General features: G+C 43.9%; 2 protein-coding genes across 4 annotated transcripts; one reads left to right on the forward strand and one right to left on the reverse strand.

The window, feature by feature from the left end:
* Window positions 1-5,629: 5,629 nt before the first annotated feature.
* Window positions 5,630-90,830, forward strand: LOC123997454 (E3 ubiquitin-protein ligase RNF13-like). Of its 2 annotated transcripts, none has more exons than XM_046301710.1 (10): window positions 5,630-5,856; window positions 23,992-24,194; window positions 24,436-24,516; window positions 38,191-38,316; window positions 62,167-62,254; window positions 63,476-63,566; window positions 64,322-64,427; window positions 66,897-66,990; window positions 87,176-87,256; window positions 89,323-90,830. In XM_046301710.1, exons 2-10 carry the CDS (start codon window positions 24,081-24,083, stop codon window positions 89,658-89,660), a joined length of 1,119 nt encoding a protein of 372 aa, XP_046157666.1. In that variant the 5' UTR covers window positions 5,630-5,856; window positions 23,992-24,080; the 3' UTR covers window positions 89,661-90,830. The 2 variants fall into 2 exon arrangements, with proteins under 2 accessions (XP_046157666.1, XP_046157667.1); XM_046301711.1 differs by lacking the exon at window positions 5,630-5,856 and adding an exon at window positions 5,916-6,187.
* A 4,911-nt stretch (window positions 90,831-95,741) lies between these two features.
* On the reverse strand, window positions 95,742-104,576 carry LOC123997456 (profilin-2-like). Of its 2 annotated transcripts, none has more exons than XM_046301716.1 (3): window positions 104,261-104,570; window positions 99,585-99,777; window positions 95,742-97,488 (listed from the first exon to the last, which is right to left on the reverse strand). In XM_046301716.1, exons 1-3 carry the CDS (start codon window positions 104,387-104,389, stop codon window positions 97,391-97,393), a joined length of 420 nt encoding a protein of 139 aa, XP_046157672.1. In that variant the 5' UTR covers window positions 104,390-104,570; the 3' UTR covers window positions 95,742-97,390. The 2 variants fall into 2 exon arrangements, with proteins under 2 accessions (XP_046157672.1, XP_046157673.1); XM_046301717.1 differs by lacking the exon at window positions 95,742-97,488 and adding an exon at window positions 97,501-97,867 and having other exon boundaries at window positions 104,261-104,576.
* Between the last annotated feature and the right edge of the window lie 39,603 nt (window positions 104,577-144,179).

Here is a 144,179-nt window from a genome sequence, read left to right on the forward strand (position 1 = left end):
ACATGTATCACTAGCCACTTTAACTATGCCACTTTGTTTACTTTGTCACATACTCATCTCATATGTATATACTGTACTCGATACCATCTACTGTATGCTGCTCTGTACCATCACTCATTCATATATCCTTATGTACATATTCTTTATCCCCTTACACTGTGTATAAGACAGTAGTTTTGGAATTGTTAGTTAGATTACTTGTTGGTTATCACTGCATTGTCGGAACTAGAAGCACAAGGATTTCGCTACACTCGCATTAACATCTGCTAACCATGTGTATGTGACAAATAAAATTTGATTTGATTTGATTTTGTCCTATTCGGTGTCCTGTGTGAGTTTAAGTGTGCTCTCTCTAATTCTCTCTTTCTCTCTTTCTTTCTCTCTCTCGGAGGACCTGAGCCCTAGGACCATGCCTCAGGACTACCTGACATGATGACTCCTTGCTGTCCCCAGTTCACCTGGCTGTGCTGCTGCTCCAGTTTCAACTGTTCTGCCTTATTATTATTTGACCATGCTGGTCATTTATGAACATTTGAACATCTTGGCCATGTTCTGTTATAATCTCCACCCGGCACAGCCAGAAGAGGACTGGCCACCCCACATAGCCTGGTTCCTCTCTAGGTTTCTTCCTAGGTTTTGGCCTTTCTTGGGAGTTTTTCCTAGCCACCGTGCTTCTACACCTGCATTGCTTGCTGTTTGGGGTTTTAGGCTGGGTTTCTGTACAGCACTTTGAGATATCAGCTGATGTACGAAGGGCTATATAAATACATTTGATTTGATTTTGATTTGATTTTTTGTTTGGTCAAGGTGTGAGTTGGGGTGGGCATTCTATGTTTTGTGTTCTATGTTTTCTATTTCTATGTGTTTGACCTGGTATGGTTCCCAATCAGAGGCAGCTGGCAATCGTTGTCTCTGATTGAGAACCATATTTAGGCAGCATGTTTTCCCACTATGGGTGTGGTTAGTTATTTTCTGTTTAGTGTTTTTGTTGCACCTTGCAGAACTGTTTGTTTGTCGGTTTGTTGTTTTGTTCAGTATTCATTCTTTATTAAATTATTATGAATATGTACCACACTGCAATTTGCTCCTCTTCTCCTTCTCCCGACGACAATCGTTACAGAACCAAAGGACCAAGCAGCGTGGTAAGGAGGAGCAGCGTTATAAGGAGGAATGGACATGGGAGGACATTCTGGACAGCAAGGGATCCTACATATGGGAGGAGACCCTGGCTGGAAGGGATCGCCTCCCATGGGAACAGGGGAGTGGAGGCAGTGGAGGCAGCAGGAAAAGGGAGCCAGCGATTTGAGGGAACACGGCTGGCAAGGAAGCCCGAGAGGCAGCCCCAAAAATGTATTGGGGAGGCACATGGGGAGATTGGCGGAGTCAGGTAGGAGACCTGAGCCAACTCCCCGTGCTTACCGGGTGGGGCGTCGTACTGGTCAGGCACCGTGTTATGCGGCGGAGCGCATGGTGTCTCCAGTGTACGTTCACAGCCCGGTACGTTACATCGCAGCTCCTCGAATCGGGCGGGCTAGAGGGCATCGAGAAGGGATGAAGCCGGCTCAGCGCATCTGGTCTCCAGTGTGTCTCCTCGGCCCGGGTTATCCTGCGCCAGCTCTGCGCACTGTGTCTCCAGTGCGTCTGCACAGCCCAGTGCGTCCTGTGCCTGCGCCTCGCATGTGCAGGGCCAAAGTCACCATCCAGCCAGGACAGGTTGTGCAGGACCTTAGTTGGAGACCTCCAGTGTGCCTCCACGGCCCGGTCTGTCCTGTGCCTCCTCCGAGGACCAGGCTGTCTCTCCGTCTCCTCCCTCCAGGCTCTCCCTCCAGTCAGGAGCTGCCAGAGTCTCCCTCCAGTCAGTCGCCCTTCACCCTTTACTCCCGCCTGTCCGGCGCCGCCGGAGTCTCCCGCCTGTCCGGCGCTGCCGGAGTCTCCCGTCTATTCGGGGCCCGCTGCGAGGGTCCCCAGTCCAAGGTCGGCAGTGAGGGTCGCCGCTTCAAAGGCGCCACTTAAGTGGGCCAAGACTATGGTGGAGTGGTGTCCACGTCCTGCGCCAGAGCCGCCACCGCGGACAGATGCCCACCCAGACCCTCCCCTATTATGGGTTTAGGTTTTGCGGCCTGAGTCCGCACCTTGGTGGGGGGGGGGGGGATTACTATCACGTCCTGACCTTAGTTCCTTTTTTATGTCTCTATTTTAGTTTGGTCAGGGTGTGAGTTTGTGTGGGCATTCTATGTTTTGTGTTCTATGTTTTCTATTTCTTAGTGTTTTTGTTGCACCTTGCAAAACTGTTTGTTTGTCGGTTTGTTGTTTTGTTCAGTATTCATTCTTTATTCAATTATTATGAATACGTACCACACTGCACTTTGGTCCTCTTCTCCCGACGACAATTGTTACAGTTACAATACATTCACTCCATTAAAATAAGCTGCCATGTCTTTAACATGAAACAATTACGCATTACATCATCATTTGATAATTTCCTCATTATTCAGTTGAGGTATTAATCTTTAATTGATGTCGGAGATGCACGGTGCCAAACGCTGCATAAATGTTTTACATATGACTATCAACGTGTAACTGTTTTAATCATTGCGGACTGTCGCCTACATTTGACATAGCAAAGATTGTTCAGAAGTCAGTGATATAGGGAAACTGGTTGACAATTACATTGGTAGATGTTTTTATGATTTTTTAATGCTTTTCACAGATGGATTCAAGGACCCAGGTAGTGAACGCACAGGAGCGGGTGTTTACAATTCTGAATTTGGTGTACAAATATGTAGAAGACTAACAGATGAACTGTCAACACACTCAGTTGAACTGTTGGCGATAGTAGTTGCCCTTCAGTGGGTGGGGGATGTACAACCTATTAGAATTATAGTGTGCTCAGATTCTCTGTCTGTATTGAAAAGTTTATCATCAGGAAAATCTAATATGAATGATCTACTATTGGAGGTATTAATGTTATTATGGAGAATTGAGACAGAGAAGTAGTGAGATTCTGCTGGGTCCCAGCACATTTGGGTGTTGATGGGAATGAAATTGTAGACCAGTTAGCCAAAAGAGCTTTGAAACGAGATATAATTGATATTAATGTTCCACTGGGTAAAGGTGAGGCCAAATGTAAAGTTAGAGCCATTTTGATATGTGCAACCAGAGGAAAACAAACTGTGCAACTGAAAAAAACCTCTACACCTCCTTTACACCACACACACAGACTCTACCCCACCCTCCATTTGGTAAATCTGACCATAATTATATACTTCTGATTCCTTCTTACAAGAAAACACTAAAGCAGGAAGTACCAGTGACTTGCTCAATACGGAAGTGGTCAGATGACACAGATGCTATGCTACAGGACAGTTTTGCTAGCACAGACTGTAATATGTTCCGGGATTCATCCAATGGTATTGTGGAGTCACCGGCTTCATCATCAAATGTCGTACATATCCCAACCAGAAGCCATGGATTAAGTCAACATCTGCAATGAGCTAAAAGCTGCTGCTTTCAATGAGCGGGACACTAATCCGGACACTTATAAGAAATCCCGCTATGCCCTCAGACGAACCATCAAACAGGCAAAGCGTCAATACAGGACTAAGATTGAATCCTACTATACCGGCTCTGACAGATGTCAGATGTGGCAGGGCTTGCAAACTTTTATGGACTACAAAGGGAAACCCAGCCACGAGCTTCCCAGTGATGTGAGCCTACCAGACGAGCTATTATGCTCGTGTCGAGGCAAGCAACACTGAAGCATGCATGAGAGCATCAGCTATTCCGGACAACTGTGTGGTCACACTCTCTGAAGCCGATGTGAGCAAGACCTTTAAACAAGTCAAAATTCACAAAGCTGCGGGGCCAGACGGATTACCAGGACGTGTACTCAAATCATGCACGGATCAACTGGCAAGTGTCTTAACTGACATTTCAACCTCTCCCTGACTGAGTCAGTAATATCTACAGGTTTCAAACAGACCACAGTCCCTGGCCCCAAAAAGTGAAGGTAATCTGCTTAAATGATTATACCTGAAGTGCTTTGAAAGGCTGGTCATGGCTCACATCAACACCATCATGCCAGAAACTCTAGAACCACTCCAAATTTGCATACCGCCCCAACAGATCCACAGATGACGCAATCTTAATCGCATTCCACACTGCCCTTTTCCCACCTGGACAAAAGGAATACCTACGTGAGAAAACTGTTCATTGACTACAGCTCAGCGTTCAACACCATATTGCCCACAAAACTCATCACTAAGCTAAGGACCCTGGGACTACACCTCCCTCTGCAACTTGACCCTATACTTCCTGACGGGCGGCCCCCAGGTGGTAAGCTGATCCTCAACACTGGGTGCCCTCAGGGGTGTGTGCTTAGTCCCATCCTGTACTCCCTGTTCACCCATGACCGCGTGGCCAAGCATGACTGATCACCGACAACGATGAGACAGACTATGGGGAGGAGGTCAGAGACCTGGCAGTGTGGTTCCAGGACAACAATCTCTCCTTCAATGTGAGCAAGAGAAAAGGGCGGATCGTGGACAATAGGAAAAGGAGGGATGTCCTTGTCCCATCACACTCTAGCGACTCCTGTGGCGGGCTGGGCGCATTCACAGTGACTTTGGTCGCCAGTTGTACGGTGTTTCCTCTGACACATTGGTGCGTCTGCCTTCCGGGTTAAGGGAGCAGTGTGTAAAGAAGCAGTGCGGCTTGGCAGGGCCGTGTTTCGACCTTTGTCTCTCCAGAGTCCATACCGGAGTTGCAGCGATGGGACAAGATTGTAACTACCAATTGGATATCACAAAATTGGGAAGAAACAGGGGTAAAAAGTACAACAACAACAACAAAAATTATACAGCTGCACCACCATTACTGCCTGGTATGGCAACTGCTCAGCATCTGACCATAAGGCGCTACAGAGGGTAGTGCGTACGGCCCAGTACATCATTGCGGCCAAGCTTCCTGCCATCCAGGACCTACAGTTGAAGTCGGAGGTTTACATACACCTTAGCCAACTACATTTAAACTCAGTTTTCACAATTCCTGACATTTAAACCTAGCAAAAATGAGCTGTCTTAGGTCAGTTTCCACTGTATTTTAAGAATGTAAAATGTTAGAATAATAGTAGAGAGAATGATTTATTTCAGGTTTTATTTCTTTCATCACATTTACAGTGGGTCAGAAGTTTACAAACACTCAATTAGTATTTGGTAGCATTGCCCTTAAATTGTTTAACTTGGGTCAAACGTTTCAGGCAGCCTTCCACAAGCTTCCCACAATAAATTGGGTGAATTTTGGTCTGTTCCTCCTGACAGAGCTGGTGTAACTGAGTCAGGTTGGTAGGCCTCCTTGCTTGCACACGCTTTTTCAGTTCTGCCCACAAATGTTCTATAGGATTGAGGTCAGGGCTTTGTGATGGTCACTCCAATACCTTGACTTTGTTGTCCTTAAACCATTTTGCCACAACTTTGGAAGTACGCTTGGCGTCATTGTCCATTTGCGACCAAGCTTGAACATCATATTACTGCCTCATGATGCCATCTATTTCGTGAAGTGCACCAGCCCCTCCTGCAGCAAAGTTAAACTGTGATTTACCACACACTCCAGCACAGTTGGTGACGATATGCACCTTTAACTTTTGTTTGCGGACCACCATTATATCATAGAAGAAGAACAAGAAGAGGAAGCTAGCTAGGGATTATTGTTGACATTCTGTCGTACTTTCATGTCTAACTAACGGAATTAAATTATTGGAAATTATTGCGATTCTATTGATAGATGGTAAATAATTCTAATATCCATATTAGTAGTATCTTTTTTTTTAAACAGATGAAACTTCGGTCTGATTTAAAGGTAAGGATCCACGATCTAGCTAACTGTTATAGCATGTGTAGCTAGCGTTGATTGCTAGCTAACGTTAGCAACGCAAACTATGCTTGTGGCTAGACTCGAGGCAAGTCATAATGTAACGTTAACCAGTAAAGATTCCGACCCATACGCTTGTTTATAGCTGCATTGGGGTCGGGTAGATTTCCTGTTTAGATTAAGACACCACGGAGTCGGCGCGAGATATGACTCGGAAAACGTAATTTGAGAAATAGCCTTCTCATCCCTGGATTACAATTTGCAATTGGGATAGTGGGACAATTTTGTGTACAACGCGATTTCTCATCCCTGGATTGAGGTACGTTTTGTGAGCTACATCTCACGCCATCTCTGCAGTGTTTTAAACTAAGGAAGTATGTCCAAACCCAGTGCAATTTTAAGCAAGTGTAGAGTCAAAATATATTCTGGCTTCAAATGTAACAGTTGCCTAATTGTATTTTAGCGTGCTAATAATGGGAGTTTGCTTCATTGGGTATGTTTAGAAAGCTTGCAATAGTTTGCGAAACAGGGTTGGACCAGATTTTCCACTTTGCCACTGTGTTTATGTTAGCAAGATAGAGGATTTGTGACTAGCATAACATTAGCTCGTAAATTCTCACTTGCCAAATGAAGATCACCAAAGGCAAATTATAGTTTGGCTAACTAAATAGGTTGTCATCCAAGAAGGCCATGTGCAGTGTTGGGGTTAAAGCGTTACAGTAATAATATAACTTAGTTATTGTTCCAGTTTGAGTAATAACATTGATAAATAAATGCTACTCTTATCATTCCCTTCCTATTACAGTTATTGTGATATTTGTGATTAATATTCCCTCTCAGTAGGAGCAATATTTAAAAATCCCCTTGCCCCAGATTCTAATTGTTTTCGTCCTCACCAAGTTCCTGATTACGCAGGCACGCACTACTAGTGAGGGAGATGAAAAATGGCAGAAGCATCGAAAACATTGACTTTATCAGCATGGAAGTACTCCCATTACTTCGATTTGGTAGGACAAGGTGACAAGAGTATTACTGTAAACTGTGCCCAGGTGAGAAACTACTTGAAACACAATTTCCAATCTCTTGAAGCACCTGTAAAGGCAACACGCCAACACATAATTTATAGCGAAAGACCCCTGAGACCTGACCACTGTTGCTGAAGATGAGTGTAGGCCTACCTCATCCAAACAGTTAAGGCTTGATTTTAATCTTTCAGTAGGACAGGCTGTAACCCTTGGAGAGCTGAACAAGCTTGTAACTGGGTATGTAGTAAGGGAAATGCTGCCCTTATCCATGTTAATTTAAGCTACTTGTGCTGGTGTATAGGCCTACATAATTTTGACATTGTTTTACACCCAGGGAGTAATATGTAAAGGTATTATAAACTGGGTGGTTTGAGGACAGAATGCTGATTGGCTGACAGCTGTGGTATATCAGACCGTATACCACAGGTATGACAAATAATTTATTTTTACTGTTCTGTTTACATTGGTAACCAGTTGATAATAGCAATAAGGCACCTCGGGGGTTTTGTGATATGTTGCCAATATACCACAGCTCATGGCTGTGTCCAGACACTCCTCGTTGCATCGTTCATAAGAACAGCCCTTAGCCGTGGTAAATTGGCCCTCCCTCGGGCCTTATTGCTTAAATATATAACGCTTTTTGAGTGCACATGATAGCATATTTCATGGGCATTAATGACTATTTATTGCACGACTGCCATTTTCATGCTAGCAGTCGTGCATGTCACAGTCACACAGTACAGTAGCAACATCATTTGATAAACTACAACAAGACAATAGATTTCAGGCATTCAGAGCGTACATTTTCTTCTGAATTTTACCTTATTTTACTGTTAAAGTATCCTGTCATTGTTACACATAGATGCCAGTTTTGTAAATTTGACATTTATCTCAGGTGGGCTTAAAGGGTACAGTAGCACCAAAAACACTACCTCTATACAGAATGTAAATGTCAATAGAAGCATTGTTCAATAGGATCAATACTAACTTTGCATTATATTTTAGTCTATAGTGTGTATTTAAACCTCAAACCATTGGTTTCCAAATATTTTATGAGTAGACTTTGTTATTCTGACTTTTTTCCACCATAAATCACTGTTGTTCTAATTAAGCCCAGTATGCACCTATTAAGCCTGGTTTGCATTGAAACACATGGGGATAGTGTGTTGATATCTCTAATATTCAATGAACCTGAGCGTAAATATGTTTGTTTTTTTGTTCAGATTTAAGTTGATTAAAACACAAGAAGTACAGTTATATTATGCATCTAGCCAAAAAAATAAACCTGACGAATAGTAATGATCAGTTTTTAAAAATAACTTTAGGGGAGATTAATATAAATCTAATTTTACATAAGAAATGACAGATTTATACATTTTAACATTTTGGAAATGAATTGAAATAGATTATTTAAGAGGTCAGCTTATTTGTAACACCCATGGGATAAAAGGAAAGACAAAGTACGAAAAGCAGGGCCTGAAGTTATTTATAAGACTTCATACTAAGTATTTTCTCAATACTCTTTTGATGAAGATTTTAAACATGTATCTTGGTCTGATGTGTATAAGGAGCAGAATCCAGATGCATGCAGTATTTGTAAAATTATTCTTGCCAATTGTTGACAAAGAGTCTCTTAACAGGTGCATAACTGTGAGAACTGCTAGAGAGTCCCCTGGATCGATGATGAATTGAAAAATTGTATGGTTCAAAGAAATTATGCTAAAAATCAGGCAAACAAGTCAGGCTGCTCAGCTGATTGGTTGAAATACTGCCAATTGAGAAATGTTGTGAAAAGACTTTGGAGCATCTTAAATGATATCATGGGCAGAAAACCCAATTAATCTCCATCGTTCATTAAAGTTAATGGGTCATTTATAACAAAACCTTTTGATATAGCTAAAATCTCAATGATTATTTCACAGGTAAAGTAGACAAACTGAGAAGTGAAATGACATTGAACTGTGAACCATCATATTTGCGTATTGAAGATCTTTGTGTTGAATTTGTCCAAGTTTGTGTGGAGCAGGTGGAAAAACTATTGTTATCCATCAGTAATATACAGTAAGCTACCAGGTATAGACAACCTAGATGGGAAACTATTGAGAATGGTAGCAGGCTAATAGCAGGCTATTACCCCCAAAGCCAATTCCTCCTTTGGCCGGCTTTCCTTCCAGTTCTCTGCTGCCAATGACTGGAACGAACTGCAAAAATCACTGAAGCTGGAGACTCATATCTCCCTCACTAAATTTAAGCACCAGCTGCCAGAGCAGCTCACAGATTACTGCACCTGTACATAGCCCATCTGTAAATAGCTGATCCAACTACCTCATTCCCCATACTATTATTTATTTGATTTATTTTCCTTTGCACCCCAGTATCTCTACTTGCACACTCATCTTCTGCACATCTATCACTCCAGTGTTTAATTGCTATATTGTAATTATTTCACCACTATGGCCTATTTATTTTACATTCGGTACCCATTAAATCCAATCCAGACTTTTCAAATATTTTATAATAAAAAGTGTAGCTCCCTCCAGTAACCAGAAGCACAACTGTTCCATGATTTTAACTGGCAGTTTTTTATTCTGTAGTTTTAGTCAGAAATGTCACCTTCCGTGAGAACTATAAAGTAAATGACAACACAGTTAAGCACACTCTTACAACTTTCTTGTCTTATGAGTAACTTATTAGCTTGATGTAACTCTGAAGTGTTTACATACATAAAAACAGTTTAGCCAGAGGTATAACAGTAACAGATTAAACGCATGAATAAATAAAATACCTCATTGGCTGCTTATTACAGAAGGGAGAAAATCAAAAACAACACACTTCTTATTCCTGGCATGAATTCACGCTTCATCCTTAATTATTATAATGTTACCATCCTAACATACACGCTTCAACCTTTACGAACTACACTCGAAGACACAAAAAACCTAGCTGTGTGGGAATGCCGTCATTCCATGTAGTTCCGCTTGTCTTACCATTCCCCCCGCATAGTGAACACGTAAACAATTCAAACAAAAAACAACAACATAGACTGACCGGTTAATTGTCAGTTACAAAAAGTAAAGTCGTACAACTTCACATGAGAGATACATTTTCCATTTTAGCTGAACTTTTCCTATAAAAATAGGGCAGTATATGTTAGAAATGTCTAATCCTTCCAATTGTTACATGACTGTTCAGAATCTGCAGAATATAACAATCCAACAGGCTGAATTAAGAAAGGTGTTGTTAAATGATTTGCTCCATCACACAAACGCATAAAAGTACACACACCAACAGAATTAAGAATGTTTATTCAAATAGTCATTAATTGATAGAAAAGCTAAAACCAACTACATTAATCTGAGACATACTCTGGCAGTGTGCAGTATTAATGACCAGTAAGCTCAGACAATATCCATAATGTCTATAGAAAGTATGAACACTTCAAGACCCTATGGTCAGATGTCTTTTCCTAAAGGCGGCATGGTAAGTAATGGAATTGAAGTTGGGAATAATGGGAATTTAAAATAGTGTTGCTGTGGACACTGGATAATCTGGCTAACACACGCACATATTTAACATAGCTGTGATACCGCACTTATGTTACTCAGTTCAGGTAGCATTCAATGTCCTGCGTTTGTGTTAACCATGGCAGCCAGCATTGCAAATAAAGACATTCGTAGAACGATAATCAACCTCTTTCTGTGGATCCTTTCCCCTTAATGTAATTTTCATGTCAGCCAGGCCAATCTTTCAATATAAACACAATTTATTTTGCGCTTTAGTTGAGCAAAATAAGTAGTGTTGCTCGGGTTGACAAGGCAATTGAAAGAGTGCCTGAGTCGTGCAGAAAAATATCAATGCTTTATCCTCGAGAGAACAAGTTGTTTCCCTGACTGCTACCTACAGTATGGCTGCTACTCAAACATGCTATAGCCTAACAGTAAATGAATAGATGACATTCACTGCAATTACAAACTTGTCTCCAGTATAACGCTACATACACAGACAGACCCACTGTGGATCTTTGTAAAATAAATCTGTATGAAAAGGCATCCCAGGTCTGTTTTGTCAATGGGCACAACTTTGACCCTTTTCAGGAAACTAGGCGTATGTTACGGGTCACTACTTCACAGGAGAACCATTTGAACGTAAACTTATTTTTATTTATCAAAATTGTTTTTTGGGCAGAAATGCCTTCTGTAAATACGAATAAAACAGTAAAATTATGAGCCTAGTTAGTTTAGCCACAGAAAAAGGGAGCAACCTTCCCACTAGCCATGATTGGCTGAGATAATCAGTGGGATGGACATGCCAAGAGATGAGTTTGGATTTGTCTGCCATATAGCACGCTTCTGTCTATTTGAGCTGGTCAGTATGTGTAGGTAATCCTGTCTAATGCGACTTTAAAATGTTTTTTATTTATTATTGTGTAGTAAAACTTAACAAAATACTTCTATGTAAGTGTCCATTTCAAAAGAATGTCACTGCAAAAACTGTTTCAGAGCACTCTTGTCTGAGTGGGATAGAGCGCAGAATACCTGATTCATTTACCAATGCTCAACACCCGTTGAATACGGCTGGTGTCAATAAACGTCGGCAAAAAAGTATAATTAAATTGTTGCCAGGAGCACAGTTAGTCACCAACACTCTCGATAACATAAAAACAGCCTAACCATCTCTGCTAGGGTGAGTAAAATGGTCAGAGTTTGGGTGGGGGCTAAAGCTTAAGATGATTCTCATGGCATTGCACACGGTCAGTGTGAACCAGAGTGACTTGACACATCAACGGGCCAAGCAAGCTGTACCAACAAAACGGAAACAACACAGGACGTCCTATTTAACGAAAGGGGTTGCAGTCTGCCGTGAAGTGTTCATCCATGTATACAGGTAAGAGTCTAGCTACAGTTTCAGATATTATACGTTTCTAATTTTGTCAAAGTTGTTTTCATTGCAAGTTAAAGCTTACTGTTAGCTAGCTAGCTGACGTTATAGATGGCTGGCTCACAAGCTAACATTCCGTTTATGATCTGTATGTAGTAATGTTATCTCAGAATGCCATTTCGCATTACTAGTCATAGCCTAACTTGCTAACATTGAACCTATTTGGTTAACCTTTAGCTAGCTATGACAATCAGTTTGTATTGCTAGTACTCTATGGATTAGGATTATGGTTAATTGTTTAGCTTGCATGTCTAAGCAAAAGACTCCACTTCGCCAGATGATTACATGACCCATCAAGTTAGCCAGGTGTGACGGTGATTACGGCTATCTATTGTATAATAATGCCAAAATATTTGTATCTGGAATTTGTCTTTCAGCATCAGTAGAACACACCTGACTCTCCTCCACCAGTCATACAAGGAGAATGGTCTAATGCCTCCCATCAAAAAGAGAGCTAGTCCAAGCAAGCACCGGTTATAGCTGAAGCATGAGGACTTGCAGCAAGTTGTGAACTTCATCAACAACTACACAGAGGACGATGCAATAGTATTACCAGGATGCCACCCAGGACGCAAACGGTGGAAAGCTGCTGACATCCCATCCCATGTGACAAAAGCAGTGACGTGGCGTCTCTACACGGAATCGATGGCAACACTTGGTATGTAAAGCATAAACAACACGTTTTGATTATTTAATTTATCTCCAACATGATTGGCACTACTTTTATTGATCTCACATAATTTGTTTTGTTATTTCCTGTTTTACAGCTTCGGTGCTCTGGAGCCTGGTGTTGTCACCAAGGAGCGTTCGTACTCCGTCGGGAACATGTTTCAGCTGCTGCACAACGCTGACATCCCTCCTCCCATAGATGGTCTGCCTGTACAAGCACCACCTGGACTGGACACAGCTAGACAAACTTATATTTTTGAGAAGATCAGGGAGTTTTGTGACTAAGAGGCTATTGACATCACACGCCCTGCACCAAAGTCAAGGGCAGGACAGAATCGGGCTCTCCAAATATAGATTCCCTTGTTCATGCGTGGTTCGGACGGATTCCCAGTCATCAGCACTATCTGCAGTGCCTCTATTCAAATGACTGTGATAAGAAGAATGGCGCCGGAGAGGATGGTTGATGTTTTACGTGCTCCTAACCAACTGTGTTATTTTATTCGTCTTTTTGCATTGTTTGTAACTTATTTTTTAAACTTATTTTGTACATAATGTTTCTGCTACCATTTTCTTATGACCGAAAATAACTTCTGGACATCAAAACAGCGATTACTCACCACCAACTGGTAGAAGCTTTATCCTTTAATGAGTCCGACGAGAATGAAATACTTCTTTCCCGGGAATGGGCCCAAATCCCTGTCATTTGCATGAAGAGAAGAAAAAAAAGGGGGCGGAGGTCGGGCTGCCTTCTGAGAATTCGTAGGCAAGTAACGCTGAAACTGGAGTGGGTCTAGGGTGTAACGCTGAAATGCATGAGAGCATGTGTGATCATGCTCTTCACAGCTGATGTGAGTAAGAACAGGTCAACATTCACAAGGCCGTAGGGCCTGACGGATTACCAGGACGTGTACTCCGAGCAGGCGCAGACCAACTGGCAAGTGTCTTCACTGACATTTTCAACCTCTCCCTGTCTAAGTCTGTAATACCAACATGTTTCAAGCAGACCACCATAGTCCCTGTGCCCACGAACACTAAGGTAACCTGCCTAAATGACTACCAACCCGTAGCACTCACGTCTGTAGCCATGAAGTGCACACTATTATCCCAGAAACCCTAGACCCTCTCCAATTTGCATACCACCCTAACAGGTCCACAGATGATGCGATCTCTTGCACTCCACATTGCCCTTTCCCACCTGACATAAGGAACACCTATGTGGGAATGCTATTCATTGACTACTACACCTGAGACTTAACACCTCCCTCTGCAACTGGACTTCCTGACGGGCCACCCCAGGTGGTAAGGGTTAGTAACAACATGTCTGCCACGCTGATCCTCAACACGTGGGCCCCTCGGGTGTATGCTTTGTCCCCTCCTTTACTCCCTGTTCACTCATGACTGCACGGCCAGGGACGACTCAAGCACCATCATTAAGTTTGCCAATGACCTCCCGGCCTATAGGGGGAGGTCAGGGACCTGGCCGTGTGGTGCCAGACAACAACCTCTCCCTCAACGTGATGAAGAAAAAGGAGATGATTGTGGACTACAGGAAAAGGAGGACCGAGCACGCCCCATTTGGCATTGATGGGGCTGTAGTGGAGCAGGTAAAAAGCTTCAAGTTCCTTGGTGTCCACATGACCAACAAACTAACATGGTCCAAGCACACCTAGACAGTCATGAAGAGGGCACAACAAAACCTATTCACCCTCAGGATACTGAAAAGATTTGGCATGGTTCCTCAGATTCTCAAAAGGTTCTATAGCTGCACCATCAAGAGCATTGCATTGGTTGCATCACTGGCTGGTTTGGCAACTGCTCGGCCTCCGACCGCAAGGCACTACAGAGAGTAGTGTATACTGCCCAGTACATCACCGGGGCCAAGCTTCCTGCCATCCAGGACGTCTATACCAGGCAGTGTCAGAGGAAGGCCCTAAAAATTGTCAGACTCCAGCCACCCTAGTCATAGACTGTTCTCTCTGCTACCGGAGCGCCAAGTCGAGGTCCAAAAAGCTTCTTAACAGCTTCTACCCCCAAGCCATAAGACTCCTGAACAGCTAATCAAAGGGCTACCCAGACTCCTCTTTTACGCTGCTGCTATTCTCTGTTTAATTTATGCATAGTTACTTTAACTCTACCTACATGTACATATTACCTCAACTAACCGGCACATTGACCCCCTTAATATAGCCTCATTATTGTTATTTTACTGCTGCTCCTTTAGTTGTTACTTTTATTTATTATTTTTACTTTGGTGTTTTTTTTATTTATTAGTTTTAAAAAAACTACATTGTTGGTTAGGCCTTTTAAGTAAGCTTTTCACTAAGTTATATCTGTTGTAATTCAGCACATGTGACAAATAACATTAGATTTGTTTGATGTTAATAGTTAGCAATTAATACTTAACAAATGGTAGGACATTTCTGTTCTGTTTAATTCTGTGTTTCTGTAAAGAGATGGTTTCCTGCAGTTAGTCTGGGCGTATGGTCAAGTAAATGCGTTTTGCTATAGATAGCTTGGGCTGACAATGACTTGGTGATAATTACCTGAAGTTGGCATTCTATAGACAATATGTGGTATGTGTGTGACCCGAGATAGCCTGGAAGAGTTCAGAACAATGCCTCATTGTCTGATCATCCTGGCATCTGGGAAACTAAGCCGGGTTGGAAGAATAACAATATCCTCTGTAGATAACCAGGTGATGAACAAGGTGGCTTATGGAAGTTGGAACCAGCCTGACTGAGCATTTTTAGGTCCTATATAACATCAGTTTTTTTCATTATCAGTTAAGCACTCTGCAACGCGTGTGGGGTCGACGGTTTCATTATTGCAATAATTAATTGATATTAAATAAAAATGATTGTTTTTCAAGAAATGACTCTCTCTCAATACTGAATTTCCACGAGATGATTCTCCTAACACACATTGCTGCTACTATTATATATATTTTTATCCTGCTGCTCAGGGACTTTACCCCTGATTGTATGCTTATAACTACCTCATCTATCACTGATATTGTTCTTGTACATACTGTATATTATTTTCTTTATATTGACACTGTTTCTGATATTGCTACTATGCAAGTAAGCATTTGGCGTTAGCATTTACCCCTTCTGTAGAGACCCATCCACTTAGCAAGATGTGGCTGGGGGTTATAGCATTTCTTTTCACATTACCCATTAATTTAGACAAATCAAATCAAATTTTATTTGTCACATACACATGGTTAGCAGATGTTAATGCGAGTGTAGTGAAATGCTTGTGCTTTTAGTTCCGACAATGCAGTAATAACCAATAAGTAATCTAACTAACAATTCCAAAACTACTGTCTTACACTTGTGTGTATAAGGGGATAAAGAATATGTACATAAAGATATATGAATGAGTGATGGTACAGAGTGGCATAGGCAAGATACAGTAGATGGTATCGAGTACAGTATATACATATGAGATGAGTATGTAAACAAAGTGGCATAGTTAGTGGCTAGTGATACATGTATTACATAAAGATGCAGTAGATGATATAGAGTACAGTATATACGTGTACATATGAGATTAATAATGTAGGGTATGTAAACATTATATTAGGTAGCATTGTTTAAAGTGGCTAGTGATATATTTTACATCATTTCCCATCAATTCCTATTATTAAAGTGGCTGGAGTTGAGTCAGTGTGTTGGCAGCAGCCACTCAGTCTGATGGCCTTGAGATAGAAGCTGTTTTTCAGTCTCTCGGTCCCAGCTTTGATGCACCTGTACTGACCTCGCCTTCTGGATGATAGCAGGGTGAACAGGCAGTGGCTCGGGTGGTTGTTGTCCTTGATGATCTTTATGGCCTTCCTGTAACATCGGGTGGTGTAGGTGTCCTGGAGGGCAGGTAGTTTGCCCCCGGTGATGCGTTGTGCAGACCTCACTACCCTCTGGAGAGCCTTACGGTTGTGGGCGGAGCAGTTGTACCAGGCAGTGATACAGCCCGCCAGAATGCTCTCGATTGTGCATCTGTAGAAGTTTGTGAGTGCTTTTGGTGACAAGCCGAATTTCTTCAGCCTCCTGAGGTTAAAACTTGCTACCCTCTCCACTACTGTTCCATCGATGTGGATAGGGGGGGTGTTCCCTCTGCTGTTTCCTGAAAGTCCACAATCATCTCCTTAGTTTTGTTGACGTTGAGTGTGAGGTTATTTTCCTGACACCACACTCCGAGGTCCCTCACCTCCTCCCTGTAGGCCGTCTCGTCGTTGTTGGTAATCAAGCCTACCACTGTTGTGTCGTCCGCAAACTTGATGATTGAGTTGGAGGCGTGCGTGGCCACGCAGTCGTGGGTGAACAGGGAGTACAGGAGAGGGCTCAGAACGCACCCTTGTGGGGCCCCAGTGTTGAGGATCAGTGGGGTGGAGATGTTGTTGCCTACCCTCAACACCTGGGGGCGGCCCGTCAGGAAGTCCAGTACCCAGTTGCACAGGGCGGGGTCGAGACCCAGGGTCTCGAGCTTGATGACGAGCTTGGAGGGTACTAGGGTGTTAAATGCCGAGCTGTAGTCGATGAACAGCATTCTCACATAGGTATTCCTCTTGTCCAGATGGATTAGGGCAGTGTGCAGTGTGGTTGAGATTGCATCGTCTGTGGACCTATTTGGGCGGTAAGCAAATTGGAGTGGGTCTAGGGTGTCAGGTAGGGTGGAGGTGATATGGTCCTTGACTAGTCTCTCAAAGCACTTCATGATGACGGAAGTGAGTGCTACGGGGCGGTAGTCGTTTAGCTCAGTTACCTTCGCTTTCTTGGGAACAGGAACAATGGTGGCCCTCTTGAAGCATGTGGGAACAGCAAACTGGGATAGGGATTGATTGAATATGTCCGTAAACACACCAGCCAGCTGGTCTGCGCATGCTCTGAGTGCGCGGCTGGGGATGCCGTCTGGGCCTGCAGCCTTGCGAGGGTTAACACGTTTAAATGTTTTACTCACCTCGGCTGCAGTGAAGGAGAGGCCGCATGTTTTGGTTGCAGGCTGTGTCAGTGGCACTGTATTGTCCTCAAAGCGGGCAAAAAAGTTATTTAGTCTGCCTGGGAGCAAGACATCCTGGTCCGTGACTGGGCTGGTTTTCTTTTTGTAATCCGTGATTGACTGTAGACCCTGCCACATACCTCTTGTGTCTGAGCCGTTGAATTGAGATTCTACTTTGTCTCTATACTGACGCTTAGCTTGTTTGATTGCCTTGCGGAGGGAATAGCTACACTGTTTGTATTTGGTCATGTTACCGGTCACCTTGCCCTGATTAAGAGCAGTGGTTCGCGCTTTCAGTTTCACGCACACCGAATCAGCGTATTCGTCAATGTTGTTGTCTGACGCAATACGAAACATATCCCAGTCCACTTGATGGAAGCAGTCTTGGAGTGTGCTCCGGTTGTGCTATTTAGAAACAAACAGGTGACTGACTCAACTGGTCTGGGGAACTACGATAAGCTTCATAATGTAAAATTATGTGACTGGTGAAATTAAGAATGCAATCTGCTTTATCTCCTAATGTATTGCACAAGTTGATTGCATGTATTTACTTATTAAAATGTATGGGGAAAAACTTCATAGTTTCAATGGTATTGAAAAATCATCCAGTGGCTATTTCCAAATACCTCGGTATACGGTATACCGCCAAAGCCAAATTTGATGTCAATGCTAATATGCCAAAACATTTGTACAGTTGAAGTCGGAAGTTTACATAGACTTAGGTTGGAGTCATTAACTCGTTTTTCAACCACTCCACAAATTTCTTGTTACAAACTATATTTTTGGCAAATCGGTTAGGACATCTACTTTGTGCAAGTAATTTTTCCAATAATTGTTTACAGACAGATTATTTCACTTATAATTCACTGTATCCCAATTCCAGTGGGTCAGAAGTTTACATACACTAAGTGCCTTTAAACAGCTTTGGAAATTCCAGAAAATGATGTCATGGCTTTAGAAGCTTCTGATAGGCTAATTGACATCATTTGGGTCAATTTGAGATGTACCCGTGGGTGTATTTCAAGGCCTACCTTCAAACTCAGTGCCTCTTTTCTTGACATCATGGGAAAATCTAAAGAAATCAGCCAAGACCTCAGAAAACAAATTGTAGACCTCCACAAGTCTGGTTCATCCTTGGGAGCAATTTCCAAATGCCTGAAGGTACCATGTTCATCTGCACAAACAATAGTACGCAAGTATAAACACCATGGGACCATGCAGCCGTCATACCGCTCAGGAAGAAGACACGTTCTGTCTCCTGGAGATGAACATACTTTGGTGCGAAAAGCAAAGGACCTTTTGTACCTGTTTCCTCCAGCATCTTCACAAGTATCTACAGTGCTGTGAAAAAGTATTTGCCCCCTTCCTGATTTCTTATTTTTTTGCACATTTTTTCATACTTAAATATTTCAGATCATCAAACAAATTTTAATATTACACAAAGATAACCCAAGTAAACACAAATGCAGTTAAGTGATTATTTGATTAAGGGGAAAAAGCTATCCGAACCTTCATGGCCCTATGTGAAAAAGTAATTGCCCCCTAGACCTAATAACCGGTTGTGCCACACTCAGCAGCAACAACTGCAATCAAGCGTTTGCGATAACTGGCAATGAGTCTTTCACATCGCTGTGGAGGAATTTTGGCCCACTTTTCTTTGCAGAATTGTGTTAATCCAGCCACATTGCAGGGTTTTCGAGCATGAACCGCCTTTTTAAGGTCACGCCACAGCATCTCAATTGGATTCAAGTCTGGACTTTGACTAGGCCACTCCAAAACCTTCATTTTGTTTTTTTAAGCCATTCAGAGGTGGACTTGCTGGTGTGTTTTGGATCAATGTCCTGCTGCCAGAATCCAAGTGCGCTTCAGCTTGAGGTCACGAACTGATGGCCGGACATTCTCCTTCAGGATTTTTTGGTAGAGAGCAGAATTCATAGTTCCATCAATCACAGCAAGTCGTCCAGGTCCCGAAGCAGCAAAGCAGCCCCAGACCATCACACTACCACCACCATATTTGACTGTTGGTAGGATGTTCTTTTTCTGAAATGCTGTGTTACTTTTACGCCAGATGTAACGGGACGCACACCTTCCAAAAAGTTAAACTTTTGTCTTGTCAGTCCACAGAATATTTTCCCAAAAGTCTTGGGGATCATCAAGATGTTTTTTTGCCAAAAGTGAGATGAGCCTTTATGTTATTTTTGGTCAGCAGTGGTTTTTGCCTTGGAACTTTTCCATGGATGCCATTTTTGCACAGTCTTTCTTATGGTTCACTCATGAACACTGACCTTAACTGAGGCAAGTGAGGCCTGCAGTTCTTTAGATGTTGTGGGGTAATTTTGGTCGGCCGGCAACTCCTGGGAAGTTTCACCACTGTTCCAAATTTTCTCCATTTGTGGATAATGGCTCTCACCATGGTTCGCTGGAGTCCCAAAGCTTTAGAAATGGCTTTGTCACCCTTTCCAGACTGATAGATGTCAATTACTTTGTTTCTCATCTGTTCCTGAATTTCTTTGGATCACGGCATGATGTCTTGCTTTTTGAGATCTTTTGGCCTACTTCACTTTGTCAGACAGGTTCTATTTAAGTGATTTCTTGATTCAACAGGTCTGGCAGTAATCACGCCTGGGTGTGGCTAGTGAAATTGAACTCAGCTTTCCAAAAAATGTGATTAACCACAGTAAATTCATGATTTAACAAGGGGAGGCAATTACTTTTTCACATAGGGCCATGAAGGTTCGGATAGCTTTTTTCCCTTAATAAATAAAATTATCACTTAACTGCATTTTGTGTTTACTTGGGTTAACTTTGTGTAATATTTACATTTGTTTGATCATCTGAAATATTTAAGTGTGACAAATGTGCAAAAAATATAAGAAATCAAGAAGAAGGCAAATACTTTTTCACTGCACTGTATATCCACAGTAAAACGAGTCCTATATTGACATAACCTGGAAGGCCGCTCAGCAAGGAAGATGCCACTGCTCCAAAACCGCCATAAAAAAAGCTAGACTACGGTTTGCAACTGCACATGGGGACAAAGATTGTACTTTTTGGAGAAATGTCCTCTGGTCTAATGAAACAAAAATAGAACTGTTCCACGCTACAAACGTATTTCCTCCAACGTTATAATGAAAAGGCTCCCCTCTGTCCCAAAACATGTTCTCTGGAGACTTGTGAGTGGAGTGCTGATGACATCGCCCATTGTATGCGCTTTCGGTAACCTGATTGTGTCCAGACTGAGGAGAAATCCGCACACAATGCATCCCTGACCAACTCCTGAAGTGGTCAGCCAGATCGGAACACAATCAGACCACAAAGCGACTTTTGTGCATCTAGACCAGGCCTGGGAAATGGCCAGCCCGGGGGCCATATGCGGCCCGCAGAATCATGCTCAGATCACATAAAGAATTTGCGATAGTAAAGTTTTGAAAACGTATTTGTTAATCAAATTAAAAGCCCAATGAATACTCTCCTTTGTGTAATGATTTAACTCCCACCGCTTGTGGGACATTTATTTTGAATGCACGTATAAATAACAACTGCACAAGGACAGACAGTGACTGACAGGCTGACACACACGTCACAGTTAGTAGCTAGCTAGAAATTGCGCAAAAGTGAGTTTTTCAGAAATTTCAAAGGAAAGTAGACAATGAATATAGGATGTTCCATTAAGAGTGGACATTTTATTATTGATATTTATTGAGGTATCAGGGAAAGCTGTGTGCTTAATGTGCAAAGAGAGCATCGCTGTCTTGAAAGACTACAACTTGTCCTGACACTTCCAGACGAAGCATGCAGAAAAATATAGGAATATGTCTTCTGAGCAGAGGGCAAGTGCATCCAAAGAGTTGCTTTCTCAGTTGCAAAAGAATCAATGACTTTTCACAAAACTGCATTCAGCAAACAACGGAATTGCAATAGCTAGCTATGTACTGTCCCACAAAATTGCTAAACATAGCAAGCCATTCGCTGAGGGCGAATTGATTAAATAATGTTTAATTGACTCTGCAGCAAGACTTTGCTCCGACAAGAAAGATCTGTTTGAAAATGTTTCCCTGTCAAGACGAACAGTGACAGATGTTGAGGACATCTTAGAGAACATGGAACAACAGTTGAAAGACAGGGTAAAGGATTTCATATATTTCTCCTTGGCCCTGGATGAGAGCAGGTGACAAGACGCAGATGTTGATATTCTTACGAGGCATAACCCCAGACTTTGAAATTACAGAGGAGCTTGCTTCAGTGCAGTCAATGAAGAGCACAACCGCAGGGAAACATTTATTGGGGGAGGTTAATAAGGGTGTGGCAAAGCTGGGACTGAGTTTTGAAAACGTATCCAGTGTTACCACTGATGGGTGTCCAAACTGGACAGGAAAAAATGCGGCCTTTTGAAAAGGATACAAGATCAAGTAGCTGAGCTGATCCCAGATCAGAAAATAATTTTCCTGCATTGCATTATTCATCAGGAGATGCTCGGTAAATGTGTTCTGAAAATGAGCCATGTTGTAGATACAGTCACTAAAGTGGTAAACTTCATAAGAGCAAAATCTTTAAACCGCAGGCAGTTTGTCTTTCTGTTGGAAGAGACAGTCGGGTCATGCAGATCTCCCCTACCACACAAAGGTGAGATTGGCTGAGTTTGAGGAAGGTGCATAAAAGGGTGTGGGACCTGAAGTCAGAGATTGCTGAGTTATTGCAAATGAAAGGAAAATATGTGGATTTCCCTCAACTGCAAGATAAAGAATGGTTGGCTGATTTTTGCCTTCACTGTGGACATCATGGCCCTCATGAATGAACTGAATTCCCAACTACAAGGGAAGGGCCTTTTTGCACATTCGATGTACAGCCTTGTCAAAGCCTTCAAGGGAAAATTGCTCCTCCTGACCCACCAAGGAGGGGCCAATGAACGCACTCACCTTCTGACACTACTAGTCTGTTCCCTATCAGATGACCAATGGGAGAAGTATACATCGCTGATACGTGCTTTGAATGGTGAGTTTTCTCATCGTTTTGAGTATTTCAAAGTGTTGGAAAATGACATGCTGTTGGTTTCCTCTCCTTTCACCTTCAATGTGGATAACGCTCCCGCTGACCTGCAACTTGAGCTTACCGATCTTCAGTCTGATGCAATGATTGGAGAAGTATTCAAAACAATGTCACTGACGAGGTTCTATGCATTTCCAAAGATTAGGAGTAATGCTCAGAAGATGTTTGTACTGTTTGGGTCAACCTATGTATGTGAACGGACATTTTCAGTGATGAAATATAACAAGTCAAGGCACAGATCATCCCTTACCTCTCAGCAATCCTGCACATAGCGACATCAGAAACTATACCGGACTTCACTGCTCTAGTCAATGCCCATCAGAGACTTCACTCCTCACACAGATTGAGTAGTTTAAATGTAATGTTGAGCTCTCTTTCTTGTGTTTTTGTGCATACCCGTTAACAAGAGTTCTGTCCGTGGTGCTGAAAGCACAGTGTACTTTTCCCTCCGTGTAGATCATTGCATGTTTACTAATGAATGTAAGTGCCAAGTGTAGACAAAATCTAGGAGAGGAGAGGTAGTCTATAGGATACTGAATCTGAAGCAGCAAGAATGATGAGAGAGCGGTTACATTTTGCCTACCTTTTAGGAGTGGGACAATTTGCAGGCAGAGACAATAAATGGGTTATCAATATTTATTTCCAGAAAATGTAGTAGGCCTAAAGTATAGCCTAATCATATTAAGTTAAACTATTTGGAAAGATTACTGCACTGTGCTTCTCCGCCCATGCGGAGGGTTGTTAAGGGAAGGTATATTACTGAAAACGTTCAAAGTTTGCCAGTAAACTACCAGATTTTTGGTTTCTTTCAAGTTATGGGGGGAATGTATCTATTGGCCTTTTGATTTAATATTATCACAGGTGTCTAATTATCCCTGGCCCTTAGTGTGTAAAATATTCAAATAAGATCAACAAATATATATGGCATTCCAGAGCTTTAAAACATCCTAAATATAAACTATCAACTAGGTGAATACCATTGGTGTTTCATATGAGGGTTTCAACATGAGATATCCTTTTTTTTTTACACACTTTTATTTATGTAAATTTGTCTTTTTTGTAAATGTTTTGGCGCCAAACTGGTGTTAGTTGTGAAAAAAGTAAATAGTTGGAAAGTTGAAAGTAAATAGTTGGAGTTCATGGAAAATTATTCCATTGTTTATTCGAAAAAAATCATTAATTAGGCAATTTTTTTTCTTAAATCACATGGTGTATCCACTAGAAACTAATAGACAATATGGACACAGATATAAAAATGAATACTATATATCTGAAAAAAATGTTATTAAAGTATAAATTACCAAAGTTAACATAGATTGCCAGAAATGACCTAGGTATTTGAACCCAGGTGTGGTGTGCTTGTTTTCTGTTCTGTGGGAGGCTGGGATAGCAGATGTAGGCCTACAGACAGTGACAAACCTGTGTTTCTGCATGTGTGTACACTCTGCAGGTGTGAGAGCCGCCAGCACTGGGACAGTCCATCTGTGTGTCAGTCTGTGCAGGTGTGTGTCAGTCGACTGGCACAGCTCGGAATGCAAGATGCTGTTCTCCCTAGGGATGCTGATGCTGTCCGCCACACAGATCTACACCATCTTTACCGTGCAGCTCTTTGCCTTCCTCAACCTGCTGCCCGTCGAGGCCGACATCTCTGCCGTGAGTCCCGCAGACTGAGAGACGGACGGGCGCATGGGTGGGCAGGCCGGCATGCATGCAGGAAGGCAGATAGACGGACAGATACACAAACAGACAGACGTGGTCTACAGACATTCAGACAGACTGACTGACTGACTCACTGGTTTACAGAAAACATATTTTGTCTCTGTGCTTGGAGCTTCTAGTTATTAACACCACCAAGTAGTTCATGATACGATTTGTATTCTTATTTCTCTTTCAGTACACATTTGACAACAAAACGGGAAACTTTGATGACCTGCCTGCACGGTTTGGGTACCGGTTGCCCAGCGATGGACTCAAGGTGGGTACAACAATGGTCCATATGTTGACTGTTTACATACCCAGCCATTTCACTGCCATTGACACAAGTTAAAGTATAACCATCATCAGAATATGAACGATAAGCATGGAATCCAATTTTCGGGGGCATATTTCTTGAGATAGTTTTTCTGAGATGGGCATTCTAATGTAAAACAAAAAAATGTGTAACAGAGTGAATTGATTATCAAAAATGATCACTAATGCATATACACTGAGTGTACAAAACATTAGGAACTCCTTCCTAATATTGAGTTTAGGGCTGACCTCAATTAGTCGACTGGTCGATTGTTTGGTCATTAGGCTGTTGGTCGACTGAGATTGTCTTAGTCGAACAATAACAAATATATATGTTTTAGTAGAGCAATAACAAATAAATATATATATAAAACAATTTCGGTCGACCAAACAATCGACCAGTCGACTAATATACAGTACCAGTCAAAAGTTTGGACACACCTACTCATTCAAGGGTTTTTCTTTATTTTACTATTTTCTACATTGTAGAATAATAGTGAAGACATCAAACTATGAAATAACACACATGGAATCATGTAGTAACCAAACAAGTGTTAAACACCCCTTTATATTTTTGGGGTAAACAGAATGGCAACCGTATGTTTTTCATGTTATGTTCCTCATTCTAATCGAGTGGCATCCTCTGACTTCCACTCTTCTTAAATATAGACTGAACATCGAAACCAGCGTTTCCTGTGGAAAGTTTATGATGCGACACATGCCCATACAAACCAAGCAAAACTGGTCAAGCCAACCAAAACCAAGACAAATTGAGGAAGCAAAACTGGTGTTAGACTAGGCCCTGTTTACTTTGGGGTAGTCTAATCACTGATCTAAAAGAATAGATTGCTGTAGGTGATGCGTTGGAACCCCTGATTTCTCCTATCCAGTCATGTCAGATCTGTGACTAGTCCATGCTCTGGATGCAGGAAGGGGAGTGGCCTGGGAAAGTGGAGGGTGGTAGCTGGATTCAGCCTGCGTCTTTGGAGTGGGGCTGTGGCTATGTACACGTCTTTCCTGTGCGAAACATGGAGGGAGCTGAGGGTGAGGTCTTGATAAAGACTGGGAGCTAAGCTGTACCTAAACGGACTGACTGACTATCTCTGTGTTCTCATAGTCATCCAGTACATAATGACAGATCTCTTTAATGGTGAACTAATGCCCATTGCTCCTGACTATTTTAGGTGGTCTCTGCTTTTATGAAAACTCGTCAAATAACTTATAAACAAAGTCGTTTTGAATAATTCTGTGCTGGTTTGAGCAAGATCATGCTGACCGATTTCCTGTCCACAGATCTACTGCCAAAATCTATACAACCAATCCATGGTGAAAAGTTACACATTCCTGTAACATTACCTGTGCTTTAGTCAGTGTGTGGGTATTTTCATCCCTTGTTGTTTTTGTCTGAGCCAGTGCTTGCATTTACAAAAGGACATTTTTTGGTAGCCTACTTAGAGACTGAACCCCATGCACTCATATTCTAGCCTGGAGCATTACTTACATTTCAGCACAGCCCAGTAGCTGCTATCTATGCCACTGTGTTAGAGCATTGGTGCTGGCAATCCCAGGATACGTCCCAAATGACACCCTATTCCCTATATAGTGCACTACTTTTGACCAGTGCCCATAAGGCTCTGGTCTAAAGTAGTGCACTACATAGGAGAAAGAGCCATTTCCTCACAGCAGAGCAGAGCGAGGCCTGAATCCAGATACACTATATATCCAGAAGTATATGGACACACCTTCAAATTAGAGGATTTGGCCATTTCTGCCACTGACAGTTGTCTAAAATCGAGCACACAGCTATGCAATTTCATGGACAAAGATTGGCAGTAGAATGGCCTTACTGAAGAGCTCAGTGACTTTCAACATTGCACCGTCATAGGATGCCACCTTTCCATCAAATCAAATTGTATTTGTCACATGCGCCAAATACAACAGGTGTAGTAGACCTTACCGTGAAATGCTTACTTACAAGCCCCTAACCAACAATGCAGTTCAAGAAATAGAGTTAAGAAAATATTTACTAAATAAACTAAAGTAAAAAATAAAATAAAAAGTTACATAACAATAATGAGGCTATATGTCACGTTCGTTGTATGGATGAGACCAAGGGATGAGACCATACATCTTCTATTTTAATGAAACGAAGAACACTTCAACAAATTTACAAAACAACAAAACAAACGTGACAGCTATATAGAATAAGTGCAGACACAGGCAACTAATACATAGACAATCACCCACGAATTACCCAAGGAATATGGCTGCCTAAATATGGTTCCCAATCAGAGATAACGATAAACAGCTGCCTCTAATTGAGAACCAATCCAGGCAACCATAGACATACAAAACACCTAGACTAGTAAACAACCCCATAAACATACAAAAATCCTAGACAGGGAAAAACACAACAAACCACCCCATGTCACACCCTGACCTAACCAAAATAATAAAGAAAACAAAGATAACTAAGGTCAGGGCGCGACACTATATTCAGGGGGGTGCCGGTACCGAGTCAATGTGCAGGCGTACAGGTTAGTCGAGGTAATTTGTAGATGTAGGTAGAGGTAAAGTGACTATGCATAGATAATAAAAAGCGAGTGGCAGCAGTGTAAAAACAAAGGTGGGGGGTGTTCAATTTTAACAGTCCGGGTGGCCATTTGATTAATTGTTCTTATAGTTTGGGGGTAGAAGCTGTTAAGGAGCCTTTTGGACCTAGACTTGGCGCTCCAGTACCGCTTGCCGTGCGGTCACAGACTGTTCTCTCTATGACTTGTGTGACTGGAGTCTTTTAGAAGTTTTTGGGGCCTTCCTCTGACACCGCCTAGTATATAGGTCCTGGATGGCAGGAACCTTGGCCCCAGTGATGTATTGGGCCGTACGCACTACCTTCTGCAGCACATTACGGTCGGATGCCGAGCAGTTGCCATACCAGGCGGTGATGCAATGGTGCAGGATCTGGGGATCTGGGGATCCATGCCAAATCTTTTCAGTCTCCTTGGGGGACAAAGGTGTTATCGTGCCCTCTTCACAACTGTCTTGGTGTGTTTGGACTAGAGGTCGACCGATTATGATTTTTCAACGGCAATACCGATACCGATTATTGGAGGACCAAAAAAAAGCCGATACCGATTAATCGGACGATTTTCTACATGTTTTATTTATTTGTAATAATGACAATTACAACAACATTGAATGAACACTAATTTTAACTTAGTATATTAAGTATACATCAGTATATAATACATCAATAACATCAATTTAGCCTCAAATAAATCATGCAAAAACAAAGTATTGGGAGAAGAAAGTAAAAGTGCAATATGTGCCATGTAAGAAAGTTCCTTGCTCAGAACATGGTTCCTTTTAACATGAGTCTTCAATATTCCCAGGTAAGAAGTTTTAGGTTGTAGTTATTATAGGAATTATAGTACTATTTCTCTCTATACCATTTGTATTTCATATACCTTTGACTATTGGATGTTCTTATAGGCACTTTAGTATTGCCAGTGTAACAGTATAGCTTCCATCCCTCTCCTCGCCCCTACCTGGGCTCGAACCAGGAACACATCGACAACAGCCATCCTCGAAGCATTGTTACCCATGCAGAGCAAGGGGAATAACTACTCCAAGTCTCAGAGCGAGTGACGTTTGAAACGCTATTAGCGCGCATCCCGCTAACTAGCTAGCCATTTCACATCGGTTACACCAGCCTAATCTCGGGAGTTGATAGGCATGAAGTCATAACCAGCGCAATGCTTGAAGCACAACAAAGAGCTGCTGGCAAAACGCACGAAAGTGCTGTTTGAATGAATGCTTACGAGCCTGCTGGTGCCTACCTTCACTCAGTCAGACTGCTCTATCAAATCATAGACTTAATTATAATATAGTAACACACAAAAATGCGAGCCTTAGGTCATTAATATGGTCAAATATGGAAAACTATCATTTCGAAAACAAGAGGTTTATTATTTTGTGAAATACGGAACCGTTCCGTATTTTATCTAACGGGTGGCATCCATAAGTCTAAATATTCCTGTTACATTGCACAACATTCAATGTTATGTCATAATTACGTAAAATTGTAGCAAATTAGGTGGCCCAAACTGTTGCATATACAGTGCCTTGCGAAAGTATTCGGCCCCCTTGAACTTTGCGACTTTTTGCCACATTTCAGGCTTCAAACATAGAAATATGGGCGGCAGCGTAGCCAAGTGGTTAGAGCGTTGGACTAGTGACCGGAAGGTTGCGAGTTCAAACCCCCGAGCTGACAAGGTACAAATCTGTCGTTCTGCCCCTGAACAGGCAGTTAACCCACTGTTCCCAGGCCGTCATTGAAAATAAGAATATGTTCTTAACTGACTTGCCTGGTTAAATAAAGGTTAAATAAAAAAATATAAAACTGTATTTTTTTGTGAAGTATCAACAACAAGTGGGACACAATCATGAAGTGGAACGACATTTATTGGATATTTCAAACTTTTTTAACAAATCAAAAACTGAAAAATTGGGCGTGCAAAATTATTCAGCCCCCTTAAGTTAATACTTTGTAGCGCCACCTTTTGCTGCGATTACAGCTGTAAGTCGCTTGGGGTATGTCTCTGTCAGTTTTGCACATCGAGAGACTGAATTTTTTCCCCATTCCTCCTTGCAAAACAGCTCGAGCTCAGTGAGGTTGGATGGAGAGCATTTGTGAACAGCAGTTTTCAGTTCTTTCCACAGATTCTCGATTGGATTCAGGTCTGGACTTTGAATTCTAACACCTGGATATGTTTATTTTTGAACCATTCCATTGTAGATTTTGCTTTATGTTTTGGATCATTGTCTTGTTGGAAGACAAATCTCCGTCCGAGTCTCAGGTCTTTTGCAGACTCCATCAGGTGTTCTTCCAGAATGGTCCTGTATTTGGCTCCATCCATCTTCCCATCAATTTTAACCATCTTCCCTGTCCCTGCTGAAGAAAAGCAGGCCCAAACCATGATGCTGCCACCACCATGTTTGACAGTGGGGATGGTGTGTTCAGGGTGATGAGCTGTGTTGCTTTTACGCCAAACATAACGTTTTGCATTGTTGCCAAAAAGTTCAATTTTGGTTTTATCTGACCAGAGCACCTTCTTCCACATGTTTGGTGTGTCTCCCAGGTGGCTTGTGGCAAACTTTAAACGACACTTTTTATGGATATCTTTAAGAAATGGCTTTCTTCTTGCCACTCTTCCATAAAGGCCAGATTTGTGCAATATACGACTGATTGCTGTCCTATGGACAGTCTCCCACCTCAGCTGTAGATCTCTGCAGTTCATCCAGAGTGATCATGGGCCTCTTGGCTGCATCTCTGATCAGTCTTCTCCTTGTATGAGCTGAAAGTTTAGAGGGACGGCCAGGTCTTGGTAGATTTGCAGTGGTCTGATACTTCTTCCATTTCAATATTATCGCTTGCACAGTGCTCCTTGGGATGTTTAAAGCTTGGGAAATGTTTTTGTATCCAAATCCGGCTTTAAACTTCTTCACAACAGTATCTCGGACCTGCCTGGTGTGTTCCTTGTTCTTCATGATGCTCTCTGCGCTTTTAACGGACCTCTGAGACTATCAGAGTGCAGGTGCATTTACACGGAGACTTGATTACACACAGGTGGATTGTATTTATCATCATTAGTCATTTAGGTCAACATTGGATCATTCAGAGATCCTCACTGAACTTCTGGAGAGTTTGCTGCACTGAAAGTAAAGGGGCTGAATAATTTTGCACGACCAATTTTTCAGTTTTTGATTTGTTAAAAAAGTTTGAAATATCCAATAAATGTCGTTCCACTTCATGATTGTGTCCCACTTGTTGTTGATTCTTCACAAAAACAAAATGGTTTTATATCTTTATGTTTGAAGCCTGAAATGTGGCAAAAGGTCGCAAAGTTCAAGGGGGCCCGAATACTTTCGCAAGGCACTGTATGCTGACTCTGCGTGCAATGTAGTCTGTAATAGTTTTCAAGCCCTGCCGCATCCAAAGAGCATCAGAGCCGGTGTAGTAGGATTCAATCTTAGTCCTGTATTGACGCTTTGCCTGTTTTTATGGTTTGTTTGAGGGCATAGCAGGATTTCTTATAAGCGTCCAGATTAGTGTCCCGCTCCTTGAAAACGGCAGCTCTAACCTTTAGCGCGGTGTAGATGTTGCTTGTAATCCATGGCTTCTGGTTGGGATATGTCACTGTGGGGACGACGTCGTCAATGCACGTGTTGATGAAGCCGGTGACTGAGGTGGTATACTCCTCAATGCCATTGGATGAATCACGGAACATATTCCAGTAGGTGCTAGCAAATCAGTCCTGTAGCATAGCATCCGCATCAACTGACCACTTCCGTATTGAGCGAGTCGCTGGTGCTTGCTGCTTTAGTTTTTGCTTGTAAGCAGGAATCAAGAGGATATAATTATAGTCAGATTTGCCAAATGGAGGGCGAGGGAGAGCTTTGTATGCGTCTCTGTGTGTGGATTAAAGGTGGTCTAGGTTTTATTTCTCCTCTGGTTGCACATGTGACATGCTGATGGAAATTAGGTAAAACTGATTTAAGTTTACCTGCATTAAAGTCTCTGGCCACTAGGAGTGCCGCTTCTGGATGAGCATTTTCTTGATTGCTTATGACTTTATAGCTTGTTTTATGCGGTCTTAATGCCAGCATCGGTTTGTGGTGGTAAATAGACAGCAACGAATATCGTTTAGAACTCTCTTGGTAAATAGTGTGGTATACAGCTTATCATGATGTACACTACCTCAGGCGAGCAATACCTCGAGACCTCCTTAATATTAGACATCACACACCAGCTGTTATTGACAAATAGACAAGACAGCAGCTCCTCTCATCTTACCAGACATAGCTGTTCTGTCCTGCCGATTCACAGAAAACCCAGCCAACTGTATATTATCCGTGTCGTCATTCAGCCACGACTTAGGATAGTCTCGACCATAGATCATCGAGTTTGTTTTCCAGTGATTGCACTTTGGCCAATAGAACCCATAGTAAAGGCGATTTACTTACTCGCTTACGAATCCTAACAAGGCACCCCGACCTACTCCTTTGGTATCTCTACCCTTTCTTCACGGTAATGACAGGGAGTGGGCCTGTTCTCCGGAAAGCAGTACATCCTTCGTGTCAGACTCGTTAAAGTAAACATTTTGTTCAGTTCAAGGTGAGTAATCGCTGTTATGATGTCCAGAAGCTCTTTTCGGTCATAAGAGCCAGTAGCAGCAACTTTATGTATAAAATAAAAAGTTACAAAAAAAAATTTTAAACGAAGAAAATAGCACAGTAGGCATACCCTCCTGCCCCATTATTATTAACAATCATCAAATTTCTGCCCTGCTAGAGCTGCACGGGTCAACTGTAAGTGCTGTTATTGTGAAGTGGAAACGTCTAGGAGCAACAACGGCTCAGCCGCAAAGTGGAATGCCACACAAGCTCACAGAACGGGACCGCTAAAAATCATCTGTCCCCGGTTGCAACACTTACTTCCGTGTTCCAAACTACCTCTGGAAGCAACGTCAGCACAAGAACTGTTCGTCAGGAGCTTCATGGCCGAGCAAGCCAAAGATCACCATGCTCAATGCCAAGCGTCGGCTGGAGTGGTGTAAAGCTTGCCGCCATTTGACTCTGGAGTAGAGGTCGACCGATTAATCGGAATGGCTGATTAATTAGGGCCGATTTCAAGTTTTCATAACAATCGGAAATCTGTATTTTTGGGCACCGATTTTGCAGATTGTTTTTTTTTATACCTTTTATTTAACTAGGCAAGTCAGTTAAGAACACATTCTTATTTTCAATGGCCTAGGAACGGTGGGTCAACTGCCTTGTTCAGGGGCAGAACGACAGATCTTCACCTTGTCAGCTCGGGAGATTCAATCTTGCAACCTTATAGTTAACTAGTCCAACGCTCTAACCACCTGCCTCTCATTGCACGCCACGAGAAGCCTGCCTGTTACGTGAATGCAGTAGAAGCCAAGGTAAGTTGCTAGCTAGCAGTAAACTTATCTTATAGAAAACAATCAGTCAATCATAATCACTAGTTATAACTACACATGGTTGATGATATTACTATTATTATTGGCTGTATGTTTGTTTTACTCCATGTGTAACTCTGTGTCGTTGTATGTGTCGAACTGCTTTGCTTTATCTTGGCCAGGTCGCAATTGTAAATGAGAACTTGTTCTCAACTTGCCTACCTGGTTAAATAAAGGTGAAATAAAATAAAAATAAAATACAAAAATGACTAGTTTATCTAGCGTGTCCTGCGTTGCATATAATCGATGCAACGCTGGGGGATGATTTAACAAAAGCGCATTTGTGAAAAAAGCACAATCGTTTGACGACTGTACCTAACCATAAACACCAATGCCTTTCTTAAAATCAATACAAAGAAGTATATATTTTTAAACCTGCATATTTAGCTAAAAGAAATTCAGGTTAGCAGGCAATATTAACCAGGAGAAATTGTGTCACTTCTCTCGCGTCAGGGTATATGCAACAGTTTGGGCAGCCTGGCTCATTGCGAACTAATTTGACCAAATTTGCCGTAATTATGACATAACATAGAAGGTTGTGCAATGTAACAAGAATATTTAGACTTAGGGATGCCACCCCTTAGATAAAATACCGAACGGTTCCATATTTCACTGAAATAATAAACGTTTTGTTTTCGAAATTATAGTTTCCGGATTCGACCATATTAATGACCAAAGGCGCGTATTTCTGTGTGTTATGTTATAATTAAGTCTATGATTTGATATAGCCGTCTGACTGAGCAATGGTAGGCAGCAGCAGGCTTGTAAACATTCATTCAAACAGCACTTTTGTGCATTTTGCCAGCAGCTCTTCACAAGCACAGCGCTGTTTATGACTTCAAGCCTATCAGCCTAATGGCTGGTGTAACCGATGGGATAGCGCTTCAAACGTCACTTGCTCTGAGACTTGAAGTAGTTATTCCCCTTGCTCTGCAAGGGTTGCGGCTTTTGTGGAGCGATGGGCAACGCTGTTTCGAGTGTGGCTGTTGTCGATGTGTTCCTTATAGTGCCTATAAGAACATCCAATAGTCAAAGGTATATGAAATACATATGGTATAGCGAGAAATAGTCCTATAAATACTATGTTAAATACAACCTAAAACCTCTTACTTGGAATATTGAATATATTGTCTCATGTTAAAAAGAACCACCAACTTTCATATGTTCTCATGTTCTGAGCAAGGAACTCAAACATTAGCTTTTTTACATGGCACATATTGCACTTTTACTTCTCCAACACTTTGTTTTTGCATTATTTAAACCAAATTGAACTAAATAGATTTTTATTGATGTATTATATTAAGTTTTTTAACTTAAGTGTTCATTCAGTATTGTTGTAATTGTCATTATTACAAATAAATAAATAAAAATTGTCATCTGCTTTTTTTGGACCTCCAATAATCGGTTTCAGCGTTGAAAAATCATAATCGGTCGACCTCTACTCTGGAGCAGTGGAAAAGCGTTCTCTGGAGTGATGAATCACTCTTCACCATCTGGCAGTCCGACAGACGAATCTGGGTTTGGTGGATAACAGGAGAACTATACCCCAATGCATAGTGCCAACTGTAAAGTTTGGTGGAGGAGGAATAATGGTCTGGGGCTGTTTTTCACATTTTGGGCTAGGCCCCTTAGTTCCGTTGAAGGGATATATTAATGGTACAACACAAGGTGAGGTCCATACAGAAATGTTTTGCCGAGATCGGTGTGGAAGAACTTGACTGGCCTACACAGAGCCCTGCCCTCAACCTCATCGAACACCTTTGGGATGAATTGGAACGCCGACTGCGAGCCAGACCTAATCTCCCAACACCAGTGTCCGACCTCACTAATGCTCTTGTGGCTGAAAGGAAGCAATGTTTAAACATTTAGTGGAAAGCCTACCCAGAAGAGAAGAGGCTGTTATAGCAGCAAAGAGGGCACAAACTCCAAATGAATGCCTATGATTTTGGAATGAGATGTTCAACGAGCCGGTGTCCACATACTTTTGGTCATGTAGTGTACATCAGAAGTCACATGAGCTGTTTTTTCCAGCTTTCTCCCTTCTGCAGGGAGGGAGAGTGCAAACTCCACTGAACTAGTTTCAATGTATGCAATCTGATTTGGTTCTGGGTGCCAAGACTACTTGATTTCCTAGATGAGATATGTTTGGCTCTACTAGCCTATTTTTGTGTGCTGTCTAAAATGAGCCTTACTTGTGAGATTATTGTTGCGTGTCATGCTTAGTTGTTATGTTCTTGATAGTTTCATTGTAACATATGACATCATGGGATTGAAGGGGCCTAGACATTGTCCAGTACAGTTGAAACAGTGTAGATGCTCTGCATTTGTGACATTTCCCACTTGGATTAGGTAGAGATATGTGAAGAAAGAAGGATATTTGAAATCATTTGAAATCTTAATCTGTGCTCGATTAAACTTTTTTTTGTTTTGTTTTGTTTTTTTCTCCCCAATTTCCTTTTTCTCCCCAATTTCGTGGTGTCCAATTGTTGTAGTAGCTACTATCTTGTCTCATCGCTACAACTCCCGTATGGGCTCGGGAGAGACGAAGGTTGAAAGTCATGCGTCCTCCGATACACAACCCAACCTAGCCGCACTGCTTCGACCAAGCCCTCCCTAACCCGGACGACGCTAGGCCAATTGTGCGTCGCCCCATGGACCTCCCGGTCGCGGCCGGTTATGACAGAGCCTGGGCGCGAACCCAGAGTCTCTGATGGCACAGCTGGCACTGCAGTACAGCGCCCTTAACCACTGCGCCATCCGGGAGGCCCTGTGCTCGATTAAACTTGCCTGGTTTAATAGAACAATAGAATAGTCCCAATCTTGCATTCCAGGTAGGCTAGAGCAAACACTCAAAGTATTTGAAAGATTTCAAATAGTATTTGAACCGAAGTCTGATTAGGTATCACGACCACCGTGCAATGCCACAGTGCAGGAGGAAGATGACTTTATTGTCCAATGTTCATGAATGGCCAAGAGATATTAGTATTTTGCTGTATCCCAAACCCTTCGAAAGACACACAGTTTGGTGAGGGTGTACAGTAGCAGAGGGCAGCCATACTACAGCACTCCTGGAGGAGGTGTTGGTGGTGGTTTAGGAGAGGGGTAAAGGCTTAATCGGTGGCATGATCTAGTCATGCTCTCCTCTAGAGTGGAAAGTCACTGAACACTGAATCACTATGCTAAAGCGAAAACCCACCTCCGGAATTGAATACGTTTAGGGAATGATTCACCAACATTTGCCCCAGATTCAAAATCTGGAACTAACAGTTGGTTGTTGAACTTGAAGGTGTTTTATTGAATTCCTCCTCAATTATACAATGCTCTGTACGGTTGTGGTTAGGGGTTTCCCTCTGGGTTTCTTTGTGGGTCCATTACCAACAGGGGGAGCTATTGTAGCTTGTTTTGAACCATGTGAAAATGTGAGACAGTGGCATTGTCGCAATGACAAAGGCTTTGCGGAAGGTATCCAGGGAGATTTCTTGCCTGTTTTCCTTTTGAAAACAGGAGTCCAGATGAAGTAGATAACAGCTTCCAGTGCCAGTTCTTCACCATCTCTTTGTATGAAATCAAGAATGTAACAACAAAAGCTTTTGGAGTTTCTATCCATCCTATTGAAAAGTGATGGTATGTTTTATACATTTTACTGTTTCATTTTCCATTCCTGTCATTTGGAGAGAATGGCAGCTTGCAATAGGTGTGTAGGTACCATTTAGACGTACACACACACACACACACACACACACACACACACACACACACACACACACACACACACACACACACACACACACACACACACACACACACACACACACACACACACACACACACACACACACACACACACACACACACACACACACACACACACACACACACACACACAGGTCTTTCTAATGTTCCTCCTCTTGAGGGACACTTACCATTCTCTGCATTGTGTGCGTGTCAACGTGCACTGTGTTCACACAAAAACGAAAAGGGCTGACGATCCGGAAAGGCCGGGTCCTTTTTGAAGCGCTCTGTACTGGCACTGCTCCAGAGAGCGAACTCTAGCCCCTCCACTATAATGAACTCATCACTTTCACAGCTGACTGTAGCTGCCGAGTCATGGGCCCACCCCCACCAAATCCCACAGCGATTTACACCTTGTTTGTGTCCTGAATGGCATCCAATTGCCTACATAGTGCACTACTTTTGACCAGGCCCCATAGGGCTAAAAAAAATAGTTGTGAACTATAAAGGGAATATGGTGCCATTTGGGACATAGGCCTCATCTTTATCTCTGACTAGCCTACCACCCCTGACTACAATCTGACTACCATCTGCACCTGATAGGATATGAAGATGCATTACTCTGGATTTAATAGTACAAGGAAACGGGACAAATATGATAAAATCAACATATCCCCACATAACACGGTTATCGTTTAATCTGGAGCTAATGAATTATATCAGCTCTATTTATTACATTTCTGTCTGCAATGTTATGAACGTTTCACTCACTCGGGACACCTCTCCCTACATGGAAACACTTGAACAGAACCTCAGTCATTGGACAGCAGCAGGCCCTCAAATTCAGGAAGTATGCTTGTGATTGGACAGTATCTCTGTCATTCTCAGCTGGCCTGCGGGTGATTGGCTTCGGCCTTGGGCCTGCCCCTTTGGCTGTGTTTTGACAGGCCGAGTCATGCCCGAGGCGGGTCCCAGACTCCCAGAGCTGTAGGACCTGCTAGGATTAATTGATGCAGTGCTCTGTGTGGACTCCACAGTCCATGTTGGCACCGTTATTCTGTTGAAAATAGCATTCTGACACAAGTACTTCAGGTGCCAATATGGTTAGCTATCTAAAACAGTACCAGCCAAACTCTGAGCGGTCTCTGGCTTTTGACCTGATCCTACACTCTCTGTCTTACCCTTTTGCTCTCTCTCGCTCTCTCTCCTCTTTGTCTCTCCCGTCCTGCAGCACAGGACATTTTAGGCAACCAGAAGAATTCAATGCCAAGATATGATCTCTTGTTTGGGTTTGTTTCATCTGTGGATTTTACCGTGTATTTGATCAGTCTTAGGGAACCATTTGGGACTTAGATATCTCGTGCACTACTTTTGAACCTCTGGGCCCTGGTCAAAAATAATGCACTAAATAAGGAATTGGGTGCCATTTGGAACATTACCTTACTACTCTCGTTGCAAGGGAGGGTTTGAATAAAGCATTATGTTTCTTAATTTAAACATAATTCTGGCTCTGCGCTGTTATCGCTGTAGTTGTAGCCATTTTGAATTGTTTAGCCTATTTCTAAATTCTTATTTCTGTGCTCTTTGTTCAGTGTCTCACTAGCCTGCAGATTCACCATTTCTCTCTAGATTCCATTACAAATCCATTCTAATGGATTTAATTTTTAGATGTTTGACCTTCCAGTGGATTTCTATTTAGGTTCCAGTTTCTGCTGAGGAGAGCCAACTATGAATATGCACACCACCACATTTCCTCTGTTTGTGGTGATGATTCTGAACTTGACCTGTTTTGTGGGTGTTGTTCAATTGAGTGATAGTCACATAACTGATGCTCTAACTGTGCTGTGATGTCACATCCACAGGGCTTTCTGATTGGTGCACGGCCCCAAAATGCCTGCGAACCCATTGACCCGCCCCCTATTCGGGACAACCTCACTGGTGCCTTCATCGTGCTCATCAAGCGCTTCGACTGCAACTTTGACATCAAGGTAGGGTGCATCACAATCACACAAACCTCCCCATGTGGTATATAATTTGTTGCCCCGAAGTTGCTAACTACGTACACAAGATTAAACATTTTGGCATCCGTCTAATGGTTAGGGTAATCTGATCCTAGATCTGTGGTTAAAGGTAGTTCCTACCTAAAGGCTCCCTTATGGTCTATAATGAAGTTGCCTGTAATTTAAAAAATATATATATTTTATTGAACCTTTATTTAAACTAAGAAAGTAAGTTAAGGACAAATTCTTATTTACAATGATGGCCTACCCCGGCCAAACCAGGACGACGCTAGGCCAATTGTGCGCTGCCCTATGGGACTCCCTATCACAGCCGGATGTGATGCATCCTGGAATCGAACCAGGGACTCTCTTGCACTGAGATGCAGTGCTTTAGACTGCTGCGCCACTCGGGAGCCCTGAGTACGGATCCAAAGTCAGTTTCCTTTTTTACCTCCTGATGGAAATGGTTAGGGATGGGATTGGGAAAGCTGATCCTAGATCTATACTTAGGCACAACACAGGAAATAGCTGTTGCCCAGTCAGAATAGCTGTTGCCCAGCACTTCCTGTGCTGGCACTGAACCATATCTCCCTCTTTCCAATCCCCCCTTCCCTCCCTCCGCTCATCCCCGGCTTCTCTGGTTCGTCTACTGATGTGGTGCATTAACTGGGTGCCCTCAGCAGCTCGCTGCAGAAATGCAAAAGCATTGTTGTCGTTTTAACATAGTATGGAAAAGACACCTTTACCTTGCGCCAACATCACAACCAAAGAGAAAGGAGGGCATGGTTCTTTCCCTTTATTAAGAAGGGGGAAAGAATAATTTGTTATTACCAAGTTACAACATTTTATGCATGGCAAATCCACGAAGACTTGAGTGTAGTGGGATATTGGGCCTATTTTCTTCTTCTCAGCAACAAAGGAGCCATTTTGTTTTTGCGGTGTGGCGTGCTCAAAGTCGAGAGGAGGAGTTGTTTTCCTAATAAAGAGAGAGCACCATTCGATCCATCCAACCTTGAAGTGAGGCCGTGTGCAGCGAACAGGAGTAGAGCGAGGTGTAGAGAGCGAGGAAGTTTGGAATGGAGCAAGAGGGGGAAGTGGAAGGATACAAGGAGAGTGACAGTGCATTTGGAAAGTATTCAGACCCCTGGACTTTTCCACATTTTGTTATGTTACAGCCTTTTTCTAAAATGGATTAAATAGTTTTTTCCTCCTCATCAATCTACACACAATACCCCATAATCAGAGTTGGGGAGTAACGGATTACATGTAATCCGTTACATGTAAGGGATTACAAAAAAAACAGTAACTGTAATCCGTTACTTTACCAGCAAAAATATTGTAAACAGATTACAGATACTTTTGAAAAACTAGATGATTACTTTGAGGATTACTTTTAATCCAAGCCTATGGAATTAAAGGGGGGCTTTTATTGTTCAATCTAATTCATTATGATAAAAATAAATAAATCCATAGGTTTAATGGACACATGCTTAAATTTGTATACTTTTGATAGACATGAAGGGGCAATCTGTAGTTGCTACATCCATTTTGGGATTTATATACACTCAGGGTTAGCCCTAACCCTATTTATATATACATAACTCCCATTGATTATTGAAGAATATAACTTATAAATTCCACATGAGCTTAGTTTAACTGTCACACTCCATGAGAACCCAAAATATAAGCTTGTTTTACAGTAATAACAAACAATTATTTTATATAATGGATGGTCTGTCCTTGCATCCATAGCTCTGTCTATTTATCTGAGAGTGGTTACATTTCTCCAGGCCCATCCCTCAGCTTTTTACCAAAACAGAGGCAGGGCGACCATTTTGTTATTGTTTCATAAACGTTAACATTGATTTATCCTGCTATAGATGTCGTTCAGTTGGTAACATACATTTTTGTCTTCTACTAATGCCTCTTAAGGGGAGAGTAATCTAAAAGTAACAGAATGTAATTAGATTACGTTACTAAATTTGGGTAATCCCAAAGTTACATGGTCGATTACAATTTTGGACATGTCACTGTAACAGATTACATTTAGAAAGTAACTGACCCAAACCTGCCCATAATGACAAAGCAAAAACAGTTTTTTAGATTTTTTTCAAATGTAGTATTTTAAGTATTCAGACCCTTTATTCAGTACTTTGTTGAAGCACCTTTGCAGCGATTACAGACTCAAGTCTTCTTAGGTAGGACGCTACAAGCTTGGCACACCTGTATTTGAGGAGTTTCTCCTATTTTTCACTGGAGATCCTCTCAAGCTCTGTCAGGTTGAATGGGGAGCGTCACTTCACAGCTATTTTCAGGTCTCTCCAGAGATGTTAGATCGGGTTCAAGTCTGGGCTCTGGTTGGGCCACTCAAGGACATTGAGACTCCTGCCTTGTCTTGGATGTGTGCTTAGGGTCGTCCTGTTGGAAGCTGAACCTTTGCCCTAGTCTGAGGTCCTTAGCACTCAGTATCCCATCCCCATAGCATCATGCTGACACCACCGTGCTTCACCATAGGGATGGTGCCAGGTTTCCTCCAGACATGATACTTGGCATTCAAGCCAAAGAGTTCAGTCTTGGTTTCATCAGATCAGAGAATCTTGTTTCTCATGGTCTGGGAGTCCTTTAGATTGCCTTTTGGCAAACTCCAAGTGGGCTGTGGTGCCTTTTTACTGAGGAGTGTCTTCTGTCTGGTCCACTATAAAGGTCTGATTGGTGGAGTGCTGCAGAGATAGTTGTCCTTCTGGAAGGTTCTCCCATCTCCACAGAGGAACTCTGGAGCTCTGTCAGAGTGACCACCGAGTTCTTGGTCACCTCCAAGAGGGGTGCAGACATTTTTTGGTACCCTTCCCCAGATCTGTGCCTCGACACAATCCTGTCTCGGAGCTCTACGGACAATTCCTTTGACCTCATGGCTTGGTTTTTGCTCGGACATGCACTGTCAACTGGGGGACCTTTATATAGACAGATGTGTGCCTTGTGGAATAGATGTGTGGAAAAAGTCAAGGGGTATGAATACTTTCCGAATGCACTGTAAATGAGTGAAGAGTCTAGGCTAATGATAGAAGTATATATGGATTGATGGAGGGAAGAGGTGGAAGTGGGGGAGGGGGTATGAGATGTAGGAGTAATGGATTCTATGATAGATGTCAAGAGAGATGGAAGAGAGTGAGTGGGAGAGAATGAAAGCTAGAAGGAGATTAATTGATTTGATCTCTTGAACAGGTAGTATGGCTGTAGTGTGTGGGGCTTTCTCTCCCTTGTCCCTCTCCCGCTCCATGCCTTATAAGGCCTTTCTGCATCACACACACACCACACAGCGAGGTTTTCCCGAGGCAGGACTGAAACCGGATGCCCCCCTGCCCTCTCCAGCTCGCTGTGCGTCAGCCAGAGACAAACACGCTAGCACACACACTAGGCCTGACCTCAGATCAGCCTGTTCCATGATACAAACTGAACCCCTTATCAGTCAGCATTTCAGACAAACTGATCTAAGAACATCCGATACCACACTCGGCCAGACATTGGATCACTTAAAGGGACAGTTCAGTCCCAAATCAAAGTGAGTTACTATCCCACTCTTCCCCTGGACCACAGAACAGCAGATGTCAAAGGTTTACAAAGCATTAGCAGAGAGTCTGGCTCTAAGATCTGATGTAGAATCAGTCCTTGAATTTCAACTTCTACCTATAGTCAAACAGCACAGAGCCACCAATCCTGACTCAGGATCAGCCAGACAGATGTGTTCTCTACAGCAGTTGAGTTACCTAAGAGCTGGGGAGGAACTGGCATGCGCAAGAGATTGTGTTCAGGAAAGGGCAGGGATATAATGTAGGGGGACGGACCTTAGGTTTGAGGAGGGGGGTGTGTGTGTGTGTGTGTGTGTGAGAGAGAGAGAGAGAGAGAGAGAGAGAGAGAGAGAGAGAGAGAGAGAGAGAGAGAGAGAGAGAGAGAGAGAGAGAGAGAGAGAGAGAGAGAGAGAGAGAGAGAGAGAGAGAGAGAGAGAGAGAGAGAGAGAGAGAGAGAGAGAGAGAGAGAGAGAGAGAGAGAGAGAGAGAGAGAGAGAGAGAGAATGGGTTAATGTCTTACGTTGGCCTCCAGGCTTTTGATTGACCATTAATAAATCTCCAATCAAGCAGGTGGGAGGGTACAGAAAAAGGAGATCCTTAAATACAACCCCCGTCCACCCCCAAAGCTGTACAGCTCCCAGACTTTTAACAGAAGCTCAAATGTCAGAGAAACAAAGGAGGAATCCAGGAATCGATTTTGGCTCAAAATAGGGGAGCAGAGGGAGGTAAAAAAAAATGGCTGGAATTGTTTCACAGCAAATGTTTTTTTTTTTAGCATTGCGCTAAACAGTACTGTGTGATCAAGTGAATGAAAATGGATTTTTAAGTACCATCAGACATAATGGGAGATACAGTAATGCACGCTCTGTTGAGTGTCCGGGGCAGTCTGAGAGCTTGTGAGTGTTGGGTTTGATGTGCCGGGGAAGACATGCCACTCTGTGGGAGTGTATGGTGGTGTGAGATGGGGAGCAAGAGAGCAGGTGATCAAGTGAGGGGACTTCTAGCGTTAATGTGTGAACTGGAGAGTGTACAGTGCATTTGGAAAGTATTCAGTCCCCATCCCTTTATCCAAATGCTGTTACCTTACAGCCTTATTGTAACTCATCAATCTACACACAATACCCCATAATGACTAAGCGAAAACAGTTTTTTTTAAATGGTAGCAAATGTATAACATTTTTTCAACACGTACCTTATTTACATACAGTAAGCCACCAATTGTGCAAGTTCTCCCACTTAAAAAGATGAGAGGCCTGTAAATTTTCATCATAGGTACACTTCAACTATGACAGACAAAATGAGAAAAAAAATCCAGAAAATCACATTGTAGGATTTTTAATGAATTTATTTGCAAATTATGGTGGAAAATAAGTATTAATAAAATAAATAACTGTGGGAGCAATTATTAGGAAAGGGAAGACATACAAGACCACTGATAACCTCCCTCGATCTGGGGCTCCACGCAAGATCTCACCCCGTGGGGTCAAAATGATCACAAGAACGCTGAGCAAAAATCCCAGAACCACACGGGGGGACCTAGTGAATGACCTGCAGAGAGCTGGGACCAAAGTAACAAAGCCTACCATCAGTAACACACTACGCTGCCAGGGACTCAAATCCTGCAGTGACAGACGTGTCCCCCTGCTTAAGCCAGTACACATCCAGGCCCGTCTGAAGTTTGCAAGAGAGCATTTGGATGATCCAGAAGAAGATTGGGAGAATGTCATATGGTCAGAAGAAACTAAAATATAAATTTTGGTAAAAACTGAACTCGTCGTGTTTGGAGGACAAAAAATGCTGAGTTGCATCCAAAGAACACCATACCTACTGTGAAGCATGGGGGTGGAAACATCATGCTTTGGGGCTGTTTTTCTGCAAAGGGACCAGGACGACTGATCCGTGTAAAGGAAAGAATGAATGGCCATGTATCGTGAGCTTTTGAGTGAAAACCTCCTTCCATCAGCAAGGGCATTGAAGATGAAACGTGGCAGGGTCTTTCAGCATGACAATGATCCCAAACACACCGCCCGGGCAACGAAGGATTGGCTTCCTAAGAAGCATTTCAAGGTCCTATAGTGGCCTAGCTAGTCTCCAGATCTCAATGCCATAGAAAATCTTTGGCGGGAGTTGAACGTCCGTGTTGCCCAGCAACAGCCCCAAAACATCACTGCTCTGGAGGAGATCTGCATGGAGGAATGGGCCAAAATACCAGCAACAGTGTGTGAAAACCTTGTGAAGACTTACAGAAAACGTTTGACCTCTGTCATTGCCAACAAAGGGTATATAACAAAGTATTGAGATAAACTTTTGTTATTGACCAAATACTTATTTTCCACCATAATTTGCAAATAAATTCATTAAAAATCCTACAATGTGATTTTCTGGATTTTTTTTTCTCATTTTGTCTGTCATAGTTGAAGTGTACCTGTGATGAAAATTACAGGCCTCTCTCATCTTTTTAAGTGGGAGAACTTGCACAATTGGTGGCTGACTAAATACTTTTTTGCCCAACTGTACAGTTGAAGTCAGAAGTTTACATACACTTAGGTTGGAGTCATTAAAACTAGTTTTTCAACCACTCCACAAATTTCTGGTTAACAAACTATAGTTTTGTCAAGTCGGTTAGGACATTACTTTGTGCATGACACAAGTAATTTTTTCAACAATTGTTTACAAACAGATTATTTCACTGTATCACAATTCCAGTGGGTCAGAAGTTTACATACTGTGTTGACTGTGCATTTAAACAGCTTGGAAAATTCCAGAAAATGGTGTCATGGCTTTAGAAGCTTCTGATAGGCTAATTGACATAATTTGAGTCAATTGGAAGTGCACATGTGAATGTATTTCAACGCCTACCTTCAAATTTAGTGCCTCTTTGGTTGACATCATGGGAAAATCAAAAGAAATCAGCCAAGACCTCAGGAAAACAATTGTGGACCTCCACAAGTCTGGTTCATCCTTGGGAGCAATTTCCAAACGCATGAAGGTACCACGTTCATCAGTACAAACAATAATACGCAAGTATAAACACCATGTGACCACGAAGCCGTCATACCACTCAGGAAGGAGGCGCGTTCTGTCTCCTGGAGATGAACGTACTTTGGTGCAAAAAGTGCATATCAATCCCAGAACAACAGCAAATAATCTTGTGAAGATGCTGGAGGAAACAGATACAAAAGTATCTATATCCACAGTAAAAGGAGTCCTATATCGACATAACCTGAAAGGCCGCTCAGCAAGGAAGAAGCCACTGCTCCAAAACCGCCATAAAAAAGCCAGACTACGGTTTGCAAGTGCACATGGGGACACAGAATGTCCTCTGGTTTGATGAAACAAAAATAGAACTGTTTGGCCATAATGACCATCGTTATGTTTGGAGGAAGAAGGGGGGAGCTTGCAAGCTGAAGAACACCATCCCAACCGTGAAGCACGGGGGTGGCAGCATCATGTTGTGGGGGTGCTTTGCTGTAGGAGGGACTGGTGCACATCACAAAATAGATGGCATCATGAGGAGGTAAAATTATGTGGATATATTGAAGCAACATCTCAAGACATCAGTCAGCAAGTTTAAGCTTGGTCGCAAATGGGTCTTCCAAATGGACAATGACCCTAAGCATACTTCCAAAGTTGTGGCAAAAATGGCTTAAGACAACAAAGTCGAGGTATTGGAGTAGCCATCACACAGCCCTGATCTCAATCCTATAGAAATTTTATTGTTAGAACTGAAAAAGCGTGTGCGAGCAAGGAGGCCTACAAGCCTGACTCAGTTACACCAACTCTGTCAGGAGGAATGGGCCAAAATTCACCCAACTTATTGTGGGAAGCTTGTAGAAGGCTACCCAAAACATTTGACCCAAGTTAAACAGTTTAAAGGCAATGCTACCAAATACTAATTGAGTGTATGTAAACTTCTGACCCACTGGGAATGTGATGAAAGAAATACAAGTTGAAATAAATAATTACCTCTACTATCATTCTGACATTTCACATTCTTAAAAAGTGGTGATCCTAACTGACCTAAGACATTTTTACTTGGATTAAATGTAAGGAACTGTGAAAAACTGAGTTTAAATGTATTTGGCGAAGGTGTATGTAAACTTCCGACTTCAACTGTAAGTTTTCAGACCCTTTGCTATGTGACTCGAAATTGAGCTCAGGTGTATCCTGTTTCCATTGATCATCCTTGAGATGTTTCTACAACTTGATTGTTGTCCACTTGTGGTAAATTCAATTGTTTGGACATGATTTGGAAAGGCACACACCTGTCTATATAAAGGTCTCACAGTTGACAGTGCATGTCAGAGCAAAAGCCAAGCCATGAGGTCGAAGGAATTGTCCATAGAGCTCTGAGACAGTATTGTGTCGAGGCACAGATCTGGGGAAGGATACCATAAAAATGTCTGCAGCATTGAAGGTCACCAAGAACACAGTGGACTCCATCATTCTTAAATTGAATAAATTTGTAACCACCAAAACTCTTTCTAGAGCTGGCAGCCCGGCCAAACTGAGCAATCAGGGGAGAAGGGCGTTGGTCAGGGAGGTGACCAAAAACTCGATGGTCACTCTAACAGAGCTCTAGAGTTCCTCTGTGGAGATGGGACAACCTTCCAGAAGGACAACCATCTCTGCAGCATTCCACCAATCAGCCTTTATGTTAGTGGCCAGACGGAAGACACTGCTCAGTAAAAGGCACATAACAGCACACTTGGAGTTTGCCAAATGGCACCTAAAGGACTTACCATGATAAAAAAGATTATCTGGTCTGAATGCCCAAGTGTCACGTCTGGAGGAAACCTGGACCCATCCCTATGGTGAAGCATGGTGTTGGAAGTATCATGCTGTGGGGATGTTTTTCAGAGGCATGGATTGGGAGACTAGTCAGGATCAAGGCAACGATGAATGGAGAAAAATATAGAGAGATCATTGATGAAAACCTGCTCCGGAGCGCTCAGGACCTCAGATCTGGCTAAGGTTCACCTTCCACCACGACAACGACACTAAGCACACAGCCAAGACAACGCAGGAGTGGCTTTGGGACAAGTTTATCAATGTCCTTGAGTGGCTCAGCCAGAGCCCGGACTTGAACCTGATCGAACATCTCTGGAGAGACCTGAAAATAGGTGTGCAGCGACGCTCCCAATCCAACCTGAAAGAGCCTGAGAGGATCTCCTGAGAAGAATGGGAGAAACTCCCCAAATATAGGGTGCCAAGCTTGTAGCGTCGTACACAAGGAGACTCGAGGCTGTAGTCGCTGCCGAAGGTGCTTTCAGAAAGTACTTAGTAAAGGGTTTGAATACTTATGTAAATGTCATATTTCATTTTTTATACATTCGCAAACATTTCCAATAACCTGTTTTTGCTTTGTCATTATGGGGTATTGTGTGTAGATTGATGAGGGAAAAAAATATATGTAATCAATTTTAGAATAAAGCTGTAACTTAACAAAGTGTGGAAAATGTCAAGGAGTCTGAATATTTGATGAATGCACTGTATGTGTGTGTGCGTGTGGGAGGCGAAAGGGATTCCAGCACTGCTGCTCTTTTTAGAACTCCAGCCTCCCGAGGGAGAGGGCTCGCAACTAAAGGGGAAGTGGGGAAGAAGCGAGAGGAGGAGGAGGAGGGGGTAAGGTTAACACTTCCTGCTTGCTGGGCCTCTGAAATAGGAGAGGGAGGGGGGGGGGGCTCGCTGGTGACCCATCTGACCCCAGCTGTGGGGGAAGGAGACTGGGAAGGAAACCTGACACTACACCCCCCACACACACACACACACACACACACACACACCCGCCCCCTTTCTCCGACCCCCTCACCCCTGTCCGCCTGTGTCAAAAGAGTCCCTCCATCCTCCCTCCAGCCGGCGAACCAGCCCTTTTCCTGCCACTCTCTTGACACACACAACACATTACACACTCATACACTCAATATACATTCACGCTGGCACACAATGGTTGTGTTATATAATTACGTGCTCTCGCACGCTCTCTCTGGTTACCGTGACACACACACACACACACACACACACACACACACACACACACACACACACACACACACACACACACACACACACACACACACACACACACACACACACACGTGTTTGCCTAATCCACAATGGCAGAGTAGCCCTGTTGTCCCTTTGTCTCCCTCTCTCATTTCATTAAACCTATAGAGAGAATGACAACGGGATTCCCCTTTAGCCTACTCTACTAGCCTGACATCTATTGTGTTTTATGACAGTTTGGGACAGTTTCCCATTAACATATAAAAGTACACATAGCCTATGTGTATGACTAGTCTGGATCAGGGGAGCAAGAGCCAGGATGTGGCTTATCTCCTGTTGTGTCCCTGTTGTTATGTATCCGTGCTGTTTGGTATCAACACAGTCTGCGCTGCTGCTCTGCTCCCCTGACCTTAATGACATGTGGCCTTGTGATGTCATCTCCACGGAGTGGCGGACACACACACACACACACACACACTTGCACGGTTGTTTCAGTGCTGTAGTATTATCAGTTGCAAAGCCACTACTTGCAGTTTGAATAGCTCTTATCTAGTCAGACGTCTGAACCTTGAAACCAAGCTCCACTTTGTACCAGAATCTTCCTAAAAGCAATTGAGAAAGAGAGCGAGAGGGCGAGAGAGAGATGAAGAAAAGTCTAGAGAGGAATTGGAAGGGAAGGCAAAAGGGGTTAATCCCTCTCTCTCCGAGAGCGAGAACAGAGAGAGAGAGGGAGGGGTGGATAAAAGTAGAGGAATTGGCATGGAGGACAAGACGTTGATGCAGGGAAAGGGGGGAGAACTAAAGAAGGAGAGAGAGAGAGAGAAAAAGTGAGAGATGGCAGACTGAGCAAGAAAGAGAGTGCGAGAGAGATCAAGGAGTGTGAATCCAGCCTAGTGAAGAGAGGAACTGATGTGTAGCTGCTGTATAAACAGTAGGGGGAGGGTGATGGGGACGGAGAAAGCCTCAGTTGGCCAGGAGAGGAGAGGCTGACAACTTGGTTGTTGCCTGCACCACCGTTTGAGGAGCTATGATTCAGCAGTGCTGGCTTACAACGCAGCAACACACAGTAACACACACACACACACACTGATGCGGCAGTAATTACTGATGCTATCGGCTGTCTCTGTCTCACCACCAAGGCTATGGATCCCACTGTTGTGCCCACTGTCTCGCGTAAGGTCGTGTGGGTGTGTGTTTGACTCATTAGAGCAGTACTTAAACATTCCATATTCTTCATTTACCTTACTCTGAGAGTACTCTTTAAAAAAATATATATATATATATAATATTTTTTTAGGGGTAGATCAGCTTTAATATTGCAGATAGAGCGTGGCGTCCATCAATGTAATTGTCTGCATCATTTCCAATCCCCCATAAACATTTTTTAATTTAAAAATATATATATACAGTACCAGTCAAAGGTTTGGACACACCTACTCATCCTAGAGTTGTTCTTTATTTGACTATTTTCTACATTGTAGAATAATAGTGAAGGCTTCACAACTATGAAATAACACATATGGAATCATGGAGTAACCAAAAAAGTAACTATATACAAAATATATTTTAGATTCTTCAAAGTAGCCACCTTTTGTCTTGATGACAGCTTTGCACTCTCTTGGCATTCTCTCAACCAGCTTCATGAGGAATGTTTTTCCAACCGTCTTGAAGGAGTTCCCAGATATGCGGAGCACTTGTTGGCTGCTTTTCCTTCACTCTGCGGTCTTAACTCATCCCAAACCATCTCCATTGGGTTGAGGTCGGGTGATTGTGGAGGCCAGGTCATCTGATGCAGCACTCCATCACTCTACTTCTTGGTCAAATAGCCCTTACACAGTCTGGAGATGTGTTTTGGGTCATTTTCCTGTTGAAAACCAATGATAGTCCCACTAAGCGCAAACCAGATGGGATGGCGTATCGCTGCAGAATGCTGTGGTAGTTCTTATGTGTTTTCTTTGTTTTAGTGTTGGTCAGGACGTGAGCTGAGTGGGCATTCTATGTTTTGTGTTTCTATGTTGGGTTTGTTGTTTGGCCTGATATGGTTCTCAATCAGAGGCAGGTGTTTGTCATTGTCTCTGATTGGGAACCATATTTAGGTAGCCTGTTTTGTGTTGGGTTTTGTGGGTGGTTGTCTTCTGTCTTTGTGTCTATGCACCAGATAGGACTGTTTTGGTTTTTCACATTTGTTGTTTTGGTATTTTGTAGTGTTCACATTTATGGTCTTTATTAAAAATGTTGAACTCTAACCACGCTGTGCTTTGGTCCGATCCTTCGTCCACAGAAGAAAACCGTTACAGGTAGCCATGCTGGTTAAGTGTGCCTTGAATTCTAAATAAATCACTGACAGTGTCACCAGCAAAGCACCTATACTCCTTCACACCACCTCTCCCATGCTTCACGGGGGGAACGACACATGTTGAGATCATCCGTTCACCTACTCTGCATCTCACAAAGACACAGTGGTTGGAGGCAAAAATCTCAAATTTGGACTCATCAGACCAAAGGAACGATTTCTACCGGTCTAATGTCCATTGCTCGTGTTTCTTGACCCAAGCAAGTCTCTTCTTATTATTGGTGTCCATTAGTAGGGGTTTCTTTGCAGCAATTCGACCATGAAGGCCTGATACACACAGTCTCCTCTGAACATTTGATGTTGAGATGTGTCTGTTACTTGAACTCTGAAGAATTTATTTGGGCTGCAATCTGAGGCTGGTTAACTCTAATGAACTTATCCTCTGTTAGCAGAGGTAACTCTGGGTCTTCCTTTCCTGTGGCGGTCCTCATGAGAGCCAGTTTCATCATAGCGCTTGATGGTTTTTGCGACTGCACTTGAATAAACTTTCAAAGTTCTTGGCAATGTCCGGTTTGACTGATCTTCATATCTTAAATTAATGATGGACTGTCATTTCCCTTTGCTTATTTGAGCTGTTCTTTTACAAAATTGGGCTATGTTCTGTACACCATCCCTACCTTGTCACAACACAACTTGATTGGCTCAAACGCATTAAGGAGGAAAGAAATTAAACAAAATAACTTTTAACAAGGCACACCTGTTAATTGAAATGTATTCCAGGTGACTACCTCATGAAGCTGGTTGAGAGAATGCCAAGAGTGTGTACAGCTGTCAAGGCAAGGGGTGGCTACTTTGAAGAATCTAAAATATATTTCGATTTAAAAAAAACACTTTTTTAGTTACTACATGATTCCATATGTGCTATTTCATAGTTTTGATGTCTTCACTGTTATTCTACACTGTAGAAAATAGTACAAATAAAGAATAACCTTTGAATGAGTAGGTGTGTCCGAACCTTTGACTGTTTGTGTATAAAATCTATATTAAAATATTTTATGTTTTATTTTCCCCTAACCCTGCCACACCTCCCCCAATTGGAGTAAACTAATGGATAACAACACTTAAAAGATTCTACTTCCAGCTTATACATACTATATACATTTTACTGACAGAGTATATTTTACATTAGTTGTCGTTTGTTTTTAGTCCCAAACATCAGCTACCCTAAACCCCTCCCATCGGTCTCTGAAGACCATCTAGTTTTGATTTCTATTTGCAATATAAACTCAGCAAAAAAAGAAATGTCCTCTCACTGTCAGCTGCGTTTATTTTCAGAAAACTTAACATGTATAAATATTTGTATGAACATATTAAGATTCAACAACTGAGACATAAACTGAACAAGTTCCACAGACATGTGACTAACAGAAATTGAATAATGTGTCCCTCAACAAAGGTGGGTTAAAATCAATAGTAACAGTCAGTATCTGGTGTGGCCACCAGCTGCATTAAGTACTGCAGTGCATCTCCTCCTCATGGACTGCACCAGATTTGCCATTTCTTGCTGTGAGATGTTACCCCACTCTTCCACCAAGGCACCTGCAAGTTCCTGGACATTTCTGGAGGGCCCTAGCCCTCACCCTCCGATACAACAGGTCCCAGACGTGCTCAATGGGATTGAGATCCGGGCTCTGTCTGGCCATGACAGAACACTGACATTCCTGTCTTGCAGGAAATCACTCAAAGAATGAGCAGTATGGCTGGTGGCATTGTCATGCTGGAGGGTCATGTCAGGATGAGCCTGCAGGAAGGGGGAGGAGGATGTCTTCCCTGTAACGCGCACAGCATTGAAATTGCCTACAATGAAAACAAGCTTAGTCCGATGATGCTGTGACACACCGTCCCAGACCATGACGGACCCTCCACCTCCAAATTGATCCCGCTCCAGAGTACAGGCCTCGGTGTAACGCTCATTCCTTTGACGATAAACCAGAATCCAACCATCTGCGACTCGGCAGTGAAGAGCACTTTTTGCCCGTCTGGTGTTTGGTCCTGTCTGGTCCAACAACAGTGGGTTTGTGCCCATAGGCGACGTTGTTGCCGGTGATGTCTGGTGAGGACCTGCCTTTACAACAGGCCTACAAGCCCTCAGTCCCGCCTCACTCAGCCTATTGCGGACAGTCTGAGCACTTATGGAGGGATTGTGCATTCCTGGTGTAAGTCATGTAGTTGTTGTTGCCATCCTGTACCTGTCCCACTGGTGTGATGTTCAGATGTACCGATCCTGTGCAGGTGTTGTACATGTGTTCTGCCACTGCGAGGACGATCAGCTGTCCGTCCTGTCTCCCTGTAGTGCTGTCTTAGGCGTCCCACAGTACGGACATTGCAATTTATTGCCCTGGCCACATCTTCAGTCCTCATGCCTCCTTGCAACATGCCTAAGGCACGTTCATGCAGATGAGCAAGGACCCTGGGCATCTTTCTTTTGGTGTTTGTCAGAGTCAGTAGAAAGGCCCCTTTAGTGTCCTAAGTTTTCATAACTGTGACCTTAATTGTCTATCGTCTGTAAGCTGTTAGTGTCTTAACAACCATTCCACAGGTGCATGTTAATTAATTGTTTATGGTTCATTGAACAAGCATGGGAAACAGTGTTTAAACTCTTTACAATGAAGATCTGTGAAGTTACTTGGATTTTTACAAATTATCTTTGAAAGACGGTGTCCTGAAAAAGGGACGTTTCTTTTTTTGCTTAGTTTATTTTTCAACTGTGTTGTTTCACAAATGTTCTGAACCTATATATATTTTACGGAAATGTTTAGTCCCTCCCTTCAGCTCCAGTCAAACCCTCTCATCGATCTCTGAACACCATCCAGGTTTGATTACCATTTGCCATATATTTTTGACAAATGTGATGTTTCACAAAAGTTCTGAACCTTTATATTTTCATAGTTTCTGCAGTAGTCTTTGATTTTATTATACAACTTTCTGCACGCTCTGCCCTACCCATACACTGTGGCACTCCAAGGGTTAACTGTACTGCACTAGTGAGTCATGAATCTCCAGGTGGCACAGTTTATACAGCTCCATCAATCCATGACCAATGAGAGAGATGTCTGATAAGCTTCCTCTTAACTCCTCACGCCCTACCTAGCTGCGCCTGCACTGGAAAACTACAACATGTTGTAGACTCTCATGAATACACACACACACACACACACACACACACACACACACACACACACACACACACACACACACACACACACACACACACACACACACACACACACACACACACACACACACACACACACACACACACACACACACACACACACACACACACACACACACACACACACACACGAAATCAGTTTTCCCTCCCCTAAGTTCAACTTTAACATTACATTTGTTACACTTTCTGGTTCGTGTTTTTGGACTATAACATAACCAGATAAATACCTAGGATACTGTTTTGTAGCCACATGGTAATTAAGTAATATGTGTCAGTAAATTACTACATTTGGGAAATGATTTACTAGTGTTACCTTTTTAAATATACCATTCCATACCATTGCCTTGCTTTTTCTGCTCAGTGCTCTAATTTCTCCCTCATATGTTTTCTCATATGAGGGAGCACTGAGGCAGAAAAAGCCAGGCACAATTAATGAAATTAGTGTTAATTGCAAAGTTCTGTTACTTAGGCTATCTAGTAAACTACATCTTTATCAAATTGGCATTGAAGGTTAAAAGGGGGCACATGTACGATGTATCGCTGTCAGCATGGGTTCGAATCCGGTCCGTTGCTCTTTCAGCACTCTCTCTCTCCTACATTTGAACTTTCTCTCTCTCCCTCTATCCAATACACATACAAAATAATTAAAGGGGCAGTGCAGTCAAAAACATGATTTCCTTGTTTTTAAATATATATATATTTCCACACTATGAGTTTTTTTTGCCTGGAATTTCAGCTTGTTCAGGTGGGATAGAGTTTTGACATAATATCACAATCTGATCCAGGGAAAGATGCTTTCAGTGTAAACTTAACTGACTAAAACAAGATTTTAAATATGTAGAGAAGATAATGGACCTATATATTTTTGGAAAATTCCCAAAACAATTAATTTAACCGTATTGATTTTATGTTGAACAAAGCATTAGCCATGGCAAAATGCATAGAATTGCAGGAAATTAGCTTAAAAACGGGAACATTTTCTTTCAGCTCCCTGGCAAAATGTGTAGAAAATGTCTAACCCACCAAGATGGCGCCTCTAAAATGTACTCTAAAATCCGGTACCCATTGCCATGCCCACCAGTTAAGTGTTTGATCCATAAAAAAACCTGTGATCTGATTATTCTGACCAATGACCATTCATATTTTTATTTGCATATGTATCCTCCCACTTTGACAGGGTAAGCGGGTTAGGCTGTAGACTAGTCTAGATGATCCTATCTGCCCACACGATTCGAATGAGCATTTTAATGGACAAATTGAGATTCAGAGAAATATATTATTAAAACAATGATATTTAATCAAATCAAAAAATAGAGTCAAACTTTATTCGTCAAATGCGCCGAATGCAGTGTAGATCTTACTGTGAAATGCTTACTTACAAGCCCTTAACCAACAGTGCAGTTCAAGAAAGAGTTCAGAAAATATTTACCAAATCATCTAAAGTAAAAAAAATCTAAAAAGTAACACAATAAATGAACAATAACGAGGCTATATACAGGGGGTACTGGTACCGAGTCAATGTGTGGGGGTACAGGTTAGTCTCAATGTAAATAGTCAGGTGGCCATTTGATTAATTGTTCAGCAGTCTTATGGCTTGGGGGTAGAAGCTGTTAAGGAGCCTTTTGGTCCTTTACTTGGCGCTCCGGTAGCGCCAAGTACTGGAGTCTTTGGGTGACTGGAGTCTTTGACAATTTTTTTATCTTTCCTCTGACATCGCCTAGTATATAGGTCCTGGATGGCAGGAAGCTTGGCCCCAGTGATGTACTGGGCCGTACGCACTACCCTCTGTAGCGCCATATGGTCAGATGCCGAGCAGTTGCCATACCAGTCGGTGATGCAACCAGTCAGGATGCTCTCGATGGTGCAGCTGGTCAGGATGCTCCCTGAATGTTGCTCTGTTTAAAGAATTTATATCAGCTAACGAGAGCGTTATCACACAGTCATCCAGAACAGCTGGTGCTCTCATGCATGCTTCAGTGTTGCTTGCCTCAAAGCGAGCATAAAAGGCATTTAGCTCATCTGGTAGGCTCGCGTCACTGGGCAGCTCGCGGCTGGGTTTCCCTTTGTAGTCTATAATAGTTTGCAAGCCCTGCCACATCCGACGAGCATCAGAGCCGGACTAGTAGGATTTAATCTTAATCCTGTGTTGACGTTTTGCTTGTTTGATGGTTCGTCTGAGGGCATAGCGGGATTTCTTACAAGCGTCCGGATTAGTGTCCCGTTCCTTGAAAGCGGCAGCTCTAGCCTTTAGCTCGATGCGGATGTTGCCTGTAATCAATGGCTTCTGGTTGGGATATGTACGTACGGTCACTGTGGGGACGATGTCGTCGATGCACTTATTGATGAAGCCGATGACTGAGGTGGTATACTCCTCAATGTCATAGGATGAATCCCAGAACATATTCTAGTCTGTGTTAGCGATGAGCATTTTCTTGTTTGCTTATGGCCGTATACAGCTCATTGAGTGCGGTCTTAGTGACAGCATCGGTTTGTGAAGGTAAATAGACGGCTACGAATAATATAGATGTGAACTCTCTTGGTAGATGGTGTGGTCTACAGGTTATCTTTAGGTACTCTACCTCAGGCGAGCAATACCTCAATACTTCTTTAATATTAGACATCGCCACCAGCTGTTATTGACAAATAGACACACACCCCCACCCCTCGTCTTACCAGACATAGCTTCTCTGTCCTGCCGGTGCATGAAAAATCCCACCAGCTCTGTATTATCCGTGTTGTCATTCAGCCAAGACTCGGTGAAATATAAGATATTACAGTTTGTAGGATAATCTTGATCGTAGGTTATCGATTTTATTTTCCAATGATTGCACCTTGGCTAATAGAACGGATGGCAGTGGGGGTTTACTCACTCCGCCCCCTTTTTCTTCATCTTTTCCTCACGCAAATGACAGGGATTTGGGCCTGTTCCCTTAGTAAGCAGTATATTCTTTGCGTCGGACTCGTTAAACACTCACAGTTGTTTATTAGTCATACAGTGATGATTTAAAAATGTAATTAAAAAGACTGCATGGGAGCTTAAAAAACATATTTAAATTAGTATGTTTGCTAAATTCAAAAGTTTTAGCTGACTTCACTGCACTGAAAGTAAACCTGGAAATGGGATAAAAAGCAGAGAAGAAACTAATAATAATTTTGTGAATTTACATTTACATTTAAGTCATTCAGCAGAATTTGTCATTTATCGTCAAAAGTCCGCAGTGCACTTAAATGTTTGTGCATGGGAGATGGCTAACAAATTTCTTTGGTGACTAACCAGTGACCACCAATAAATATTCCTTGGTTGACCCAGTTACTTGTGATTTATAAATTCACACATCCATTCACAAACACACATGCTGATACTTAACGGAAGCATGTGCAGATGCTTGCCTGAAAGCTCACATTGCACCCCACTGTGTCACCACCACATCAGGACGCTAGAGTCTATATCTGCTACACAGATGGTCCAGACTCTATATTGCATCATACACAGCTTATTAACCCTTCACAAAGACACTATGTCCATTTAGTATTGCAGTTATCCTTTAGACTCAACTATTTTGTTTCTGCCTATGGACCTCGGTTGAGAGGTATAGACTTCAATAAAGACACTGTCAAGCTAACTGCAATGGAAGTGCATCATTAATGGGGTGTGCTTTTGATTGTTACTATTTACATTTTTCAAATCTTTTTTTAAAACTCTGCATCGTTGGGAAGGGAATCATAAGCAAGCATTTTACGGTAAAGTCTATACCCCTTATATTCGTAGCATGTGACAAATATATATTTTTTATTTGATATGATTTTTCTTCCGGGATTACAGTAATTATCAAGCACAACAAGTGCTGTTAAATTGTGATCGAGGATGTTTTTGTTGCTCCGTCGTCAGTTTGCAGACATGCCGTGTCTTCAGTCTGGGATCAAGAAAATAGCAATTTGCTGTGTGTGGTTGTGGTTCCATCCAAGCATGCGTGCGTATGCATGCTATCGATTTCTCAATGTGAAGGTTTGTGTCTTGGTAGGCTCTGATTTGCACCCCTTCTCTTTTCATCTTTCTTTCTTTCTCTCCCTCTCTCTCGTCCTGCAGTCTGAGAGGAATGCACTGAATGTCCTTATCTCTGCCCATGCAAACATTCTGTGTGCCAGTAGAGGTTGAATTCCTCTCAGATTGCAGGCAAACCACATGCTGGCTTCAGAGGTGAAGCAGCCTGAGGGGCTTCTCACGATTACACTGAAAAACAAGGACACTTGAAACCCTTAAAAAACACGTATAAGAATACAAAAAACAACCCCAAAGTCAAGCTCCTTACTTCCCCCACCATAGAGTTGTCTAAACACTAGCAGCATTCTTAGCTCAAGATATCATACCAAAACAGCGTTTTTGTAACTAACCGCCTACAGTCACAATTTTGAGTACACAAGTCATCTGTTTTCGCAGTTTTTATGTTTGTGACGAATCTCCTGTTGTCACAGTAAAGATAGGATTATGTAGATTCCAGTTTCTTAGCAAGGCCTCAATGTTTTGGATTTGTCTCCGCTGTGGGGGATGACTTTCTCTCTCATAGGAGACTTTAATGCTGTGGGAATGAAGGGGATGGGGGAGAGACTGCGACAGGAGTCATCATCTGCTGGCTCGCTAGTTCTCTGTCTCTTCTCAAAGACAGCCTCATACATATGGAGACACAAACCAAGAAGCACACACACACAGATGCGGCGCACAGACGTTCACACACAAACTCACACACAGACGTGTACACATTGTGGCCTGCGGTAGCTCTCAGAACACCCAAAAATGATTTATTCCTGCGTTGACACTCGCGGTTGCAGACACATTGTAGTCATTGATGCACACACAATACACCCTCACAGGCAAATACTTGGTCTTATACAGCTTTGCACTCAACAAACATACACAGAGTGTACACTCACACACACAGAGTGCAGAAAATTCCAGTGACAAACAAAAAGGCAGCCCTGTGCTAATGTCTGCTAGCATCTCGATTCCCTCAAACAACCATCTCTTCTCTCATCCTCTTTGTCTGAATGAACAATACATTCTGTTAGCATAGCTACAGAAAATGATACCAGAATAGAGTGTAACCCTAGCTTAGCCTAGCCTAATCTATAGCCTTAGGTTAACGAGCACTAGGCTAATGCAAGTCCACTGTGGTGCAGTCAATGGATGGGGACACTCTGGGCTCATAGCGAGTCAGAGAGGCAAACTGATTCCTCACCCCTATTCTTTACATAGTATGCTCTTCCCTCTTCTCTCTGCATCATCGTCTCACTTTCACCGCCACGGCGGGGTGTAACTTTACTCCAAGAATAACACGCCTTTACCCAAATTATTTATGAGGGAACTTCCTAAAAGGATTTTACGTGAAGTTGGATTTAGCCATATGATTATAACATCTAAGTGTAACATCCTTTCACTTTACACTACACTAATATCCTTCACTTAGTCTAATTGTAAATTAAATATTTGATTTGGTCTTGATTGAATGTCAAGATTAGGATTGGCGAGAGAGAGAGAGAGAGAGAGAGAGAGAGAGAGAGAGAGAGAGAGAGAGAGAGAGAGAGAGAGAGAGAGAGAGAGAGAGAGAGAGAGATGCGACTAACAGCTTACTAAACAACATACACTTAGTGTTCATTTCTTAGTATACATATCTCCCTGGCATATTACTTATGCAGCAACATACATGACATATGTTTGGACTCATTGTTGTTGTGTCGTGCTCACATGAACAGGAAGGTGGCCCGGTGGTCCTGGTTGTGGGAAATCTTCTCAATGACTTTGTTATCAAAGTCTGGTATTATCTGGATGAAGTCATGCTGGATTGACAGCATGGCCAATTACATTCAACTTTTTCTGGCCCATGGTGTTGCGTGTGAAGTAAAAAATAAAAAATAAACATTTTAAGGGTGTAAAAGTTTCTCTCCGACTCAGCGGTTGTCATCGGATTAGTGGTGATAATGATTTTGTGAAAAGAGACCGTCTCAGACAAAGCCTTTTGCAGGTTGTTCTCTTGGAGTGATTTCAATAAAGAAAGTGACATCTTTCTAGTGTGCAACTCAGGATTTTGGTAGGGATGGACAGCACCGTTTTCATGCCGGTAGAGAGCTCCGTTTCCCACGGGTCATAGCTTGGTAGAACACTGGAACACATAGCTTGGTAGAACACTGGAGCTCTGCGGTCGGAAAGGAATGTTGGGGTAAAAGCTAGTTGTCTACCAACTTTGCCACAATTAAGTGGTCACTTTCAGAAAACCTTTCTTGCACATGAGCAGCGATTGTGTCGCATGCCTCCATCCCAGGTGCAGTGTTAAGGTTTCTCTGCCCTGGTTCAGTGGCATCAACATGTCCTCTTGGCCAGAGCATCAGTTTGCTCGCCAATTTTTTTTTATGTTCACCTTGAAGTTGTCGATTGCTCCGGCATCTCCTGCTGCATCAATGGTTCGTTTGAGTTGTACTAAAACATCCACCTCTGACATGACCAAAGAAAATAACTTGAGCAGTTGCAGAAATGTGTGATCCTTAAGTTTCATGGCCAGGTCATATGCCTCACTGATGGTGATCTCATTCCATCCAGGGGGCCAGTGCCTCACGGTCCTCCCACACAACATTGACGGTTCTGTTTTTGAAGTTCCATTGTGTATCCGGTGGCCTGGGGACCTGTCTGTTCGCTAACTCCGCGAGAGTGGAGAGTCTTTTAGGTGAGAGCGAGAAAAAGATAGGTCTGCAAAAAAAAAAAAAACTTTGTAAGTACACTTACTCGCCCTGCACAGAGTTGGTGAAGTGTTAGATTCTGTTGGTGTGCGTAACAGTGCACAAACTGCGCATTTGGGTAAGTCTCCTTAAGTAGCGTTTGGACACCACGTGCATTACCACTCATCACCGCTGCCCCATCGTAAGTTTGTGCAACCAGCTTCTCCTTCATGTTCAGTGGCGCTAGAACTTGTTTGATGGTGTTGGAGAGGCAAACACCAGTATTCTTTGTCCTTCACCTCTACAAACTCCAAAAAAGCTCACACACACACTGTGGTCTGATAACATGTAGCGCAGCACTATTACCATATGTGATTTACAGGAGACAGCAGTGGTCTCGTCCTTAACTATTAAAAGCATACCCATAACATGATGCAGCCACCACTATGACTGAAAATATGGAGTGTGGTACTCAGTAATGTGTTGTATTGGATTTTCCCAAAACATAACACTTTGTATTGTACAGATGCAAAAGGAGTCTCTATAGCTTCTCTGTAGACTTCATACATACAATCCAAAGGTTTGTTTTGGATCGTGCTTAATGTACCCTTAAGAAGGGGTTGGTTGTCATAATGGCTTTGTAGCCAGTAATCTCCTTCACGCATGCTCTCAAAAATACACCTGAACAATTACCACACAATTTAATGCATGCTATAATTCTGGCAAGCACGTACCTATTCTCCTCCGATTGTTGGTTGTGAAGGACATAGCTGAGCCACAATGTTTGATTTTCCCAGTAATCCCAGGTTAACAGCATTTTCTACATGTGATGCACAATTCTCATGTTTGGAGAGACTTTCAGATGTTTTAAATCCTTAAACCCAGACTTGGACCACACACCCTCTCCACCGAAAAGCAGGCAGGGGAAGCAACACTCACAGTCAGCCACTGCTTCCTTCCAAACCTCTCATTGTTGAATTTGCGATTTCCGACTTGTTGTGTGACGTTTATGTCCAATGGCACAGAGACATTTTATCTCTAATTTCTCGTCATATGACAAAGATTGTAGATCGTCAAGACAGTAGATCATCAAGTGATTCATGATGATGACTGCTTATCTCGCTAGCTAATTTGCTAGCTAAGATTTTGAAAGTATGATGTTGACATGATCAGTTCAATCACAGCTACGTGAGATCTAATGTGATTTGATGTAATTTTATATGTGGCCAATGACCTTAAGCCTTCTTGGAAGGGCACTTTTACTGTAAATCCATGGCAGCACACAAGCGGGGTTGAACTGCCTATCTCTCCAGTAAATTCTGTGGTGACGTAGTGTCCCCATGAGTGACAGAACCCTGAGCCAATCACGGCACAACCAGATAAGATTAACAACGCCTATGCTCTGTGCTTTTGCTGGCTGCTCCTCCACCACAGAAAGCACTGAGCTAGGCTGAAATCAATGCATTCTGGAGCTGCCTTACTCAAGAAATATACCAAGTTTGTATGCTGCTTTATTAACTCAAGGATTTTTTTTTTTACATTGTATGCTGAACTGATATTTGACACGAATTAATGCAAGAATAACATTTTATAATTTAACTAAACAGGTTGGCCTATGCTCTGCCCCACCTGCCCTGAATGATGGGTCACCACTGATTACATACAAGCTACTATGTCAAATAAGTTATTTTAGCCATTGATTTCTTTCAGAATGCTGTGTGTAAAGCTACATTACCTGCTATGCAAATTCTTGCCTTGTTCTCCTTCATGTGGTGGTGTGTCCATGTAGCATGTCATTATCATTATACACACATAGTATACAAATGCATGGACATTGACAAATATTCAACTGAACCACACACACCCTGTCCTGAAGTGATGTCAGTTACAAAATAGTTACGGAAATAGCTGTCACAGAATGGATACAGTATAAAGATACTTAGATATTTGGGTGGGATGGGTTGGCTGAACACACACTGATCCATAGGAACCACACACACACACAATGAACACAAAGGTTTTGTCTCCCGCAGGTCCTTAACGCCCAGAAGGCCGGGTACAAGGCGGCGATTGTTCACAACGTGGACTCTGATGACTTAATCAGCATGGGATCCAATGATCGTAAGTTTCCCCCCTCTTTTCCAATCCTTCTCTTCTGCACTGCACACACAAACACAAACGTGCAGCAGCACTGCACACAGTTGTCTGTTCATGTGTCTCCTCATTCGAGGTCAATACAGCTTTGATTCCCAAAACGTGAGCCTAGAGGACCTTTCGGACTCGCTGAGACTTAGAGATACTGCAGCCATAGCGCCAATTCCGACTCTTAATGTCGTTGTGGAGGAATGTGGTGCTCTGGTTTTCAATACGTCGCCAAACAGTTAAACTCTGTCCAAACGGCTTCGATCGGCCTGGAAATTCACAGTGCCCTATTTACCATCAAATTCATGTTTGGGGGAGGAGGGATATCTGTGCAGTTTCTCTTTTCTCAACAGGTTACTCTTCACATAGTTTGTCGCTTGTCTCCCGCCCTCTTGCTCTGGGGTGTATGACTATGTATCATGAATAATCAAGACAGCACCTCATGCTGGTAATTGCCTAGGACGGATCATCCATTTGGATGGGTTCTTTACAAACGTTGGTCAGCCATTTGTTAACTTATCAGCCATCCAAGAGATTTATGTCACCGGGGTTCTGTGGGCCCTACCAATTAGTAATATACCCACAATATGCCCACAGTCGTGCATGAGCAGAATCATATATAAGATGGTGGCACAAGTGGGCATCAGCCTCAACGCAGGGGCAGACTGGAATCATAAATCAGCGCACCAGGGGCAAATTGTCCGTTCTACTAAACTACTTTGGGCTGGTGTCTGAATAGTAACAGCTGCCCATTAGCCAAAATGGTAATTCTGCCCCAAAAAATTATGATAAAATTTCTTAACATACTCATTATAAAAAAAAACAATACCCATTGGCCTAAAGATGGATCAGCCCACTAGGCATTTGCCCCAAATTCCCTATGCCAGTCCGTTTCATGCTCAGAGGGTCCCATAGACCCTGGAAATTACACCATCTAACAGCTTTAAAGATCTGTGGTTCGCCATAGTTATGGTCTGTCTAAATAAAGGATTTCAGAAATGCCAGATGTTTTACTGTAGTGCCTCGACAAACATACCGTTCTTTCTATTTTTGTATCTTTCACCGTTAAGTGAATCGAATCTTAATTTCTTCCTTCTAAAGTGTTGTTATTTCATGATAGTTTAGATTTGATTTTATGATGGGCATCAATATGTGGCCACCTCATGTATAAATATATTTTCCTTCTCTTTCCCCTTTTAGTGGATATTTTGAAGCAGATTGACATTCCATCAGTGTTTGTGAGCAAAGAGACTGCCGACTCCCTGAAAAAGGACTACGCATATGACAAGGGGTGAGTCGCGGACCAAGATCTAATTTCCATGTCTATCAACATCAAGGCTAATTCAAGCCGGAGACATCCAAACTGGCGTGCTCTATCCATACTGTCTTAAGAATCCTGTCCAAATAAATCTGTCAGCGTTATTTAAAAAAAATATATATATATATATTTATTTATTCTATGAATGCAGTGGAAAGACGACGTAAAATTATATTTTTCTCATTGTGCTACATTACTCTGTCATAATGGCCTCAATTGACGTGCTGGCATCGTAAACCAGATCTGCCTCATGCTGTCATCACATTCCCAGAGCTATGCAGAGAACAGTGGATAATCAGGGAATTACTGTTTTTTCTTCCCACCATGCTGTCAGTAATAGACCTCTTTCTTTGCTCTGATATCAATCATACATTATTCGGGTTAGTACCTCTTTTTGTCCTGGCATGCAGACATACCAAAATAGCACATTTCCAGTCAATTGCCTGGAAATATTGCAATGTTCTTCACAAAATGTTATTATAGAAACGTCTTATCCATTATTTCACTGTGTGAAATTACATTAGTCAGATGGGAGGGCGTTTCTGTGACAGGACGTCATGAGGTGTAAAATGAAAACGAGTCGCCTCATGTGACATGCTATAGATGATGGGCCATGTCGACACGCTCCAATCGTAAGGACTCCTTGTAGGTCACTATTGGAGTGTATCTAATTGTCAGACATGAACACTTAATTAAATCTCCATAATGGCGTTGTTGTTGTTTTTCAGGGGTCATGTGGTCCTCATGCCGGACTTCAGCCTGCCTCTGGAATACTACCTGATCCCCTTCCTCATCATCGTGGGAATCTGCCTCATCCTCATCGTCGTTTTTATGGTAGACAAATGCACTATCTTCTCAACATGTCAATAAAGTTTATTCATTCATTCATGTACACTGAGAATACAAAACATTAAGACCATCGGCTCTTTCCATGAAATAGACTGACCACGTAAATCAATGTGAAAGCTATGATCCCTTATTATTGTACCTTGTTAAGTCCACTTCAACCAGTGTAGAAAAAGGGGAGACAGACAGACTAAAGAATGATTTTCAAGCCCTGAGACAATGGAGACATGAATTGTGCATGAGTGCCATTCAGAGGATGAATGGTCAAGACAAAAGATTTACAATGCATTCGGAAAGTATTCGGACCCCTTGACTTTTTCCACATTTTGTTACGTTACAGCCGTATTCTACAAAAACAAATCTCATCAATACCCCATAATGACAAAGTGAAAAACAGTTTAGAAATTTTTTAAAATGTATAAAAAATTAAGACATACCTTATTTACAGAAGTATTCGACCCTTGCTATGACACTCAACATTGATTTTAGGTGCATCCTATTTCCATTGATCATCCTTGAGATGTTTCTATAACTTGATTGGAGTCCACCTGTGGTAAATTCAATTGATTGGACATGATTTGAAAAGGCACACACCTGTCTACATAAGGTCCTGCAGTTCACAGTGCATGTCAGAGCAAAAACCAAGCCATGAGGTCGAAGGAATTGTCCGTAGCGCTTCAAGACAGGATTGTGTCTAACTACAGATCTGGGGAAGGGTACCAAAAAATGTTTGCAGCATTTTTTCTCCAAGAACACAGTGGACTCCATCATTCTTAAATGGAAGAAGTTTGGAGCCACCTCTCTTCCGAGAGCTGGCCATCCGGCCAAGCTGAGTAACCATCTCTGCAGCATTCCACCAATCAGGCCTTGATGGTAGAGTGGCCAGACGGAAGCCACTCCTCAGTAAAAGGCAAATGACAGCCCGCTTGGACTTTGCCAAAATGCACCTAAAGGACTCTCAGACCATGAGAAACAAGATTCTCTGGTCTGATGAAACCAAGATTGAACTCTTTGGCCTGAATGCCAAGCGTCACGTCTGGAGTAAACATGGCACCATCCTTACGGTGAAGCATGGTGGTGGCAGCATCATACTGTGGGGATGTTTTTCAGCGGCAGGGACTGGGAGACTAGTCAGGATCGAAGGAAGGATAAACGGAGGAGAGTACAGAGAGATCCTTGATGAAAACCCCAGGGGCTCAGACTGGGGCGACGGTTCAAACAGGACAACGACCCTAAGCACACAGTCAAGACGTTTTTTTTATTTTATTCTACCTTTATTTAACTAGGCAAGTCAGTTAAGAACAAATTCTTATTTACAACCCCGGCCAAATCCTAACCCGGACGACACAGGGCCAATTGTGCGCTACTCTATGGGACTCCCAATCATGGCTGGCTGTGATACAGCCTGGAACCGAACCAGGGTCTGTAATTACGCCTCTAGCACTGAGATGCAGTGCCTTAGACTGCTGCACCACTCAGGAGCCCCAAAGCAGGAGTGGCTTTGGGACAAGTCTCTGAATATCCTTGAGTGGCCCAACCAGAGCCTGAACTTGAACCTGATTGAACATCTCTGGAGAGACACTCCCCATCTAACCTGACAGAGCTTGAAAGTATCTGCAGAGAATTGGAGAAACTCCCCAAATACAGGTGTGCCAAGCTTTGTAGCATCATACCCAAGAAGACTTGAGGCTGTAATCGCTGCCAAAGGTGCTTCAACAAAGTACTGAGTAGGGTCTGAATACTTATGTAAATGTGATATTTCCGTTATTTATTTTTAATACATTTGCAAAAATGTCTAAAAACCTGTTTTTGCTTTGTCATTATGGGGTATTTTGTGTGTAGATTGATGAGGAAAATGTTTTATTTAATCAACTTTAGAATAAGGTTGTATCGTAAAATGTCAAGGGGTCTGAATACTTTCCGAATGCACTGTATATGCCTTTGAACGGGGTATGGTAGTAGGTGCCAGGTGCACTTGTTTGTGTCAAGAACTGCAACGCTGCTGGGTTTTTCACGCTCAACATTTTCCCGTGTGTATGAAGATGATATCATCAAGCCTGCTACAACAACAAAACATTTTATTTTTTATTTAACTAGGCAACAAATAACAGAGAACTTGCTCATTAGATTTGTCTGATTAGTTAAAAAGCAGTCTGTTACCAAAATCATCCCACTTCCCAAAGAACTGACACAAGAACGTGATAAATGTAATTAATTTAAATGCCCATACAATTATTTTGAGTACTGGTTGTGGTATTTTTTAACTGCAGAGAATACTTATTTCGGAAATAACTATCATTGAAATGGTGATGTCAGACTTTTGGAAAGAGTGTGCATGGTTGAAGTACAAGAGCGTTGCCAGGTTAAAAAAACTGTTTGGGTATTCATCAGGATTTTCGGGTAAGGTTACGTGACTCACAACTCCCCAACTTACTTGACTTTTCCCTTCTCGCTCAGATCACCAAGTTTGTCCAGGGCAGACACAGGGCTCGGAGAAGCCGTCTGCGCAAGGACCAGCTGAAGAAACTTCCCATTCACAAGTACAATAAAGGTAGGGAGGGATATAGCTATCAACATAGCTATCTTGACATCAGCATTGAGAAATGAGATGGGCCAATAGTTTTGTGTTTGGTTCGTAAGCATTGACAACACTGATCTTTTTTAAATCGGTGTATTGTTGTAGTAATGTCGTTCGGGGATGTAAGGTATCCCCGTATGTTTTCCCCGCTTAGTGTGAATGTATGGATTACTGTCAAAGCTGGTTGCTTCAACACGGGTTCAAGTTGAGGGAGTATCTGTGTATATTGGAATTTGTCATTGGAGAACAAAGAGTCTAAAAATTGTTTTGTGTCAGTTTGTTTGCCCGACTATGTGTCAACAACACAAAGATTGAAACCTGGCTTTGTGATCGGAAGGCACACTTACCCTTGTATGAGATCATTTAGAATGGTATTATGACTCACTCACAGATCTATCGACCTTTGTCCTCAATGAACAGTTGACCCTAAACACTCACCCTAACCCTCGACCTAGATGAGAAGTCCAAACTGACCGTATATCTCCACCAGGTCTAGCCACGCTATGCCTTGTGTCATACGACTGGGCCACAATGCGGGTGACATTTTGAACGAGTTATGACACCTCAATCTGCTCCAGCGCTTCGTGCCATGAGCTAATGAGATGAATACAGCTTGATTTTCCACAGAGCCTGCTCCCCAGATTAAGAATGCCGTTATCTCAGATATGAGAAGGCTCTATATAAATACATATTCTGTTTACCTCGAGGGAGGTCGATTTGAAACTCCTTAATTGGAAGTCATGGACTTGAAGAGGGTTTCTCCATTTTGTGTTTCTCCCCTCGGTCAGCTCAGGAGGTTTTATAGCCCTGCTTTTGCATTGCAAATACTGTTTTTCTGACATCTGCACCTGGTCACATGTCAGTCCTGAGTAGAATGTTGGCTGTATTCACACTTGGAAGGAGTTTAGAAGCTTGGTTTGGGGTAGGAAGCCCCTTGTTCAAAAATCGGCTGTGCAGGGGACACTGAGGAGATCTTGACAGAATCTAGGTGATGCATATTAAGTAGCTCCCTATGTGGTTGTGTGAGACGGTGTGTGTGAGTGGCTGTGCGACAACCCTTGTCTGACTGACAGTTTCCACAGGCATTAGAGGGAGTTCATAAATTCAGGGAATGGTTCCATCAGCCTCGTTAAAATATTTTGTATTATTATTGGCCAAACCACTACAGCCTCCTCTTCTGAGGACAAAAATATACGTTGTTTTTACAGCTTTTTCTTTTTTTTGTTACATGTACATTCTAAACACACATTTTACATACATGGCACTTCTCACTTTTCTTCACAGTAGTTACATGGCATGAGTATAGTTACTTGACATCCAAACACATACTGTTACAGTCAAAAGTTTGGACACACCTACTTATTCAAGGGTTTTTTCTTTATTTTTACTATTTTCTACATTTTTTTTAAATAATCATAATATGATGTATGTTTTAGATTCTTCAAAGAAGCCACCCTTTGCCTTTATGACAGCTTTGCACTCTCTTGGAATTCCCTCAACCAGCTTCACCTGGAATGCTTTTCCAACAGTCTTGAAGGATTTCCCGCATATACTGAGCACTTGTTGGCTGCTTTTACTTCACTCTGCGGTCCAATTCATCCCAAACCATCTCAATTTGTTTGAGGTCGGGTGATTGTGGAGGCCAGGTCATCTGATGCAGCAATCCATCACTCTCCTTCTTGGTCAAATAGCCCTTACACAGCCTGGAGGTGTGTTGGGTCATTGTCCTGTTGAAAAACAAATGATAGCCCCACTAAGCGCAAACCAGATGGGATGGCATATTACTGCAGAATGCTGTGGTAACTATGCTGGTTAGGTGTGCCTTGAATTGAAAATAAATCACAGACAGTGTCACCAACACACACCATCACAAATCCTTCTCCATGCTTCACGGTGGGAACCACACATGCGGATATCATCCGTTCACCTACTCTGTGTCTCACAAAGACACAGCGGTTGGAACCAAATATCTCAAATTTGGACTCATCAGACGAAAGGACAGATGTCCACCGTGTTTCTTTACCCAAGCAAGTCTCTTTTTCTTATTTGTGTCCTTTAGTAGGGATTTCTTTGCAGCAATTCAACCATGAAGGCCTGATTCACGCAGTCTCCTCTGAACAGTTGTTGAGATGTGTCTGTTACTTGAACTCTGTGAAGCATTTATTTGGGCTGCAATTTCTGAAGCTGGTTACTCCTCTGAACTTATCCTCTGCAGCAGAGGTAACTCTGGGTCTTCCTTTCCCGTGGTGGTCCTCATGAGAGCCAGTGTCATCCCAGTGCGGTTTTTGTGACTGCACTTGAATAAACTTTCAAAGTTCTTGAAATTTTCCCGATTGACTGACCTTCATGTCTTCAAGTAATGATGGAATACTGTTTCTCTTTGCTTAGTTGAGCTGTTCTTGCCACAATATGGACTTGGTCCCTACCTTGTCACAACACAACTGATTGGCTCAAACGCATTAAGAAGGAAAGAAATTCCACAAATGAACAAGGCACCCCTGTTTAATGAATGAATTTCATGACATTTTATTTTTGTGTCAAATCGCCAATTGGCAACCCATCCCTTATGGGATTAATTGACACATAAACAAACATTACAATAATTTACAATGGTAATTAAATGATCATTCTTCTTCCGGCGTTCTCTGCATTGCCCATCACATAAAGAGTGAAAAAATACATCAATACATAATAGTAAATAAGGTTATCCAGACAGCCGCTAAATATACACATAGACGCTAAATATTTTTACAATTTAATTATAGGTAGCCCTGTTTCCTTTATTCCAGGCTTTATCTAAATATTCTGCGAACAGAAATACACAATGGACAAAAAAACCAGTTCAATTTCTCCTCATCACTCAGCCACATAATGCCAGGGTATATCTGGTGGGCTTTCTGCAACAAGAGCAAGCGGATATCATGATAGAAAGGGCATTAGAGGATAAAATGAGTTTCATTCTCTATTTCTTCGAGGTCACAATAATTACATAATTCTACTTCACCACAGTACCGCCCTGTTTCAATACGCAGAGGCAATATCCCTGATCTTACCTGTGCACATAGCAATCCATGGTTTTTCGATAGGTAATACATAATATATCTCACACAAAAAGTCACCCTTAATCAAACAAAAGGTTCTCAATTTGGGTTTATGATTAATCTCCTCCACCCATTTTTTGTCATATTGCATCAACAGTTGTTTTTTAATCATATCTATGTCTCCCTTAATTTGGATTTTTGTACAGATGTTCACAGTTAGACTGTTGAAAAAGGTCAGACATTTCAGTTGCCCAGGCTATGGATAGATCCCATTGAAAAACTTTACTAGCTATTCTGGTAGTTGTCCTATCCCACAGTCTATTCCAAAGTCTCACCATACATGCCTTCCATCTCACCTCACAGGGTTCCCAGCCCATGTCCCCAGTTATTGCAAGAACAGGTGCAAACTTGTGTACACCTAAAAAGTAACGTACTGCTCTGCTATGGACATGTTCGTTTTTAAGACACCTAATAGCACCCCACACTCTTGCTGAATAGTACAGAACAGGACACACGCATGTCTGACACAGTTTGGAATACGTAGCATAACCAATATCTTTGAGTGTTTTTTTTCTTCTATTATCCCCCGCCCCCCCATATCGAACATTTGTGGGCAGAACTGAAAAGGCGTGTGCGAGCAAGGAGGCCTACTAGCCTGACTCAGTTACACCAGCTCTGTCAGGAGGAATGGGCCAAAATTCACCCAACTTATTGTGGGAAGCTTGTGGAAGGCTATCCAAAACATTTGACCCAAGTTAAACAATTTAAAGGCAATGCTACCAAATGCTAATTGAGTGTATGTAAACTTCTGGGAATGTGATGAAAGAAATAAAAGCTGAAATAAATAATTCTCTCTACTATTATTCTGACATTTCACATTCTTAAAATAAAGTGGTGATCCTAACTGACCTAAGACAGGGAATTTTTACTCGGATTAAATGTCAGGAATTGTGAAAAACTGAGTTGAAATCTATTTGGCTGAAGTACGAAAAATGATCTAGATCATCTATAAGGCTGATCACGGATCAATATTGCAGATTTAAGAGGAAACTTCAGTCATCAGCGTACTATGACACCTTGGTTTTTAAGCCCTGGATTTCTAGCCCCTCTATATCGTTGGGTCTGATTTTAATAGCTAACATTCCGATGGCCATAATAAATAGATACGCCGACAGTGGACAACCTTGTTTTACTCCGACAGTTTATTACTTTCTGAGAAGTAGACATTATTTATTATTTTACACCTGGGGTTACTATACATAACTTTAAGCCATTGTATAAGAGATTATCCTAAATTTAAAAATTCCAGACATTTATATACAGGGGCGAAAACTGGTGAGGGCAAAAAAGGTGGCATATTTTTTTTGCACTGACACATGGAAAAATAAAAATCCCTCCAAGGGGAAAAGCAGGTTTTAACTAATTAAACAAAGAATTGGATATAAATGATCAGTCTCTGTCTGTAAATAAAAAGTGGTTAATGTGAACCTAACTCACAGCTAAACAAATGTAAAGAAAGCAGTCCAATGTTATTTGTTGCCTAGGCTTTACTAAATGACACTCAAGCCTAGAGAAAAAAAAACAATTCACTAATATTGCAGTTAGCCATGTGACAGCCTTTATAATAGAACACTTGTTACCACACACATCTAAATATTGCACTTGGGAAAAAAATATCTCAAGTAGAAATATAATCATTATAGTGGCCACTATAGTAGACATTGATCAAGTGTACAAGGCTACATGTGTGCAAAAAAACAATGTTTTATTGAGTAAAAAATGTAATAATCCCCTCTCACTCACACACTTGTTACTGTCAAGTTCAACACAACAAAAGCAATATCTTTGGGCTACACTGCATTGTACACGTTCTGCCTGTGGACATCTGTTGTACAATGTGCCAGCAGAGCATGATACCCTTTGTTGGCATAATTGCTCTTTCAGGCAGCGAGTACATCTAATCTAACCCTTTTGTATCCACTGTATTGAAAAAGTGAGAAAGAGGGAAAGTGTGTGGTGCTCCTTTCACCTAGTGGCATCCAGCTTAAGCCAGGACCTGCTCCAGCTACACTTGTTTAAAAGCAACATCTCATTTTCACCTAATTCTCTCATTCTGAAAGTTAACCACACACTGTAAAGTGAAAACTTGAGGAATGGCAAGGAGTCGTATAACGTTACCAGTTAATATTATAACGAATTGGATAGGTTACTAACGTTAGCTCATCTGATGTTGTAACGTTAGCTAGCTCACCCCAGTTTCCGTGGTCAGGCTTATCACCTAACTCTTCGATATCGTTCAGGGGACGGGCTGCTGTAAATTAACTGGTAAACTGCCTTTCAACTCTCCCGCTGTCTTTCCAGAGCACGCGCTGATGCTGTAACTAGCCATTCTCTTCTCTCTTCAGTCTCATGCTGCATTCTGTTATGTGAACGATTTCGCTGAGCCTTGGATACAGCCAGTATTGCTCCAAATGCACATCACTAGTTCGCTTACAGCCAGTAGTCTCCCCGCCCAAACTTTTCTCGTCGGATCTACACGAATCACGTAGGTCACCTGTTTTGGATTCAAAACGATGAATTCCGCCGAAAGGTGACTAGTTTGCATCCCTGAATATATCAATTCTTGCCTTTTCAAAATCTACTATGAATACCAGACCTGAGCTGTGTTCGAATCCTCATACTAACCGTACTATTTGTGGCGTAAATTGAGTATATAGCATGCTTTTTGGTCATAGTATGATATAGTTAGTATGCCAAAAGTTCCGGATGTCGTACTAAATTTAACAAAATATGAAGTATACACGCAGAGGACACTCTTTCTGTACTTAGGGCCCATAATGCCAGTTCTTCAGGAAATGGGCATGGCTTCATCTTGGCTTCATCTTTTTCAGATTTGAAGAAAATGGCGGAAAATATGCAGCCGAAGTCCAACAAGATCGGATAGAAATGCATTGCTTTAACTAATTATGACAAATGTTTAGAAAATGTTGAGCAATGTAATAAAGTAATGACTTTTCAAATAAGTTACCTTACATGTTATGTTGGCTGACAATTTGTTAGCTACGCTGTCCTTATGAACCACATAGCATATCATTACAACAGTATGTACCGGTATGTTAGCTAGCTCCCTACTTATACATCCAATTTGCCAGTATATTAACTATAGGCTAACTAACTACCAAATGTTTCTTGACTTGATTATTCCCGTCTTTCCGAGCTTAGCTAAATTGTATAGTCGTTGTGCGTTCTCAATGTACATGCTGGTGCTTTTGTAAATTCGCTCTGGCTATATACGTGGAGTTCCAGGTCTCCGGTAGCCTCTGGAACTGCCGATCTGCGGCCAACAAGGCAGAGTTCATCTCAGCCTATGCCTCCCTCCAGTCCCTCGACTTCTTGGCACTGACGGAAACATGGATCACCACAGACAACACTGCTACTCCTATTGCTCTCTCTTCGTCCGCCCACGTGTTCTCGCAGACCCCGAGAGCTTCTGGTCAGCGGGGTGGTGGCACCGGGATCCTCATCTCTCCCAAGTGGTCATTCTCTCTTTCTCCCCTTACCCATCTGTCTATCGCCTCCTTTGAATTCCATGCTGTCACAGTTACCAGCCCTTTCAAGCTTAACATCCTTATCATTTATCGCCCTCCAGGTTCCCTCGGAGAGTTCATCAATGAGCTTGATGCCTTGATAAGCTCCTTTCCTGAGGACGGCTCACCTCTCACAGTTCTGGGCGACTTTAACCTCCCCACGTCTACCTTTGACTCATTCCTCTCTGCCTCCTTCTTTCCACTCCTCTCCTCTTTTGACCTCACACTCTCACCTTCTCCCCCTACTCACAAGGCAGGCAATACGCTCGACCTCATCTTTACTAGATGCTGTTCTTCCACTAACCTCATTGCAACTCCCCTCCAAGTCTCAGACCACTACCTTGTATCCTTTTCCCTCTCGCTCTCATCCAACACCTCCCACACTGCCCCTACTCGGATGGTATCGCGCCGTCCCAACCTTCGCTCTCTCTCCCCCGCTACTCTCTCCTCTTCCATCCTATCATCTCTTCCCTCTGCTCAAACCTTCTCCAACCTATCTCCTGATTTTGCCTCCTCAACCCTCCTCTCCTCCCTTTCTGCATCCTTTGACTCTCTATGTGCCCTATCTTCCAGGCCGGCTCGGTCCTCCCCTCCCGCTCCGTGGCTCGACGACTCATTGCGAGCTCACAGAACAGGGCTCCGGGCAGCCGAGCGGAAATGGAGGAAAACTCGCCTCCCTGCGGGCCTGGCATCCTTTCACTCCCTCCTCTCTACATTTTCCTCCTCTGTCTCTGCTGCTAAAGCCACTTTCTACCACTCTAAATTCCAAGCATCTGCCTCTAACCCTAGGAAGCTCTTTGCCACCTTCTCCTCCCTCCTGAATCCTCCTCCCCCTCCCCCCTCCTCCCTCTCTGCAGATGACTTCGTCAACCATTTTGAAAAGAAGGTCGACGACATCCGATCCTCGTTTGCTAAGTCAAACGACACCGCTGGTTCTGCTCACACTGCCCTACCCTGTGCTCTGACCTCTTTCTCCCCTCTCTCTCCAGATGAAATCTCGCGTCTTGTGACGGCCGGCCGCCCAACAACCTGCCCGCTTGACCCTATCCCCTCCTCTCTTCTCCAGACCATTTCCGGAGACCTTCTCCCTTACCTCACCTCGCTCATCAACTCATCCCTGACCGCTGGCTACGTCCCTTCCGTCTTCAAGAGAGCGAGAGTTGCACCCCTTCTGAAAAAACCTACACTCGATCCCTCCAATGTCAACAATTACAGACCAGTATCCCTTCTTTCTTTTCTCTCCAAAACTCTTGAACGTGCCGTCCTTGGCCAGCTCTCCCGCTATCTCTCTCTGAATGACCTTCTTGATCCAAATCAGTCAGGTTTCAAGACTAGTCATTCAACTGAGACTGCTCTTCTCTGTATCACGGAGGCCCTCCGCACTGCTAAAGCTAACTCTCTCTCCTCTGCTCTCATCCTTCTAGACCTATCGGCTGCCTTCGATACTGTGAACCATCAGATCCTCCTCTCCACCCTCTCCGAGTTGGGCATCTCCGGCGCGGCCCACGCTTGGATTGCGTCCTACCTGACAGGTCGATCCTACCAGGTGGCGTGGCGAGAATCTGTCTCCTCACCACGCGCTCTCACCACTGGTGTCCCCCAGGGCTCTGTTCTAGGCCCTCTCCTATTCTCGCTATACACCAAGTCACTTGGCTCTGTCATAACCTCACATGGTCTCTCCTATCATTGCTATGCAGACGACACACAATTAATCTTCTCCTTTCCCCCTTCTGATGACCAGGTGGCGAATCGCATCTCTGCATGTCTGGCAGACATATCAGTGTGGATGACGGATCACCACCTCAAGCTGAACTTCGGCAAGACGGAGCTGCTCTTCCTCCCGGGGAAGGACTGCCCGTTCCATGATCTCGCCATCACGGTTGACAACTCCATTGTGTCCTCCTCCCAGAGCGCTAAGAACCTTGGCGTGACCCTGGACAACACCCTGTCGTTCTCAACTAACATCAAGGCGGTGGCCCGTTCCTGTAGGTTCATGCTCTACAACATTCGCAGAGTACGACCCTGTCTCACACAGGAAGCGGCGCAGGTCCTAATCCAGGCACTTGTCATCTCCCATCTGGATTACTGCAACTCGCTGTTGGCTGGGCTCCCTGCCTGTGCCATTAAACCCCTACAACTCATCCAGAACGCCGCAGCCCGTCTGGTGTTCAACCTTCCCAAGTTCTCTCACGTCACCCCGCTCCTCCGCTCTCTCCACTGGCTTCCAGTTGAAGCTCGCATCCGCTACAAGACCATGGTGCTTGCCTACGGAGCTGTGAGGGGAAAGGCACCTCAGTACCTCCAGGCTCTGATCAGGCCCTACACCCAAACAAGGGCACTGCGTTCATCCACCTCTGGCCTGCTCGCCTCCCTACCACTGAGGAAGTACAGCTCCCGCTCAGCCCAGTCAAAACTGTTTGCTGCTCTGGCCCCCCCAATGGTGGAACAAACTCCCTCACGACGCCAGGACAGCGGAGTCAATCACCACCTTCCGGAGACACCTGAAACCCCACCTCTAAGGAATACCTAGGATAGGATAAGTAATCCTTCTCACCCCCCCCCCCCCTTTAAGATTTAGATGCACTATTGTAAAGTGACTGTTCCACTGGATGCCATAAGGTGAATGCACCAATTTGTAAGTCGCTCTGGATAAGAGCGTCTGCTAAATGACTTAAATGTAATGTAAAATGTATGGAAGAACCTTCCAGAAGGACAACCATCTCTGTAGCACTCCACCAATCAGGCCTTTATGGTAGAGTGGCCAGACAGAAGCCACTCCTCAGTAAAAGGCACATAACAGCCCGCTTGGAGTTTGCCAAAAATGCACCTAAAGGACTCTCAGATCATGAGAAACAAGATTCTCTGGTCTGATGAAACCAAGACTCAACTCTTTGGCCCGAATGCCAAGCGTCACATCTGGAGGAAACCTGACACCATCCCTACGGTTAAGCATGGTGGTGGCAGCATCATGCTGTGGGGATGTTTTTCAGCGGCAGGGACTGCGAGACTAGTCAGGAAAGATGAACGTAGCAAAGTACAGAGAGATCCTTGATAAAAACCCTTACCAGAGCGCTCAGGACCTCAGACTGGGGCGAAGATTTTACCTTCCATCAGGACAACAACTCTAAGCACACAGCCAAGACAATGCACGAGTGGCTTCGGGACAAGTCTCTGAATGTCCTTGAGTGGCCCAGCCAGAGCCCGGACTTGAACCCGATCGAACATCTCTGGAGAGACCTGAAAATTGCTGTGCAGCGACGCTCCCCATTCAACCTGACAGAGCTTGAGAGGATCTCCAGAGAAGAATGGGAGAAACTCACCAACTACAGGTGTGCCAAGCTTGTAGCATAATACCCAAGAAGACTCAAGGCTGTAATCACTGCCAACGGTGCTTAAACAAAGTACTGAGTAAAGGGTCTGAATACTTATGTAAATGTGATATTTCAGTTTTTTATTTGTTATAAATTTGCATAGAAATTCTATAAACCTGTTTTTGCTTTGTCAGTAAGGGGGATTGTGTGTAGATTGAGGGGAAAAAAATATTGAATCCATTGTAGAATATGGCTGCAACGTAACTCCATCCCTCTGTGTTCCTGCTTGCTCTTTTTATTTATTTTTATTTCGCCTTTATTTAACCAGCACAGAGTTACACATGGGATAAACAAACGTACAGCCAATAACACAATAGAAAAATCTACATACAGTGTGTGCAGATGTCGTAAGATTAAGGAGGTAAGGCAATAAATAGGCCATATTGGCAAAATAATTACAATTTAGCAATTAAACACTGGAGGGATAGATGTGCAGAAGATGAATGTGCAAGTAGAGATACTGGGAAGCAAAGGAGCATAAAAATAAATAACAATATGGGGATAAGGTAGTTGGGTGGGCTATTTACAGATGCAATGATCAGTATAAGCTGCTCTGACAGCTGATGCTTGAAGTTAGTGAGGGAGATCTAAGACTCCAGCTTCAGTGATTTTTTTTGCAATTCGTTCCAGTCATTGGCAGCAGATAACTGGAAGGAAAGGCGGCCAATGAGGAGATACTTACTTACTTACTTACTTTATTGTCCCCATGGGGAAATGTTGTTGCAGGGCCATGTACACGTTTAAAGTGCCGTTTAAATACAAAACAAAATTGACACTACAACTTTCATAACAGTTACATACCAATATATATATATTTTTAAAGACTAGCCTGCTGGCCTTACTGAGTCAATAGGAACATGAGCCCGAGCTATTTAGAAGGGATATCACACCTGGCACAAATTATTGTCTAGTTCTGTTTTTCCTGCTGAGGGGTGCCTTATACCTGCGTCCAGGGGGGGAGTAGTTCAAAGTCCGGGTACAGGGGGTGGCTTGGGTCTAAAATTATTTTGTGATCCTTGCGGAGGGCACTGACCTTAAAGATCTCATCCAGGCCTGTCTGTTTGACTCATTACATTACATTACATTTAAGTCATTTAGCAGACGCTCTTATCCAGAGCGACTTACAAATTGGTGCATTCACCTTATGACATCCAGTGGAACAGCCACTTTACAATAGTGCATCTACATATTTTAAGGGGGGGGAGGGAGGGGGGGGTGAGAAGGATTACTTTATCCTAGACTCCAAGTACATTGCTTGCTGTGGTGACAATCCTTCTCAGTATATTTATCTGGCTGACAGTGGCATTGACCAGTGAAATATACCTGCTGGAGCGCGTGCTACGGGTGGGTGCTGCTATAGTGACCAGTGAGCTGAGATAAGGCAGCGCTTTACTAAGCAAAGACGTATAGATGACCTGGAGCCAGTGGGTTTGGCGATGAATATGAAGCGAAGACCAGCCAACGAGAGCATACAGGTCGCAGTGGTGGGTAGTATATGGGGCTTTGGTGACAAAGCGGATGGCACTGTGATAGCCGATTTTAGATTTAATTTTGGATTGGAGATGCTTAATGTGAGTCTGGAAGGAGAGTTTACAGTCTAACCAGACACCTAGGTGTTTGTAGTTGTCCACATATTCTAAGTCAGAACCGTCCAGAGTAGTGATGCTAGACGGGCGTGTGCGGGCAGCGATCAGTTGAAGAGCATGCATTTAGTTTTACTTGCTTTTAAGAACAGTTGGAGGCCACGGAAGTAGTATTGTATGGCATTGAAGCTCGCCTGGGGCCAGAAGTATACAGAATGGTGGATCAGAGAATCACCAGTAGCAAGAGAGACATCATTGATGGATACAGAGAAAAGAGTCGGCCTGAGAATTGAACCCTGTGGCACCCCCATAGAGACTGCCAGAGGTCCGGACAACAGACCCTCCGATTTGACACGCGGAACTCTATCTGAGAAGTAGTTGGTGAACCAGGCGAGGCAGTCATTTGAGAAACCAAGGCTGTTGAGTCTGCCAATAAGAATGCGGTGATTAACAGAGTCAAAAGCCTTGGCCAGGTTGATGAAGACAGCTGCACAGTGTTGTATTTTATCGATGGTGGTTATGATATCATTTAGGACCTTGAGTATGGCTGAGGTGCACCCATGACCAGCTCTGAAACCAGATTGCATATCGGAGAAGGTACGGTGGGATTCGAAATGGTCAGTGATCTGTTTCTTTCCTGTGGGGAGTCCGGAAGGCCTGTACCTCGCCGTCTTATGGAGAGTGAATAAGTACTGGTAGGTAAGGGGAGGAAGTGTAGTCAATGACCGAGATTGGACAATTTATCATTTAAAGCAATGATCTGAGCGTTTCCTTGCTTTTTGATTGGCCTGTTAGGCCTGAGGGGGAGTATACCAAACCTTGTTAGTTGATCCTAATAGGCTGGAGCGAGTTTGCCAGCTTGGCGCCATTTCAACATGGAAGGTGAGGTAGCTGGATATAGCTAGGCTGACAGTGCTGTGTTCCGGGATGGAATGGCATCGCAGATACACACTCGTCCGAGGCCGAGTCTTGCAGCCGTCCCATACATCTCTCTACATGGGGTGGGCGATGACAAGCGTGAATCACGGAGCCACCTTTTAGATCACTCGTTGGACTCGTTCTGCGCTAATTGTTTACAGTGTGCTAACACGAACAGACCTCTTTTTATACCTTTTATGCAGAACTCAGAGCTCACATTCTCCAGCCCAGGGTATTTTTAGCTGTCTCTAACACCACTGTGTGACCGCAGCAAGGCAAAGCTGAGTGCTTCTGTCTGCTGCTTCCCTTTCTCCATGACCTCACTCTCTTCCACTTGTCTATTCTCCCGGCGGGCTGTGTTTGGGCAGGGTGCCCGTAACCAGGGGTCAGTGTGTGTGTGTGGGAATGGTGCCCTTAGTCACCATCCTCAGCTAAACCTGATGCTGAGTCTGGTTTTTAACTGAACCTACAGTAAGTGGATGCCTGGTCTTCACTGGCACTGTGTGTGCTTGTCTACATATGTGCATGGACAATTGAAAGAGAAGGCCTGTCACTAAGGGCTTTGGATTGGAACCAGTCTGTGCCCATTGAAAACTGTTACACGAAGATGGGAACATGCGCCACAATGGTTTAATCGCATCATCTCCCAGAAGTGCCTACAAGTCACAGACAATTAGAAGCAACTTCTCTCTACACTGGCCTCTATGTCCTCTGGCTGTAGGTTAGTTGTGTTATTATCAGCAGTGTTAGCAATGCTAATGCTAATCTAATGGTATCACATTTAAGTGTTAGCGCACTAGGCCTTTTAGTTGTTATCCCTGTCATTCTAGGCTTGGTTTTATGGACTCGTCACAACTCTAGGCTAATCCCAGAGGAGTGCAGTGTGTGCTGATGCAATTATATCTCTGGTGCTGTGAATAAAGCGTGTATTCATTCCCTTAATTGAGCGATGCAGGCTTCTCTGGGCAGGGGGATGACATGGGGGAGATGCTAGCTGATTAGCCGGCCTACCGTATTGTCTGTGCGTTGAGGTGTGGTGCTTCTAGCCTGCAGCGCTAATGAGGAATTTGGCAGGAAGGGGGGGGGGTCTGAATAGGCTTAGAGTACCTATCTCAATGCAATGTACAATAGCAGCGTAATTAGCACACAATACCAGTCTGAGGAGTATTACCGTGCCTTCAGAAAGTATTCACAACCTTTGACTTTTTCCACATTTTGTTGTATTACAAACAATACCCCATAATGTCAAAGTGGAATTATGTTTTTGACTTTGTTGCAGCCTTGTTGCTAGCCCTTGCATAATCCATATGAAGTTAGCCTCATATACAGTGCATTCGGAAAGTATTCAGACCTAGACTTTTTCCACATTTTGTTACTATTTTTGCTTCGTCAATATGGGGTATTGTGTGTAGATTGATGAGGGAAGAAAAACGATTGAATCCATTTTAGAATGCGGCTGTAACGTAACAAAAAGTGGAAAAGTGGAAGGGATCTGAATACTTCCCGAATGAACTGTAAGCTTACCATGTGACTGTGCGCTTTTTGTCTGGCTTTCTGGCTCTGGTTAAGACTGAGGGGCCCAGCTGTGTGTGTGGTTTCGCCACCAGACGAAGAGCAGACACAGAAACCTCAAAGCCAGCAGTTCCAGAGAAAGAGGGAAACAGAGGAAGCCAGGGAGATTAATTTTCCCTTGCTCCAGTTCACCCTCTAAAACCACTGAACATAAGATGGTACCCCATCGCCCCATTTATGAGATGGACCGGGCTCTCCCTCTGACCCCTGCCCTCCCTTCTCTCCCCAGGGCTCTCCGACTGATGAGTCACTGTGTGTGCTCCTCCCCTCCCTCTGCTCTGTTCCAGCCCTGGGCTGAGTACACACACACTCACACAGAGTGAAAGCAGCTGCGGAGGCTCTGACACTGTGTGAACAGTGAGGCAGGAGTATTGTGATATACAGTCCCTTCTCGTCACAGATCACAGCAAGTAGCCTTACCACAGCCATGTTGGCTCTAGCTGTAGGTAGCTGTGCAGATCTGTGCGCATCACACACACTCTTGTCTCCTCGCTCTGATTAGTTTAGTAAGGGAGCGTGATTGCTCCTGAGATCCAGGAATGCTGGCTGGCTGACTGTAGCAATTCATTGACATTCTGGCTCTTTTTAAAATACTGGTCCCCAAAGGCCCTTAGGGGCCACTTCAACAACGATGTCAGATAAGGGTAGTGTTGAAAAGAGTCTCTCGCAATCAGCGATAATGGGATAATAACCAGCCAATCAAACCGTATAGAGTTTGATTAACATTATTGTCTAAAGATAGAATCTTACAAACATGGTTGAAGGTTGGATGAAAATTCTTCAATAATTACTTTTATGCTGCTGTGTAAGAACAGTTTTTTCATTCTCGGATGACATGGTCATGCATGGTCTGTTCCGACATTTGTTGACGTGATGTATGTGAGGTAATTAGTAATGTCATTACTAACTTTGCCCAGTAGAAAGTTCCAGGAAATGGAGTTAGTGATTAATGTGCCCACACCAGCTCCTTTGATCAGCCTGAGTAGTTTAATTCCATGCTTTCATGAAAAGAGATGACCAGACCGTGAATTCTGCTCAACCAGAGAATTCTGCTGCCGTGCTTCTCTCTGACCAACAACCACAAAAAAACTTGAACTGCTTGATATGGGCATTTGACTGGAAGATTACAAAATCTAATAAGGCTCTCATAGTAATGTAATTTAGAAATCAGAAAATTAAGAACGGAAAAGGTTAATTAATAATCTCAATGGAATAGTAAAGAACACAAGTTTAAAAAATGATATATGCATGTGGACACCCCCTTCAAATTAGTGGATTCTGCTATTTCAGCCACACCCGTTACTGACAGGTGTATAAAATTGAGCACTCCGCCATGCAATCTCCATAGACAAACAAGTGCTCAGTGACTTTCAAAATGGCACCGTCATAGGATGACACTTTTCCAATAAGTCAGTCTGTAAAATTTCTGCTCTACTAGTGCTGCCCTGGACAACTGTAAGTGCTGTTATTGTGAAGTGGAAACATCTAGGAGCAACAACGGTTCAGCTGCGATGTGGTAGGCCACACAAGCTCACAGCGGGACCCCCGAGTGCTGAAGCACGTAGAACATAAAAATCGCCTGTCCTCGGTTGCAGCACACACTACCGAGTTTCAAACTGCCTCTGGAAGCAACATCAGCACAAGAACTGGGTTTCCATGGCCGAGCAGCCGCACACAAGCCTAAGATCACCATGCGTGATGCCAAGCATCGGCTGGAGTGGTGTAAAGCTTGCCACCATTGGACTCTGGAGCAGTGGAAACGACAAATCAGATACCTGCCCCAATGCATAGTGCCAACTGTAAAGTTTGGTGGAGAAGGAATAATGGTCTGGGGCTATTTTTCATGATCTTAATGCGACAACATACAATGACATTCTAGACAATTCTGGTCTACCAACTTTGTGGCAACAGTTTGGGGAAGGCCCTTCCCTGTTTCAGAATGACAATGCCAAAGTGCACAAAGCGAGCTCCATACAGAAATGGTTTGTCAAGATTGCTGTAGAAGAACTTGACTGGCCTGCGCAGAGTCATGACCTCAACTCCATCAAACACCTTTGGGATGAATTGGAAAGCCGACTGCGAGCCAGGCTTAATCGCTCAAAATCAGTGTCCAACCTCACTAATGCTCTTGTGGCTGAATGGAAGCAAGTCCCCTGCAGCAATGTTTCCGACATCTAGTGAAAAGCCTTCCCAGAAGAGCGGAGGCTGTTATAGCAGCAAAGGATGGACCAACTCCATATTAATGCCATGATTTTGGAATGAGATGTTCGACGAGCAGGTGTCCACATACCTTTGGTCATGTAGTGTATGATACTTGTGTTTTTGCTGACTTGGCTATATCAGATTGTTAAATTGAGTTATACTGGAGAACTTCTCAGGACAAGTGAGGAACAGGTCTTAGATGTCACTGTTAGTGAATGTGCCTTTGTGCTATTCCGTATGTCTTACTAAGCAGTGTACACACCCTTTGAGTTTGTGGTGTCAAAGTATTTTTCTGCTTAGTGCTCAACTTCACTCAGAACAGCCCAGTGCCACAGTTCAGCAATTTCTGAGTTTGTGCTGGAGCCATGCCTTTATAAATGCTCCCTCCCTCCCCCCCCCCTGTCCAGCACTGGGTTCAAGTTCAGACAGAGAGAGGAGGAGAGAGAGGGAGAAATGGATAAAGACAAGAAGTGACAATGACAGACAGGGAGAAAAAAGAAAGTTGGAGACAGGCAACAAAGACAGTCTGAGAAAAAGAGAGCACGAGACAGAGGAAAGAGAGAGGGGCAGAGAAAAGTAAAAAACAGGGAGAGATTGAGTCTGTGACTTTAGTGAAGGGGGGGGGTGGACATGACTCCCCATCCTTATACGGTTACATGCAATCCTGGCACGGGTACTGAGGAGCAGCAAAACATGCTCATTTAAAGCTTAAATAAACACTGGCCCACATATCCGGCACCCTCCACAGCACAGCACCTCGTCCTCCCCACAAGGGAAGGGGCAAGAAAGAATGCTGTGGAATTTGAAAGGGAGTGCATTTGTTAGTTTTTTTACTTTTATTTAACTAGGCAAGTCAGTTAAGGTTTGGCCCAGTTTGGTAGCCACATACATGGCGGGAATGTGCTTGGAGTGGACTTTTAGAAAGAGTGAGAACTTAGTCCGAAACAAATGTAGGGAAATGACTTGAAAGCGGAGTTACAGTGGCTTGCAAAAGTATACACCCCCTTGGCACTTTTCCTATTTTGTTGCCTGACAACCCTGGAATTAAATTTGATTTTGGGGGGGTTTGTATCATTTGATTTACATAACATGCCTACCACTTTGAAGATGCTAAATACTTTTTATTGTGAAACAAACAAGACAAAAAAACAGAACTTGAGCGTGCATAACTATTCACCCACCTTTTGCAGCAATTACAGCTGCAAGTCTCTATAAGCTTGGCACATCTAGCCACTGATTTTTGCCCATTCTTCGAGGCAAAACTGCTCCAGCTCCTTCAAGTTGGATGGGTTCCGCTGGTGTACAGCAATCTTTAAGTCATACCACAGATTCTCAATTGGATTGAGGTCTGGGCTTTGACTAGGCCATTCCAAGACATTTAAATGTTTCCCCTTCAACCACTCAAGTGTTGCTTTAGCAGTATGCTTAGGGTCATTGTCCTGCTGGAAGGTGAACCTCCATCCCAGTCTCAAATCTCTTGAAGACTGAAACAGGTTTCCCTCAAGAATTTCCCTGTATTTAGCAGCATTCATCATTCCTTAAATTCTGACCAGTTTTCCATTCCCTACTGATGAAAAACATCCCCACAGCATGATGCTGCCACCACCACTCTTCACTGTGGGGATGGTGTTCTCGGAGTGATGAGAGGTGTTGGGTTTACGCCAGACATAGCGTTTTCCTTGATTGCCAAAAAGCTACATTTTAGTCTCATCTAACCAGATTACCTCCTTCCATATGTCTTTTTCTGGCCACTCTTCTTTAAAGCCCAGCTCTGTGGAGTGTACGGCTTAAAGTGGTCCTATCGACAGATACTCCAAACTCCGCTGTGGAGCTTTGCAGCTCCTTCAGGGTTATCTTTGGTCTCTTTGTTGCCTCTCTGATTAATGCCCTCCTTGCCTGGTCTGTGAGTTTTGGTGGGTTGCCCTCTCTCAATCTGATACACGTCAAATCAGTTTTCTTGATCTTTTGATCTTGTGTGAAGATAATGTTCTATACACTGATCTTTACAGGAAACCTACTAATCGTAACATTTAGTGGAGGGCTGATAGTTGTCATCCACTTCCCTTGACAAACAGTTTGCCCTACAGCCAATTCTATCGAATCAAAAGAATTTGTAAAAAAAAACAATCAGATTTCAAAAGAAATATGGCTGAGATGCAAAGAAAATTCAAGGAGAGGGGGTATAAAATGGTCAGATTAATACTGGCATTGAGAAAATTCAAAACAAAACATGACCTTTTTCAAGGTCAGTCTCGCAAAAATAAGCATTCTTGCATTCTAACTACCTACTATTCAAAGTGCTTGGAACAAATTAAGGGAATCGTTCACAAACATTGGCACATTCTAAGATCCGATGATAGTATCGGTAATGTGTTTTCCGACCTTCCCTTGGTCGTATTCTCGCGGGGCAGAAACCTCAGTGATCAATTGGTAAACTCTGATTTACCACCCCAAGATATCGCTGCACAACATCTATTTGCACCCCTACTGGATGGAAACTACAAATGTAATGGCTGTGGTCAATGCAATGGCACTTATAAATGTAGATCCTTCAAACACCCCCAAACAGGGAAACAAACCCCAATCAAAGGTGTTAGCACGTGCTCCACTAAAGGCAGTTATTTATCTTAAAACTTGACCTTCTGGTAAAAATGATGTGGGTAAAACAAAGAGTGAATTAAAAGTACGTATCTCGGAGCATCGTAACACCATTAGGTGCAAAAACTCGACTTACCCAGTTGCGGCCCACTTTTTGGAAGAAAACCACTCGATTTCGTCTCTACGTTATATTGGCATCGAACATGTCATGCCTCCCTTAGAGAGGGGGTGACCTCAACAATTGATTGTTAAAACGAGAGGCTGCCTGGATCTTTAATTTAAGGACCCTTGCTCCCTTCGGTCTCAACGTAGACTTTGATCTGAAGCCATTCTTGTGATTTTGCTATTGTAAATGTTTGTAGGCTTATGTAGCCAAATTTGATCTATGATCATACGCTATCCATTTATGTTTTTTGTATGAAAATTAACCAATGATATCAGGCCACACCCAGCCATGATTACAGACACCTGTGTGTGTCTTTTGACACTATATAAATGAGTCATCCCGCAGTGTTTATCATTATACCCTGATGTCTGTCGAAACATTGGACATAAATATTTTTGCATCTGAGCTCCTAGAGTGTGCGACTCTCTTTTATTTTTTAAGGGTGGCCCTCTCTTGGCAGGTTTGTTGTGGTGCCATATTCTTTCAATTTTTTAATAGGATCGATTTATTGGTGCTCCGTGGGATGTTCAAAGTTCTGATATTTTTTTATAACCCAACCCTGATCTGTACTTCTCCACATCAACTTTGTCCCTGACTTGTTTAGAGAGCTCCTTGGTCTTCATGGTGCCACTTGCTTGGTGGTGCCCCTCGCTTAATGGTGTTGCAGATTCTGGGGCCTTTCATGTGACATTTAGATTGCACACAGGTGGACATTATTTAAATAATTATGTGAGTTGTGAAGGTAATTGGTTGCACCAGATCTTATTTAGGGGCTTCATAGCAAAAGGGGTGAATATATATATATATACATACACCACTTTTAATTTGTTTTGAATTTTTTGAAACAAGTAATTTTTTTCACTTCACCAATTTGGACTATTTTCTGTATGTCCATTACATGAAATGAAATTTAAATTACAGGTTGTAATGCAACAAAATATGAAAAATGCCAAGGGGGTGAATACTTTTGCAAGGCACTCTGAGTCAGTTGACAGTAGTTTGACTCTGCTCGTCATTTAAATAAATACGGGCTACACAATTGAGTAAATTAAAATGTCTTTATTAAGAGGACTTTTCTGTATTTTGTTCTACCATTGAACCTTGTTTCTTTTGTACCTAGGGGACGCCTACGATGTGTGTGCCATATGCCTGGATGAGTACGAGGAGGGAGACAAGCTCCGGGTCCTGCCCTGCTCTCACGGTGAGGCTTGGCCTGCCATCCCTTCTACCCCCTCCTGACACACACACAACAACCTACTACCCTAAACCCATCGACTTGCCACCTGTGCTCCTCCACTGCAGTCCTCTAGATCAGTGTTTTCCAACTCTAGTCCTCAAGTACCCCCAAAAGTACACATTTTTGTTGTAGCCCCAGACAAGCACAACTAATTTAAATGAGTCAACTAATCACTAAGTCCTCAATGAGTTGAATCGGGTGTTTTTGTCCAGGGCTACAAAAAAAGAAATGTGTGCTGTTGGAAGACTAGAGTTGGGAAACACTGCTCTAGATACACAAAAGTATGTGAACACCCATTCTAATGAGTGGATTCAGCTATTTCATCCACACCCATTGCTGACAGGTGTATAAAATCAAGCACACAGACATGCAATCTCCATAGACAAACATTGGCAGTAAAATGGCCTTACTGAAGAGCTCCGTGACTTTCAATGTGGCATCGTCATAGAATGCCACCTTTCTAACAAGTATGTTCTTCAAATTTCTGCCTTGCTAGAGCTGCCCCGGTCAACTGTAAGTGCTGTTATTGTGAAGTGGAAATGTCTAGGAGCAACAACGGCTCAGCCGCAAATGGTAGGCCACACAAGCTCACAGAACAGGACCGCCGAGTGCTGAAGCGCATAAAATTTGTCTGTCCTAAAGTTGCAACACTCACTACCAAGTTCCAAACTGCCTCTAGAAGCAACGTCTACACAAGAACTGTTCATCGGGAGCTTCATTAAATGGGTTTCCATGGCCGAGCAGCCACACACAAGCCTAAGATCACCATGCACAATGCCAAGCGTCGGCTGGAGTGGTGTAAAGTTCACCGCAATTGGACTCTGGAGCTGTGGAAACGCGTTCTCTAGAGTGAGGAGCAGTGTTTTCTGGAGTGAGGAATCATGCTTCACCATCTGGCAGTCCAACGGACGAATCTGGGTTTGGCGGCTGCCAGGAGAACGCTACCTGCCCTAATGCATAGTGCCAACTATAAAGTTTTGTGGAGGAGGAATTAATGGTCTTGGGCTGTTTTTCATGGTTTGGGCTAGGCCCATTAGTTCCAGTGAATAGAAATTTAACGCTACAGCAGACTGTGCTTACAACTTGGCAGCAACAGTGTGGGTAAGGCCCTATCCTGTTTCAGCATGACAATCCCCATGTGCACAAAGCAAGGTCCATACAGAAATGGTTTGTCGAGATTGGTATGGAAGAACTTGACTGGCCTGCACAGAGCCCTGACCTCTACCCCATCGTACACCTTTGGGATTAATTGGAACGCCGACTTCGAGCCAGGCATAATCGCCCAACCTCACTAATGTGCATGGCTAAATGGAAGCAAGTCCCCGCAACAATGTTTTCCAACATCTAGTGGAAATAGTGGAGGCAGCAAAGGGGGGACTAACTCCATATTAATGCCCATGATTTTGGAATGAGCAGGTGTCCACATACTTTTGGCAACGTAGTATAAAACAACAGGTCATGTGTTGATGTCTCAGTGGGAGACAGCCTGAAGGGCTCTACTGCACCCTGTGCTGTTCCATGAACCATGCCTGTCTGTATCATCCCAGAAAATCATCTATTTGGCTCCAGCTCACTTTGCTGCATCTAATATGCAGCTGGCCTGACCACTAGTGTTCTTAGAAAACCGCCGTAGCTTCTGGACACTGTCAAGCTATACAAATACTGTATACAGTACTGGTAATGTAGAAGTTAAATAGACTAAATGCCATTTTCTTGTTGAAAATGGCTGGTTTTAAAGCATTATTTCCTGAAATGTCCACAATCCCCTATTTGTAAACCTATTACGCTTAAATCCTATTATTCTAATACATTAAGCTAGGTTTGCCTTTGAAATTCCCCATTACCCTGTCCAGGTGTTGTAGCCAAACCTAATCAAAATTGTCCACCCTTATATAGTCAGTAGATAACAAACACACCCTTAGGATTACCTTGTGTGTTGTACCTTTGATTTACAACCCTAGAAAAAACCTACATGCTGCCTATGATTGTGAGTGTCATGACCTTTTTCCCTGTCCTCTCCCTCCCTCCAGCTTACCACAACAAGTGTGTGGACCCCTGGCTGACCAAGACCAGGAAGACGTGTCCTGTGTGCAAGCAGAAGGTGGTCCCCTCTGCGGGTGACTCAGACTCCGATTCGGAGGAGGGCGACAGCGGGCCTGATGAGAACGAGGTGTCAGAGAGCACCCCGCTGCTGCGCTCCCTGGTCTCCAACAGCGGCCACTCTTTTGGCACCATGTCGGGCGCCTCACATTCCGAGTCCGATCAGGAGTATGAAGACGACCACCTGGACACCAGCGAGGTCACCGTGGAGACAGTGGTGGAGCTGCAGGAGCCTCGTCCTGACGACCACGACCCGGTCCGCGCCTGATTGGTTGGCCTGAGTTGACAGACAGGTGGCCGGTCCCCCGCCCCTCTCTCCCACTCACCCTATGGGGTTGCAGAGACTCACGCTGGTGGTTTGGTCAAGAGGATTTTTTTTCATTTTTACATCTCTGTTATCTCCCTCCAAGTTTAGAACGCAAATCACCTTAATTCTCCATTTGTTGTATTTTTAACCTGATTACTGAAGGGTGGGACAATGTGCAGATGGTGTCGTCATGTGTTTTGGGCTAAACGGCGTCGATTTCACAGGAATGTTGCCATACGGTAGACTGTATTTTACTCTGGTTTGTCAGTATGGGGTGGTTTTTTGCAGACATCCTCCGACTAGGGTTATACTCTATTCACTGTGAGAAAGGGCTCGATGCTCTCGTGCGCACGAGCATGCTTGACACCAACTGTGAAGGAATGCATTGAGTATATAAATGTATAGATCACCATAATTAAACATCTTAAAACATTGATTATTTTGTAGCCTGTATATCTGTAGTCTGGGGAAGCAAAAAAATGTTATATTGTATATATTTCTGCTGTATAGAAATATCTAAATCAAAGTACTATACAGCAGCCTTTTATAAAATCGATTGAACTGACCTTTTCCATGTGAATATATAAAAACGATTGGCCATGGGAACTGGGTTTTGACAATCGGTCTCTACCCTGAGATCCGGGAGCCAGTCGCTCATCTCAGAGTATGATTTTGATGCGACTGACCTGTTACGTTGACCTGCATTCAGCCAAAGGAAGATAGGTTTGCTGTGTGTTTGCCCAATGTTATGGGTAACCTCTCAGCAGTCGTGTAATACAAGCAGAGGGGGTGGGGAGAAACAGTTTTGTTCAGGTAGTACCCGCATCTACACTGCTTATACAAGCAGCCTGCTGTACTTCTACTTCATTTGGCTAATCTAGAGCCATCACATACCACTTCTTTGAAATGCATGATGCCATTGGTGGATAGGTCTTGCAACATGTATTTGGTTTCACGTCATATTGTACGTAGGACGTTCTACAAGTAAAAAGTTTTTTAAATATGACTTGAACTATGACTTGTTCTATGCTGAGTCCTGTTGCCTTTTTATTTGACGTCTTGTAAACATCTTATGCTCACACATGCCTGTATTCAATTTAATTCCATTTCAATAAAGACACTGTCCATCCATTTCAAGAGGTTTGTGATCAAGGCACAAAGCTACAGTGATTTAATGAAGTGTGTTCTTCATCAAGAAGATTTATGATGGATCAGATGGATCAATTTTAGAATAAGGCTGTAACGTAACAAAATGTGGAAAAAGTTGAGTCTGAATACTTTCCGAATGCACTTTATAGCCTAGTTGATTTTATTAAAACACATAGGGTGTTTCTATATATGGATAAATACAAGTTTTAAAATTTGGTTGGTCAAAAGAAGACTGCTCTTGGTCGACCAAGATCATTTTTTGTCAGGGCCAGCTCAAGTAGAAATGCAGGAAATGAACTTAAGATGATCCAAAAACTTCTGAGGAAGAACCACCAGACCAGTCGCCAGTTGACACCCCACTTCTAAAACCAAAGTTAAGCCACTGGTAATGATCATGCTGTTTAATCAGTTTCTTGATATGCCACACCTGTCAGGTGGCTGGATTATCTTGGCAATGGAAAAATGCTCATTAACAGGGATGTAAACAAACTTGTACCAACAATTTGAGAAAAATGTTTTTTGTGCATAAGGAACATTTCTTGGATCTTCTATTTCAGCGCATTAAACATGGGACCAACACTTCACATGTTGCGTTCATATTTCTGCTCAGTATAATTCAAATTGATTTTAGGGAAAGTTTAGCTTCCCCTAGATTTATGGACGCACCACCTATGCTTACATATTAAAAACATAGCCCATCCATTTGCTATTCAAGTGCAGGCTACGGATTACAAGTTTTTGTTTGTGGGCTATTCGAAAATAGTTCCACACATATTAGTAGGCTATATGTAACATAACAAATTAAATTAAGAATAGTCTAATAGGTGAGAATATTATCAAGTGCTTGTCAAATTGTGAATAAGAGACTGATGGAAGTGTGTGCAGACTTGGCAAGAAATAGAGCTGAGCTCATGCCTATCATGAGACTTTTTTCAAATCGTCATTCGAGGCACATCATGCAGCCTTAGAATGTATTAAAAATCTAAATTTATAGCTTACCATTTATATTACAATTTAAGTTGCATAAATTAAATTAAGCATATACAGTTGAAGTCGAAAGTTTACATACTTAGGTTGGCGTCATTAAAACTTGGTTTTCAACCACTCCACAAATTTCTTGTTAAGAAACTACAGTTTTGGCAAGTCGGTTAGGACATCTACTTTGTGCATGACAAGTAATTTTTCCAACAATTGTTTACAGATTATTTCACTTATAATTCACTGTATCACAATTCCAGTGGGTCAGAAGTTTACATACACTAAGTGCCTTTAAACAGCTTGGAAAATTCCAGAAAATGATGTCATGGCTTTAGAAGCTTCTGATAGGCTAATTGACATAATTTGAGTCAATTAGAGGTGTACCTGTGGAAGTATTTCAAGGCCTACCTTCAAACTCAGTGCCTCTTTGCTTGACATCATGGGAAAATCAAAAGAAATCAGCCAAGACGTCAGGGGAAAAAATGGTAGACCTCCACAAGTCCGGTTCATCCTTGGGTGCAATATCCAAACACCTGAAGGTACCACGTTCATCTGTACAAACAATAGTACGCAAGTATAAACACCATGGGACCACGCAGCCGTCATACAGCTCAGGAAGGAGGCATGTTCTGTCTCCGAGAGATGAACGTACTTTGGGGAGAAAAGTGCAAATCAATCCCAGAACAACAGCCAAGGACCTTGTGAAGATGCTGGAGGAAACAGGTAAAAAAAAGTATCTATATCCACAGTAAAACGAGTCCTGTATCAACATAACCTGAAAGGCTGCTCAGCAAGGAAGAAGCCACTGCTCCAAAACCTCCATTAAAAAAAGCCAGACTACGGTTTGCAACTGCACATGGGCACAAAGATCGTACTTTTTGGAGAAATGTCCTCTGGTCTGATGAAACAAAAATAGAACTGTTTGGCCATAATGACCATCGTTAAGTTTGGAGGAAAAGGGGGGGGGGGCTTGCAAGCCCGAGGAACACCATCCCAACCGTGAAGCACAGGGGTGGCAGCATCATGTTGTGGGGCTACTTTGCTGCAGGAGAGACTGGTGCACTTCACAAAATAGATGGCATTATGAGGAAGTAAAATTATGTGGATATATTGAAGCAACATCAAGACATCAGTCAGGAAGTTAAAGCTTGGTTGCAAATGGTCTTCCAAATGGACAATGACCCCAAGCATACTTCCAAAGTGGCAAAATGGCTTAAGGCCAACAAAGTCAAGGTATTGGAGTGGCCATCATAAAGCCCTGACCTCAATCCTATAGAACATTTGTGGGCAGAGCAAAAAAAAGCATGTGCGAGGAGGCCTGCACCAGCTCTTTTTTTTCCTTACACCTTTATTTAATTAGGCAAGTCAGGTAAGAACAAATTCTTATTTTCAATGACGGAGGAATCGGCCAGGAGGAACGTCAGGTAAAATGGGCCAAAATTCACCCAACTTATTGTGGGAAGCTCGTGGAAGGCCACCCAAAATTTAATTTTCAATGCTGATACAGATTATTGGAGGACCAAAAAAACCTGATACCGATTAAATCGGACGATTTTTATATACATATATTTGTAATAATGACAATTACAAATACCTTAATTTCTTTGTTCGACATGGGATTTTTATGCATCTGTAAAACATAATTATGCAAGAAATGGCAGTGGAAACGCCCATGTGCAAATATTGATATAAAAACCATCATATCGAAGTAAACTTGGGAGTCACACGATTATATGGTGTGTGCTACTCCCACTATGCCTCAGGAAACCATGCAGTTTATTAGTCTACAGATTAAATAAATTATGAACATCACAGGATGGTTAAAGTGCACGATAATCTTAACACTCCTTTCCAATAAATATCGATGGTCTGATTTGACTGCCCGTTTGACAAATACAAATATTCTCGTTTATCCAATAATCTCATGTAGACCAGCGCACCCGCACAGTATTTGTGAGCTGTTGGCTAGTGTACATGCCAAGACCAGAGTACGCATATTTGCTATTCAACCCAACAGTTTGTGACAAAACTAATGGCAGTTAAAAATGCGATGGAAACACTGAACTTCAGATTTTTATTCGGTACATGAAAACATATGCGAAAAAGTACATTGTCTGCACTACATCACACCAATTTTTAGTCAGTTTGGGGTTAACTCTACTGGTGGGAAAATGTGCATTAATTTGTTATATAGATTTGAATATTCACAAAATCTGTCACCAATAGGATGTAAACATGGCGATAGTTAAGACTTCATAACTGTGCATTGAAATAGCGTAGGAACTGTCCACACTTAGGGAGGCCTGTGGCTACTTGGAGACACCAGTCAGTGTTTTCATTGAAACCCTTGTACTTTTGTTAATCTGTTGCACCTACCCCACATTTACACAAGACTTACTGGAAAATGAATGTATCCAGAGTATTTTCTAATATTATATACAAATGCGGTGAAAAGTATAGTAAATGTAACAGTAATGTAACAAATCAACAGTAATGTTTGGATTCAGTCTCGTGTCAGGCGAATTGTGTACGCTCACCTTTGGTCTAATAATTTCTCCAAACTGTTTCCTTTCAGTTGCTACCAGGGTTATGCATATGCTCTTCATATTTCTGTAAAACTGGAGCCCTAGCGATGGGTTTGTCAGATTACATTTCTGCCCCGCCCCCACAAAAAAAAAATATACGAGATAGCTGCCAATATACTGTTTCAGTCAGGAAATAGTTTTCCGCAATGAATTCTCATAAATTGCCATCTAAAATAGCAATCGTCCAATAAACCATGCTTAATGTTGATTTCCTACATTGTGACAAGATAATGTCAACAAGCATTCAGATAAACATGAGATTCCCTTCCACCCCCCAATCCCATTTACTGAATACAGGGTGGAATTGTCAGCCAGTTGATACGGGCTTTCAATCAGCCGGGCTCTAATAAACATTTTAAATTTAAACCAAAGTGTAAAGTGTTAATGGAACGCTGTGAAGCCAATAAAAATCATGTCAAGTTGCAGTGAATTCCCCCAGTTTGGTTACTGCTACAGAAACCAAGATGTTAACAAGATTTGATGCATTTTACCATCAGGTTGATATTTCAAAATGACAAGTCTTCAATAGTCTACAAAGAAAGTCATTTTTTGGGACCCTCTATATATGGCGGCGGGATGAAGATGCACACCCCAAATTAATCCAGGATGCAATCAGACCACAGGTTGTGAAAATGGCTTTAAGAAAATGTTCCCACTTCACGGAAATCTCATTCACGGTAAACGCTGCCTGTTGGCTGAATCGGAAATTGCCTTCAGAAGCTGCGTTGTCGACAATTGAATTCAAACCAGTTTAATAATTTTACATTTACATTTAAGTCATTTAGCAGACGCTCTTATCCAGTGCTTCCCCAATTTTGATACGAAAGGTCAGGCCTAAGCTAATGTTTCAGACCATGTATTTGAACTATTTCAGAGACAGCACACTGTATTCAATTACAAAACCCTGTATTAGGCCATAAGGTGAGCTAGTTAAAGGCTACAGCAACATTGAAACATCTGGGTGTCCCACAGGTTTGAAAACCACTGATCTAGCCAATACACACCCACTGTCAAGGAAATGCACATCTTGGTATGTTACCATCAGGCCCTGTGGGGGTTCCCAGGCCTAATTCTGCCACACTGACTCAGCCAACATCCACATACCTTTCTACAAAAGGAACATCTCCACCATGTTTACCTGCTACATACCTTGAAAGACTAACCAAGAGCATCCCAGTTTAACTATTCATCTCCAGGCCAGGGTAAAGGGAACCTCCAGACCAATTCCAGTTTAATAAAAAATCAAATGTAACTGCTGCTCTGGCTCAAACACTTTCCTCCAAAAGAGAAGACATATCACCTTGAGAAGCAAGAATGTACATACAATCAATCTGGTTGGAATAAATTTATTTGATCGGTCTGTAAACAAGGTGATAAATCAATTTATGGCATTTATTGGTTTATGCATATGAAATCCAATGTGTTAGACTATCCCAGGTGTAAGAAAGGCGTAGGGGGAAGAAATGAACAAAAATCAGCAAATAAGATTTTAATTAGTACACATGCCACAAGGCCTGAACATTGGAGCAGATGCTAAAACACCCCTAAAAAGTGCTGATGAAATGACCCCTTACTGGGCAGCAGTTAAAATCCATCACACAATAGCAACAGATCTCTACATTATGGCACAGGAGACCCATGTTTTGTACTTTAAGTTTCCACAAGACAACCAAAGTGTTCTTATTCCAACCAATCCCATCTCCCATTAAATTGAGTGTCATTTCTAGTGTAAGTTATTTTCAATTGGAGATTACAACAGTTTGATACCACATCTTAGTTGATGACTAGAGAACAAGGCAATTTATTCCACAGTTGTTTCTTCAAACAGCATGAGTTTTCAAATGCAGTAATTCATTTCTTTAAAAAAAAAAAGCAAAAAGGTTGACAAATGAGGAAATAGATTTCCTCCAATTACTACCCCTCCCCGCAGCTTTATCTGGTGTCATGTGATAGTGTGGTTTTATGTTAGTGTTGTTTTGCCTTCAGCAGAAAGAGGCTAGCAGTCGTCCTTCACAATGATAGAGCAACTGTATAAATACCCAAGCAAGCAACAAAAGTTGGTCCTATGAAAAATTCAAACTGGACACACTCCAGATCGTTATGCTGGGATATCTACTGTCCAAAATGGCAGCCTTAAAAATAAAATAAATATTACAGGAGCTGGCAAACAATATTTTAAGTGCCTGAGCCATTGCAACAATGGAATGTCCATGGGGTTCATGTAGTCAGAAAGGTCATGAAGAGGGCATGGGAGGAAATTCTACCTGCGTCAACGCTGTTTTGCCATTTGATTCAATCAATACCAAAATGGATTGCCCCCCCTCTTAAAAATGGGAGAGGGGGCTACGGAGGACTTTAAGGTGTAGTGGTTGGAGGAATATGCCTCCTGAGTACTGATGGAGTGTCACCTACTATGAACAAACAGGATGGGAAAGAGAGAGGGAAGGAGGAACAGACATTTGGCAGGAGTTACAGGGCACGCGGGGCAGACGGAACAGTATTTCAGTAGGCTCAAAGATATGCATGCAGTTTCCCCTTCCAGACATGCTCTAGAAAAGGAAGACAATATGAGCTTGATTACTGCTCAAGTGCTCCAAAGGCATCGGCTGCTCAAGGGTCTGACCTACCGGGCACCATCATGAAATCTCAGTTTAATTTAGGTTTCCTTTAGTTTTCACTGAGCATTGGCTAGAATGGTGCAGGTCTTTATAAGTACAGATTTGTCACAATGTCCTGTTAACAACATGCTCATCTTTAACTATGGTGCAACAGTAGTTCTAGAATGGGATAGAGTACACAGTGTGAATGCATAAAGATGACTGGAAAAGGACAAGAGAAAAGGGGATAAATAAAAAGGGAGCAAAAAAAATGGGAGGGGACAGGAGAGAAAAAAATAAGCAACTACCAACTAGAACTGGAAGTACTGAAACGCAAGAGGGTGGTAAGGGTGAGCTGCTAGGAGGCTGGGCAGAGGCTGCTTTAGTATCCAGACTTCCTCAGGTAGTCAACCATTGTATACGCTTTCTTGTTGAGCTGCCCTCCATGGACACCTTCCTTTCCCATGACTAAAACCAATGCTGGAGTACACAAGAAAAAAAAAGAACAGAAATGAACAGACATGGTGGTGGGAGGGGATAAGAAACCACTTTTCCCCACTAAAGGTGGGGCTACATTGTTGACTGCAGGGTCTTAAACATGTGGCCCTGCACTGCCACTAACACTGCCAGGGCTCATTTTAAATAGGACTGCTTGAAAGGAAAATGTTAACCGCAATCTTTGCTTTAATATTTATATTTTGTGTTTTCTTTACTTCTCTCCTCTTCCTCAACTACTACACTTGGGCTATGTGAAGACAAAACTAGAACCCTGAATCCCTTAAGTATTTTGCCATTGAGTATGCCTTCTTATTCAATCCGCCTCCATGGACCCCTTCTTTGCCCAATACAAGAACCAAGACTGAAAGAAAAGAGAGAAGGGAAATTGAGAAACTGTGAAGTTAGATCATTTAATATTAAAGAAATTGTCAAATCGAAACAAGGTGGTAGACAGGGCTGGTTAGTATGAAGGAAGACATGAAGCTCACCAGAGGCCCCATCCATGGCCAATACACAAGCATTCATTTTCTTATTATGGCTGCTGCCCTTGGACTGGAAGAAAACATGCAAAGCGCTCACTAAAATTATGCAATAGTGGTGACCATTCAAGCCCATTAGCCTAGAGTATAATAAAACAGATCAGCTTATGTTAACAAAGTCCATAAGTGGCTTTTTTTACCCAGTCAGAAGCTACGACAATAACAGCACAAATTGCTCCATTCTAAACTTGTGTAAAAGGTGGCAATGACAAGTCCTGTAAATCAGAAACAAAACTCTGGCCTAACCCTATCCTTTACTTCATCTACTACTTAGCTATGAGTCTACATGGCATGCCAGCAGCAGGGAGGAATAGGAAAGTGAATGCTTCTACTCACTACCACCAACACTAATGCAGTACACATGCAGTCAGCATGCTTGTAGTACCTCTCCTCAATACATATGAACAGCAGCAAACTCCTTGAGTGCCACTATCAGAGTGGAAATGCCTAAATTGACAGGGATTAGGGTTAACATGTGATGGAGTAACCTGAACTTGACACTTAAGCATTGATGTGAGGGGAAAAGGGCATCAAATTAGAGGGATAGGGAATACGCATGCAAATCAAGGTTGATTCCATCAGGAAGAAGACCAGAAGAATGAACTCAGAAAAGGTTGCCCAGCTTGCCCTGTGACAGAAACATACACAGAAGGGAGGTTGTGTATTGCAACTAGGAGTGTCATGGACTTAAAGCTGCTAGGGACATAGGAGAATAGGGAGCATAAAGGCAAAATGAACATTGGCAAAACTCACAGGCATCTTGTTTTTCGAATGGCATCTCCCCTTCAATTGGGTGGCCCATCAAGACTTGTGGCTCATTTGACTAGCTAGCAATCAAATATTGTCCCAGAGTCAGATCTGATGCAAAACTAACCTATTCTTTAAATCAAATGGTATTTGATTGGCTTTCTTTATCTGAAAAAAAATACCTGAAATTGAACTTAAGTCAATTATACTACATAAACTCCTTTTTCCCCCATACATAATAGCTCTGTGCTTAAAAGGGAAATTCCACTCAAACCATATTTTGGTTCATGTTTCACTAGTCCACCGTTTGGAATGTTAGCAATCAAGTTTAAGCTACAAAATGTTTAAAATACAGAAAGCATCATCACGCAGTTTCAAAGTTCTACATCTTATACTTGACTGCTGACATTCAAAACATTCAGGACAGTATGAACAGTGGACTAATGAAACAAATACCAAAAGGCGTTTGAGTGTAATTTTCCTTAAATAACATAACTACAACATATCAATTAGGTTACAAGTAAACTTTCCAATTGTATCATATCCCTTTCTACAATTTTAAAACTCATCTAGGGCCTGATGCTACAATTTAGTGTAAGCTAAAGCATGGTAGTGCAATGCATTTGTTGACTTAATGTGACAGACTGAATTGCATCTGTCCCTTTACATTATATATTGAGGAGGTGAATACCAGAATATTGTACATGCACAGCAAACTATAATTACAACCAAACCTATGAACTACATAGAGCCTTAAATGTTTGAGCAGTGAAGAAATGGGACAGGCATTACCTTTGCCGGCTTTGCCTATGGAAACGTTGTATGTGGGCTCTCCTCCTTGACTCTTTGTCCTGATGTCCATTGTCCAGTCCCCATCGGAGTGGAGGCTGTCTCTGATGACAGAGAACTTCTTTTGGCCTAGGATCAGCCCGCCGCAGAAGAAAGCTTCTCGGTCCTTTCCTACTATGACGTCGATTTCGTCAACCTATGGATGAGCATTGATGGACAAATGTCAACCATGTAAAGTTAGAAAGTTATGCAATTTCATATGCATAAAAACATTTGTCTTTACATTACAATAAGACAAGAGCATGTGTGACAACTTGTTTATTCTCTCCAATAATCTACAACGTCTAAAACGGCAAGAATCAAAGTTGGGTGAAAATGAGCAAGGCTTCAGAGGGAGCATTATTTTGTTAAATTAAAACATTAACTAAAGGGCAGTCAAAAGCAGGCAGAATTTTGGAAAAAATGTGACTTTTGGAATCACTGTTGGGAGAACTTGGCAATATAAGAAGTATTGCAGTTCACATTTGTCCTAACATGCAGAAAGGAACATGCTGAAAAATAGTTTAGAGTACTGTGTGATAGAGATTAATACTGTAACCATCTCAGCTCTCATAGGCCAGTGTCCATATTTGACTCTAGACCATTGAATGTACCCTTTAAATCGTGTGTCCAGTGAACAATTTAAACAATCCAATACAGTTAAGTTTGATTTCTCTGCAAAACATATCAGGCATTGCTTGGCTGTCATGGTCAGCAACTGATGCCTGGCTAGTCAGATTTAGTATGGTTTGCCCATACAATTATTAAATTAAAGCAGACTGGTTTATTCTCAGGTTCCAAATAAAGATGACAGCACATTTACATTTAAGTCATTTAGCAGACGCTCTTATCCAGAGCGACTTACAAATTGGTGCATTCACCTTATGACATCCAGTGGAACAGCCACTTTACAATAGTGCATCTAAATATTTTAGGGGGGGGGTGAGAAGGATTACTTTATCCTATCCTAAGTATTCCTTAAAGAGGTGGGGTTTCAGGTGTCTCCGGAAGGTGGTGATTGACTCCGCTGTCCTGGCGTCGTGAGGGAGTTTGTTCCACCAATGGGGAGCCAGAGCAGCGAACAGTTTTGACTGGGCTGAGCGGGAACTGTACTTCCTCAGTGGTAGGGAGGCGAGCAGGCCAGAGGTGGATGAACGCAGTGCCCTTATTTGGGTGTAGGGCCTGATCAGAGCCTGGAGGTACTGAGGTGCCGTTCCCCTCACAGCTCCGTAGGCAAGCACCATGGTCTTGTAGCGGATGCGAGCTTCAACTGGAAGCCAGTGGAGAGAGCGGAGGAGCGGGGTGACATGAGAGAACTTGGGAAGGTTGAACACTAGACGGGCTGCGGCGTTCTGGATGAGTTGTAGGGGTTTAATGGCACAGGTAGGGAGCCCAGCCAACAGCGAGTTGCAGTAATCCAGACGGGAGATGACAAGTGCCTGGATTAGGACCTGCGCCGCTTCCTGTGTGAGGCAGGGTCGTACTCTGCGGATGTTGTAGAGCATGAACCTACAGGAACGGGCCACCGCCTTGATGTTAGTTGAGAACGACAGGGTGTTGTCCAGGATCACGCCAAGGTTCTTAGCGCTCTGGGAGGAGGACACAATGGAGTTGTCAACCGTGATGGCGAGATCATGGAACGGGCAGTCCTTCCCCGGGAGGAAGAGCAGCTCCGTCTTGCCGAAGTTCAGCTTGAGGTGGTGATCCGTCATCCACACTGATATGTCTGCCAGACATGCAGAGATGCGATTCGCCACCTGGTCATCAGAAGGGGGAAAGGAGAAGATGAATTGTGTGTCGTCTGCATAGCAATGATAGGAGAGACCATGTGAGGTTATGACAGAGCCAAGTGACTTGGTGTATAGAGAGAATAGGAGAGGGCCTAGAACAGAGCCCTGGGGGACACCCAGTGGTGAGAGCACGTGGTGAGGAGACAGATTCTCGCCACGCCACCTGGTAGGAGCGACCTGTCAGGTAGGACGCAATCCAAGCGTGGGCCGCGCCGGAGATGCCCAACTGAGAGGGTGGAGAGGAGGATCTGATGGTTCACAGTATCGAAGGCAGCCGATAGGTCTAGAAGGATGAGAGCAGAAGAGAGAGAGTTAGCTTTAGCGGTGCGGAGCGCCTCCGTGATACAGAGAAGAGCAGTCTCAGTTGAATGACTAGTCTTGAAACCTGACTGATTTGGATCAAGAAGGTCATTCTGAGAGAGATAGCGGGAGAGCTGACCAAGGACGGCACGTTCAAGAGTTTTGGAGAGAAAAGAAAGGATACTGGTCTGTAGTTAACATCGGAGGGATCGAGTGTAGGTTTTCAGAAGGGGGTGCAACTCTCGCTCTCTTGAAGACGGAAGGGACGTAGCCAGCGGTCAGGGATAAGTTGATGAGCGAGGCGAGGTAAGGGAGAAGGTCTCCGGAAATGGTCTGGAGAAGAGAGGGGATAGGGTCAAGCGGGCAGGTTGTTGGGCGGCAGGCCGTCACAAGACGCGAGATTTCATCTGGAGAGAGAGGGGAGAAAGAGGTCAGAGCACAGGGTAGGGCAGTGTGAGCAGAACCAGCGGTGTCGTTTGACTTAGCAAACGAGGATCGGATGTCGTCGACCTTCTTTTCAAAATGGTTGACGAAGTCATCTGCAGAGAGGGAGGGGGGGGGGGGGGAGGATTCAGGAGGGAGGAGAAGGTGGCAGAGCTTCCTAGGGTTAGAGGCAGATGCTTGGAATTTAGAGTGGTAGAAAGTGGCTTTAGCAGCAGAGACAGAGGAGGAAAATTTAGAGGAGGGAGTGAAAGGATGCCAGGTCCGCAGGGAGGAGAGTTTTCCTCCATTTCCGCTCTGCTGCCCGGAGCCCTGTTCTGTGAGCTCGCAATGAGTCGTCAAGCCACGGAGCGGGAGGGGAGGACCGAGCCGGCCTGGAAGATAGGGGACATAGAGAGTCAAAGGATGCAGAAAGGGAGGAGAGGAGGGTTGAGGAGGCAGAATCAGGAGATAGGTTGGAGAAGGTTTGAGCAGAGGGAAGAGATGATAGGATGGAAGAGGAGAGAGCGAAGGTTGGGCCGGCGCGATACCATCCGAGTAGGGGCAGTGTGGGAAGACACATAAAGGCTTCACTCTCATATAGAATTGCACAATTATACAACAGTCCCTTCCTTTCAGAAAAAAATGAAGGGAATTCAGCGTATTCAATGTGGCCATCTAGAAAGCAAAGTAGCTAGCCAGCTATGCCATAACGCCTTGGCAAAGCTAGAAGCTGGCCTCCTCGTGAAAGTCTCTACAACACTAACGTGAGAGGCTAGTAATTCACCAAGGCAACACAGTAGGACAACTGATTTGACAGCTTGTCTACAACCTGTAACATTTGAACATAAACCTAGCAGAGTAACTGCTAACTTATTCATGTCACAGCTATGCGAATGTGCCCAGACCTGGGTACAAAACATCTAATGGTTTAACCATAGCCAAAGGAATCAGACTGAAAAATGCCCTCCAATATCCGCACGGCAATCTATGATACAGGAATCGCAATTTCATTAGATTATGGGTAATATCCTGTCACAGTTCCACAGAAAGATGAGTTAAAATGTGCATGTTTATTAACCCGCTAACATGTAGCAAACTAGTAGCAAACTATCGAATAATTGTAATGCGCGCGCGAATTGATATTAAACTGGTTTTGACAACACACGCAACTTCAAATAGTTGATTTACAGGCAGGCATGCTAGATAACAAAATGGAGGGCCCACGAATGACCGGACTGATGCAATATGTAAAATAAACCTGCAGGCCAATTGGATGGTATACTATTGTACAACCAATTTGCCCCGAGCTGGTGCATCCAATTTAGGTTACAATCCGATCAAATTGCGTAGACAGGAGGGCAAAAAATAATAAATGCAGAGTAGAGGCGCCATCTTGGGAAATCAAAAGGGGCGAGAGCGAGGGCCTGATTCAAAAATGCATCTGAATACCGCTGAGTGTACAAAGCAAATTGTGCATGTAACATGCATGCAGCGTAATGAGCCAACAAATTTGCTTAATAACTTTCGAATCTGGGTGGCAGGTCTGATATATGACACTTTTCGCTCCCGGCACTCCTTCTCCCAAAGCCCGCATTGCCGGCTAGACATAACAGTAAACGCTACAAGACGGGAAACCGGTCTCCATTTAACTTTCCCATATCCCATATGGGGTATCAAATTGCTGAAAGCACGGTTGTGTTTCAGGTTCAAGTTCTAGTTCATAGTTAACACACTAGCCAGGCTAACTAAATATGTTAGCTAGCGGATTGCCGCCTACACTAAAATGTCGAACAGTCTAATGTTTAACTCAAAAGGAAATATTTAGACCTTAACTATTTTGAAAACACCATGACATTTTGAATGTAGTTGTGGTTCTGAGCCTAAGCACTTATATTTCAAATAAAAAACGTGCAACAGTCTCTGTACAAGAAAACACCGGATACCATGTGTGCTCGCTTAGCCAACATTCAATGCCTGGCTCGAGCCTAACATTACCTTATCATTCCATCTAGGGCTTCCCCATTAGACAAGGCCTTTTTCCCATATTATAAATTAACTGACAGCATAAAATGGCGGCATTTCCCTTTGTTTGTAGATAATCAAATAATTACAGACCTATGTCCTTACCGTTATGTTAACAAATGTACCACCGGGAAACGATGCCCAGACATACTTAGCGTCCGTGTACCCAACAATGGCGGAGTCCTGGCAGCTGCCATCGGCCATCAGGTTATCCACGTAGCTTTGCCAGGACATATTTGCGTATTAGTTCAAATATGGAAAAATCGTAAAAATATATATTTGACGGGTACTCTCGCACAACACTGAGGTTTCTGTAATCTATGTTTTCGGTGATTCTGGGACCTCCGACAATTCCCCAGTTCCGTCACGACCCCGCTTTCTTCTGGGTTTGGGCAGAGAAGAGGACCCACTGCATTCGGGTAGCGCCTGGGTGTAGTCCTTAAATAAATCACTCCGCGCAGTCGTAGTTAGGTTGAACTTCATAGCAAATCGTTGGTTGTTGCGGATGAATAAAATGGGTGTTACAGATCCAAAGAATGATTTGGACCGTGTCTATTTTACTAACTTGTCAATATGCCGCTAAGTACTATCGTTTGATATCTTCTGTGATATTTTGCGCAAGCAGTATGTTTCCGAATCAATTAATGGTAGACTTAATTGGACATATGACGTGTGCATACGTAGTCCCTATTTTCCCGCCACGATGCCCTTTTACCGGTATGAATCAAAGTTACAAAGTATGAGTCTTGGGAAGTTGTTGATATCATCATCGCTCGTCATCAGAAGATTCTAGTGCGATCATTTGTTAGAACTCTATGTCTTGAAAGCATGCAAGAGTTACATTTAATTTTAGTGTTATTCCTTCAGTTTAGAATGTTACTTATTTTACAACAAACAAGTCAGAGATCTTAATGACAGTTAAGAGAAACAAATCTAGCCCATTTAGCACAATTTTGATTTTAAAATGTCAGTTTCGGGTTAGTTGGTTCTTCAAATAAGCCTCTCCGTGTACCCTGCACATTATTAGAAAATAGAGGTTGCCATATTAGCTGATGTTTAATGCATGTGATTAAACTAGCCAGTTCTTGTGGCAGTCCAGGCCAGTGTGAGACCTAATCACAAGAAATTTAGTATACAGAATAAATACACATCTTGGTTACTTATTAACTCACTCAGGGTGTAGCAGGAGTAGATATCTATTTATTTTGTTAATCGCCATATGCATGGAACAACATGATACTTTTGATTGTCTGCCTAGTTCTCTGAGATAAACTGTATTTAGCATATAACAAAACACTAACATATTGTGAGAAAGTGATTAACAGAGCAACCTCTTTCGAGGCCTGTCCCAGATCTGTTTGTGCTATCATGTCAACTGCTGGTCACTCGTTGTCATGACAAGGAGTTGATGGTAGCAGAAACAGATCTGGGACCAGGCTAACCTCTTTACACATGCTCTCATCATTCACTGGTTCTGTGTATGATTTATCCATGTAAAGCACTAGTCATTCACAGAGGTCCACATAGAAAATTATAGTGGTCAATTGCACTTGCCTGGACAGGATTATTTATTTGGACGAGAAAGCTGCAGTCTCATCTGAAGGAGTCAGAGAAATATTCCAATTTGCTCTCACAAAAAAAATGTCATTTGGGAGTAGGCCTTTTATTGCCCCAGAGAGGTAAAAAGAATATGTTGTTCTGCCCCTGTGCAAGGAAGTTAACCCACTGTTCCCAGGTCATCATTGAAAACTTAAATGGAAATAAATATTTGTTCTTAACTGACTTGCCTAGTTAAACAAAGGCAAAATATGTAAAAATTGATTTCCCCATGACCCCTTGTAGAATTCATCCAGTCCAAGCACCCTAAGAATTTGCATGATATTGCCGTGTTGGGACTATTACTTCAGAGGTGTGGTTTGTTTTCTGAGTTCATTTACTTTTCACGGATTGATACAAGGCTTGTAAGTAATAATGTTCAGGCCTATTCCTCATATCACCAACTATAATTACACACAACTTCCTCTTCTAACCTACCAATTGAAAGAAACATAGTTATGTGACAGTCTTTGTTTTTCCATAAAGGTGCTGAGGCAAATAGCAACGAAGCAATATTTTCTATGTAGGCCAGAATACCTGGAATTTCACCTCACCTTATCTATTTGTTATCAAATAGCCAATCTTAAAGAAGGTGAACTGTACAAAAAGCTGACCACACCCATATCCTTCCGATGTAGTTGGTTTCTAAGACACCGTTGTCGTGTAGGGGTAGTTTGACCAACCAACTGAGTGAGTTAGCCAGCCAAGGAGTCATGGACAGAAAGCTGACCCACTTTTATTTTTATTTTTCCAGAGGGAACAACTCAGCAATAGTACTGCTTTTGGTTGTGTACACATGTTTTGCAGAAAATGTTAATGTTCTTAGCTCCAACAGTGCAGTAATACCTAACAATACAAAACAATACACACAAATCCAAAAAATAAAAAGAAAGGAATTGAGAATTATAGAAATATTAAAACGAGCAATGTCGTGGTCTGGAATATAAATATATACAGTATAAATATGATGTTGTGTATAGACATTATGGACAGTATGTGAGTAGAAAAGGTGTGTACAGTCTGCGCATTATGCCCTGAATATATTCTACCATGCCCAGAAATCTGCTCCTTTCATTCTCTGTCCCCAATGCTCTAGGCGACCAGTTTTGATAGCCTTTAGCCGCACCCTCATACTACTCCTCCTCTGTTCTGCGGGTGATGTGGAGGTAAACCCAGGCCCTGCATGTCCCCAGGCACCCTCATTTGTTGACTTCTGTGATCGAAAAAGCCTTGGTTTCATGCATGTAAACATCAGAAGCCTCCTCCCTAAGTTTGTTTTACTCACTGCTTTAGCACACTCTGCTAACCCTGATGTCCTTGCCGTGTCTGAATCCTGGCTCAGGAAGGCCACCAACAATTCTGAGATTTCCATACCCAACTATAACATCTTCCGTCAAGATAGAACTGACAAAGGGGGAGGAGTTGCAGTCTACTGCAGAGATAGCCTGCAAAGTAATGTCATACTTTCCAGGTCCACACCCAAACAGTTCGAACTACTAATCTTGAAAATTACTCTCTCCAGAAATAAGTCTCTCACTGTTGCCGCCTGCTTACCGACCCCCCTCAGCACTCAGCTGTGCCCTGGACACCATTTGTGAATTGATTGCCCCCCATCTAGCTTCAGAGTTTGTTCTGTTAGGTGACCTAAACTGGGATATGCTTAACACCCCGGCAGTCCTACAATCTAAGCTCGATATACCTCAATCTCACACAAATCATCAAGGAACCCACCAGGTACAACCCTAAATCTGTAAACAAGGGCACCCTCATAGACGTCATCCTGACCAACTGGCCCTCCAAATACACCTCCGCTGTCTTCAACCAGGATCTCAGCGATCACTGCCTCATTGCCTGTATCCGCTACGGAGCCGCAGTCAAACGACCACCCCTCATCACTGTCAAACGCTCCCTAAAACACTTCTGTGAGCAGGCCTTTCTAATCGACCTGGCCCGGGTATCCTGGCAGGACATCGACCTCATCCCGTCAGTTGAGGATGCCTGGTCGTTCTGTAAAAGTAACTTCCTCACCATTTTAGATAAGCATGCTCCGTTCAAAAAATGCAGAACTAAGAACAGATATAGCCCTTGGTTCACTCCAGACCTGACTGCCCTCGACCAGCACAGAAACATCCTGTGGCGGACTGCAATAGCATCAAACAGTCCCCGCGATATGCAACTGTTCAGGGAAGTCAGGAACCAATACACGCAGTCAGTCAGGAAAGCTAAGGCCAGCTTCTTCAGGCAGAAGTTTGCATCCTGTAGCTCCAACTCCAAAAGGTTCTGGGACACTGTGAAGTCCATGGAGAACAAGAGCACCTCCTCCCAGCTGCCCACTGCATTGAGGCTAGGTAACACGGTCACCACAGATAAATCCATGATTATCGAAAACTTCAACAAGCATTTCTCAACGGCTGGCCATGCCTTCCGCCTGGCTACTCCAACCTCGGCCAACAGCTCCGCCCCCCCCCCCGCAGCTACTCGCCCAAGCCTCTCCAGGTTCTCCTTTACCCAAATCCAGATAGCAGATGTTCTGAAAGAGCTGCAAAACCTGGACCCATACAAATCAGCTGGGCTTGACAATCTGGACCCTCTATTTCCGAAACTATCCGCCGCCATTGTCGCAACCCCTATTACCAGCCTGTTCAACCTCTCTTTCATATCGTCTGAGATCCCCAAGGACTGGAAAGCTGCCGCAGTCATCCCCCTCTTCAAAGGGGGGTGACACCCTGGACCCAAACTGTTACAGACCTATATCCATCCTGCTCTGCCTATCTAAGGTCTTCGAAAGCCAAGTCAACAAACAGGTCACTGACCATCTCGAATCCCACCATACCTTCTCCGCTGTGCAATCTGGTTTCCGAGCCGGTCACGGGTGCACCTCAGCCACGCTCAAGGTACTAAACGATATCATAACCGCCATCGATAAAAGACAGTACTGTGCAGCCGTCTTCATCGACCTTGCCAAGGCTTTCGACTCGATCAATCACCATATTCTTATCAGCAGACTCAGTAGCCTTGGTTTTTCGGATGACTGCCTTGCCTGGTTCACCAACTACCTTGCAGACAGAGTTCAGTGTGTCAAATCGGAGGGCATGCTGTCCGGTCCTCTGGAAGTCTCTATGGAGGTGCCACAGGGTTCAATCCTCGGGCCGACTCTTTTTTCTGTATATATTAATGATGTTGCTCTTGCTGCGGGCGATTCCCTGATCCACCTCTACGCAGACGACACCATTCTATATACTTGTCCTTGGTCCTTGGACACTGTGCTATCTAACCTCCAAACGAGCTTCAATGCCATACAACACTCCTTCCGTGGCCTCCAACTGCTCTTAAACGCTAGTAAAACCAAATGCATGCTTTTCAACCGTTCGCTGCCTGCACCCGCACGCCTGACCAGCATCACCACCCTGGATGGTTCCAACCTTGAATATGTGGACATCTATAAGTACCTAGGTGTCTGGCTAGACTGTAAACTCTCCTTCCAGACTCATATCAAACATCTCCAATCGAAAATCAAATAAAGAGTCGGCTTTCTATTCCGCAACAAAGCTTCCTTCACTCACGCCGCCAAACTTACCCTAGTAAAACTGACTATCCTACCGATCCCCGACTTCGGCGATGTCATCTACAAAATTGCTTCCAACACTCTACTCAGCAAACTGGATGCAGTTTATCACAGTGCCATCTGTTTTGTCACTAAAGCACCTTATACCACCCACCACTGCGACCTGTATGCTCTAGTCGGCTGGCCCTCGCTACATATTCGTCGCCAGATCCACTGGCTCCAGGTCATCTACAAGTCCATGCTAGGTAAAGCTCCGCCTTATCTCAGTTCACTGGTCACGATGGCAACACCCATCCGTAGCACGCGCTCCAGCAGGTGTATCTCACTGATCATCCCTAAAGCCAACACCTCATTTGGTTGCCTTTCGTTCCAGTTCTCTGCTGCCTGTGACTGGAACGAATTGCAAAAATCGCTGAAGTTGGAGACTTTTATCTCCCTCACCAACTTCAAACATCTGCTATCTGAGCAGCTAACCGATCGCTGCAGCTGTACATAGTCTATCGGGCAAATAGCCCACCCATTTTTACCTACCTCATCCCCATACTGTTTTTATTTATTTACTTTTCTGCTCTTTTGCACACCAATATCTTTACCTATAATAATAATAATATATGCCATTTAGCAGACGCTTTTATCCAAAGCGACTTACAGTCATGTGTGCATACATTCTACGTATGGGTGGTCCCGGGAATTGAACCCACTACCCTGGCGTTAAAAGCGCCATGCTCTACCAACTGAGCTACAGAAGGACCACCTGTACATGACCATCTGATCATTTATCACTCCAGTGTTAATCTGCAAAATTGTAATCATTCGCCTACCTCATGCCTTTTGCACACAATGTATATAGACTCCCCTTTTTTTCCTACTGTGTTATTGACTTGTTAGTTGTTTACTCCATGTGTAACTGTGTTGTCTGCTCACACTGCTATGCGTTATCTTGGCCAGGTCGCAGTTGCAAATGAGAACTTGTTCTCAACTAGCCTACCTGGTTAAATAAAGGTGAAACAAAAAAAACAAAAAAGTTATATAGGATGAGTCTTGACTAGAATACAGGAGACTGTATACATATGAAGTGGGTAAAACAGTATGTAAACATTATTAAAGTGACCGATGTTCAATGACTATGTGCATAGGGCAGCAGTCTCTAAGGTGCAGTGTTGAGTACCGGGTGGTAGTCGACTAATCTCTCGGAGCCAGCTTTGATGGACCTGTATGGTCTCCACCTTCCAGATGATAGCGGGGTGACAGGCCGTAGCTCGTTCACCCCGTGAGCATCAATCCACTGCTTTGTCACTTATGGATGGACCCACCCTGACTACACCACACCTCTCCTCTCTGCCAACAACTGCCAAGACAGGACCAAATATAGGGGCTGGTGTGTGGGAATAGACTAGAGCAGTGGTTCCCAAACTTTTTTAGTCCCGTACCCCTTCAAATATTCAACCTTCATCTGCGTACCCCCTCTAGCACCACGGTCAGCGCACTCTCAAATGTTGTTATACAATACACTAAACGATACATTTATTAAGCATAAGAATGAGTGTAAGTTTTTGTCACAACCCGGCTTGTGGGAAGTGACAAAGAGCTCTTATAGAACCAGGGAACAATTAATAATATAATAATAATCAACAAATTTGCTCTTTATTTAGCCATCTTACATATAAAACTATTTGTTTGTCGAAAATTGTGTATAACTCACCACAGGTTAATGAGAAGAGTGTGCTTGAAAGGATGCACATAACTCTGGAATGTTGGGTTGTATTGGAGAGAGTCTCAGTCTTTTTCCACATACAGTCTGTGCCTGTATTTAGTTTTCATGCTAGTGAGGTTCGAGAATCCACTCTCACATAGGTACGTGGTTGCAAAGGGCATCTGTGTCTTAACAGCCCAATTTGCCAAGGCAGGATACTCTGAGCACAGCCCAATCCAGAAATCTGTCAGTGGCTTCTGATTCAATTCAATTTTCACAGAACCGCTTGTTGCAATTTCGATGAGGCTCTCTTGTTCAGATATCGGTAAGTGGACTGGAGGCAGGGCATGCAAGGGATAATGAATCCAGTTGTTTGTGTCATCCGTTTCGGGAACGTACCTGCGTAATGGGGCGGCAGGGTAGCCTAGTGGTTAGAGCGTTGGACTAGTAACCGAAAGGTTGCAAGTTCAAATCCCCGAGCTGACAAGGTACAAATCTGTTGTTCTGGTTTCCAGTGGTTTGCAGAAGAGAACATCTTCCTTAATTGATCCTCCATAAACGTAACAGACATATAACAGAAGCTGTGCCCGGCCCGCCACGTCTGTTGAATCATCCAGCTGTAACGCTTAGAATTCACTGGCTTGTATGTGAAGCAGTTATTGTTTCAAAACATCTCCTGTCATGTCACTGATGCGTTGTGAAACAGTGTTGTTTGATGAAGGTGTTGTCTGTATGTTTTTTTATCCTTTTCCCCCAGCATTGTCACAGCCATATCCCCGTCAGCAGGAAGAATTAAGTCCTCCACAATAGTATGGGGCTTGCCTGTCCTAGCCACTCGGTAGCTAACCATATAAGACGCTTCTAGCCCATTCTTATTAATGGTATCTGTTGCTTTTATACATGTCTTACTAATCAAAAGTCGTCTTAATTCTCGCTCTAAAAACATTTTTTTCTAAATGTCTGGCAAGAGTGAAGGTTTCATCGAGTTGTGAGCTAGTACTTTTGCACATATGGCTGAGGCACTGTGGCTGAGGAAAGGCACTACTCCCAATATAAGTGAACTCCCAATATAAGTGAACCCCAAATCAATGTAGTTCTCATCATATTTGCTCCTGTTCGATGGTCCAATGTCCCTGTCTGTTGTTAGGTGCCTCTTCACTGTTGACGTTGAGACTGGTGTTTTGCGGGTACTATTTCATGAAGCTGCCAGTTGAGTACTTGTGAGGTGTCTGTCTCTAAAACTAGACACTCTAATGTACGTGTCCTCTTGCTCACTTGTGCACTGGGGCCTCCCACTCCTCTTTCTTTTCTGGTTAGAGCGAGTTTGAGCTGTTCTGTGAAGGGAGTAGTACACAGCGTTGGACAAGATCTTCAGTTTCATGGCAATTTCTAGCATTGAAAAGCCTTCATTTCTCAGAACAAGAATAGACTGACGAGTTTCAGAAGAAAGGCCTTTGTTCCTGGCCATTTTGAGCCTGAAATCGAACCCACAAATGCTGATGCTCCAGATACGCAACTTGTCTAAAGGTCAGTTTTATTGCTTCTTTAGTCAGAACAACAGTTGTCAGCTGTGCTAACATAATTGCAAAAGGGTTTTCTTGTCACGGGATACTAGGAGTGGTGGGTTGGAATCAGGCGCAGAGAGCAGGGTTCAGTATATCGTGATTTATTCTCCGGCCAAAAAACGGTCACGCCAACATACAGAGCGGGACAACCTACTACATATAGGGAAGCTAATTAAACTAAAATACACACAGGTGAAACTAATAAGGCAAAACCAACAGACAAACGAAAAAGGGATCGGTAGCGGCTAGTATGACGGTGACTACGACCGCCGAGCACCGCCCGAACAGGCAGGGGAGCCAACTTCGGCGGAAGTCGTGACAGTACCCCCCCTAACGCGCGGCTCCCGCAGCGCGCCGCCACTAGCCTCGAGGAAGACCCGGAGGACGAGGCGCCGGGCGATCCGGGTGGAGGCGGTGGAAATCTCTCAGGAGAGAAGGGTGCAAAATGTCCCCCACCGGAACCCAGCATCTCTCCTCCGGACCGTACCGCTCCCAGTCCACGAGGTACTGTAGGACCCCTCGATGTCCAGAGGGGGCGAAGGGACCTCAGGCACCTCACCTTCTTGCAAGGGACCAGCCAACACCAGCCTGAGGAGAGACACATGAAACGAGGGGTTAATACGTTAATACCTAGGAAGTTGTAACCTGTAACACACCTCGTTTATTCTCCTCAGGACTTTGAACGGCCCCACACACTGCGGCCCCAGCTTCCGACAGGGCAGGCGGAGGGGCAGGTTTCGGGTCGAGAGCCAGACCCTGTCCCCCGTTGCAAACACGGGGGCCTTGGTCAGCGCTCCTCTTCTGCCGTTCTCCCGCTAACCTTAACGAGTCCTGGACGGCTTTCCAGGTGTCCCTTGGATTCCTCAACTGCAGGAGCCTCAGTCTGGCTCTGATGCCATGGGGCCAGGACCGGCTGGTAACCTAACACACACTCAAAAGGGGACAAGTTAGTTGAGGAGTGGCGTAGGGAGTTCTGAGCGAGTTCAGCCCAAGGAACATACCGTGCCCACTCACCAGGCCGGTCCCGGGAATAGGACCGCAGAAACCTACCCACATCCTGGTTTACGCGCTCCACCTGCCCATTACTCTCGGGGTAAAAACCTGAGGTTAAGCTGACCGAGACCCCCAGTCTCTCCATAAACGCCCTCCACACTCTGGACGTGAATTAGGGAACCCGATCAGAAACGATGTCCTCAGGCACCCCAAAGTGCCGGAAGACATTACCCATGTCTTCCGGCATGAAGGCCTCCGCAGTCTGCAGGGCCGTAGGGAGACCGGGCAACGGGATGAGGCGACAGGACTTAGAAACCCGATCCACAACGACCAGGATCGTAGTACTTCCCTGGGACGGGGGAAGGTCGGTAAGATAGTCCACAGATAAGTGTGTCCACTGCCGTTGTGGAACGGGGAGGGGTTGTAACTTCCCTCTAGGCAGGTGCCGAGGAGCCTTGCTCTGAGCGCACACTGAGCAGGAGGAGACATAAAATCTCACGTCTTTAGCCAGCGTGGGCCCCCAGTATCTCCCTCTAAGACTCCGCACTGTCCTCTTGATGCTAGGATGAGTATGAGCCCATCGGATCAGCTTATCCCGGACACCCCTCGGCATGTACTGAGTCCCCGCTGGACAGTTAGGGGGGGCCGGCTCTAACCGTGAGGCCCTCTCTATCTCCGCGTCTACCTCCCATACCACCGGTGCCACAAGACATGAAGGTGGAATGATGGGAGTTGGCTCAACGGACCGCTCCTTGGTATCATAGAGGCGGGACAGCGCGTCGGCTTTGGTGCTCTGGGAGCCTGGCCGGTATGAGATGGTAAACCGACACCTGCTGAAAAACATGGCCCATCGAGCCTGACGTGGATTTAGTCTCCACGCTGCCCGGATATACTCAAGATTACGATGGTCAGTCGAGATGAGAAAAGGGTGATTCGCCCCCTCAAGCCAATGTCTCCACACCTTCAGAGCCTTGACTACAGCTAACAACTCCCGGTCCCCCACGTCATAGTTTCGCTCCGCTGGACCGAGCTTTCTCGAAAAGAAGGCACAAGGGCGGAGCTTGGGTGGCACGCCCGAGCGCTGGGACAGCACGGCCCCGACCCCCGCCTCGGATGCGTCCATCTCCACTATGAACGCTAAAGAGGGGTCCGGATGCGCCAACACGGGCGCATTGGTGAACAGCTCCTTCAAATGACTGAAAGCTCTGCCCGCCTCTGCTGACCAATGCAAATGCACCGGTCCTCCTTTCAGCAGTGAGGTGATGCGAGCAGCCACCTGACCAAAACCCCGGATAAACCTCCGGTAGTAATTGGCAAACCCTAAAAACCTCTGCACTTCTTTCACCGTGGTCGGAGTCGGCCAATTACGCACAGCTGTAACGCGGTCATACTCCATCACCACCCCGGAGGTGGAAATACGATAACCCAGGAAGGAAACGGACTGTTTGAAAAACTCACATTTCTCCGCCTTGCAATACAGGTCATGCTCCAGCAGTCGCCCAAGTACCTTACGCACCAGAGACACATGCGCCACGCTTGTGGTAGAATAGATCAAGATGTCATCAATGTACACTACCACTCCCTGCCGGAGCAGGTCTCGGAGAATCACATCTACGACGGATTAGAAGACGGCTGGAGCATTCTTCAACCCATATGGCATGACGCGGTACTCATAATGACCAGATGTAGTACTAAATGCGGTTTTCCACTCATCTCCTCCCCGGATACGTACCAGATTATATGCACTCCTCAGGTCCAGTTTCGTGAAGAAGCGCGCCCCGTGAAATGATTCCACCGCCGTAGCGATGAGAGGTAGTGGGTAACTAAACTCAACTGTGATGGAATTTAGACCTCTATAATCAATGCATGGACGCAGACCTCCATCCTTCTTCTTTACAAAAAAAAAGTTTGAGGAGACGGGTGATGCGGAGGGCCGAATATACCCCTGTCCCAGCGATTCAGCAACATATGTTTCCATCGCTACTGTCTCCTCCTGGGACAATGGATACACGTGACTCCTAGGAAGTGCAGCGTTCTCCAGAAGGTTTATCGCGCAGTCCTCTCGACCATGGGGTGGTAATTGGGTCGCCCTCTTTTTACTGAAGGCAATAGCCAAATCGGCATATTCAGAGGGAATGCGCACGGTGAAAATCTGGTCTGGACTCCCCACCGTAGTCGAAACCAACGGAAACTCCTATACACCTGCCTGAACACTCCTCTGACCACCCCTTAAGAGCCCCCTGTCGCCAGGAAATCACCGGGTTGTGTTGAGCTAGCCAGGAAATTCCCAACACCACTGGAAACGCAGGTGAATCTATAAGGAACAGACTAATCTGCTCCTTATGATCCCCCTGCGTTACCATGTCCAGCGGCACTGTAGCCTCCCTAACTACTCCTGACCCTAACGGTCGGCTATCTAAGGAGTGCACGGGGAATGGTAGGTCTAACAACACCAGGGGAATCCCTAGCCTTAACGTGAGCCCACGATCCATGAAATTCCCAGCTGCCCCTGAATCGACTGTCGCCTTATGCTGTAGAGAGGGAAAAAACCCAGGGAAAGAAGCTAACACATACATATGAAGGACAGGAAGCTCTGGGTGAGTCTGGTGCTTACTCACCTGGGGTGATCGAGTAGTGCTCCGCCTGGCCTCCCGACTCCCAGACGAGTTCCTCCAGCACCGGTCGGCCATGTGCCCTCGCCGACCACAACTGGTGCAGGAGGACACTCCTCCTCTGGTCCCCCTCGAAGCCGCCCCTCTTAACTCCATAGGGATAGGGGCAGGATGGCTGGGAAGTGGAAACGACAGGACCTGATCCGAACGCCCGCGGGCAGCCAGCAGGTTGTCGAGACGGATAGCCAAGTCAATGAGTTCATCCAGTGTGAGGGTGGTGTCCCGACATGCTAGCTCCCTGCGGACATCCTCCCTGAGACTGCATTGGAAATGATCTATCAGGTATGGGTAATTATATGGGTAATTATCCCTCGCCGAGTCCGGACCATACCACACTGCGTTGGCCCACTTGAGAGCTCGCCCAGTCAAACAGGAGATGAGGGTGCTCACGCTCTCCTCTCCGGAGGGAGCAGGATGCACTGTAGCCAGGTACAGTTCCAGTTGTAGAAGGAAACCCTGGCACCCAGCCGCCGTTCCATCATACTCCCGTGGGAGCGTCAGCCGAAGAGCCCCGGAGCCAGATGTGGTAGCAGGAACAGGAGGTGCTGAAGGAGGGGGTGCTGGAGATGAGGTGGGAAGGCCACTCCTCTCCCATCGATCCATCCTCTCCATCATTTGGTCCATGGCCGAACCAATCCTATGAAGAATGCTGGTATGATGGAGGACCCTCTCCTCCATCGATGGGAGAGGAGATGTGGCTGCTCCTGCTGATTCCATGTATTAGTTTGTTGCGGGATTCTGTCACGGGATACTAGGAGTGGTGGGTTGGAATCAGGCGCAGAGAGCAGGGTTCAGTATATCCGTGATTTATTCTCCGGCCAAAAAACGGTCACGCCAACATACAGACCAGCCCAAACACAGAACCAAACAGTCCGGAGAATACACACATGAAAACCACATCCAACAGAGTAACAAAAAACAATCCCGCACAAAACAAGGGCGGGACAACCTACTACATATAGGGAAGCTAATTAAACTAAAATACACACAGGTGAAACTAATAAGACAAAACCAACAGACAAACGAAAAAGGGATCGGTAGCGGCTAGTAGGACGGTGAGCACCGCCAGAACAGGCCGGGGAGCCAACTTCTGCGGAAGTCGTGACATTTCTAATGATCAATTAGCCTTTTCAAATGATAAACTTGGATTAGCTAACACAACGTGCCATTGGAACACAGGAGTGATGGTTGCACAATAATGGGCCTCTGTATGCCTATGTAGATATTCCATTAAAACGCTGCCATTTCCAGCTAGAATAGTCATTTACAACATAAACAACGTCTACCCTGTATTTCAGATCAATTTGATGTTATTTTAATGGACAAAACATTTGCTTTTCTTTCAAAAACAAGGACATTTCTAAGTGACTCCAAACTTTAAACGGTAGTGTATGTTTTTCTTCCTTCCGCGGACTGCTAAAGAAAACAATTTGTGAAGAACTTGCACTATGATTTTGCCTGTGATTTTGCCTGTGACATTCGTTCAGGTGAAGACTCTGGAGCGGACTGGGGACAACATCTGGGGAAGACGGTGGTTCTACAAACAAGTAGCTATTACTCCTCGGCATGAATTCCTAGAATCAAAATATAATAGATCTTCTTGAACGTAAATGTCTCTTTAATGCGTGTGCATGATTTTTGTTGGTAAAGGGCATAAACTTGGCATTGCTAGCTGGCTTCTGACTTATTCTTGCTAATTTACTAGCAACTGGCAAGCTGTATCAAGCAGCTTTCATGCAAGCAACAAATAGCTATATTTGCTGAGCTATTCATTTGATGAATAAGGTTGATAAAAAATGCCATTAGCCTGCTAGATTGAAACTGATTGAGGTAAGTTAGCTAATGTTACATAACTCCCACCATCAGTCTGACTTCACCACCGTAGCTAGCTAAATTGACTGTAGCTAGGTTTCTATAAATAACTATGTATTGGCTAGCTATAATACCGACTATTGTGACTATTTTAAAATACCCAAACCAAAACCATGGATAGATGGCATCAGTCGTAAAAAACGGATTGTACAAACCACCACATTTAACAAGGTGACTGACAATATGGTTGAATGCAACCAGAGCAGTTATGCCCTCTGTAAGGCAATCAAACAGGGAAAACGTCAGTACAGAGACAAAGTGGAGTCGCAATTCAACGGCTCAGACACAGACGTATGAGGCAGGGACTCCAGGTAATCACGGATTACAATGGGAAAACCAGCCACGACATCTTGCTCCCGGACAAGCTAAACAGTACTACCGACGTGGACCGCTCCTGAGTACAGTGCATTCTTGTAAGACATTTGAGTAAGACATTTAAGCGTGTTAACCCTCGCAAGGCTGCCGGCCCAGACGCCATCCCTAACCGTGTCCTGAGAGCATGCGCAGACCAGCTGGCTGGATTGTTTATGGACATATTCAATCTCTCCCTATCCCAGTATTCTGTCCCCACTTGCTTCAAGATGTCCAACATTGTTCCGGTACCCAATAAAACAAAGATAACTGAACTAAATGACTATCGCCCCATAGCACTCAGTTTTGTCATCATGAAGTGTTTTGAGGGGCTAGTTAAGGATCGCATCACCTCCACCTTACCTGACACCCTAGACTCACTTCAATTTGCATACCACCACAATAGATCCACAGACAATAGATCCACATACAATGCAATAGCCATCGCACTGCACACTGCCCTGTCCCATCTGGACAAGAGGAATACCTATGTAAGAATGCTGTTCATTGACTACAGGTCAGCCTTCAACACCATAGTTCCCTCCAAGCTCATCATTAAGCTCTGGGCCCTTGGTCTGAACACCGCCCTGTAGAACTGTGTCCTGGACCTCCCGACCAGTCGCCCCACAAGGGTGCTTGCTCAACCTCCTCCTGTACTCCTTGTTCACCAATGACTGCATGGCCACGCACACGTCCATCAAGTTTGCAAACGACAGAACAATAGTAGGCCGGATTACCAACAATGACAAAACAGCCTACAGGGAGGAGGTGAGGGCCCTGGCGGAGTGGTGCCAGGAAAATAATCTCTCCATCAACATCAACAAAACAAAGGAGCTGATCGTGGACTTCAGGAGACCGCAGTGGGAGCAAGCCCCATCCACATTGACGGGACCACAGTGGAAAAGTGAAAAGTTCCTTGGCGTCGACATCACTGATAATCTGAAATGGTCCACCCACACAGAATAAGGTGCAACAAAGCCTCTTCAACCCCAGGAGGCTTGGCCCCTAAAACCTTAACAAACTTTTACAGATGTACCATTGAGAGCATTCTGTCAGGCTGTACCACCGTCTGGTACAGCAACTCCACCGCCTGCAAACGCAGAGCTCTCCAGAGGGTAGTGCAGTCTGCCCAACGCATCACCGGGGTCACATTGCCTGCCCTCCAGGACACTTACAGCACTGAGGTCACAGGAAGGCCAAAAAGATCATCAAGGACATCAACCACCTGAGCCACGTCGTGTTCAACCTGCAACCATCCAGAAGGCAAGTTGCATCGAAGCTGGGTCCGGGAGACAGAAAAACAGCTTCTATCTCAAGGCCATCAGACTGTTAAATAGCCATCACTAGCCAGCCTCCAACCAGTAACCTCCCCTGAACTTAGTCATTGTTACTAGCCGGCTACCACCCGGTTACTCAACCCTGCACCTTGGAGGCTGCTGCCCTTTGTACATAGACTGGTCACTTTAATCATGTTTACATATGGTATGTACATACTATATTCTACTGTATTAATGCATCTCTGACATTGCTCATCCTAATATTTATATATTTCTTAGTTCCATTCTTTTACTTTGAGATTTGTGTGTATTGTTGTGAATTGTTAGATATTACTGTTATGCAGGTGAATGAGGACCCAAAAGCGACTTGGCGAAAACAGAGTCTTTATTCCAGTAAAGGAAATAGGCAATACTCCTAGACAAATCGGAGCAGAAAACAAAACATAAAAAACTAATTCCACTCGTAGTGACGAGGACAGACTGGAGACTTGACCATAAACTGTAGGTTGCCTCGGGAAGGCACCGACCGTAGCAGACTCAGACACCTGCTCACACGCAGCATCTGAGGGAAACAAGACACGACAGGGCGAGACAAAGACACAGCACGGTGAACAATATACAAGGATCCGACAGGACAGAAACGGAAGACAAGGGGAGAAATAGGGACTCTAATCAGAGGGCAAGATACGGAACAGGTGTGAAAAGATTAGATGATTGATTAGGGGAATAGGAACAGCTGGGAGCAGGAACGGAACGATAGAGAGAAGAGAGAGAGGGAGGGAGAGAGAAAAAAGGGAACGAACCTAATAAGACCAGCAGGGGGAAAACGAACAGAAGGGAAAGCAAAATGACAAGACAATATAAGACAAAACATGACAGTACCCCCCCACTCACCGAGCGCCTCCTGGCGCACTCGAGGAGGAATCCTGGCGGCAACGGAGGAAATCATCAATCAGCGAACGGTCCAGCACGTCCCGAGACGGAACCCAACTCCTCTCCTCAGGACCGTAAACCCTCCCAATCCACTAAGTATTGGTGACCCCGTCCCCGAGAACGCATGTCCATGATCCTACGTACCTTGTAAATAGGTGCGCTCTCGACAAGGACGGGGGGGGGGGACGAACGGGGTGCGAAGAAAGGGCTTGACACAGGAGACATGGAAGACAGGATGGACGCGACGAAGATGTCGTGGAAGAAGCAGTCGCACAGCGACAGGATTGACGACCTGGGAGACACGGAACGGACCAATGAACCGCGGAGTCAACTTACGAGAAGCTGTCGTAAGGGGAAGGTTGCGAGTGGAAAGCCACACTCTCTGGCCGCAACAATACCTAGGACTCTTAATCCTACGTTTATTGGCGGCTCTCACAGTCTGTGCCCTGTAACGGCAAAGTGCAGACCTAACCCCCTCCAGGTGCGCTCACAACGTTGGACAAACGCTTGAGCGGAGGGAACGCTGGACTCGGCAAGCTGGGATGAGAACAGAGGAGGCTGGTAACCCAGACTACTCTGAAACGGAGATAACCCGGTAGCAGACGAAGGAAGCGAGTTGTGAGCGTATTCTGCCCAGGGAAGCTGTTCTGCCCAAGACGCAGGGTTTCTAAAAGAAAGGCTGCGTAGTATGCGACCAATCGTCTGATTGGCCCTTTCTGCTTGACCGTTAGACTGGGGATGAAACCCGGAAGAGAGACTGACGGACGCACCAATCAAACGACAGAACTCCCTCCAAAACTGTGACGTGAATTGCGGGCCTCTGTCTGAAACGGCGTCTAACGGGAGGCCATGAATTCTGAACACATTCTCGATGATGATTTGTGCCGTCTCCTTAGCGGAAGGAAGTTTAGCGAGGGGAATGAAATGTGCCGCCTTAGAGAACCTATCGACAACCGTAAGAATCACAGTCTTCCCCGCAGACAAAGGCAGACCGGTAATGAAGTCTAAGGCGATGTGAGACCATGGTCGAGAAGGAATGGGAAGCGGTCTGAGACGACCGGCAGGAGGAGAGTTACCTGACTTAGTCTGCGCGCAGTCCGAACAAGCAGCCACGAAACAGCGCGTGTCACGCTCCTGAGTAGGCCACCAAAAGCGCTGGCGAATAGAAGCAAGAGTACCTCGAACGCCGGGATGACCAGCTAACTTGGCAGAGTGAGCCCACTGAAGAACAGCCAGACGAGTAGAAACAGGGACGAAAAGAAGGTTACTAGGGCAAGCGCGCGGCGACGCAGTGTGCGTGAGTGCTTGCTTAACCTGTCTTTCAATTCCCCAGACTGTCAACCCGACAACACGCCCATAAGGAAGAATCCCCTCGGGATCAGTAGAAGCCACAGAAGAACTAAAGAGACGGGATAAGGCATCAGGCTTGGTGTTCTTACTACCCGGACGGTAAGAAATCACAAACTCGAAACGAGCGAAAAACAACGCCCAACGAGCTTGACGTGCATTAAGTCGTTTGGCAGAACGGATGTACTCAAGGTTCTTATGGTCTGTCCAAACGACAAAAGGAACGGTCGCCCCCTCCAACCACTGTCGCCATTCGCCTAGGGCTAAGCGGATGGCGAGCAGTTCGCGGTTACCCACATCATAGTTGCGTTCCGATGGCGACAGGCGATGAGAAAAATAAGCGCAAGGATGAACCTTATCGTCAGACTGGAAGCGCTGGGATAGAATGGCTCCCACGCCTACCTCTGAAGCGTCAACCTCGACAATGAATTGTCTAGTGACGTCAGGAGTAACGAGGATAGGAGCGGACGTAAAACGTTCTTTGAGAAGATCAAAAGCTCCCTGGGCGGAACCGGACCACTTAAAACACGTCTTGACAGAAGTAAGAGCTGTGAGAGGGGCAGCAACTTGACCGAAATTACGAATGAAACGCCGATAGAAATTAGCGAAACCTAGAAAGCGCTGCAAGTCGACACGTGACCTTGGAACGGGCCACTCACTGACAGCTTGGACCTTAGCGGGATCCATCTGAATGCCTTCAGCGGAAATAACAGAACCGAGAAAAGTAACGGAGGAGACATGAAAAGAGCACTTCTCAGCCTTCACGTAGAGACAATTCTCTAAAAGGCGCTGGAGTACACGTCGAACGTGCTGAACATGAATCTCGAGTGACGGTGAAAAAATCAGGATATCGTCAAGGTAGACAAAAACAAAGATGTTCAGCATGTCTCTCAGAACATCATTAACTAATGCCTGAAAAACAGCTGGCGCATTGGCGAGACCAAACGGCAGAACCCGGTACTCAAAATGCCCTAACGGAGTGTTAAACGCCGTTTTCCACTCGTCCCCCTCTCTGATGCGCACGAGATGGTAAGCGTTACGAAGGTCCAACTTAGTAAAGCACCTGGCTCCCTGCAGAATCTCGAAGGCTGATGACATAAGGGGAAGCGGATAACGATTCTTAACCGTTATGTCATTCAGCCCTCGATAATCCACGCAGGGGCGCAGAGTACCGTCCTTCTTCTTAACAAAAAAACCCCGCCCCGGCAGGAGAGGAAGAAGGCACTACGGTGCCGGCGTCAAGAGACACAGACAAATAATCCTCGAGAGCCTTACGTTCGGGAGCCGACAGAGAGTATAGTCTACCCCGAGGAGGAGTGGTCCCCGGAAGGAGATCAATACTACAATCATACGACCGGTGAGGAGGAAGGGAGTTGGCTCTGGACCGACTGAAGACCGTGCGCAGATCATGATATTCCTCCGGCACTCCTGTCAAATCGCCAGGTTCCTCCTGAGAAGTGGGGACAGAAGAAACGGGAGGGATAGCAGACATTAAACACTTCACATGACAAGAAACGTTCCAGGATAGGATAGAATTACTAGACCAATTAATAGAAGGATTATGACATACTAGCCAGGGATGACCCAAAACAACAGGTGTAAAAGGTGAACGAAAAATCAAAAAGGAAATAGTCTCACTGTGGTTACCAGATACTGTGAGGGTTAAAGGTAGTGTCTCATATCTGATACTGGGGAGATGACTACCATCTAAGGCGAACATGGGCGTAGGCTTCTCTAACTGTCTGAAAGGAATGTCATGTTTCCGAGCCCATGCTTCGTCCATAAAACAACCCTCAGCCCCAGAGTCTATCAAGGCACTGCATGTAGCACCCGAACCGGTCCAGCGTAGATGGACCGACATAGTAGTACAGGATCTTGATGGAGAGACCTGAGTAGTAGCGCTCACCAGTAGCCCTCCGCTTACTGATGAGCTCTGGCTTTTACTGGACATGAATTGACAAAATGTCCAGCAAGTCCGCAATAGAGGCACAGGCGGTTGGTGATCCTCCGTTCCCTCTCCTTAGTCGAGATGCGAATACCTCCCAGCTGCATGGGCTCAGTCTCTGAGCCAGAGGAGGGAGATGGTTGCGATGCGGAGCGGGGAAACACCGTTAACGCAAGCTCTCTTCCACGAGCTTGGTGACGAAGATCTACCCGTCGTTCTATGCGGATGGCGAGAGCAATCAAAGAGTCCACACTGGAAGGAACCTCCCGGGAGAGAATCTCATCCTTAACCTCTGCGTGGAGTCCCTCCAGAAAACGAGCGAGCAGCGCCGGCTCGTTCCAGTCACTAGAGGCAGCAAGAGTGCGAAACTCTATAGAGTAATCCGTTATGGATCGATCACCTTGACATAGGGAAGCCAGGGCCCTAGAAGCCTCCCTACCAAAAACTGAACGGTCAAAAACCCGAATCATCTCCTCTTTAAAGTTCTGGTAATTGTTAGAACAATCAGCCCTTGCCTCCCAGATAGCTGTGCCCCACTCTCGAGCCCGGCCAGTAAGGAGTGATATGACGTAAGCAACCCGAGCTCTCTCTCTAGAGTATGTGTTGGGTTGGAGAGAGAACACAATATCACACTGGGTGAGAAAGGAGCGGCACTCCGTGGGCTGCCCGGAGTAACAAGGTGGGTTATTAACCCTAGGTTCCGGAGGCTCGGCAGACCAGGAAGTAACAGGTGGCACGAGACGAAGACTCTGGAACTGTCCAGAGAGGTCGGAAACCTGAGCGGCCAGGTTCTCCACGGCATGACGAGCAGCAGACAATTCCTGCTCGTGTCTGCCGAGCATGGCTCCTTGGATCTCGACGGCAGTGTTACGAGCGTCTGTAGTCGCTGGGTCCATTCTTTGGTCGGATCCTTCTGTTATGCAGGTGAATGAGGACCCAAAAGCGACTTGGCGAAAACAGAGTCTTTATTCCAGTAAAGGAAATAGGCAATACTCCTAGACAAATCGGAGCAGAAAACAAAACATAAAAAACTAATTCCACTCGTAGTGACGAGGACAGACTGGAGACTTGACCATAAACTGTAGGTTGCCTCGGAAAGGCACCGACCGTAGCAGACTCAGACACCTGCTCACACGCAGCATCTGAGGGAAACAAGACACGACAGGGCGAGACAAAGACACAGCACGGTGAACAATATACAAGGATCCGACAGGACAGAAACGGAAGACAAGGGGAGAAATAGGGACTCTAATCAGAGGGCAAGATACGGAACAGGTGTGAAAAGATTAGATGATTGATTAGGGGAATAGGAACAGCTGGGAGCAGGAACGGAACGATAGAGAGAAGAGAGAGAGGGAGGGAGAGAGAAAAAAGGGAACGAACCTAATAAGACCAGCAGGGGGAAAACGAACAGAAGGGAAAGCAAAATGACAAGACAATATAAGACAAAACATGACATTACTGCACTGTTGGAGCTAGGAACAGAAGCATTTCGCTACACCCACAATAAATGTTAAATATGTGTATATGACCAATAACATTTGATTTGTGAACACTTTTTGTCAAACTACTTTGTTCCCTGCCTGTTTAATGATGTACTGGTGACTGAAAAAGTTGGCAAGAAAAATGCCTTTCTTGATTTCACTGCAAATAGGCTGTGGTTGTTTTGTTTTGGTATAATTTGGCTGAATATGCTTTCGCACATTTACATGAGTGTTTCATTAGTTAATTCTTATTAATGTATTTGGTGTTGTTTCAATTCAGATGAAGAGGGAGTTAGATCACAACAAAAGCAGCATGTGTAACGGCATTCAGAGGTGGGAAGAAGGATCGGACTAAAGCGCAGCGTGGTAAGTGTTCATGATGTAATATTTAATGAAACAAACTGACCACTCAAATACAAAACAATAAAGTGAACGAACAGTACCGTGTGGCCCAAACACTCACACGGAAACAAACACACACAAACCGAAAGTGAAATCCAGGCTACCTAAGTATGATTCTCAATCAGGGACAACAATTGACAGCTGCCTCTGAATGAGAACCATATGAGGCCGAACTCAAAACCCAACATAGAAAAACAAACATAGACAGCCCACCCCAACTCACGCCCTGACCATACTAAAACAAAGACAAAAACAAAGGAACTTAGGTCAGAACGTGACAGCATGCAGACTAACACAACTCAGGATAAGACCCAGATGCAGACCTGGGGAGCTCTGAGGTACAGGATCGCATGAGAAAAAAAATCACCTATATAATAATCCATAGCATGCATAGCATGGAATAGAGCAAACGAGTTGAGGCACTTACAGAAGTTGCACACATGGGGAACATTTCTAGTAGCCTTGGATCCCGGAAAAAATGTGTCCTTTTTATAAACACATTTCATTCAATTTACATGACTGGAGACCGTGTCTGGGAAATTCTGCCCATGGCACACTCGTCAATCTTAAGTCAATCTTAAATGAATCATTGTTTATTAGCAGTTAACTGGAGCGTTTCCAACAAACTTGATGCAGCATAGTGAACGTCTGTCAGGAGCTCTTCCAGGGTAGTCCCGTTAGTTCTCTTATATACTACATACAAGTTATATTTGCATGATTTATCTTATTCATCATTCATAATTAAACAATTATTAACATTTGCTTCATTCATGTGACCGACCAATGCTGGTTTATGCTTGTGACAGACCAATACCTCAAGAGGCTTCTTCTCTCTAAGCTGAGACCTTGAAAGTGAGATATCTTTGTTCTCAAAACAAAGGTCTAGGGGTACTGCCAAATTGCAGGTTTGAGGATTCGTTCAATCAGTCGCATGCATGAACATTTATAGCACACAAATTATTGAAATGACAGGCTACTTTGACACTGAGAATCTGAGATCAATAAAAATGACTTTGTCTTGAATTCATAAATAGTCAAGACTTAGGTGTGTGTGGAGACCACAGGAGGCTGCTGAGGGGAGGATGGCTCATAATAATGGCTGTAAGGGAGTAAATGTAATGGTATCAAACATGGATGAGTTTAAACCATTTCATTTATACCGTTCCAGCCATTACTATGAGACCCTCCTTCCCAATTAAGGTGCCACCAACCTCCTGTGGTGGAGACGCAAATATTGTAAGCTACAATATGAGGAGGAAATTATAGTCCTAAAAATGCTTTCCAGTTTCACTGACTCACCCAATGATGCGCAGCTCAATTGCTGGTGATGCCTGTCACCTTAGTGCGAAAAGCCAATATCTCACTTGTTTTACTTTGTAAAACAATATTTGGAAGTTGATCAAATGTCCAGAGGGGTGAAGGAACCTCCCGCACCTCAGACTCCTGGAGTGGGCCAGCCACCACCGGCCTGAGGAGAGACATATGGAACGAGGGGTTAATGCAGTAATCGGGGGAAAGCTGTAACCTGTAATATACCTCGTTCACTCTCCTCAGGACTTTAAATGGCCCCACAATCCGCGGACCCAGCTTCCGACAGGGCAGGCGGAGGGGCAGGTTTTGGGTCGAGAGGTAGACCCTGTCCCCCAGTGCAAACACCGGGGCCTCACTGCGGTGACGGTCTGCGCTAACTTTCTGGTGCAGCAGTCGTCCACCGCAGGAGCCTCGGTCGGACTCTGATACCAAGGAACCAGAACTGGCTGATACCCCAATTACACACTGGAAGGGAGAAAGGTTAGTGGAGGAGTGGCGGAGCGAGTTATGGGCCATCTATGCCCAGGGCACGAACGCCGCCCACTCCCCCGGCCGGTCCTGGCAATAAGACTTCAGAAACCTACCCACATCCTGGTTAACTCTCTCCACCTACCTCTCCATTACTCTCGGGGCGAAAATCTGAGGTAAGGCTGACCGAGACCCCCAGATGTTCCATGAACGCTTTCCAGACCCTTGACGTGAACTGGGGACCCCGATCAGACACTATATCCTCAGGCACCCTGTAGTGCCGGAAGACGTGTGTAAACAGGGCCTCCACAGTTTGTAGGGCCGTAGGGAGACCGGGCAAAGGGAGGAGACGACAGGACTTTGAAAAACGATCCACAACAACTAGGATCGTGCTGTTACCCTGTGAAGGTGGAAGATCGGTTAGGAAATCCACAGACAGGCCGTCATGGAACGGGTTGTATCTTACCTCTGGGCAGGTGTCTAGGAGCCTTGCACTGGGCGCGCACCGAGCAGGAGGAAACATAAACCCTCACGTCATTAGCTAAAGTGGGCCACCAGTACTTCCCACTAAGACAGTGCACCGTCCAACCAATCCCAGGATGACCAGAGGAGGGTGACGTGTGGGGCCCAATAGATCAGCTGGTTGCGGACAGCAGACGGAACGTACATACACCCAGCTGGACACTGAGGGGGAGCGGGCTCTGCACGTGACGCCCGCTCAATGTCCGCGTCCAGCTCCCACACTACCGGCACCACCAAACAAGAGGCGGGGAGTATGGGAGTAGGATCCATGGGCCGCTCCTCTGTGTCATACAGCCGGGACAATGCGTCTGCCTTAACATTCTGGGAACCTGATCTGTAAGAAAGGGTAATTACAAAACATGGCCCACCTTGCCTGGCGAGGGTTCAGTCTCCTCGCCACCCGGATTTACTCCAGATTGAGGTGATCAGTTCAGATGAGAAAAGGGTGTCTAGCCCCCTCAAGCCAATGTCTCCACGCCTTCAGGGCCTTGATGACAGCCAACAGCTCCCGGTCCCCTACGTCATAGTTTCCCTCCACCGGGCTGAGCTTCTTCGAGAAGAAGGCACAAGGGCGGAGCTTCGGTGGCGTACCCAGGCGCTGAGAGAGCACAGCTCCTATCCCAGCCTCGGACGCGTCGACCTCCACTATGAACGCCAAAGAGGGATGGGCCAGCACGGGAGTCGAGGTAAACAGAGCCCTCAGGTGACTGAAAGCCCTGTCTGCCTCAGCTGTCCACTGCAAGCGCACCGAGCCCCCCTTTAGCAGTGAAGTAATGGGAGCCACTACCTGACCAAAACCCTGGATAAACCTCCGGTAGTAGTTGGCAAACCCTAATCGCTGCACCTCCTTTACTGTGGTTTGCATCGGCCAATTATGCAAGGCTGCAATGCGGTCACTCTCCATCTCCACCCCTCGTGGAAATGCGATACCCTAGGAAGGAGACGGACTGTTGGAAGAAAAGGCATTTCTCAGCCTTGACATACAGGTCCCTGAAAATCTCATCTACAAAAGCTTGGAAGACTGATGGTGCAATCATCAACCCGTGACGAGGTACCCATAGTGCCCAGAGGTGGTACTGAAAGCCGTCTTCCACTCGTCTCCCTCTCGGATATGCACCAGATTGTAAGCGCTCCTGAGATCTAGAAGCGCGCCCCGTGCATTGACTCAATCGCTGTGGCTATGAGCAGTAGCGGGTAACTATACCTCACCTTGATCTGATTTAGACCCCGGTAGTCAATACACGGACGCCGACCTCTCTCCTTCTTCTTCACAAAAAAGAAACTCAAGGAGACGGGTGAAGTGGAGGACCGAATGTCTCCCTGACGCAGGCATTCTGAGACATATGTTTCCATAGCCTCCATCTAATCAAGTTCTCATTTGCAACTGCGACCTGGCCAAGATAAAGCGTAGCAATTCGACACATACAACAACACAGAGTTACACGTGGAATAAACAAAACATACAGTCAATAATACAGTAGAACAAAAGAAAACAAAAAGTCTATATACAGTGAGTGCAAATGAGGTAAGTTAAGGAAATAAATAGGCCATGGTGGCGAAGTAATTACAATATAGCAATTAAACACTGGAATGGTAGATCGGCAGAAGATGAATGTGCAGGTAGAGATACTGGGGTGCAAAGGAGCAAAATAAATGAATACCAGTATGGGGATGAGGTAGGTAGATAGATGGGCTGTTTACAGATGGGCTATGTACAGGTGCAGTGATTTGTAAGCTGCTCTGACAGCTGGTGCTTAAAGCTAGTGAGGGAGATGTGAGTCTCCAGCTTCAGAGATATTTGCAATTCGTTCCAGTCATGGGCAGAAGAGAACTGGAAGGAAAGACGATCAAAGGAGGAATTGGCTTTGGGGGTGACCAGTGAGATATACCTGCTGGAGCGCGTGCTACGAGTGGGTGCTGCTATGGTGACCAGTGAGCTGAGAGAAGGTGGGGCTTTACTTAGCAGAGACTTGTAGATAACCTGTAGCCAGTGGGTTTGGCGACGAGTATGAAGCCTAGGCCAACCAACGAAAGCGTGCAGGTCGCAATGGTGGGTGGTGTATGGGGCTTTGGTGACAAAACGGATGGCACTGTGATAGACTGCATCCAGTTTCTCGAGTAGAGTGTTGGAGGCTATTTTATAGATGACATCAACAAAGTTGAGGATCGGTAGGAAGGTCAGTTTTACGGGGGTATGTTTGGCTGCATGAGTGAAGGATGCTTTGTTGCGATATAGGAAGCGGATTCTAGATTTAATTTTGGATTGGAGATGCTTAATGTGAGTCTGGAAGGAGAGTTTACAGTCTAACCAGACACCCAGGTATTTGTAGTTGTCCACGTATTCTAAGTCAGAGCCGTCCAGAGTAGTGATGCTGGACGGGCGAGCAGGTGCGGGCAGTGATCGATTGAATAGCATGCATTTAGTTTTACTTTCCTTTAAGAGCAGTTGGAGGCCACGGAAGGAGAGTTGTATGGCATTGAATCTCGTCTGGTGGTTAGTTAACACAGTGTCCAAGGATGGGCCAGAAGTATACAGAATGGTGTCGTCTGTGTAGAGGTGGATCAGAGAATCACCAGCAGCAAGAGCAACATCATTGATGTATACAGAAAACAGAGTCGGCCCGAGAATTGAACCCTGTGGCACACCCATAGAGACTGAGGTCCGGACAACAGGCTCTCCGATTTGATACACTGAACTTTATCAGAGAAGTAGTTGGTAAACCAGGCGAGGCAGTCATTTGAGAAACCAAGGCTATCGAGTCTGCCAATAAGAATGTTATGATTGACAGAGTCGAAAGCCTTGGCCAGGTCGATGAATGTGGCTGCACAGTAATGTCTCTTATCGATGGCGGTTATGATGTCGTTTAGAACCTTGAGGTGGCTGAGGTGCACCCATGACCAGCTCTGAAACCAGATTGCATAGTGGAGAAGGTATGGTGGGATTCGAAATGGTCAGTAATCTGTTTGTTAACTTGGCTTTCGAAGACCTTCGGAAGACAGGGTAGGGTAGATATAGGTTTGTAGCAGTTTGGGTCTAGAGTGTCACCCCCTTTGAAGAGGGGGATGACCGCGGCAGCTTTCCAATCTTTGGGAATCTCAGACGACACAAAAGAGGTTGAACAGGCTAGTAATAGGGGTTGCAACAATTTTGGCAGATAATTTTAGAAAGAGAGGGTCCAGATTGTCTAGCCCGGCTTATTTGTAGGGGTCCAGATTTTGCAGCTCTTTCAGAACATCAGCTATCTGGATTGGGGTAAAGGAGAAATGGTGGGGGCTTTGGCGGGTTGCAGTGGACGGTTGACCGTGGTAGGGGTAGCCATGTGGAAAGCATGGCCAGCCGTAGAGAAATGTTTATTGAAATTCTCAATTATAGTGGATTTATCGGTGCTGACAGTGTTTCCTAGCCTCAGAGCAGTGAGCAGCTGGGAGGAAGTGCTCTTATTCTCCATGGACTTTACAGTGTCCCAGATCTTTTTTGAGTTAGTACTACAGGATGCAAATTTCTGTTTGAAAAAGCTTGCCTTAGCTTTTCTAACTTCCTGTGTATATTTGTTCCTATCTTCCCTGAAAAGTTGCATATCACGGGGGCTTTTCGATGCTAATGCAGAACGCCACAGGATGTTTTTGTGCTGGTCAAGGGCAGACAGGTCTGGAGTGAACCAAGGACTATATCTATTCCTAGTTCTAAATTTTTTGAGAGGGTCATGCTTATTTAAGATGGTGAGGAAGGCACTTTTAAAGAATAGCCAGGCATCATCTACTGACGGGATGAGGTCAGGATACCCCGGCCAGGTCGATTAGAAAGGCCTGCTCGCAGAAGTGTTTCAGGGAGCATTTGACAGTAATGAGGGATGGTCGTTTGGTCGGAGACCCATTACGGATGCAGGCAATGAGGCATTGATGACCTGCGGTCACCATCCAACCCTGCCTATAATAAGTAGCCTCATATCCGTAGCTATGTTGTATATTAATTATATAGCATTCCTACCTGCAACAGCTCCTAGCGTATATATAGGATGGTACACACTATTCAACCATGGTCCTATAGAGCTAGTGTGTTCGTCCACATAGTGTTAGCTGGGACAAAAGCATGCACACCCTGTGACTATCCAGGAACAGGGTTGCTGACCAATACCATGACAGGTCAGGCCTACTATACTTTATACCAGAGATAGTGTCATGTTTTGTCTTATATTGTCTTGTCATTATGCTTTCCCTTCTGTTCGTTTCCCCCTGCTGGTCTTATTAGGTTCGTTCCCTTTTTCTATCCCTCTCTCTCCCCCTCCCTCTCTCTCCTCTCTCTATCGTTCCGTTCCTGCTCCCAGCTGTTCCTCATTCTCCTACTCAATCATCTAGTCTTTTCACACCTGTTCCCTATCTTGCCCTCTGATTTGAGTCCCTATTTCTCCCCTTGTTTTCCGTTTCTGTCCTGTCGGATCCTTGTATATTGTTCGCCGTGCTGTGTCTTTGTCTCGCCCTGTCGTGTCTTGTTTCCCTCAGATGCTGCGTGTGAGCAGGTGTCTGAGTCTGCTACGGTCGGTGCCTTCCCGAGGCAACCTACAGTTAATGGTCGAGTCTCCAGTCTGTCCTCGTCACTACGAGTGGAATTAAGTTTTTTATGTTTTGTTTTCTGCTCTGATTGTCCAGGAGTATTGCCTATTTCCTTTACTGGAATAAAGACTCTGTTTTCGCCAAGTCGCTTTTGGGTCCTCATTCACCTGCATAACAGATAGTATCATGTTATGGTGGTGTTGGCCTTAAGAATTACTCAAAGGCCCATAAATGCAGTCTTGATCTGGACCTGGGCTCAGAGCCCAGGGTCTTGGTCCATTGGTGCTAATCCCTGAAACCCAAATCAATCCCTAGCCCCTGGGAACTTGTGTGGTTCTGGAAGTATTGGATAGATATAAGCAATATGCTGGTAGCTCCATCTTGACCTCTGATAGACCAGGTGGGATTAAGGAAATGTACTGGGTGTAATTTGTTGTTTATGTAATTTTACATAGCTGGTACATTGGATATTTTTCTTGAGCTAGCTAGCTATGTCTCAAAATGCTTGCTGGAGTTCTGATCTTCACTCTGCAAGACACTGCTTCTCTCTGCAATACAGATACAGACAGGTAGCTAGCTAACTAAGTATACGTGCAGGTAAATATAATATAAAACCACTACTAACTCTTTCCCCTGATAAACACCTTAAATCTGCATTAATGTTACCCATCTAGCTAGCTATTTGTAGGTAGCTAAAGTTAACGTTATTTGTTAGTTAACCCACATCAGCTGAACGGATAAATCATAAACATCACATTCAGCTTTGATTTCTGTACTTCGCAAAACTAGAAATATGAATTGTTGCAAACTGACGAACTTGCTGGCTATCTATCTATACCAATTTTCTTTATTTTTTGTATATATCTATACCTATTTCTTGATGGTCTATTTTCATCCTTGACGTATTCTCGCGGTCTGTCTCAGTCTTACGTAAACAAATCGTTAGGATCAATGAGATTAGAGTTGCTGACTTCGGACGTCAACGTTACCAGATATTCATATTCGTCTTCTTTGCCAGATCCATTACAAATTGACATGGCTAGAAGGAAGGCATCCACCATTTGTCAAACTAACTCTAACCCTTTTTCTAATCTTAACCTAATCATTTTAACCTGCTATGTTAATTATCCTAACCTGCTGCCTAAGTTTTTAGATAAACCCTGAAATGAAGGTCTGTGCTAAATAAAGACTTAGGAGAATGTGTACTTTTTCCCTATGAGATAATCTTCATCAGCTCACATCACATTTTGTGAATTTTGAAGCATTTATGTAATTTAAAAAACCCACAAAGCACATTAAGGTTTCATAATTCATAAAGGTCATGTTAACTTCTTATGGTATAGGGGACGGTTGCGTCCCACTTGGGGAAAAAAACTGGGAAAATGCAGCACGGCAAATTCAAAAAATGATATAAAAATCAAACTTTCATTAAAGCTACACTCATTATGAATCCAGCCAACATGTCAGATTTTAAAAAGCTTTTCGGGGAAAGCATAAGAAGCTATTATCTGATGATAGCACAATGTCAACAAAAAGAGTAGCGTATTTCAACCCTGCAGGCGCTACACGAAACGCTGAAATAAAATATAAAACATGCATTACCTTTGACAAGCTTCTTTTGTTGGCACTCAATTGGTCCTTTTGTTCAATTAATTCCGTCCATATATATCCAAATGTCCATTTATTTGACACGTTTGATCCAGAAAAAAAACAACTTCGAAAAAACGCAACGTCACTACAAAAAATGTCAAAGTTGCCTATAAACTTTGCCAAAATATTTCAAACTGCTTTTGTGATACAACTTTAGGTATTTTTAAACATTAATAATCGATCAAATTGTAGACGGGGCAATCTGTTTTCAATACAGGAAGTAAACAAACCATGCTCCTTTTTACATCTTGCGCAACTCTCAATAGTGTAATGTTGTCCCTGGATGTGCTTCTTTTTCGTTGCACAAATGAATAACCTCAACCAAATTCCAAAGACTGGTGACATCCATTGGAAGTGGTAAGAACTGAAAACAGGTTCCTAATAAATATCCTTTGGCAATAACATCTCAGGGAACAGTCAGAGACAAAAAAAAAATCTGAACAGTTAGTCCTCGGGTTTTAATAATATGCATATCTTATATTCCTGGCATGAGTAGGAGGAAGTTGAAATTGGGCATGCTATTATTATTATTAACTGACTGATATTATTCCCATAAAACAAAACATATATGATCTCCTAACCCCATGTTAATAACCTCAGACCTTATTTTCAGCATTTATCCATAAATCCTGTTCTTTACCCATTCATTTTAGTCATAGGAATGGCTGAAGAACTAGAGGTAACTCACTTCTGGGTTTTAGGATTAAAAATGGCAAGCTCTATTGTTGGCCGAGTTTAAACACGCAGTGAGAATGCTTCCCACCACTATAATCACAACACATGGCTGCGTGGTCCCATGGTGTTTATACTTGCGGACTATTGTTTGTACATATGAATGTGGTACCTTCAGGCATTTGGAAATTGCTCCCAAGGAAGAACCAGAATTGTGGAGGTCTACAATTTTTTTCTGAGGTCTTGGCTGATTTTCTCATGATGTCAAGCAAAGAGGCACTGAGTTTGAAGATAGGCCTTGAAATACATCCACAGGTACACCTCCAATTGACTTAAATTATGTCAATTAGAAGCTTCTAAAGCCATGACATCAATTTCTGGAATTTTCCAAACTGTTTAAAGGCAGAGTCAACTTAGTGTATTTATTGTGATTACAAGTGAATTATAAGTGAAATAATCTGTCTGTAAACAATTGTTGGAAAAATTACTTGTGTCATGCACAAAGTAGATGTCCTATCCGACTTGCCAAAACTATAGTTTGTGAACAAGAAGTTTGTGGAGTGGTTGAAAAGCGAGTTTTAATGACTCGAAAATATGTGCATTTAAACTTCCGACTTGAACTGTATATAAATTACACCCGGATTCAAAAATACCTCATGTTATTTCGTAGTGGCTGCAGACCACCTAGACATTTCTTCTAAATGCCTACGGACAGCTGTCAGCGGGCCTTTCCATGGTACCATTATGCCCTCGTGCTAGTTTTCTCATAAAACTAGTGAATAGCCTTCTCTCTATAAGACTATGGGTGCCTTTTTATGCGTTACTCGCCTTGATTTTCTTTTTTATAATTAGTTTCCTTTTTTTACAGATTCATTTAAATTGACTCAGTTGCCATCTGTCACGTGTGCTCCCTCTTTGGCCTCTAGGTCACCAGACTGCTCCTTATGGCGCACACTTGTCACCATCGTTATGCGTATCTGCGCATCTTCAGACTCACCTGGACTCCATCACCTCCCTGATTAACTTCCTTATATGTCACTCCCTTTGGTTCCTTCCCCAAGCGTTATTGTTTCTGTTCTAGTGTCCTGTCTGTGTGTTGTTTGTGTTTTCTAGTTTTGTGTTAAGTTTATTTATTAAAATACTCGCTCCCTGAACTTGCTTCCCCAGCGCACACGTTACACCATCCCTCAATTGTTTGCAGATGATATGTCTCCTCCTGGGCAGCTCACAGTAAGGGTCTGTTCTGGGGGGGTCTTGTCTTCTTTCGGTCAGATGGGAACTCCCCCCACGCTTCATAAAATGCGCCACCGGATTTCCTTGCAGACCACCACTGGAATGCTCCAAAGGCAGAATCAGTCATTAATTTGTGACGCTAAATTGTCATGGAAATTACCACTAGGGACACTCAAAGTCAATCTTAAATGAATCATTGTTTATTGTCAGCGAACTGGAGAGGTTACAACAAACCTAATGCTCCATAGTGAACATCTGCCAGAAGCTCTGCTGGGGCAGTGGCAGCAGTTGTCTTATATATGGCTATACATAGACAATTTATATTCGCATGATTTAACATAACTAATTCATCCTTACCATTTTGTTTAATTAATTTGGCTGACTAATACTGGTTCATAACACGTGACAGACCAATACCTCATGAGGCTTCTTCTTTATTAGCTGAGACCTTGAAACTGAGATATCGTTCGTTCTCAAAACAAGGTCTGGGTGTACTGCCAAATTGTAGCTTCTGATAGTGTGGATTCGTTCAGTGAGTCACTTGCATGCACACGGAAATTGGTTTATAGAAAAGCACAAACATAGAACATAGAAATTGGTAAATAGAAAAGCACAAGTATAAAATATCCATCACAATACATTTAGGGAACTATTGTTGTGGATGTTGTTTGGAGTTAGCGTTCATCTAGGGTAAGGGCAGACAACCCTGGTCCTGTTTTTGATTTAACTCACCTCGAACACCAGGTGTGTTGAATTTAGGCAATCACTGAACTTATCAATTGGCTGAGTTGGTCAGGTGTGGTGCGTGGTTTAAACCAAATTCTGCAATACCTGTGGCACTCCAGGAAAAGGGTTGCCTCTTCCTGATGTAGGGGATAGATGATATTTGAGGTAATTCAGTTCTTGCTTTGACCGGTCTGTTTTTCATCCAGAGGTTGTGATCATTGGTTGTGGTAAGATGTTCCTGTTGTCAGACTGGAGGAGATGATGGGCAGAGGTTGAGTGTGCTGATGTGTAGCTACTTTGTCATGGTCCAAGGATATTCCAGCATGCTCTCTTCTGTATTCACTGGTTGAGGTGAGATAGGAGTTTCATGCCAGGGCGCTGTTATGTAGTACAGGCCTAAAGTTGGTGGTGTAGATGGTAACCAGGCCGGGTCTGTTGACCCTGAAACACTTGAGACGAAACAGCACAAATATATATAAAGTAATATATGCCATTTAGCTGACACTTTTATCTGAAGCATCTCTGCATGCATTGTCCGTATGGGTAGCCCCAGTGGGAATCGAATCCACGATCCTGGCGTTGAATGCGTCATGCTCTACCAACTGAGTAACGGAGAACAGCTTCTGGTTCCCCTTCTAGGCAGAGTTCCTCTGTCCACTGTATGTGTTATTTTGCCCGTCTTAATCTTTTATTTTTATTGGCCAGTCTGAGATATGGCTTTTTCTTTGCAACTCTGCATAGAAGGCCAGTATCCCGGAGTTGCTTCTTCACTGTGGACGTTGAGACTGGTGTTTTGCGGGAACTATTTCGTGAAGCTGCCAGTTGAGGACTTGCAAGGTGTGTTTCTCAAACTAGACACTAATGTACTTGTTCTCTTTCTCACTTGTGCACCGGGGCCTCCCACTCTTTCTATTCTGGTTAGAGCCAGTTTGAGCTGTTCTGTGAAGAGAGTAGTACACAGCGTTGTATGAGATCTTCAGTTTCATGGCAAGTTCTCGCATGGAATAGCCGTAATTTCTCAGAACAAGAATAGACTGACAAGTTTTAGAAGAAAGGTCTTTGTTTCTGGCCATTTTGAGCCTGTAATCGAACCCACAAATGCTGATGCTCCAGATACCCAACTAGTCTAAAGAAGGCCAGTTTTATTGCTTCTTTAGTCAGAACAACAGTTTTCAGCTGTGCTAACATAATTGCAAAAGGGTTTTCTAATGATCAGTTAGCTAATCCAAGTTTATCATTTGAAAAGGCTATTACAACATGCCATTGGAACACAGGAGTGATGGTTGCACAATAATGGGCCTCTGTACGCCTATGTAGATATTCCATTTTCAGCTAGAATAGTAATTTACAACATAAACAATGTCTACCCTGTATTTCTGATCAATTTGATGTTATTTTAATGGACAAACAATTACTTTTCTTTCAAAGACAAGGACAGTTCTAAGTGTCCCCAAACTTTTGAATGGTAGTGTAAACATTAGGACACGCAATGTCGGAGTGGCATTAACAAAAATACAGTATAATAGAACAGTATATACATATCAAATGAGTAAAGAAGTATGTAAACATGATTAAATTGACTAGTGTTCCATTATTAAAGTGACCAGTGATTCCATGTCTATGTACAGTGCCTTGCGAAAGTATTCGGCCCCCTTGAACTTTGCAACCTTTTGCCACATTTCAGGCTTCAAACATAAAGATATAAAACTGTATTTTTTTGTGAAGAATCAACAACAAGTGGGACACAATCATGAAGTGGAATGACATTTATTGGATATTTCAAACTTTTTTAACAAATCAAAAACTGAAAAATTGGGCGTGCAAAATTATTCAGCCCCCTTAAGTTAATACTTTGTAGCGCCACTTTTTGCTGCGATTACAGCTGTAAGTCGCTTGGGGTATGTCTATCAGTTTTCCACATCGAGAGACTGAATTTTTTGTCCCATTCCTCCTTGCAAAACAGCTTGAGCTGTTTGTACTGGACATTTTGGGGGATTTCAAGGTCTTTATACTGTAATTGTGAATAACATTTATAAAATACATGTGTCAACAATGAAGGTGTACAGTTGCTTATGTTTTTCACTTTGCATGTACCAGAGATAAAATTATCAATGGAAAAGTTTAAAAAAGAACAACACGCATGTCATTTGTGTGCATTGCCACTTTTTAAATGTTTTTTTTATTGACAGAATTATTTCATTAATAGGCCTACACTCTCACTTAACCAAATATAGAACCCCGGGGGTTTTCTGCCATCTGCGTGATAATGAATTCAGTGCATCAATGTCTATCAATATCCAAAATAGACATATACAGTGCATTCGGAAAGTATTCAGACCCCTTGACTTTGACATTTTGTTATGTTACGGTCTTATTTTAAATGGTTTAAATAAAACATTTTCCTCAATCTACATACACTCAATACCACATAACAACAAAGTGAAAACAGGTATTTCAATTTTTTTGCTAAAAACAAACAACAAAATTCAGAACCTTTGCTGTGAGACACAAAATTGAGCTCAGGTGCATCCAGTTTCCATTGATCATCCTTGAGATGTTTCTACAAGTTGATTGGAGTCCACCTGTGGTAAATTAAATTGATTGGACATGATTTGGAAAGGCACACTCCTATCTATATAAAGTCCCACAGTTGACAGTGCATGTCAGAACAAAAATCAAGCCATGAGGTCGAAGGAATTGTCCAAGGAGCGCCGACACAAGTAGAGCCATGAGACAGGATTGTGTCGAGGCACAGATCCGGGGAAGGGTACCAAACAATTTCTGCAGCATTGAAGATCCCCAAGAACACAGTGGCCTCCATCATTTTTGAAATGGAAGATGTTTGGAACCACCAAGACTCTTCCTAGCGTTGGTCGCACAGGCCAAACTGAGCAATCTGAGGAGAAGGGCCTTGGTCAGGGAGGTGAGCAAGAACCCGATGGTCACTGACAGAGCTGAAGAGTTCCTCTGTGGAGATGAGAGGACCTCCCAGAAGGACAAGCATCTCTGCAGCACTCCACCAATCAGGCCTTTATGGTAGTGGCCAGACAGAAGCCACTCCTCAGAAAAAGGTATATGACAGCCCACTTGGAGTTTGCCAAAAGGCTCCTAAAGACTCTCAGACCATGAGAAAAAAGATTCTCTGGTCTGATGAAACCACGATTGAACTCTTTGGCCTGAATGCCAAGCGTCATGTCTGGAGGAAACCTGGCACCATCCCTACGGTGAAACATGGAGGTGTCAGCGTCATGCTGTGGGGGTGTTTTTCAGCGGCAGGGACTGGGAGACTGGTCAGGATCGAGAAAAATCAACTGTTTTCTTTGTCATTATGGAGTATTGTGTGTAGATCGATGAAGAAAAACAATTTAGTCAATTTTAGAATAAGACTAACTGTGGAAAAAGTCAAGGGCTCTGAATACTGTATATTTTAGTTGAGACACATGTATGCATAAATACAAATGTATTCAATCTGGACATGAGACTTGCATTTATTTTAGACCTTTAAAATCATTAACTTTAAGCGTATTTGTCTTGATGTTTAAGTCATCACAGAAGTTAGCACAAAAAGTTATTGTTTTGTTATCTAACAAGAAAAAATGAAAATATACTAAACTTTATTGCATTTGGTCATGCCCAAAGTGTGGCCATTGGAAGTCTGTGGATAGCTGACCAACAGGATGGCAGGTTTTTTCATTGTGCTGCTCTAGAGTTCAATAGCCCAGCAGATTCACCTAGAAGGAAGGTGGATGGACACATGTAAGTTTTGATAAAAGTCTGGTAGACTTTTACAGGGAGGATAGAGCATAGTTCTGGAGTGAGTACAGTAAATCCAATCCAACCATTGGCCCTGAATAATATGTTAGCATAACACAAGCAGACTGCCATAGTGAAGGAGGTTTACACAGTGCATTAAGTATGCTATTATGAGTGTATCAGGTATGAAGGTAAGACCCAGATGCAGACCCCGTCGAATAAACAATAGTTGAATATTTCATCAGGGGCAGGCGATAGACAGGTCAAGGCAGGCAGGGGTCAGTAAACCAGAGCTGGGGCAATGGTACCGGACGGCAGGCAGGGTCAGGGTAAAGCAGAGTTGTCAGGCAGTGGGACTCAGAGTCACGACAGGCAAGGGTCCATACCTGGAGGGCGAGAAAAGAGAGACTGAAAAAAGCAGGAGCTGAGAAAAAAAATGCGGGTTGACTCGAACAAACAAGATGAACTGGCAACAGACAAACAGAGAACACAGGTATAAATACACAGGGGACAATGGGGAAGATGGGCGACACCTGGGGGGGGGTGGATACAATGACAAAGACAGGTGAAATAGATCAGGGTGTGACAGTAACCCCCCCTCTAGGGGCCTGCCTGGGAACTTTCCTGGTTGACCGGGGTGTCTGAAAATCCGCGAAGGGGCCTGGGTCCTGGATGTCCCTGGCGGGGATCCAGCACCTCTCCTCCGGGCCATTTCATTTTTTAATTTTACCTTTATTTAACTAGGCAAGTCAGTTAAGAACAAATTCTTATTTTCAATGACGGCCTAGGAACAGTGGGTTAACTGCCTGTTCAGGGGCAGAACCACAGATTTGTACCTTGTCAGCTCGGGGGTTTGAACTTGCGGTTACTAGTCCAAAGCTCTAACCACTAGGCTACCCTGCCGCCCCATCACCCTCCCAGTCAACCAGGTACTGGAACCCCCTGCCCTGAAGGCGAACATTCAGGAGACGCCTCACCATGGGTCCCCGCCAGGGACATCCAGGACACAGGCCCCTTCAACAAATGACTATGAGACATGGGATTAACTCTGGACACATGAAAGGTGGGATGTATACGAAGGGTACGGGGCAACAGAAGACGAACAGCAAAGGGGCTAATGATCTTGGAGATGGGAAACGGGAAAATAAACCGGGGGGAGAGTTTGCGGATTCCACCCAGAGGGGCAGATCCCGGGTGGATAGCCATACCTTCTGCCTGAGACAATACCGGGGTGCCGGGGTCTGATGGCGATTTGCTTGTCGTCGATACCTTGAGTTGTTCTTGAGGGCCAACCGGGGCTCTCCTCCAGGTATGACGACAGTGGCGGACAAACATCTGGACAGAAGGTTTGCCGACCTCCTCTTCTTGCTCTTGGAAGAGCTGGGGCTGATACCCCAGGGAACACTCAAATGTTGCGGGCGTAATCCACCCACACCATCTGCTGGCTCCAGGTGCTGGGGTTTGTTGGAGACCAGGCAGCAAAGGGTGGTGTTGAGGTCCTGGTTGGCTCGCGCCGACTGGCTGTTAGACTGGGGTTGGAACCCGTAGGACAGGCTGGCTGACGACCCAATGAGGGAGCAGAACGCCTTCCAGAACCGGGATGGGAACTGAGACCATGTCCACGGGAAGTCCATGGATCTGGCAGACATGGACACCATAAACTGGGCTGTCTCTTTGGCAGAGGGTAACTTGGAGAAAGGAATGAAGGGGCGGCCTTGGAAAAGTGATCCACCACGGTCAGGATGGCAGTTGTGTCAGACGGGGGGAGACCCGTGTCCAGGGAGATGTGAGACCAGGGCCGATGAGGGACGGGCAAAGTTTGGAGGCCAACCGGAGCTTGTCGAGGGGTCTTGTTCCGTACACAGACCATGCAGGCGACAAAGGCACCGACGTCCGGAACCATGGCAGGCCACCAAAAGCATTGTCGCACGAAGGCCAGGCTCTGCCGGGAGCCCGGGTGACAGGCAAGCCTGGAGGAATGTGCCCACTCCAGGACCACATAGTAGACAGCATCAGGCACAAACATCCGGTTATCTGGGCCGGCCCAGGATTTGGCTGGGACCTCTGCGCCTTCCGGACTTGTTTCCTGATACCCCAGCTGAGTGCCGTCGCCAGGCATGAGGTGGGAAGGATGGTCTCGGGCTCCGGGGTGGTAGCCGTGGGGTTATAGCGGCAAGACAGGGCATCCGGCTTGACGTTCTTGACGTTGAACCGGGTAAACAGCAGGGCCCATCTCGCCTGCCTGGAGTTGAGGCACACGGCGGTGTGGAGATACTAAAGGTTTTGTGGTTGGTCCACACAATGAATGGATGTTCCTTCCCTTCAAGCCAGTGCCTCCATTCCTCCAATGCCATCTTCACTGTCCGAAGCTCCCGATTCTCTACATCGTAATTCCTCTCCGTGGCGGTGAGGTGGTGGGAGAAGAAGGAGCAGGGATGCAGCGTAACCCTTTCAGACATACCATCACACAGGTGTGATTATTCTACTGTGGTCCCTGAAGGGTACGAACACGACCGTGTCATTAGAATGCTTATTTTGAACGGCCTGTTTCGAATGACCCAACAATCAGCATTTGAGTTGGCCACACTTTATCAGAAACTATTTACACAAACACAGTCCTTACAAAGTTATGTCCAGAATTTGAGCAGTTTATTTTGGGATGTTCAGATATTCACGGAAGTATCTATAGCATAACACAATCATCCTAACCGGAAAAATGTAGGCTATATTTGTCCTAGCGCTAACTGAGGAAAGATTGACGCAACACAAGTGGTCATATATTCCATCTCTCGACTGACAAACTAAAATATGAATTAGCTAATAGCAATTACTATGTATAATTAATTACATCACGGGTGAGCTCACCGTTGATCAAAACAATTGAGTAAAACACTTTCTAGAAATCGAAAGTAATCCGACAAGGATTAGTTTCAGCGCGCAGACATGCTTTTTTTCCTTACAGAAACCAAAGATAAGAGAAGACAAAATTAGTTTGGTCTGTTGATAGTATGCATGTTGAAGGGGTGTGTCATCTACCATCGTTCACATCCCACCATTCACTTCCTGAAGTTCTCAAAAAATGAGTGAACCCTTTACTCACCTAATTTTGTTCTAGCATCTTTGGTCCGACAGACGAATATGTGAAACCCAGAAAGCATTGTATGTCAACAAACATGGCTCCACACACATAGCTGGAATTAGCTTAGCTCATCATAATCAGTACAACCTTCAAAAAGTATTACACACACACTATGTGCCCATTACAATCTATGCAAGAATCGGAATGCATGATTTATCAGCGGTAATTGAAAAACATGAGAATAATACAGTAAATATATCAATAGTTACCACAAATGGCGCATGCAGGCAGTCAATCATGTAACGTCTCACTCCCACTCAGAGCCATTCAGTGTTGTTGTTTATGTATGTAGCTAGTGAGCTAA

Source organism: Oncorhynchus gorbuscha, linkage group LG15 (genome assembly GCF_021184085.1).
Source record: "Oncorhynchus gorbuscha isolate QuinsamMale2020 ecotype Even-year linkage group LG15, OgorEven_v1.0, whole genome shotgun sequence".
Lineage (NCBI taxonomy): Eukaryota > Metazoa > Chordata > Actinopteri > Salmoniformes > Salmonidae > Oncorhynchus > Oncorhynchus gorbuscha.

What these genes read in the sequence shown, in the direction of transcription:
- LOC123997454 (XM_046301710.1), top strand. Translation starts at nt 24,081, where the DNA reads ATGCTGTTCTCCCTAGGGATGCTGATGCTGTCCGCCACACAGATCTAC. An exon ending in CAGCATGGGATCCAATGATC is followed by an intron (nt 62,255 to 63,475) that starts GTAAGTTTCCCC and finishes TTCCCCTTTTAG; the next exon opens with TGGATATTTTGAAGCAGATT. An exon ending in GACTACGCATATGACAAGGG is followed by an intron (nt 63,567 to 64,321) that starts GTGAGTCGCGGA and finishes GTTGTTTTTCAG; the next exon opens with GGGTCATGTGGTCCTCATGC.
- LOC123997456 (XM_046301716.1), bottom strand. Translation starts at nt 104,389, where the DNA reads ATGTCCTGGCAAAGCTACGTGGATAACCTGATGGCCGATGGCAGCTGC. An exon ending in GTACATTTGTTAACATAACG is followed by an intron (nt 99,778 to 104,260) that starts GTAAGGACATAG and finishes GCTCATCCATAG; the next exon opens with GTTGACGAAATCGACGTCAT. An exon ending in CATAGGCAAAGCCGGCAAAG is followed by an intron (nt 97,489 to 99,584) that starts GTAATGCCTGTC and finishes TGTGTACTCCAG; the next exon opens with CATTGGTTTTAGTCATGGGA.